General features: G+C 41.4%; 3 protein-coding genes and 1 pseudogene across 7 annotated transcripts; 3 read left to right on the top strand and 1 right to left on the bottom strand.

Annotated features, from left to right (window-relative positions):
* Positions 1-13,877: 13,877 nt before the first annotated feature.
* Positions 13,878-28,818, bottom strand: LOC148876970 (UPF0496 protein At4g34320-like). 2 transcript variants are annotated; one of them, XM_088948356.1, is made up of 2 exons: positions 27,136-28,818; positions 13,878-14,339 (listed from the first exon to the last, which is right to left on the bottom strand). In XM_088948356.1, the coding sequence occupies exon 1, from the start codon at positions 28,273-28,275 to the stop codon at positions 27,148-27,150; it is 1,128 nt and encodes a 375-aa protein (XP_088804482.1). In that variant the 5' UTR covers positions 28,276-28,818; the 3' UTR covers positions 13,878-14,339; positions 27,136-27,147. The 2 variants fall into 2 exon arrangements, with proteins under 2 accessions (XP_088804482.1, XP_088804492.1); XM_088948366.1 differs by lacking the exon at positions 13,878-14,339 and adding an exon at positions 26,686-26,836.
* Positions 28,819-62,836: 34,018 nt separating this feature from the next.
* On the top strand, positions 62,837-88,481 carry LOC148876969 (NAC domain-containing protein JA2L-like; annotated as a pseudogene). The gene is made up of 7 exons (XR_016106882.1): positions 62,837-63,008; positions 64,168-64,379; positions 76,946-77,169; positions 77,280-77,462; positions 77,729-77,794; positions 87,302-87,473; positions 88,192-88,481. The product of XR_016106882.1 is annotated as an NAC domain-containing protein JA2L-like (transcript).
* Positions 88,482-89,947: 1,466 nt separating this feature from the next.
* On the top strand, positions 89,948-94,286 carry LOC148876968 (Methyltransferase MT-A70 family protein). Of its 3 annotated transcripts, none has more exons than XM_088979365.1 (11): positions 89,948-90,550; positions 90,627-90,837; positions 91,125-91,264; positions 91,544-91,577; positions 91,888-91,963; positions 92,336-92,513; positions 92,598-92,687; positions 92,796-92,895; positions 93,064-93,295; positions 93,657-93,803; positions 93,906-94,286. In XM_088979365.1, the coding sequence occupies exons 1-9, from the start codon at positions 90,269-90,271 to the stop codon at positions 93,213-93,215; spliced, it is 1,263 nt and encodes a 420-aa protein (XP_088835491.1). In that variant the 5' UTR covers positions 89,948-90,268; the 3' UTR covers positions 93,216-93,295; positions 93,657-93,803; positions 93,906-94,286. The 3 variants fall into 3 exon arrangements, with proteins under 3 accessions (XP_088835491.1, XP_088835508.1, XP_088835499.1); XM_088979382.1 differs by having other exon boundaries at positions 89,958-90,550; positions 93,877-94,286; XM_088979373.1 differs by having other exon boundaries at positions 89,958-90,550; positions 93,657-94,286.
* An 18,773-nt stretch (positions 94,287-113,059) lies between these two features.
* On the top strand, positions 113,060-120,646 carry EMB3111 (Tetratricopeptide repeat (TPR)-like superfamily protein). The gene is made up of 3 exons (XM_088947859.1): positions 113,060-113,773; positions 114,275-115,183; positions 118,975-120,646. The coding sequence occupies exons 2-3, from the start codon at positions 114,424-114,426 to the stop codon at positions 119,973-119,975; spliced, it is 1,761 nt and encodes a 586-aa protein (XP_088803985.1). The 5' UTR covers positions 113,060-113,773; positions 114,275-114,423; the 3' UTR covers positions 119,976-120,646.
* Positions 120,647-144,179: the final 23,533 nt, after the last annotated feature.

Genomic DNA, 144,179 nt, shown 5'->3' with positions numbered 1-144,179 from the left:
GGCCTTAGAAGCCCTATCACCCAGACGTTCCGGGGCAGGATTTTTCACCACCTTATCTAACTTTTCAGAAGTTAGGACTAGCATAAGATTTTTGTACCAGTCGGTATAGTTTGGGCCCTTAAGCTTGTTATCGTCTAGAAGCTTTGCAAATTGGCCGTTTGCCATTTTTTGATAAAACAACAAAGACGTTAGTCCACAACCTTAGTTTGATTCATGTTACCTACATAGATATGGCTTTTAATCTATGTTCCATTCCCATTTATTCAGCTCTAAGATTTTCCCTCCTTTCTCAGTGACGGAGACGACGGAATGTCTCTGGAAATGTGGGAAATCACATAGGGTGCGTGAAGCCAACTGTTTCAGCTGCATAACCCCACCACCTTTCTGTGACGGATCATATCCACTCATCAGATGAGTTTCCCTTTGGCCTCTGTCAAACAAGGTTCAGAGCCGTTTTTAGGTAAACCTTTCTGTCCAGTGAGTGCACGCCCATCATATTAAAGTTATGCCAAGGTACCGTGAGAGAGTTCCCATTTTCTGGTGAAGCCCCTCCCACATCGGTCTATGACGCCCCTATAATCTAATGAAACACTCTAACATATCCAACAGCAAATGGATAGCCCAATTTTATGGTGCGTTTCCTCATTACTGATGGACCCATCATTGTGCTAATGACGGAAGGCCTTTAGAGAGTTCATCATATGGATCTCCCTATCACACACACTCATATTTGCTGGAGGGAACAAAAATTATGCCCTAATTCTAATTTAGGTCAAACCAAAGTGGCTCCCACTGACTTTCATAAAGTCAGATTTCTGGTGGGCCTCAATCGGCTAGGGGTTCCATATGCATCCCTTTTTAGGGTTGTAGGGCCCACCAAGTAGAGAGGGGGTCATCCAATGACCTTAAGGGACACCATGACAATGATGTGCGCAAGAGCCACTAATGAGTCAACATGAGCCAAGTACTTATGGCCCATGGTCGCAGCACATCAAACATCCAAACATCACTTGTAAAGGAGGAATTGATCCAATCAATTAACTGTTGTAAAGCCCATCGAATAGCCCATTTAAAACCCAAAGCATTAACAATTAATGTCCATTAGGTGTATGGGCTGAATTGTAGTTAGCAGTTCGGCCCATACAACTTTTCTCACAATAATGGGCTTTTGCAGTTTTAACCCTTTAAAACTGGGCTTTACAGGTGGGCTGAATTAATCCTTATAATTGAACATCAGATTTGGAATAACAAGTGTGAGAAAAATGGACTGAAAAACAGTCCCTTTCGAATCTTAGATTCGGTCCAAACAGTTTTGGTCCAATCTAGTCCGAAATGGTCCAAAACTGATTTTCAATTCAAGAATTAATTCATGAAAGATCTGAAATTAATAACTTTGATTTTAGACAATCACAAATCAAATATGGACTGTTCGTACCACCTGCAAAATAGAGATTAATCACAAAAGTTACAGTTTCATAAACTGTAAATCGCAGGAGGCGATTTCTCCATCTGCAAATCTCCAACACTGCCATCTTCTCCCTTCTTCTTTAATCAAGAAAAAAAATAAAAAACAGAAATCCTATTTCTATTAATTAATTACATTCTTGATCAAATCCTATACATTCAGTCTAGAAAAATAAAAAAAAATTATTTATAGACTGAATTGAATAAAAAAAAAGGAAAAAGGTTGCGCAGACCATCTGCGCCAAATCTACACTGCAATCTCTAGGTTCGAACAGTCCATTAAATAAAAAATAAATAAAGAACAATTCTAAATAAATTTTGAATTTAACAAAATTAATTTCAGATCAATCGCCTTTAACAAGAAACCATTTCTTGAGAAAAAAAAGAAAGCAATCTGCGCAAATCTTGGCAGAACATCTTTAGTCCATCTGCGCAGGGTCAGATCTGATTTTCTTTTGGTTCAAGATTTGAACCTGTGGCTTTGATACCACTGGAAGAATGGTAGGATCCATCTAATGGATGCCATGAAGGGTGCGGAATGGGTGGGCGAATTTCAAAAAACAAAATTTCCTACCTTCTTCCAACTAGGAATCATATTCCCTAAATTTAGAATACATTATTCAAGGATTCTACTTGAACCATAATCAAACCAGATCTGAACCAAAAGGAAGCAGGAAAGATTATACCTGATCCGGAGAAACAATATCTCTCAAAGTTGGTGTTCATGCCCAAAGAAGAAACCAAGATCCGCTCCTGCTGAAGATGACACAGCTGTGGATGCAACGGAACCAGCAGGGTGCGTCCTACACACTGGATTCTTCGTAAGAATCCTCTGGAAACCTTGAACACCGAATCTTTTTGGTCTTTCTTCCAAGACTGTTGTCAAGAACTGATTTCTTGACTTCCTATTGCTGCAAAGATCCAATCTTGCAACAAGAAACGACGGCTGCTGGAGGAGGAGAAATCCAGGGACGAAGAGGGCAGAACTATGTCTTCTCTCTGGAGTCTCTGAGAGATCAAATCTCAATTCGCAGGAGGTGTCTCTTGCTTACCAAAACCCTAGTTCGAAATCTGATATTTTTTTGTTAGGGTTTTCTCCTCTTTCTTCTTAATTAAGAAACCTCCCAATATTTTGGGAGTTATCCCAATCCAAATCAGTATTTGGATAGGGGATAATCTTAATCCTATCTGCAGATTAAGTTAGTTAACTCCTGATCTTATCAGGAGGTTATTAGATTCAAATCTAATTTGAATTTGGTCTCTTAGAGTGGATAAAGTTAAAGACCCAATCCTTTTACTAACATTAATCTCAGATTCGCCCCATGAACAAGTGATCATATCAGCCTAGTTCGAAATGGGCTTTTGGCCCATTAAGTGTTCAGTGTTTAATCAGTTTCCAATCTGCTGCCCAGTTGGGCTTCTTTGTATGGCATGGGACCCAAGCATTGATCTACACACCAGCCACATGGGTTCGGCTCAGCCTTTATTACAAGGCCCAGCCGAATTCTCTAAAAGACTCAGTGACCCCTTGAGCCCATCACATGGACCTTATGGGCCCAACACTTACGTTAAGTGGTCCCTAGGCCAAGCCATATTATAAAAACCCAGGGACTGTGGGCAGGTGCAAGATTAGCCCATTAGGTATTATCCTAAATGGTCTTACACTTAACCTCTCAGCCCTTAATGATCAAGCACTGCCCAACAAGAGAAGACCTCTCTCTCGGCTGCAAGGAACAGTGCCACATTCTCTACTCACATGGATCCCGGGAATTAAAACATTTTTGCAAATTTTTTGAAACCGTACATATACATATATATATATATATATATATTAATTTTGCAAAACAAAATTCCAACGATTGAAATCAACTGCCGGCAGTTTGGTTTCCATCAGAGAGAGTGCATTCCCGATCATTACCATTGTCCGACAAAGGGGCTGATCCTGTCACTATGACCACTCACTCAGATGAATTCTCAGATTGCCCCAACATGTCCAGGTTTTGACCCCCACTAAGGATCTCATTGATTGACACATCAAAGATAGCCCGATCCGACACCTAGTGATGTGTCATAATCGAGTCTAGGGGTCAGGTGTAACTTTCCAGTTTTTCCCATTTGTCTCCAAGGTCTAGGGCAATACTGGAAATCTGGTCCGGTTCAAGGGTTCAAGCAATCCCATACTACATGTGCCTTGGGTCTTACCTTGATGACTGAAATAAGCCATCCCAACACTTGGTGGCACATCAGTATTAGCCTTAGTAGGATAAATCTCCCCAGACTTATCCAATGGCTGTGAACATTTAAAACTAACACAAATTTCTATAAGTGTCCAGTTTTACGGTCTTACACAGAATTATACCAAACAACATGAATCAAACATGCACTTTAATTAATTTCCACTAAATAACAAAAGTACATCAAATCTGATTGAAGCTAAGGGCATGCAAGACTGTCTAACAATAGCAACTTAGCCATACTTAGGCCATATAAACAACAATTTTCAACAAATTCCAATCACACAACATACTCATCCGATTTAGAGCAATACTTCCAAAACATCACATCCGTCTTCAGGCAAATAACCACAATTATTCAATTAATCATATATTCCCTTGATAAAAGGACGAAATGCAAGCCAAAAATAAAGGTTAGTGCTATAATTATGTGGTTTCATTCAAATAAAAGGGTCAAGGCACAAGGGGCTAACTAGGTGATAACATAACAAGGTGGGTATTTTGCGAAAGTTAAAAGGGGTTAAACGTAGGTGCCTTTATCACTTAAATGCATAGAATTCAAAATGTGGTCTTGACATGCATAACAAAGCAAGTTCCAGAATGAGCCATGTGCGATTTTCACTCAACAAAGAAACAAAGATTTAGCACAAGGAATGAATTGCTCATTAAAGGCTCAAAACCTCACTTTATAGTAGGCTTGTGTCAAATCTTGCACATTTATCATCCAGATTAACTATTAAAGAAATGGGCAATCACCCTAGCCTCAAATAACTATTAATATCAATCATCTTTAATGTTTTCCCAACTCAATACCATAACGCATATGGGCAATCATTTTTTTTTTCTTGAAAAATTTTCCCTTTTTCACATAACACAATTCTTAACACAATCCTAAACCTAACACAAAACCACGATAAAAGTTCACATGACTTAATAACCAAAATAACCAAAATAACATTCAACATAGCAACTAAAACTAACAACTAATCCCTCCCCCACACCTAAATCATACATTGACCCCAATGTATGACAACACAAAACAAAAAAAAAAAACAGAACAGAATGGACCAACACGAGAACACACAAGAACAAACAAGTAACACGAAAATAGAAGGGGAGGAAAAAGGACTTCCCTGAATAGACTCAAGGGGGGATATGTAAGACCAACATGCGCAAAGAGAGCTTGAAAGGCCTTCTTAACGTCAGCTAAGTCTTTGGCCATACTGTTCATACTCTCCTCGATGGTGTCCAACCTACGATCCCTTTGGTGGAGATGCTCACGGAGGGAAAGGGGAGTCAGGGGGAAAGTGCTCATCCGAGGAAGAGGAATCTGAAGGGGAATCTGAACCTGTACTTGGAGAAGATGGGTTAGCAGAGGAAGAAGCACCAGTGTACCGACGCAAATCACATGGCCAAATACGACAAGGCTCTAAAAATTTAAATATGCCCTTCTCACGAAACAGGACACCCGTACGGGCCAAACAATCCAATTCCAAGGGACTCATCTCGCAAGCAGTATGCAATGCATGACTATCCAATTTGAGAACCTTTAAATTAACTGCTAAGTGAGTGATAAGAAAGCCAAGAGTCAAAGGTTTGTTTTTATGCAAAACCCATTGAAATTGTGTTGCTAGCCAACAACCAAAATTAACTTTGACCCCACGAAGCATACACCAAAGAAAATAAAGCTCCTGTTGTGTACAAATACCAGAACTATCCTTCTGCCTGAAAAATTATAAGCAAAAAAAAGCAAAGTAGTGCTTATGTTATAACATGGGCACGTCATAACTGAAGAGCAATTCTGATGTTCTCTTTACTTAGCCTGCAAGATGGCAACGAAAAAAACTCAAATTTATTAAGAAAAATAAGGAAAACAAACTCGAAAAAAATTCAAAAACTTAATAAAAATTGGGTTGCCTCCCAATAAGCGCAATTGTTTAACGTCGTTATGCTCAACAACTTCTTTGCTTCCTTAATTTGATGAATAATGAGGAAGATCCAACGAAACGTCTACCAAGGAAGAGACATTTGCATCCTCATGGAACAACTTTAATCTATGCCCATTCACTTTGAAAACCTTATTTGTATCAAGACTTTTGATCTCCACTGCACTATAAGGAAACACATTAGTAACAACAATTGGACCCATCCACCTAGAATGCAATTTACCTGACATGAGTTTGAGTCAAGAATTATATAATAACACCTTTTGACCAACCATAAATTGTTTCCTTAAAAGCAAATTATCATGAAACAACTTGGTCTTCTCCTTGTAAATTCTCAAATTCTCATAGGCTTCTAACTGCAACTCCTCCAGTTCTTGCAATTGAAGCATTTTTGCCTTGCTAGCTTCTTTCATGTCCATATTGCAGCGTTTGATTGTCCAATACGCCTTATGCTCGATTTCAACTAGTAAATGACAAGATTTGCCAAAAACTAACCTATAAGGAGACATCCCTATTGGTGTTTTGTGTGGTTCGGTATGCCCAAAGTGCGTCATCTAGACATAGGCTCCAATCCTTTCTACTTGGATTCACTGTTTTCTCTAAAATGGACTTGACATCTCGATTGGAAACCCCAACTTGTCCATTTGTTTGGGGGTGATAGGCAGTGGCGACTCGGTGATGCACCCCATACTTTTTCAGCAAGGCTTCAACGGCTCTATTGCAGAAGTGGGTTCCTTGATCACTTAATGGCTTGAGGAATACCAAACCTACTAAAAATGTTAGATTTGATAAAACCTACAACACATTTAGAATCATCAGTTTTGGTGGCTTTTGCTTCCACCCATTTTGAGAGTTTAGGACATCTCATTTCTACGAGACAATGCACTTCTTCGTTGGCATTTTTCACAATTTTTACAGAACAAGTATGCATCTTTAAATAAAGTTTCCCAATACAACCCACTATCTAAGACCTTCTTAACAGTTCTTTTTGGCCCAAAATGGCCACCACAAGCATAATTATGACAAAAAATCAAAATAGACTTATGTTCACTTTCAGGGACACATCTCCTAATTACTTGATCAGAGCAAAATTTCCACAAATAAGGCTTGTCCCAAACATAATATTTTGCCTCATTCCTAATTTTATCCTTCATCGACTTGCTAAGATAACCAGGCAAAATACTAGTAACCAAGTAATTCATAATATCAGCATACCAAGGGACCATACCTTTTATTTGGAACAGTTGCTCATCAGGAAAAAAATCAGAGATAGGTAAAGAGTCTTCATCTTTTACCAACCTACTTAGATGGTTTGCCACCAAATTTTCAGCTCCCTTTCGATCATTGATCTCTAAATCGAACTCTTGGAGCAAAAGTATCCACCTTGTCAGCCTCGGCTTTGACTCCTTTTTCGCCAATAAGTAATTCAAAGCTGCATGATCAGAAAACACAATTACTTTAGAGCCAAGAAAATATGAGCAAAACTTATCTAAAACAAAAACAATTGCTAATAGCTCCTTTTTGGTGGTTGTGTAGTTGCACTGTGCAGCATTCAACGTCCTTGAAGCATAGTAAATGACATGACTCTTCCCATTAAACCGCTGACCTAGAACAACTCCTACAGCATAATTGCTTGCATCACACATGATTTCAAAGGGCAAGTTCTAGTCAAGTGGTTGAATAATGGGTGCAATTGTCAAAAAATTCTTGACCTTATCAAATGCTTCATTGCATTCATCCCCAAAGTCAAAAGGCACATCTTTTTGAAGCAATTTGGACAATGGTAGGGCAATTTTTGAAAAGTCCTTGATAAATCTACGATAAAAACCTGCATGTCTAAGAAAAGCACGCACTTTCTTAACATTTGTAGGGTAAGGTAAGCTCACAATCAAATCGACCTTTGCCTTATTGACCTCTATTCCTCTAGCAGAATAACATGTCCCAACACAATGCCTTCTTTCACCATAAAGTGACATTTTTCATAATTCAAAACTAAATTAGTTTCAACACACCTATCCAAAATCTTACTCAATTATCTAAACAATCATCAAATGAATCACCAGAGACAGTAAAGTCATCCATGAACACTTCAATGCACTTTCAATAAAGTCAGAAAATATACTTAACAAGCACCTTTGAAAAGTACCTGGAGCATTGCACAAACCAAAAGGCATCCGTCTATAAGCGAAAGTGCCAAACGGGCAAGTAAAAGTCATCTTCTCTTGGTCCTCTTGAGCAACCACTAATTGATAGTAACCTGAAAAACCATCAAGAAAACAAAAGAATGCCTTACGTGTTAGACAGTTTTGTATGCCCTTAGCTCCAATCAATTTTGATGTACTTTTGACATTTAGTGTAAATGAATAAAGTACATGTTTGCTTCATGTTGTGTGGTATGTTTTTGTGTAAGACCTTTAAACTTGACACTTAATGAGACTTGTGTTAGTTTAGAATGTTCACAACCATTGGATAAGTTTGGGGAGATTTATCCTGCCAAGGCTGACACTGGTGTGCTACCAAATGTTGGGGTGGCCTCTCTCAGCTGCCAAGGTGAGACCCAAGGCACATGCAGTGTAGGATTACATGAATCTTTGAACCGGACCAGACTTCTAGTATTGCCCTGGACCTTGGAGATTGATGGAAAAAACTGGAAAGTTACACATGACCCCTAGACTCGATTATGATACTGCACTAGGTGTCGGATTGGGTCATCTTTGATATGCCAATCAGTGAGATCCTTAGCGGAGGTCAAAACATGGGTATGTTGGTACAGTCTGAGAATTCATCTGAGTGGGTGATCATAGTGACAGGATCAGCCCCTTTGTCGGGCAAAGGTAATGATCGGGGATGCACTCTCTCTGATGGAAACCAAACTGCCAGCAATTGATTTCAATCGTTGGAATTTTGTTTTGCAAAATTTATATATAAGATATATAGATATGTATGGTTTCAAAATGTTAGCAAATGGTTTTAAATCCTAGGATCCATGTGAGCAAATAGTGCAAAACTGTTCCTTGCAGCCGAGGGAGAGGTCCTCTCTTGTCGGGCAGTGTTTGATCATTATGGGCTGAGAGGTTAAGTGTAAGACCATTTAGGGTTACACTTGATGGGTTAATCTTGCATCTGCCCACAGTCCTTGGGTTTTTATAAGATGGCTTGGCCCAGGGACCACTTAGTGTAAGTGTTGGGCCCATACAGTCCATGTGATGGGCTCAAGGGGTTCACTGGGCTTTCCAGTGAATTCGGCTATGCCTTGTAACAAAGGACAGGCTGAACCCATGTGGCTGATGTGTAGATCAATGCTTGGGTCCCACGCCATACAAAGAGGCCCAACTGGGCAGTAGTTTGGAAGCATGTTGAGCACTTAATACATATTGGGCCTAAAGCCCATTTTGAACTGGCTGATTTAATTACCCATTTAAAGGGGCGTATCTGAGATTGCAAGCCAAAGGATTGGGTCTTGACCCTATCCACTCTTGGAGACCAAATTCAAATAAAGATTTGAATCTGGTAACCTCCTGATAAGATCAGGAGTGGGTTGATCTTATCTGCAGATAGGATTAAGATAATTCCCTATCAAAATACAGATTTGGATTGTGATAACTTCTAATGGGATTAGGAGGTTTCTTAATCACTAAGAAAGAGGAGAAACCCTAATCTTGAATTATAGAAATTCGAACCAAGGGTTTAGCAAAAAATCCTCCTGCAATTTGAGATAGGATCTCAGAAACCCTAGAGAGAAGAAAAGAAAATACGCCAACTTCATCTCTAGAGTTCTCCTCTATCCGCCACCGCCATTCACTGTCTGGTTCGATCTCTCTGAGAGGGAAAGATCAAGAAGGTGTTCTTGATATCAGTCTTTGATGAAAGGCTGATTATGTACGGTGCTCTTCGCTTCCATCAAATTCTTGTGAAGAATTTGGTTCGTAGGACGAACACTGCTGGTTCTGCTCCAGTATCACTGCACCATCTTCAGTGGGAGCAAACCTTGGGAGTATTCTTTGGGCGTGAACACCGACGTTGGGAGATACTGACTCTCCATATTAGGTATAACCCTTCCCTTTCTTTTTGGTTCAGATCTGGTTCGGTTTTGGTTCGATTAGATCATTGAATATTGTATTCTAAAATCAGGGAACATGATCCCCAGTTGGAAGGGAGGAGAGAAATTTTTGAAATTTTCCCACCCTATTCCACTGCATTCTTGGTGTCCATACAATGGATCTCTCCCTCCTTTCATTACCAGCTAACCTTTATAACATTTGATCTATGAAGGGTAAGGGGAAATGATCTTTTCTAGTGGCTAAATTAAGTTTTCGAAAATCAATCACCATACGCCACCCACTTTGTAACCTCATCGGGACCAGTTCATTATTTTGATTTCTTACCACAGTGATCCCAATTTTCTTGGGTATAGCATTTATTGGACTTACCCATTTACTATCCGAGATAGGATAGATTATCCCTTCATCTAACAACTTAAGGATTTCTTTGATTACCACTTCCTTCATTGTCGGGTTGAGCTTCCTTTGCGATTCTCTGATTGGCTTGGCACCATCTTCCAAAAGAATTTTGTGCATGCAAATTGATAGACTAACTCCATTTATATCAGCCAAAGTCCAACCAATTGCTACTTCCTGCTCCTTCAAAACCTTGATGAGCCATGCCTTTTGATCATCAGTCAACCCTTTTGCAATGATCACTAGCAATGTTTCTTCATCACCCAAATAGGCATATTTAAGGTGATCTGGCAAGGTCTTCAACTCTAAATTAGGAGCCTGCAAAATATAAGGTAACAATTTCTTATGAGAAAATGATGATGGAATATTACAATTTGTTAACCTTGACTCCAATATTGGCTCCAAAGCTTCATAGGATGAATCTAATTCTTCCTTCATATCCAATTGTGCACTCAATTCGAGCTCCTCATTCATATATTCTTCTTCAAAAATTTCCTACACAATTGAATCAACAATGTCAATTGAACAAATTGAATGACATTCATTGGGGTACTTCATTGCTTAAAAAATGTTAAATTTAACAATCTCGCCGTCAAACTCGACGGAGAGAGTACCCTCATCCACATCTATTTTGGTTTTAGCCATTTTCATAAATGGCCTGCCTAATAGAAGTGGAGATGAATTTGTGATAGTGTCTTCCTCCATCTTCAAGATGTAAAAATCAGCTAGAAATATTAGGTCATTAACCTGCACCAAAATGTCTTCAACAATCCCCTCAGGGTAAGCGTTAGAATGGTCAGCTAATTGAATGACTACCCTAGTCTCCTTCAATGGACCCAAATTCAAAGCACAATAGATTGAGTATGGCATGACGTTGATAGATGCGCCTAAATCTAGCATGACACGCTCAATTCTTTTCTTGCCAATCACGCTAGGTAAAGTAAACATACCTGGATTAGCACGCTTTTCTGGCAAGGTTCTCTTGATGATAGCTGACACATTCTCCCCAACCCTTACCTTCTCATCACCTCTTAGCTTCCTTTTGTTAGTGCACAACTCCTTCAAAAATTTTGCGTATTTCGGGATTTTCTTGATGGCATCTAACAAAGGAATATTTATCTCCACCTTCCTAAAGGTCTCCAAAACTTCTTGCTCATACTCTTCTTTCTTAGATTTTTCCAACCTACTAGGAAAAGGTGGCACAATGGCATCAGAAATCTTAGTAAAGGGGAATCAGGTTTTACCTTATTAGAACTCTCAAGTGGATCTTGTTCTTCCTCTTCTTTCTGCTCTTCATCCACTTTCTTTGGTAAAGTAGGCTGTGACTGCAATTCCTTCCCACTTCTTAGCACCATTGCACTAGCACTCTCCTTGGGATTGACCACAGTTTGTGATGGTTTTTCCAGAGTTTTGCGCCTCCAACTTGCTAATAGAAGTAGCAAGTTAACTGATTTGGTTCCCTAAGTTCTGGATGCTAGCCCTTGTTTCCTGTTGGAATTGTTGAGTGTTAGTTGCTAGAGCCTTAACTATCTCATCTAAAGACATACCTGAACTTGAGGGTTGATTTTGGGCTTGGGTAAGTGTTGGAATTGGAGGTTGTCTGTTGAAAGCTTGAGGCTGGAATCTCTATGGCCCTCCTTGATTTCCATAGCTTAGATTGGGATGATTTCTCCACCAGGATTGTAATAGTTAGAATAGGGATCATATTTGTGTTGAGGTTGGCTAGGAAATCCTCCTATGACATTGACTTGTTGCATTGAATCATCTTGCAATGATGGTGACATGCCCGTAGGATGCCCAGGAATTGAGCATATGCCACAAACCTTAGTCGTTTTTAATTGCCCTGCAGCCAATTGACGAACCAAAGAAGTTAGATCAGAAATTTGACTTTCCAGATTAGAATGGCTTACCTCATTAACATGTCTGATAGCCCCCCCTGTTCTTGCTTCAAATTGTTGAGAGTTCTCAGCATGTTGGAAATCAATTGCTAAGCCGCCTCAGGTGTTTTGTTGACTAAGGCTCCTCCACTAGCTACATCTACCATACTCCTATCCATAGGTTGGAGTCCTTCATAGAAGTATTGGATTAAGAGTTGCTCAGGCATTTGGTGGTGTGGACAACTAGCACATTGAACCTTTCCCAATACTCATATAGTGTCTCACCACTAGACTACCTTACCCCACAAATCCCTTTTCTAATATTTGAAGCTCGTGATGCAAGGAAATACTTATCTAAAAACACCCTATTCATCTCATCCCATGTACGTATTGAACTAGGAGGAAGAATATATAACCAATCATTTGCCTTATCTCATAAAGTAAAAGGAAAAACTATCAGTTTTACCTGTTCCTCAGTCATACCCTGTGGTTTCATGCTTGAACAGACAACATGGAACTCTTTAAGATGCTTGTGAGGGTCCTTGCTTGGAAAACCATGAAAAACAGGAAGCAATTGGATTAAACATGATTTAAGTTCAAAAGCTACCTCAAGAGTGGGATATACTATGCACAAAGGTTCTTGATTCATGATTGGTGCAACTAACTCCCTCAGTGTTCTTTCTCTATCAGCCATCTTTTCTTCTTCTTCAAAAATAGATCTATTACAATTGGTCAAGTCAATATCGAAATTCACCCTTGGAGGTGAACGACCCTTCCTTTGCTTAGCCTCTCTTCTCAAACGACGAGTTGTCTTCTCAATTTCCATAATATATTCTAGTTCACCTTTTTGAGAAGAACGAGTCATAAAACAAAAGAGGTTAGCACAAACGGAAGGCATGAAGCTAAGAAATTAAAATAGCTCCCCGGCAGCGGTGCCAAAATTCTGACAGGTTGTCGAAGCCCTCAAATTTAATTCTAGTCCCACCCTACGAATAAAATTGTAGTAACAGTGGTACCAGGTCGAATCCCACAAGGAGCTAGTAATTAATTTCTCAGCCAAATGCACAATTTAAAGAGTGGGAATTTCAAATAATTAAAACTCTAAATTAAAATAACAATTAACACAAAATAGCAAATAACAATTAACAAGGAAAATTTCAGTCTTACTAAACTCTAATCCAAGGGTTCAATTTGAGTCAATTGGTCACCGATCATAGGCTAAAAATAGCAATCTTGCAATTCAAGCATTTAACTTTTAGATTTATTGGGATAGCCATAATAAACCTAATACCTTCCTAATTTAGTTGACCAAATCCAACGTTCAATCAACACTTATCATTAACCGACTGGGCATGATAGTGTTCCATATCAATTAATGATAGCAATAAATTCTATGAAAATAGTTAAACCAAAATAAAAATAATTGAGATAGCTGCAATTATTAAATTTTGTTCCGTTGATTCCCTTTAGGTTAAAACATGCCAACACATTGGTCAAAGGCTGTTACAAACAATTGACCCACAAAGATATTGACCTAATTGCTACTTGTACAACTATTTGTGACAACTACAGATCACCAAATCATGGATAATCATAGAAAGATCAATATTAATTAATTTGTCAGATTAATCAACATCAACTTCCATAAAAAAATATGCACAAGAATAAACGAATACTTGAATTAAAAGCAAGAATTGAAATTAAGCACATAACCTCACGGTGACACAATTGAACCAAAAATTCCCCTTGAATCAGAAGAGAGAAGCTCAGCCACTCATGGTTGTCATCTTCGTCACTAAATTTTCTTTAGGAAAATAAAGGGGAACAAAGAGAAAATAAAGAAAAAGATGAAATTGTATTGAAAAGAGAGAGAGAAGTAGTTGGACGGCTGTGCATATGAAACGAACGTATATCTTCTCCAGCAAAAGAGAGCTATTCCTACTTATAAGGAGAAGTTTCCTAAATTTTAGGAGCTTCCCTAAAAAAATAATCTCCAAAGTTGAGTCATAAAACAAATAAAACACTTCTAAAAGAGTTGCCCACAAGATTAAGACACTTAATAGTTATTTCCTAATCCAAAAAGATAATAAAAGATTCATAAATCATCAACATCTCATTTCTTCTCTAGCAAGAATTCAGACTTGTAGCTTCCTTATGACGTGCCCGCGTTGTAATCGATGTGCGATTCTGATCAGCAGGCGACTTCAGCACACTTCAGCCATTACAATGCGCCCATGTTGTAATTATTGTGAGACTCTTTTCAATAACTACGCAGTCCTTTTTGTCCTTCATTCTTTCCATCATATTAAACTCCAAATTATGCTTCAAATCCTCCCTTTTTAGCTCCAATTTGATTCAAGCCTTCAAATAAACAACATTAACACAATTATCATCAAAACTACCTCAGATTACACAATTATTAACCAAAAACCCAAGGAAAACAAGAAAAATCACATGCAATTTGTCAATTTATCAATCCCCGATCATTACCTTTATCCGACAATGGGGCTGATTCTGTCACTATGATCACCCACTCAGATGAATTCTCAGACTGTCCCAGCATACCCAGGTTTTGACCCCTCTAAGGATCTCACTGATTGGCGCATCAAAGACAACACAATCTGACACCTAGTGTAGTATCATAATCGAGTCTAGGGGTCAGGTGTAACATTCCAGTTTTGCCCACTTATCACCAAGGTCCAGGGTAACACTAGAATTATGGTCTGGTTCAAGGTTTCAAGTTAAACCTACACTACATGTACCTTGGGTCTCACCTTAGCGGCTGAGACAGGCCATCCCAACCAACTTGGCGGCACATCAGTGTCAGCCTTATCAAAATAGATCTCCCTAGATCGACCCACTGGTTGTGAACATTCTAAACTAACACGAGTCTCATTATGTGCCCAGTTTAAGGGTATTACACAGAAACACACCTCAATAACATGAATCAAATATGTACATTATTCATTTACAATAAATGTCATAATGTACATCAATCTGATTGGAGCTAAGGGCATACACTATCTAACAACTTCAGCCCCTCCATGGTGTTCGTAAGAGCCACTGTCGTATCAGCATGGGCCAAGTACTTATGGCCCATGTACGTAGCACATCACACATCCATACATCACATGTAGGGATAAAATTGATCCAATCAATTAATATCTATAAATCCCATTAATAAAGCCCATTTTAATTCATAATATTATCAGTTAACATTATCTAGGTATATGGGTCGAATAGGGTTAGTAGTTTGGTCCATATAGCTTTCCTGCAATTAGTGGGCTTTAGCAGTTTTAACTCTTTAAAGTTGGGCCTTACAGGTATGGGCCGAATTAAATCTCATAATTAAATATCAAGCTCTTGACCCAAAAGTGGGAAATTAGGGCTGACAATCAGCCTCCATCAAACCACAGATTCGGTCCAACTAGTTTGGACCAATTTGGTTCAAATCGGTCTAGGGTTTGATTTTTAATTAATATCTATGAAGCCCATTAATAAAGCCCATTTTAATTCATAATATTATCTAGGTATATGGGCCGAATAGGGTTAGCAGTTCGGCCCATATAGCTTTCCTTAAATTAGTGGGCTTTAGCAGTTTCAACTCCTTAAAATTGGGCCTTACAAGTATGGGCCGAATTAAATCTCATAATTAAATATCAAGCTCTTGACCCCAAAGTGGGAAATTAGGGCTGACAATCAGCCTCCATCGAACCGCAGATTTGGTCCAACCAGTTTGGATCAATTTGGTTCGAATGGGTCTAGGGTTTGATTTTTAATTAATATCTGTAAAGCCCATTAATAAAGCCCATTTTAATTCATAATATTATCAGTTAATATTATCTAGGTATATGGGTTGAATAGGGTTAGCAGTTCGGTCCATATAGCTTTCCTGCAATTAGTGGGCTTTAGCAGTTTTAACTCTTTAAAACTGGGCCTTACAGGTATGGGCCGAATTAAATCTCATAATTAAATATCAAGCTCTTGACCCAAAAGTGGGAAATTAGGGCTGACAATCAGCCTCCATCGAACCACAGATTCGGTACAACCAGTTTGGACCAATCTGGTTCGAATGGGTTTAGGATTTGATTTTTAATTAAAAATTTAATTCAAGAAATTATATGAAATTAAAATTACTGATCAAAGAACAATCAAGAATCAGACTAGGGGTTGTTCGCACAAATCTAACCTGCAAAACAAATGTCAAAACACAGTTTGCAGTTTCACAAATTGCAAATCGCAGGTAGCGATTTTAATATCTGCAAAATCTCCTTCTGCGCCGCCATCTTCGATAAAGAAAATAAAATAAATAGAAAACCTAATTTCTATTAAAATTAGATATGATTGAATCCTTTACATTCAGTCTAGAAAAAAAAATATTTACAGACCAGAATGAATAGTTACTACAGAATCACAGATTTCTTGCGCCAATCAAGATTTCGATCTCCAATTGCACGAACAGCCCATAAATCAAGAAAATAATAAAGAACAATTCTAAATATAATCCAAAATTATAAAGATTAATTTCAGATCATTTGCCCTTTAATTGGGAATCGATTTCCCAGAAAAACACTAATATGTGCAAATCGGGTAGAACGCCTTCTGCCCATTTGTGCATGTTGAGATCTGATTTAATTTGGTTCAAGATTTGAACATGTCTCTGATACCACTGAAGGGATGAGAAATCCATCATATGGATGGCCGAACCGTGTAGGAAGGTAGGACAAATTTTCAAAAATCTCTCTCTCCCATGTGGGAATCACATTCCCTGTTTTAGAAAAATATTTTTCAAGGATCAATCTTGAACCAAGAACCGAATCATATCTGAACAAAATTAGTAGGAAAGGGATATACCTGATATGAAGATGCAGTAACTCCCAACGAAGGTGTTCACGCCCAAAGAAAAACTCCAAAGACTGCTCCCACTGAAGATGACACATCGAATGATGGAGCAGAATCAATAGGGTCCGTCCAACGAACCGAATTCCTCAGCAAGAATTCGATGGAGGTAGTGAGCACGACTTCTGATTAGCCTTTCTCCAAAGACTTATATCAAGACTCTTCTTGATCGCTCCTACAATGGAAGAGATCGGACTGGCTAGAGCGACAACTAGAGGAGAACACAGGGAGAAGATGGTGCAGTCACACTGTTGTTGTCTTCTCTCTAAGTGATCTGAGATCTGATCTCTGGATGTTGGGATGGACTGAATGGTTCACCCCCTCCTCCTTTTATAGCCTTAAAGAGAGCTCCTAATCTCATTAGGAGTTTCCTAATCCAAATCTGTATTTGGATAAGGAGTTAAGAGATAAGGATAAGTCCTTATCTTATCTGCAGATTAGATCAGCTCTCTCCTAATCTTATTAGGAGGTTTTCATATTCAAATCCTTATTTGAATCTAGACTCTCTGAGTGGATAGGGATAAGACCCTATCCTATCTGCTGATTTGATCCCAGATCTGCCCCCTTATTAAACTAATCAAATTAGGCCAGTTCGAAATGGGCTTTAAGCCCAATAAGTCTAAGTGCTCAAAATGCTTCCAAACTGCTGCCTAGTTGGGCTTCTTTGTATGGCATGGAACCCAAACATTGATCTACACATTAGCCACATGGGTTCAGCCCAGCCTCTGTTACAAGGCCTGATCGAATTCACTGAAAAGACAATGAAGCCCATCACATGGGCCTTGGGCCAAGCCACCTTATAAAAACCAAGGGAATGTGGGTAGATGCAAGATTAGCCCATCAGGTATAACCCTCAATGGCCTTACACTTAACATCTCAGCCCATAATGATCAAACACTGCCCGACAAGAGAGGACCTCTCCCTCGGTTGCAAGGAATAGTGTTGCACTCTCTACTCACATGGATCCCGGGAATTAAAACATTTTGCAAACGTTTAGAAACCATAATATATATATGTATATCTTTATATAAATATATTTTGTAAAACAAATTTCAATGGTTGAAATCAAATGCTGGTAGTTTTGGTTTTCATCAGGGAGAGTGCATCCCCGATCATTACCTTTGTTCGACAAAGGGGCTGATACTGTCACTATGATCACCCACTCAAATGAATTCTCAGACTGTCCCAATATACCCAGGTTTTGACCCCCTCTAAGGATCTCACTGATTGGCACATCAAAGGCAGCCCAATCTGACACCTAGTGTAGTATCATAATCGAGTCTAGGGGTCAAGTGTAACATTCCAGTTTTGCCCACTTATCACCAAGGTCTACGGCAACACTGGAATTCTGGTCCGGTTCAAGGTTTCAAGTTAAACCTACACTGCATGTACCTCAGGTCTAACCCTGACGGATGAGATAGACCACCCCAACCAACTTGGTGGCACATCAGTGTCAGCCTTATCAGGATAGATCTCCCTAGATCGACCCACTGGCTATGAACATTCTAAACTAACATGAGTCTCATTATGTGTCTAGTTTAAGGGTTTTACATAGAAACACACCTCAATAACATGAATCAAATATGTACTTTATTCATTTACAATAAATGTCATAATGTACATCAATCTGATTGGAGCTAAGGGCATACACTATCTAACAACTTCAGCCCCACCGAAGCCAACACTTAGAAGATTGGGAGATAGGCAAGCCCCAGCTCAGCCTTGGCCCTACTCTACATCGACAGGTCATCTTTCTATCTACTTAAGGGAAGAGAGCTAGGCGAGGCTCATTCCCCGCTTCGGCCTCTCCCCATCACAGGCCTCTTCGGCCTTGCCTAAGTGAATGCTTAAAAGGGTGTTAGGACAGGCAAGCCCTGACTCAGCCTTGGAGGCTTTGCCTCGGCCACCCCTTCGCTATCATCTTGACGTGCAAAGTAGAACAAACTGAAGGGAACTACACTTGTCTTACACCGCGATTTCCCTTTTGGAGGGGCAAAGACCCTTCGACAACAAAGCAAAAGCACAAGTACACAACAGGCACTCCATAAGTAAAAAGTTGCCTACTGATATTCATTCATTACAAAAATTTTGGCATTACAAAAAATTATCTTACGGCCCCTCAGAACAAATACAAATACAAAAAAAAAAAAATAGAAAGAATCCCGACTTAAGCCTCACCACCAGCTGGAGGAGGAAGTTAGAGTCGGCAGCCTATTTAGGAGTATCAGGAATCACCTTCAGAGATTCAACATCGAAGTCTGGAAGCACTACTAGGAGTGCCTTCTCGGTGTCCTTGATCCCGTCCAAATAAGCCCCGGAAGCGACATCAGCCAGCTCGTTAGCTCGCTTCTCTACTTCTTGGACTCTCTTCTCAACACTAGATGCCCTCTGCTCGGCCACGACAACCCTATTAGCTACCTCCTCGGCCCTTCGCTTTGCCTTGGCCGCCTACCTGTTTGCCTAAGAGATGCCCTCCTTGGCTTGATGGAGACACCGCTAGGCCTTGGAAATGAGACTTTTAACTCGAGCCCTCTCAATCTTCTCCTTGGCAAAGAGGTCATGTGTCTTCTTCAGGTTCTCCTCGGCCTCCTTGCGGAACTTTTATTCGTCCATGACGAACCGTTGCATCTCGTGGCACTTCTCCATGACGTTGGTGGCAGTTTGCTAAAGCTTGTCCTTCTCAACCTCCAGCTTGTCCATATTGACCAGGGTCAACTTCAGCCAACCCCGTAGACCAACAAAATGAAGGCAAACCTGCAACAAGAAAACAGTCAGACCTGCAACCGATCCCGTAGTCCCGTCCGTAAACTAGGGTCAGCTTCCTCACTCATAAGCAAGGGGAAACTTTTCTCTACAGGCAAGCTGGCTTCTCCCCACCCCGACCTGAAGGACCAGCCCTAGGGACAAGACAAAAAAGAAATATTTACTCTTCCAGTTGTTCACGGAAGAGGGGTTATCTACGGGCTTGGACTTGTAGGGTTGGAACTAGAAGACACTAGCTTTAGAAGAGTGCTTCCTCATCATGAAGATCGCTCGAAAGAGCTTCAGCGTCAGCTCCACCCCTTGGAGCCGAGCCGCCACCAGCATCGCCACAAAGGTTCCTATTGCACTGGGCGCCAGTTGGCTAAGGATAATCCCATACACCCTTAGTAGGTCAGAGATCAATAGATGAAGGGGGAACCGAAGACCGAATTGGAGGAAGTGCTAATAAACGCAGATCTCCCCCTCCTTGGGAGTCCATGGCCAATCATCTAACTCAGGCACCCTCACCCCATAGAATGAGGGGATAAAGTACTGCCTCGTCAGGGCCTTGACCTGATCTTAATCCAAAGAACCTCTGAACTCTGGACAAGAAGGGTCAGTCTCGACCACCACACTGGCAGCACTCTCAACCCTCCTCTCAGGGACGAGGTCTGGGTCCCACTCCCCCTCGGCTTGGGGGAACCCCTTGACCTCCCTCAGTGTCACAGATGCGACGCTCTCGTAGGAAGGGTCATTGCCTCAATGGATGCATTCGGCTCCCCCGGGGGCTACCCTATCTCAGAGCACCTCCACATCATGCCGAAGGGGCATGAAGAGAGAAGGACTTGGGGGTGAAAGAGAAGAAGGGGTTCAAGCAGAGCTCCCCTCCAATACATTTGGAAGTTCATAGAACTTAGGTCCAAAATCTGAGAAAGATATTGTTGGAAATTACCTAGAAAGGGAATGGAAGGAAAAGGAATGAAGGTGGAGTGTCGAGAACTAGAGAATTTGGGAGTTGAATTCACTCGAAGACAAAAACACTTGGAGGCAAAATGACAAGAATTCTGCTGTTGAAGCCACCACCTCCACGACCCAATCATGGCGCACCGCGTGACGCTCACCCTCGGAAGATGAAATGATGTGCTGGAAAAGGCTCAGACTATCCCAAATCCAACGGATGAGAAACACCTTTGCACCTGCGATCTAGCCGCGCCACACTCCTGAGCGCTCACCCCTGGAAGATGAAATGAAGCTCAAGACAGGCCAGCGAGTCCACCCAAAGCAGCTCGCCAGTCTGAGTGACCTGTTCTAGCGGATGTGCACATCGGTTCGACTGGAAAGCCATTTCGCACATGGACCCTCGGGCCCACTTTGGGCCCCTTCGGCTTCATAGGCCCTTGACCTAAGGAACCCTCGGCTTCATAGGTCCTCGGCCTCCCCTGGCCTTTGGCCCAAACAGGTATGCCTAAACATCTGTGCTGAGCGCGCCTTCCAAATCACCCAACCAAAGCAGTAGTGTCATAGATCACTCGTAGCCTTGGCCCGACTCATGAATACGAACTAGGCAGAGACGCAAAAGAGGATGCCATTGCAAGGCACACCTCAGCTGCCAGGCCCACTGGAGCTCACCATTACTACTCTCATTGACTGAAGCCGAATTCTTCTCCTCGGCCTCGGGAGTGGGGGCAAGTGATGTGGGGTGACCCAACCTAGCCCATTCGAGACTGGGAGGCCCAACCCATGAGCGCTAGAATAGGGAATTAGATCTACTACAGCAGGGGTTACCCTGCCCCATCATACGGAGCCAACCACGATGCGCTCACATGACCCTGCTAAACCTGCTGCATGCCGCCGTATGACTCCTATCTTAGGCATTCATCTCCACCTATCTCCAGGCAGCTTGAGTATAAATAGGGGTACCCCCCTCTAGGTAAAGGGGTTACAAACTCAAGACCCACAACTTTGTCATAATTGCTATTGCAATAACTGCTATATGTAGAACAAATATGAATTAAGTGATGCCAAAAAACCAAGGGATATTGATATCATTTGGTTTTCAATAATGATGCCGCTGGTTTCAACTATGATTGCTACTTTAGTGCTTTGTTGGTATATTCAACAGATAATCTCCCAATGATCGTCACATGTCATGATCTATCATCAATGTGGTGGTTTTATCATTCAACCCAGCATAGTGGTCCATTTATCATTTTTTAGTGGGATATTGTGCTAGTTGTTCGTTAGTAATTATATTATAGAATGATGTCTCCATTCATGACTTAGTTCCTAAGAAAGATAAGACAAACTAAAAGTTGAGGGGAAGTTCTTAAAGTAGATGAACCTTAAGTTCTCAATTGTTAGAGATGTCCAGGACTACCGGAGATGATTACCATCAACCAAAAAGATCAAAAATGCTGATAAGCATATATTTGTACATATTTTCATACCTCTAACTTGATGATTTTGGGTAATAATGTTTTTGGAATTAGCACGGTATTGCACTAATTATGATGAAATTGTCTTGCAAGATGATTTAGAGCTTAAATGTGCAATTTTAAGGAGTTCGATTTAATTGATCAAGATAATCATAGAGGAAGGACCATGCAGCAATGATGCTCCATGATATAGCCATGAAGGAAAGAATCCATTGAAATCGGATTTGATATGTATGCACAAAAATCGGGAAATTTCCTATTTTGATATATTTCCCATATTTTGGGCATAACTTTCTGTCTACAACTCAGATTGAGGTGATTCAAATGATTAATTAAATCTAAGAGATAGGGCTACAATTCTTATATTCATCACTCGCCTAATTCCTCTGCCAATCAAGTGTAATTCGAGCTACAAGTTTTGGGTCTGGTAGTTGGCAGTGCAAAAGAGATAGGAATTCAACTGAGATAAAGACTAAGAGTCCTAATTTATGTTGAATTAGGAGTCTACATTGAGAACCAATTGAGGGGAGAAGAGAAGAGGAAGCAATTTCAGCATGCCAGAGAATGAGAGGAAGAATCCAAATTCAAGAGGGAGAAAGGCTTAGTTGTTGCACTTGTCTTCTACCTTCAAAGGCTAAAGTTTTCTTCTTATTCTATTCATTCATTTATGTGTTCTTGTTGTGTTTCCCCTTTCATTTTCTTGAATATGTTGAATTTAATGATGTCTAGCTAAATTCTCTTAGCTAGGGTTTAGATGATCGGTTCTAAGAAATGGAGGTCGAACAGGGTAGGGCGTCAAGAGCATGAAGAGAAAGACCTGAAGGCAGAAATAGTCAAACTGAGTTGTCTTCTGTGTTGTATGTCTTTTTCAGGTCCGACCTGCTCTCTATTTATAGCCTTAAAGAGATAACCTCCTAATCTGATTAGGAGTCTCCTGATCCAAATCTATTTGGATCAGGACTCTTTAAGTGATAAGGATAATCCCTTATCTTATTTGCAGATCAAGATCAGCTTTTCCTAATCAAATTAGGAGTTCACTGATCCAAATCTCTATTTGGATTTGGACTCTTCAAGTGGATAAGATTTATCCTCTTATCCTTATCTGCTGATCCAAACCCAAATTCACCCCTTTTTAATTAATCCAATTAACCCAGTTCGAAATGGGCTTTAGGCCCATTAAGCTTTTAGGCTCACTTCCTTTTAATGTTGGCTAGCTTAGCTTTCTTTGTATGGCATGAGACTCTATCATTGATCTACACATCAACCACATGGGTTCAGCCTAGCCTCTATTACAAGGCCTGGCCGAATTCACTACTAAATACAGTGAACCCCTGAGTCCATCACTATGGGTTCTTAATGGGCCCAACATTTACACTAAATTGTCATTGGGTCCAGCCATCTTATGAAGGTCCAAGGACTATGGGCAGATGCAAGATTAGCCCATTAGGTATAACCCTCAATGGTCTTGAAGGGATAGGAAATCCATCATATGGACGCCTAAGATTGCGGAATAAAGGGGGCGAATTTCAAAAATTTTTTCTTTCCCTTCAACTGGGAATCGAATTCCCTATTTAGAAAATCTTATTTTCAAGGATCATTCTTGAACCATAAACTGAACCAGATCTGAACCAAAAGGAGGAGAGAGAGATAATACCTGATACAGGGAAATAATATCTCTCAATGGAGGTGTTCACGCCCAAGGTAGATACCAAAATCTGCTCCCACTGAAGATGGCGCAGTGCAACGTGGAGCAGAATCAACAGTGTCCTTCCTAAGAATCTGATTCTTCCCAAGAATCACCTGGACAGCTTGTTAGTACAACTCCTACCAATCTTTTCTCCAAAAGATTGGAATCAAGATCCAATCATGATTTCTCCCAAGGAATGGAGATCGAACTGCTATAGGCGGCGGCTGCAAGAAGGAGGCAGCTAAAGAGAATTTGCAGGGTGCAGAATTCTCTCTTCTGTGATCTCAGCTCTAAGGACAAGACTTGAGTCTGTTGAATGTGGTGTCTAAAGGCTGCCGCCCCCTCTTCCTTTTATAGACTTAAAGGGATCAGCTCCTAATCCCATTAGGAGTTGCTAACCCAAATCATATCTGGATTAGAAGTCCCTTTAAGATAAGGGATAATCATTATCTTATCTTCAGATTAGATCAGCCAGTTCCTAATATAATTAGAAAGTTTCCAAATCTAAATCTCATTTAGATCTTGGACTCTCTGAGTGGATAGGGTGTGGGCCCAATCCTATCAGCTGGTCTTATCTTAGAATTCGCCCCTTAAAGACTAATCAAATTAGCCCAGTTCGAAATGGGCTTAAGGCCCATTTAGGGTTATGTATTCATTAAGCCTTCCAAACTGCTGCCCAGTTGGGCTTCCTTGTATGGCGTGGGACCCAAACATTGATCTACGCATCAGCCACATGGGTTCAGCCCAGCCTTTGTTACAAGGCCTGGCCGAATACAGTGTTATGGACAGTGCACCCCCTGAAACCCATCAAATGGGCTCTATGGACCCAACACTTACCCTAAGTGGTCCCTGGGCCAAGCCACCTTGTAACACCCAAGGACTGTGGGCAGATGCAAGATTATCCCATCAGGTATTATCCTCAATTGCCTTACACTTAATCTCTCAGTTCATAATGATCATACACTGCCCGACAAGAGAGGACCTCTCCCTCGGCTGCAAGGAACAGTGTTGCACTCTCTCAAGTATGGATCCCGGGAATTAAAACCTTTTGCAAATCATTTTGAAACAATAATTTATATACTTTTATATCTCATATAAAATATATTTTACAAAACAAATTTCAACGATTGAAATCGGCTGTCGGCTGTCGGCAGTCTTGGTTTCCATTAGTGAGAGTGCATCCCCGATCATTACCTTTGTCCGACAAAGGGGCTGATTTTGTCACTATGATCACCCACTCAGATGAATTCTCAGATTGTCCCAACATACCCAGGTTTTGACCCCCGCTAAGGATTTCACTGATTGGTACATCAAAGACAGCCAAATCCGACACCTAGTGCAGTATCATAATCGAGTCTAGGGGTTGGGTGTAACTTTCCAGTTTTGCCCATCAATCTCCAAGGTCCAGGGAAATACTGGAAATCTGGTCCAGTTCAAAGATTCAATTAATCCCACACTGTGTGTGCCTAGGATCTCACCCTGGTAGCTGAGACAAGCCACCCCAACCGACTTGGTGGCACCACAGTGTTAGCCTTGTCAGGATAGGTCTCCCCAGACCGACCCACTAGCTGTGAACATTCTAAACTAACACGAGTCTCATTAAGTGTCCAGTTTAAGGGTATTACACAGAAACATACCAAGGGAACATGAATCAAATATGCACTTTTATTCATTTACAATAAACTCATAAAGTACATCATTTTGATTGAAGCTAAGGGCATACAAAACTGTCTAACAGGTCTTACACTTAACCTCTTAGCCCTTAATGATTAAATACTACCTGACAAGATATGACCTCTCCCTCGGCTGCAAGGTACAATGCTGCACTCTCTACTCACATAGATCCCTGGAATTAAAATCTTTTGCAAACAATTTGTGAAACCATAATATATAAGTATATCTCTATATAAATATATTTTGCAAAACCAAATTTCAAACACATTTGAAATCCACTACCAGCAGTTTAGGTTTCCACCAAAGAGAGTGCATTTCCCTAACAATTCACTTTGTCTGACAAAGGGGCTGATCCTGTCACTATGGTCACCCACTTAGGTGAATTCTCGGGCTGTCCCAACATACCCAGGTTTTGACCCCCTTTAAGGATCTCACTAATTGGCACATCAAAGACAACACAATTCGAGACCTAATGCAGTATCATAATCGAGTTTAGGGGTTAGGTATAACATTCCAATTTTTCCCATCTATCTCCAAGATCCAGGGCAATACTAGAATTTGGTCTAGTTCAGGGTTTCAAGAAAACTCACACTGCATGTGCCTCAGGCCTCACCCTGGTAGCTGAGACAAGCCACCCCAACCAACTTGGTGGCACATCAGTGTCAGTCTTGGTAGGATAAATCTCCCCAAATCTATCTAACGGCTATGAAGATTCTAAACTAACACTAGTCTCATATGTGTCCAATTTAAGGGTATTACACAGAAACACACCACAATAACATGAGTCAAATATGTATTTTATTCATTTACAATAAATGTCATAATATACATCATGCTGATTGGAGCTAAGGGCATACACTATCTAACAAAACATACTACAAATGATCCTATAATACAATCAATACAACCTTGTCTTTAAAGCTCTTTTTCTCATTAAAATTCACTTGGAGATAAGTAGAAGCAATAGCTGCTGAAACCATTTGAATGACTATCTTGTCTTGTTATTACTATAACTGTTTTGTCATTATCATCACTACTTTTCTTTTATTATCTACTAATTTTCCTAATTCCATGATAATGGAAGAAGAACAAGCATTAAGGCATGACACTTCCATAATTAAATTGCCCATACTGTTTCTCCTTGCTATTTTTCATCAAACTTAAGAGTTCAGCTATGTAGAATAGATGCCTAGGCAGTTGTATCTTGTATGATAGTATGAGTCCTACTTAATGGATTTAGTGCATTTCATAATCTTTTTGTTGTCATACAAATCATAGAGAATTACTACTTAAGAAATTGGGTTGGATGCTTTCTCCCAATAAGTTTCTCCAACTTCAAAGATATGTTGATAAACAGAAGGAATAACATATTCTAGGGATTTAATCATGTATTGATCTATAGCCAGGTACCTCGCTTACATCTGCATGGCAGTCAAATAAATTCTTTAGGCTTGAATCAAACCAAAAACAGTAATAAACATGGTTGTAAAAGAATGTACCACTCACCATCCACAAGTTTGTGAATCAAAGAACAATATTAATGTTAAAACAATAAATACATTTACACATGAAGAGATGAAAGTTGGAAACCATCCAAGTTTAGATCTGAAAGTTAACTTTTTTTTTTTTCCTATTATTCTTCATAAGGTAAGGTATTCAATTCAATAGATCCAAGATCCAGAACTTAACATGTATTTAGCTTGAAATCAATAGAGCATACCAAAAATCTGCATCAGTTGCTGGAATTCTTAATAATCCTCTGCAGGACTACTGTTCTTGCCCTTCTTATATCCCTGCTGCACTTGTCAGCATGCTCACCCAGATCCTCAATGCTCTTGACAAAAATCCCCAATTTCTTCTTGATCTCCTCTATTCCGAACTTCACAGCATCCTCTTCTCGAAGGGCAAAATCAGCATTTTGCATTAGAGCGTCCATCTCTATTTCCAGACGGTCAACAAGAACCCGAATGCTATCTAAGTCCTTGATAGCAATATAAGTGCCTGCCTGCATTGAGTTAATAACCTCTTTCTGCCCTTTCAATGCATTCTCGTAATCCCTCCAAAGTGAATCAAACCATTTACCCATCGATCCCAAAGGAATTGAAGTTGCAGCTGCCAGGGCAGCTGCAACAGGGGGTGCCGCCATGGCAGCAGCCACCACCGAGCAGATGAGAACAGCAGCAAAAGCCGCAGCAAAGATTATGCTTGAGACCTTTCTCCACGCCTTGACGGATTTCAACTTCTTATCGAGCTTCCTCTTCCGCAATAACAACTTTTCCAACATCAAAACCTGCTGCTTATAAACTGATTGGAAGACCTGGAAGAACTCCTCCGTGAATGGGTCCTCAGCGGCCTTGAAATTCTTTAATTCCTCCAATGTCCTCGAATGCTTCTTCTTCCCGTCTGCCCCATCTTCATCTTCAAACTGTTGAAGAGCAACATGAAGGATCAATTGGCTATCCCGGGCCCTCTTCAGGCATTTCTCGAGAGCAGTACAAAAATCTAAGGTTTGCAAACTGTTCTCGAAGTATTCTTCTACGAGTTCGAAGAGTTCTTGGTTCTTCCAAATATCTGTCTTACATTCCAAGATGATCTTGACAACTTCCTGGTTCATATCAAGCAGGCACCCGGTGACTTCTTTCAATGAGTGGAAGGATAGCGCTCGAACCTCGACGCCATGGGCCAGGGTGTTGATGACATGGTTCGTACGGGCTTGGAGGGTGCTGTCGAAGGTTTGCAACTCTGGGTCGAGCCTGCATGCTGCCTCATAGGAGCTCAGCTCAGCTGTGTACTGAAAGTTGGTATTGAGTTGAAGGATGGGCGGATTTTCGACAACCTTCTTGCTGAATTGGCCCCCCATTGATGCAGGCTCAAATCGAAGATTCAACTTTAGTTGAAGCGACGAATCTCGAGATAGTTTCTCACTTCGATTAAAGCCTTTCTAATAGAAAAGGAACTCGATTTCCAGCAAGAAAAAAGAAAGATCTATATAGGAGAAGAACCTGATACTGCTGAAACCACTTCTCTAACCTTTCTAATATGAACCACTATGAAAATAAATAAGAAAGGAACAATACAATTCATCATCCTCTAGCCAGAAATCCCCGACTTATTTGCTATGAAACTCGTTTAAGATTCATTTGTTTCATCAGACGTCGAGGCGTTTATTTATTTTTTAAGAAAAGAAAACGCAAGCAAATCAACAACAGAGAACTCAAATTCTTCAAAGCTAATCAGAAAGCACCAAAGGATGGAGCTTCTAGAACAGATAAGCGAAACGTGAGTGGAATGAGAGCAAATGTTCGAAATTTGGGAAGTAGAGGAAGTGATCAAGTTATACAAGTATATCAATGCATTGCGGCGAAAGCATAGTGAGAAAATAAGAACGAAGAAACTTGGAGAGAATTAAAACCGTTAGGAAGAAGACTTAAATAAGGTGGGTATGTTTGAGAATGGCTTGCACGCATGAGAAACAGAGAGACGGGAAACGGCAACCAGGATAGGAAATGAAGGAAGCAATGTCTTCTCTCTCTTCATTTCTTTCACATTTTCAACGCCAAATAGAAAAAAAGAAAAAGAAAAACAGTGTGCATAAAAACGTGGCCTTAATATACGGGGTTGAGTATTAGAGCGGGAAAACAAAGAAGTCCAATAGATAGAGTGAGGAGGAAGAAAGCAGAGGAAACGAGGTTTTATTAGTGGTGGAAAACAAAGAGAATAGGATGATGGAGAAGAATATGGGCAAATTTCTTAAACTATCATTTTGGTTTAGCAAATGGATTAATTCATTCTTATTGTTTATATATTGTGTTAAAGTATTCTTATTATTTTTGACAATTATCTAAAACTTTTTTTAATTTAACTGATAATTTTTTAGATTTTCTAAAATACCCTTCCCGTGAACTGTTCATCATCCTCAACCTTGAAATCCAAGGATCTCCTTCTATTCTTCTCTGTCCTCTGTTTTTAGGCTGAATAAATTCATTGAGGAGAACTCAAAGTGTTCCCGTAATACTATCATCGTTGACTGAATCCCGTAATACCCAAACAGAAAAAGCACCTTCAATTTTGGAATCATTGCAGATCACACCGCTGCTCTGCTCATGCAGGACTATTGTTTGGCTCCAGTGATAAAAAATCTCCTCGGTCCACCATGGAGTCTATTCCTAGCCAGTCTCCTCCACACTCAAATAGAAGCACATATAATTCCAGCCATTCTACGGACATCCTTCACAGTGCAGACCAGAGTGCCCATGACAGCTTAACTAACAAGCATTGGACGAGGTCTACTGTCTGAAGCCTCTCTACAGGGGAATGTTAAACCAGTGCAGCAGATGCATATGAAGCCATCGGCAAACATCTGTTTTTTCGGTTAAGGTATGTCCAGCCACATTTTCATTCAGTGGGGATTCTCGACGACGATGTCCACATAATCAGAACGAGAGAGAGAGAGAGAGAAGGGAAGTAGAAATTCTACCGTGTGACATGGTGGCTTGGGAAACCGGTGGTTTTGTTTCGTTTGACAAAGGGTGCAAGGGAATAAATGGCGGGAAGGAACGAGAAAAGGAATCCGGATTTCCTGCACTTGTTTGTTGTGTGCCGTGGTGTCACGGGGGTAGTTCTACAGCGGAATAACCCGTGCGGCATCCTGGCCAAGGCAGGCCAGAACAAGCCTTTATAACGCATAGAGGCTAGGAGTTATCCGATGGGATGGCTCCACCAAAGTTAGTAGCACTGGATCATGACCTCAAGTCCAATGGCCGGGGCACTCTCCTGGCTCAGACCGGTCCATGGGAGGTGCCGCTTACATGCTAAAGGGGAACAACCATAATGCAAGGCGATCATGCGCCAATGAGGTGACTTGGCACCGATGTGATGGGTCTCCTGAATGCCGATGATGACAGGCACCTGTGTGCCATGACGATAGGCAACCGCTTGGGCCGGAACACACCCGTGTGCCAAGGGCAACGGGGTAGCTCACTCAGCTTGGGCAAGGGGCTGGCGTGGTGAAGGGACATGCTTGAGCAAAGCCCGCATGCCAAGCCTCCCTTGAGTATCGGCAGCGCAGTGCCGGTCCAACACTGTCCCCATGAGCAAGTGTGCGCCCATGAGGAACCCTGGTAGCCATGCTAGCCGTTAACCAGGGCCGCCCCGCAAGGGGATGAAGGTCTAAGAGTGCCAAGGTTAGGCACCCAAGGAGGTCGACCACCCCTCCTCAAAGAGTACGTTAAGCTTTTGGTGGTCTGCCTGAAGATGACATCAGTTCTCCCAAATATCTTACAGGTGAAAATGACGGGCATGTCCCTAATGTAAGCCTGCCAAGCGTAGGCAAGGCTAAGCCTGTGTCAGACCGTCACAATGGTGCACTCGCAATTAGATTGTAATTGTAACACGTCACGTTTTAAATTGATGGTTTGCTTCTTTAAAAATAAAAAACAGAAAAAGAAATCTTTTCTTTTTTATGCCCTCTCCCTCTCCCTTTCTTTCTTTCTTTCTTTCTTTCTTGTTCTTCTTAAGGGTGTTCTATAATTGTAGTGTGGATGAGAAATTGGTGTAAATTGGTCCATATCATACCTTGTAGCAGAGACCAATCCATATAACACCACAGTCCACAGCTATTTTAAACTGTGGATAGATTGTGTGGACTATACTAATCTACACCCATGATAGCGTTCTATAGGTATGGTGTGTAGGCCTGTAAACAGATCAAATTCGAATCGAATCAGGCTAGATTTGAATTCAAAACCGATTATAGATACTGATATTCTAATTCCATTCGATATCCGACGAATATCAAATACATCAATTCGAATTTGATTTCAATTATTAAATCGAATATTCGATTCAATTCGAATTCAACTGATTGGCTTTTCGAATATATTTGAATCTGATTAGATTAATTATTTTGCAATAGACAAATTTTGCAAATTTGGGATTAGATTAATTCAAATTTGATTAGATTAATTCCAATTTTACAATCAATACCCCACTTACACCCGGTATTGTTTCCTCTACCGGGCCTGATGCACTACATTTGTAGCCTTCAAGTTGATAAGCCTACAGAGTCTCCGGTGTCAAATGGTGTTTTTGATTTCAATAATAAACAATTTCCATTTTCACAGCAAGAAGAGCATTTTTCATCAACAACAACCAAAAGCTACAAAGACCTCTCTGTACACGCCCATCAATGGTTTGGGTTCTTCATCATTAACACTTTTCACACACAAAACAATCTCCTCTCCAGCCTCTACAAGTAAGACACAATATAAAAAAACCAAAAAAAAAAAGAAAAAAAAAGAGAGTAAAGAGCCCCCTACCCTCATGGGCCTCATCCCACCCACCCCCTTCCCCAGAATGTGGTCGCAACTTGCCACTCTCGTGGTCTGGTGTTGAGCAGGAAGACTTTTTAATGATAAATGTGGTTGAAAGAATGTAAAAATTACTTTATATTTCTTGGATTCTTTTGAATTGCCCTCAAGTTAAAATTAAGTCCTCTGTTTTCTTCTGCTATCTGCTCTCGATTCTAGATTTTCACTCGTCTGTGTCCGATTTCTCCCTCTGGCTTTCCATCTCTATACTCCCTGCTTGACTCCTTCGGTGTCTTCGGTCCTGAGAAATTATAATGCAAAGTTCAATCCATCAATCAGATAAGAGAGAGAGATTCATCAAATTGACTACGTTATCAGAAATATATATGGACATGGAAAGAACCACCACCAACACTGCTTGAAGTTTTCTTTTTGAGCTCCCGGACGCCTTTGAGCAAGCAACTGCTTTGTTCTCTCAAGAACACCAAGGAAAATCGAACCACCAATTCCTATCCAAAGTACCCTTGGCTCAAAACTCTGTGAGAAGCAGAAAAATACAAAGCAAGAATAAATATTACTTCAAGGTGTATTTAACTTTAAATTTTCCCAGGCACAACATGACAAATGTACCAACAAGTTCTCCAAGATTTCTCATAAATTGTTGGAGCAATGGAGCAATGAAGTTTAATAATAAAGGCCCAAAATATGTCTACAGTCTACTTTATGATTATATCTATTACCTATTATAAAGGCCCACTTAAATTCATGGACATCATCTTTTATATCCTTATAATGTCCTCACTCTCTCTCTCTCTCTCTCTCCGTTGTATTCATTACTATGCTGTTTAGAACTAAGGCTACATGGACAAAATAGATTTCAGATCTTCCATGCATAACAAAACAAGAATACTAGAGCCTGGATAAGGTTGCCACTCAAAGAGAAATTACTTTTTCTCTAAGATTATTTGTCATATTAAATGAGATAGTTAGGAAGCCTTTCCAACTTCATAAAGGCAATATCTTAATGGGGGCATTTTTCTCCTTCTTCACTGATCATAACTAAGGGGTTCTCAAAAATAAGGGATGTTTTTCTCTCAGCTTCTACATGCTTGAAGCTCTCCTGTGCTTCACATGCTCCTGCATTTCAAACAAGTTAGAAGAATACATGGTAAAACGTAAGATGGCAATACCTTCAGAAAAGCCTGAGATGCTTCTTCTCTAACAATGGTTTGAATACAATCAATAATTCCTTTGTACTGGTTTGAAGATCCCTACATACAACAAAAGGAAAAGTTCATCGACTAAACAACATCCAAATGGATAACAAGATCTGATGTAAAACAGTTGAAATACACGTGGGAAACTCGGAAAAAAAAAATCTTTAACCTAATATGCAGATTAATGTGTATGTGTAGTTCGCCAAACTTGAACAGATTAGAGTGTACCTGGACCATCAATCTTGTCTTAATGAGAATGTTTCATACATATGTAAATGCAGGAGTGCACCTATGAAGCAAAAATGTTCAATTAATGGAATGTTTCATACATATGTAAATATGCATGAGAAATGAACTTTTCTACAGCATCAATTCCTAACTCTTCATTTCGACCTTACAGTTAAGTATTATGTTAAGAGATCTGGTAGCAGAAAAAAATTTTCATAAGCATTGAGTGGAAAAGTGATACTGTAACAAATAGGTAGGGCACCATGGAACTGAAGTGTATGTCCCTTCAAAAAACATGGAAAACCAAAGTATATAGCTCTTCTACAGAAAAAGGGGGGAACACAAACCAAAAGCATATTTGGAGCTTTAAGTTACCAGCAAAAGCACCAATGATAGCATTTTCTGGATCATTTAAATCTCTCCTTGCCTGCATGAGCAAATAAAGAAAAAAAATCAGTTATTTTGCATATATTTATGCACCCTCTGGATCAAGAAACAGAACTGCTTGAGCCGAGATACAGAACCTTAAATGACAACTCTACAAAATAAGATTGAAAGCTTGTAATGTTAAGTGGGACATTGGTGAACCCTATCAATAAGCAAAACAAGTCAAGCTGTCCAACAAATCTAGGTAAATATCTAAGAATAACAAAAGTAAGCTTACCGCTAGCTTATAACCAATCCGAAGCTGCTCATAGATACAGAATTGGATGGCATCAAATGGAAAATCTCGCAATAAAATAGACCATATACCTACTATTTCAATTTTAAGAGGTCAATCTCAATAAATATTCACTACATCATTTAAGAATTAGGAGAAAAAAATTTGCAACATAATCACTATCTACATGAATAAACCAGTTCCTAAATCTGTAATTTATTCTATCTCATTTAAGCTAAAAAATCTAGCTCATAAGTCATAAGCAGAAATCAATAAACCAATAAACCAATAAATCATTATCTAAAAGACAAAAACATTTTCAGAATTCAAAAATCTGTAATATATTCTATCTCATTAGAATAACAAAATGAATAAACCCTAAATCTGTAATCTATTCTCTCATTTAATCTGAAAAATGTAGCTCATAACCAAAAACCAAAAATCAAAAAACCAATAAATCATTATCTAAATAACTATAAAAAATGTGTGATCTGAAAACTTTAGCATAGGAAGAGAGCTGAAAAATCTAAATTACTATCTCATTAGAAAAAGAGCTGAAGATCTGAAAAATTTACATAGGAACCAATCTGTAACTGTAAGACTGTAATCACCTTGAGAAAAGAGGCAGGGGACGATGGCAAGCATGGGTTCCCGGTGGTGCAAATGTGATGGGTTCCCACCTGCAGTCGTGGGTTGCAGCACAAAGCCGATGATGCTGGATGGTTGAGGCTTGAGGTTTGCTTCTTGCTTGAGCTTGAGCAGTGACAAACGGGCGATTGGGTGAGACACAAGATGAGCGACAATGTCGTCGTGGGTTTCAGTACAAACCCATCTGTAATTGACGATGCCGTCGGTGATGATGGATTGGTGGTTGCTTGGGCAGCGAGTCAAAAACTGAGAGAAGAGATAGAGGTAAGAACCTAATGTAGCGCAATCCGGTCACTCCTAGCTGGCACTCGTGTGGCTCCTAAAAGACACTTGAGATGGGGAAGAATAAGAAGAATCTCTTGGGGGTCTACCCGGTGGGGACACTCTGATGCTTAAGTCAGTACTTGGTAGAAGCAAGGAAAAGGCGAAAGGCTAAGAGTGCAGATAGCGCGTTACCACTATATTCAAGAGATTAGAAGTTCAAGAAGTTTCTCTTCTGCCCTGAGGGATTTTATAGGGACACTCACACTAGGTCGGGCATAACCGCCACTGGGCTCCTTCCATAGTCGTTACCTGCCAGGGCTGCACATGTGGCCGTTGTGGCCTACGCCTCGCCCAAGTGAGTGACACTTTTCCAAAGTGGCAGGCATTACTTTACCTACTGAGAGACGTGGATGCAGACTATCGAAAGGGCTGGGACTGCACCATCAGGAGAGGATATGGTGCAGTCTGATCAGTACGGTCTGTCAGTTGGAAGCTTCCTAAAGAGCATTAGTGCGGCTCGTTCGCGAGCTATTTTACGGCGAGCTTGGAGCACTCCAGGATTACCCTTAGTAGTAGAATTGGTCCTCGGAATGACTTGTCTGCTAGGGAACTCGGGCGAGATAATAACTTTAGCTCGTGAGCTATAGTTGCCTCAGAGTTATCTCTTCAAAGATAGCACGGGGAGCCCGGAGTTCGCATCGCAGCAGACTCCTCCCCTCGTGAGCTGTAACGTAGCGGACTGCTTCGTGGGCCCGTCACTTGGTCGCACCAGGCTTCAACATTGGGTTGTTGCTCATGCCAAGTCAGCGTCTATGTGTCACCGTTTCATAGGTTGGGTTAAATCATCCTTCATCAATTGCCCCCCACTCCTCGAGCTAAGAGTACTGCCTTAGCACGGGGAGTTTATGAAGCGTGACGGACTAATTTGACCGAAATTCAAACTTGATTGACTATCCTCCTTAAATGCATTTGCGGGAATCAAGAGATTTTCTGACCTTCTTGACTTTTCAGATTCCAAAAACGTGCTGAGGTGGCTTTTAACTCCGAACGTCGTGCGGCTGCGACTACCTTAATTATGGAAGACGTGCTGCCAATCACCTTTGGTTTTCAGAAGGTGTGCGGTCAGGGCGCCTATGGGCCGTTGGATTTGCTTTGATATGGGCTGTCAATTTGAAAGGGTGGAGACTATAAATAGGGGGCCCCCTCGGGCCTCAGTTTTTCCCATGCCATCTTGCTGTCTTTGGATTCTGAGGTCGCGCACTTCACCTAGTCTACCCGAATTCCTCAGTTTGCTTCATTTTGTCTCCTCTGGTAAGTCCCAAGCGCTGTTAGCCATCTAGGTACCCATGCCACACCTATCACCAGGGGCGATAGCCAAGATGATGATTCTCCCTCGAGCTCAGGGGGAGCTTGGGAGGGAGCCTGATACATTTGGCCCTTCCTTGATGATAGTGGAGAGACTCAGGTCTCTGAGACGCTACTTTTGCCTCCCTGGGGACCTGGTTTACAGCCTCCCTACTGGCAACTTCCCTTGGGAGCATGGTCCCAATGACATAGTAATCTTTCAGGAGCAACTCGAGGCTAGCTTGCATCTCCCTCTACACCCCTTGATAGTGGAGGTGTTAAATCACTTTAACGTCACCATTGACCAGCTTCATCCCAACGCCATTCGAAACATGGTTGGGACTATATCCCTGTGTTATGAGTACTGCCTTCCTTTGGACCTCGATATTTTTGCCTCTATACTTTGTATAAAGAACGCTGCTCCTGAGGTTCCTCCGGAGAGGCGCTTTTATTACCTCTCTCCCCGTCGCGGCTATAAGCTCCTATACGAGCTACCAAATAAGATTACCGCCTGGAAGCGGGATTACTTTGTGGTCCATAACCTCGAGGGGTGGTCCCTCCCAACTGCTTGGAGGGGTGCCATCCAGGACCCCGGGGCCGAGCTTGACCCTGAAATTCAGAAAACGATGCTGTCCTAGGCATCGATAGGCTTCCTTTGCTCGGACTACTTGGCCGAGGAGAAGCTCGCGTAGGTAGGCTTGAGCCCGGGTAGGTTTCCTTTTTAGGTCCCGTAGTGCCTTGTAACAATATTGTGTACACGTGTATTTTGTTTCTTGCTGGACAAATATCTTGTGGTTTTTTGGCAGCCATCATGTCTAGTGCCGATTCGCGCCGCCTTCTCTTAAGCAGCCAGAGGTGCCATGCAAAGAGGATGTGCCCCGACCAGACCCCCCTTCAGAAAGTATGAAGTTCAGGTCTGCCGAGCCGATTTACCCTCTCCTCCGCCCGAGACTCCGACACCCCCACCTGAAGGGACTAGTGGGATTAACCTCGGGGGGGACGAGCTCCCTCAGCCAGGGGAGGCTCCCTGTAATCCCCTCCAGCCACGTCCTTACCCTCGGTTCCCAGTGGGGAAATGGGAAGGGGTAAATGATTATCTTGTGGCTCGCCGGAGGAGCCAGAAGGCGATTACTAATGATGAGGTCAAGCGAAGGAAGAGGATGGCTCTTCAGGTAGTAGGTGTGGGACTTGGAGTCCACTCTTCTAAATCAGACTCGAAACTTTGATCAGATGGTGGAGGCTGAGCGAGAGAAAGTGGTCTGGGATTTTAAAGACTCCCAGGAATTCCACAACCTCTAGGCGGAGTATGGTTCGGGTTCGTACTGCTCTGGGTTTAAGCTTTGCCGGTGGCTGGTTCGGAAGAAGTTCTCTGGACTCAACCTCGACAGCATTACTATGAAGGGTCTCTCTCCTGTGACGGTGGACCAAGCGAAGGAAGAGGAGTCTGACTCCCAAGAGGATGAGGAGGCAGATCCTTGAGGCGGTGTTTCTTTGGACTTCTGGTGGCTTCCGGGTGTCGTAAACCCGGTCTTTCACAAGTCTTTGTTGGGCAGTTGTGCCCCGTGATAGTCAGACTTTCCTAAGCCATTTAGCTCGGTTATTGTGCTGTTATTTTTATTCTTCTTCTTTTTTTTTCAAGTGATAATGAAAGTTCTTTCCTTCTTCTTCCAAGTATGATGGGCTCTTTGTATCTTTGCTAAGGTGATCTCGATACCTAAGCTATTAGAGCTATTTACCCAAAGTAAGGCATCTCCATGGTGCACGACAAGTCGATTGCCATGTGTACCCAAACTATTTGTCCGTCGGTTATTCTTTACTTCGATCGTTGTACTAGGACAAGCTACGTTTGGTGGGGTTTAAGCCCGAGCTGCTTACACTCCTCACCTTGACAAGCTATCATGAAGATGACTGGGTCTGACTGCGTCGAGATCGTGTTAGCTCGGCATTCTTTGCCCTTAGGCTCTGGGGGTGACTTATAGTCTACTTTTGAGGTTTGCCTGTGCCTCAAAGGCGACCAGGTCTTATTGCGCCGAGATCGTGTTAGCTCGGCATTTTTTCCCTTAGGCTTTGGGAGTGGCTCGTGGCCTACTCGGTTGTTACAGATAGTATTGTCTTAAGTTGACAATATTCTATGCCCGAGGTACTTGTTTCCCTCCAAGGGTCTCGAGCTCGTACGTTCCTTCCCCGAGCACTCGCTTCACTCAGTAGGGACCTTCCCAGTTGGACCCGAGCTTGCCAGCGTCGGGCTCAGGTACCATAACTTTACGAAGGACCAGGTTGCCAATGTAGAGGTTCCGCCTCTTGACCCTGGCGTTATAGTACCGAGTTAGTCTCTGCTGGTAGGCTGCGGTCCTGATGTACGCGAGGTCCCTTACTTCGTCAAGTAGATCGAGGTTGGTACGTTGCTCACCTTCGTTCGTTTGATCACTGTATGCTTCTAGCCGCAACATAGGTACTTTGATCTCTACAGGGATTACTGCTTCGGTGCTGTAGGTGAGATTGAAGGGTGTTTCTCCCGTGGTGGTCTTCTCCGTGGTCCGGTATGCCCATAGAACACTGGGTAGTTCATCTGTCCACAATCCTTTAGCTCGGTCCAACCATGCCTTTAATCCACAGAGGATGACTCTATTCGTGACTTCTGCCTGACCGTTTGCTTGAGGGTGTGCGACTGAAGTAAAGTTTTGTCGGATTCCCATGTCTTGACACCAGTCTTGAAATTTGATGTCTTCGAATTGTTTGCCGTTATCGGAAATCAACACCCGAGGTAGTCTGAAGCGGCACACGATGTTTTTCCAAAAGAAGTTTTGAACATTTCAGGCTGTGATCGTTACGAGGGGTTCAGCTTCTACCCACTTGGTGAAGTAGTCCACTACTACTACTAAAAACTTTCTCCCACCCGTTGCTAGCGGGAATGGCCCAAGTAAATTGATGCCCCACTTTGCAAAGGGCCACGGGCTAGTGAGATACTTGAGGTTGGCAACGGGTTGGTGGTGAATATTGACATGTCTCTAGCATTTGTCACATTTTCTAACGAGCTCAATAGCATCTGCCTTCATTGTTGGCCAATAATACCCCTATCAAAGTGCTTTCTGGGCAAGGGCCCTGCCCCCCCAACTGCTCGCCGCACAACCCCTCATGAGTGTCGCGGAGTACGGGCTTGGCTTCGGTAGGCTGCAAGCAACGCAGATAGGGGAGCGTGTAGGATCTCCTGTATAGTTGTTCGTCTATCATGACGTATTTGGTTGCCTGGTGCTGCACCCTTCTGACTTCATTGCGATCTGCAGGGAAGGTCCCGTGTAGCAGGAAGCTTGCGAGTGGGTCAATCTAGCTTGGCTCTGCTTGAATGATGGGAGTGACCTCCTCTACCCCCCTGAGAATGCTAGGCTGGGGCAAGTCCTCTATGTACACGGTTCTCATGGTGATGTTGTTGGTGCTGGCTAGTCTGGATAGGGCATCGGCCTCAACATTCTCTGACCTTGGGATTTGCCTGATGAAGTGTGACTGGAAATTGAGTAGGGCCTCTCTGACTTGGTTCAAGTAGGCAATCATGGTTGGTTTGCGAGCTTCGTACTCGCCAATGACCTGGTTGACCATGAGCTGGGAGTCACTGCAGATAATGATGTGTTTGGCTTTTACTTCTCTGGCTAGAGCTAGTCCAGCTATCAACGCCTCATACTCCGCTTCATTGTTAGATGCCGTGAACTCGAAGCATAGCGCGTACTCCAGTTTCGTGCCACTTGGGCTGTGCAGGACTATTCCAGCTCCGCTGCCCTGTTGGTTCGAGGAGTCATCTATGTGAAGGATCCAGGGCTCCTTATCCCAGCTCACGCTTGGCCGAACTAGGAGAGATGCCACACTAGCTGCTACATCACGGGGCTCAGAATCGACCGGCCTAGGAGCTTCGGGCTCACCAGAGCTGGGGGCCTCGTGCTCAACCGGCCTGGGGACTTCGAAGCTGAATGTGCACTCAGCAATGAAATATGCTAAGGCTTGTGCTTTAATGGCAGTTCGTGGCTTGTACTGGAGGTCATACTCGCTGATCTCAATGGCCCACTTCGTCAACCGACCGGAGACCTCGGGCTTAAGTAAGACTTGCCTCAGAGGTTTGTCAGTGAGGACGATAACAGTGTGAGCCTGGAAGTATGGGCGGACTTCCGAGCTGCAATTACCAGTGCGTATGCTAGCTTTTCTATCTCCGGGTATCTCGTCTCTTCCCCCTGCAATACTTTACTAACATAATAGATGGGTCGTTGAACCCGACTTCGTCGCTTGCTGAGAGGTATAGTTCTAAAATATCACCCTCTTCGGGCCGGATCAAGATCGGCACACTAGCGAGGTATTTCTTGAGCTTGTCAAATGTGAGCTAACAGTCTTGGGTCCATTCGAACTCTTTGCTCTTGATTGCCTTGAAGAATGGAAGACAGTGGTCTGCCGATTTGGAATGAAGCGACTTAGGGCAGCTATGCGGCCATTCAACCTTTGAACCTCTTTCAACTTTCGAGGTGGTCTCATATCTAAGATGGCCTTAACTTTATCCGGGTTGGCCTTAATGCCGCGCCGGTTGACGATGTATCCTAGGAACTTGCCCGAGGTCACACCGAATACACACTTATTTGGGTTCAATCTCATATTAAACTTATGCAAGATTTCAATAACTGAATGCAAATCTTGTATTAATTCATGTGAGAATTGAGTTTTGACCATGTCGTCTACATAACATTCTACTTTTCTGCCAATTAATGGTGCAAACAACTTATTTACAAGCCTCTGGAAGGTCGCCCCTGCGTTTTTCAACCCAAAGGGCATAACCTTGTAACAGTATAGACCGAACTCCGTGATGAAGGCAATCTTTTCTTCGTCCGCTGGGTCCATCTTGATTTGGTTATAGCCCGAATAGGCGTCCAAGAAACTTAGCAACTCATGCCCAGAGGTCACATCCACCAAGCGGTCAATTTTGGGGAGCGGGAAGCAGTCTTTTGGGCAAGCCCAGTTCAGGTCGGTGTAGTCGACACACATGTCCCCTTGGCTAGAAGGCTCTCCTTCCCTCTTCCTCTTTTCTGGTGCACTCTCGCCCTTGTGGTTGATCTCCTCTTCGGTGGCTATGAACTTGTCTGTGAGCTTAAGAAATTCAGTTATGGTCGCTGGTTGGTTGACGACCATGTGTCATTTGAACTCCTTGTGCAAAATGCCTTTCTTAGCTACTACAAGGCGCACGGCGGGGTTTAGGCGCGGTATCTGCATGCAAGCATCGTTGAACCACTTAGCGTAGCCCCAGATGGATTCTCCTTCTCTCTGCACTATGTTGAGGAGGCTCTCTTCAGTCCGCGGGCACCGCTTACTGGTAACAAAGTGGGATGTGAAAGCCTGCACGAACTGCGTCCAACTTCTTATTGATCCGAGCGTCAGGTTCTGGTACCATGTGTGGGCTACTCCCCTGGAGGTGGTGGAGAAGGCCACGCACATGCACGACTCACTTGCTCTTGCTAGGTGCATCTGCAACTGGAAGGCATCTATGTGATCATTTGGGTCGAATGACCCATCATACTTATCAAGAGGAGGGAGCTTGAAATCTTTAGGCATTGGGACTGCGAGTAGCTTGGGAGATAGGGGGATTGAGCTGAAAGAATGGGCGCTTTGACCTCGCTCGAGCTTACCTCTTCTTTGCCTCCGAGCTCGGGTAGGTCACGGGTAGCAGACCGGCGAGCTCGGCGGTGGCGTCTCTTCTTTCTGGCGGGCTCAACATTCATGCTGCTCACTTCTGTACTGTCAGGAATGGTGTGTGCAGGAAATAGCTCGGGCCGCTGGTGATGACTTCGAACAGAGGGCTCTTGTTTGGAACCTGCGGCCAGGATTTCGAATCGGTTTTCCAGGAATGGAGTACCGAGACTTGAGGGTTGAGGTGACGTGGGCCTACTGAGCTGAGGTCCTCCCGACCTGATTGCCCGTGGCGAGGTCGGGGCGGCTGGTCTTTCTTGTTTGCCATGGGTGGAGGCCTGGCTCCTTGGAGGGTTCTGGGGGGCCTCTCCTTGGCGAGACGGGTGCTCCTCCTATTGGCGAGACCTAGCTTGCTACGAGATCGGGTGCCGAGGGGGAAGTTGTGATTGCTGAAGCTGAGGTTGAGGTAACTGGGGAAACTGTTGCTGATGCTGGTACTAGGAGACCTGGTGCAACACATGTTGTTGATAGAGCTGAAGTTGTTGGAACTGTTGCATTTGGGCCTGCATGGCCAGCATGCACTGCGTCAAGTTCTCTAGTTGGTTCGTGCTGGCCGCTGGGGGCACGATCGAAGGTTCGGTGAACACTGCTCTGACTGTAGCAGGGAGTGGTGCGACGACGGGTGCCATTGCAAGAGGCACATTCAAGCTGGGAATTCCGTCCACCAAGAGGGGGACGGTAAACTGTCCAATGCAGACAGTAGGAAGTTGGGGTTGTTCCCTGGAGTTATCCATTTCCGTGCTTCATCTGATGTTGCTGGAGGAAGCCATGAGTGTTGGGTTTCTGGGGAGTAAAGAGACGTGAAAGTTTGGAGAAAGGCTTTTTGAAGCATTTCCCACAAACGGCGCCAAATGATGTAGCGCAATCCGATCACTCCTAGTTGGCACTCGTGTGGCTCCTGAAAGACACTTGAGATGGGGAAGAATAAGAAGAATCCCTTGGGGGTCTGCCCGGCGGGGACACTCCAATGCTTAAGTCAGTACTCGGTAGAAGCAAGGAAAAGGCGAAAGGCTAAGAGTGCAGATAGCGCGTTACCACTATATTCAAGAGATCAGAAGTTCAAGAAGTTTCTCTTCTGACCTGAGGGCTTTTATAGGGACACTCACACTAGGTCGGGCATAACCGCCACTGGGCTCCTACCACAATCGTTACCTGACAGGGCTGCGCAGGTGGCTGTTGTGGCATACGCCTCGCTCGAGTGAGTGACACGTTTCCAAAGTGGCAGGCACGCCTTTACCTGCTGAGAGACTTGGACGCAGACTATCAAAAGGACTGGGACTGCACCATCAGTAGATGATATGGCGCAGTCTGACTGGTATGGTCTGTCAGTTGGAAGCTTCCTGAAGAGCGTTAGTATGGCTCGTTCGCGAGCTATTTTACGGCGAGCTTGGAGCACTTCAGGATTACCCTTAGTGGAATTGGTCCTTTGAATGACTTGTCTGCTAGGGAACTCGGGCGAGCTAATAACTTTAGCTCGTGAGCTACAGTTGCCTCGGAGTTATCTCTTCAAAGATAACACGGGGAGTCCGGAGTTCGCGTCGCAGCGGACTCCTCCCCTCGTGAGCTGTAACGTAGCAGACTACTTCGTGGGCCTGTCACTTGGTCACACCGGGCTTCAACACTGGGTTGTCGCTCATGCCAAGTCAGCGCCTATGTGTCACCGTTTCATAGGTTGGGTCAAATCATCCTTCATCAGAGCCTAAGAGGAAAGACGAGACACGAGATGAGCGACGATGGTGTTCAAACTTCGACGAAAGGCTGGTGCCTAGTGGTTGGTCGAACGATGAGGGGGTGACTGGTGATGGACCGATGGGTTTTCTAGGGTTTTAACTTTGAAAAATAAAATGAATGAAAGAGTTCGAACAATCAAACTAATGTTATTTTTCATTTTCTTTTTTTTAACTTTTATATTATATTATAATATAATGCAGGTAGGTAGGAATGACCAGATCACGCTCCATCAAAGTTATTTAATAACAAAAGTTCTCTTCTTCTGCATATATACGGACAAGATAATATGTATCAGTATTTATGTCTTCAAAAGAATTATGAATCTCTTGCCTATGGCTAGAAAATTTGATTTTGTAAAATATCTTCGCATAACGAAATTAGTATAAAATTTTCATTCATATATATTAACTAGCTTGCATTCCTTTATAACAAATCTGCATACCAACTCCAGAGCATATTACCGATGTAAATTTATACATATGTTGCATTCATCCGAGATATTTCCCAATGCACAGTTGCAATGTGCTGTGAGTTGATGCCGTGAGTACCAATTAACAAATCTGGATTCTGTTAATGTGGAATTGTGGCGGTTGTTTTGCGTTGAGACGAGAGAAATAAAGTCATGAACAAATCCTCCCATTAAATCAAATGATGTGACGCTACATATCACAAATCAAAGACACCTCAGTGTCATGTCATAAACACTCCAGAAATTCTGAATTGCACTGCAAATTTACAATAATTCAAAATTTCAAACATTTTCCCCTAAATATCAATATATGCCTGCGTATTGACATTAATTTTGAGCTGATATCTATTCCAACTATACAGCTAAGACTTTTGAGAGTGAACTGAATAGTAAAAACTCCAAAAATGAAAGTAAATTTAATATTTTTCACAACAAATTTACCAATCACTCACTTTTTTTTTTTTGTGAAAAAGGAATAGGGTTCTTGTATTGAATTTCAGTGTATCTTGCTTTTAAGGAAAAAGAAAACCAAGCCTAGAAAAAAAGAGTAAAATAATGCGGAAGAAAAAGGTTTTGAAATAAAAGCCTACAAATGTGGTTTGAATAAGTGATAGAGTATATGATCATGGGCCCATACATGGGCCATGCACAACCCTGGTTTACGTGGGCTCTAGCAACAGACCCACTCCCATGATAACCTTCGAGAGACCTAATCCTATGGACTCTAAAGATAACTCTCCCACCTAGACTTTATCTAGGATAACTCCCTCATCTAGGATAACTCTCTTCCGGACTCTATCTTCCTGACTTTGTGTAATGTAAAACTCTATTCATCTTTATCTCTTGTAAATCGAGAGGAGGTGCTGCGAAATAGAGAAAACAGTAGCTATTCAACATACATTTGATATTGTGGCTGAATCTAAGAAAATCACCACCACATTGGTATCATATAGGTATTTTGACTGTACCTAAACAAAAGCTTATTTGATCGGGTCTATCCAAATAAAATCAATTATCTTTTTTCACCTTGAAAGAGACTTTCGACAAAAACAACTTTTATAAAACGTATTGCTCCTAAGATGTGTTTTCACTTCTGATGCACTCATGTAAAGCTGACCAAATGTTGCATCAAGAAACGACCACACAATCAAACACCCCTTAAATGTAAAACATGACTAGCCAGCTTATGTTATGTTATCTTTGTCAGTTGTTAATCACAAGAACAATTCAAACCAACATGTTTTAAAATACTATGCATTCTAAATTTCTAATCATCTATACCTGAAGTTTAAAATACTTACAATTGAAGCTGACGTTTAAAAGTCACTACCAAACTTTATTTAATGCAAAATAAATAAATAATAACTTCCTGCAAATTTTTATTCTTAGGCTGCTATTGGGTCTATACTTGCGTAGATAGAAATATGCAAGGTTCAAAGTATCGGAAGCATCAAGTGTATCGGAAAGATAATTTTAAGAGATGTATCGAAATATGTCTTGCATATGCATGCATATCCGAGAAAAACTAAAATACGTATAGATACGCTTGGAAACACTATAAACACTTTAATGAATCAAAAAATACATCAATAACATTAAATATAAGACCTCAATGAGGTGTATATACATTAAATTAATATAATTTCATGGTTTTATGAAGAAATATATAGTAGTTAATTATAATTTCATTAAAATTCTTATGCTTAAATATAATTTATAAATTATAATTCTTAAGTTTTAATATTTTATGGTATGGGAAAAACCCAACTCTCCTATCCAACCATAAAACATGCATTGGCACATCTTCTAAATGAAAATATAATCAATAATTATTTATTTCCAAAAATTATAAAAATTAAATTAGCATTATATAATGTATTCAAAAAACAGTTATTAAAGAAGAAACTTCAATTGCTTTGTAGATATGATAGATCATCTATAGAATTATAATGTATTCAATCATTGTGATCAAATGATAAAATATAATTATTTATTTAATTTTTAATTCTAAAACTATAAAAATAAAAAAAAAATATATTAAATAAGAAATTTCAATTGGTCTATGGATATGATAGATCATCCATAGAATTATAATATATTTAATTATTGTGATCAAATGATAAAATATAATTAATTATTATTTATTTTTTAAATAAAAAAATATAAAAAATCAAAAAAATACTAAAGAAGAAATTTCAATTGCTTTATGGATATGATAGATAAATCCATAGATCTAAAACATATTTAGTTTTTATAGGTAGAGAAAAATTATATTTTCAATTTTTATTAATTTATATTTTCCCTAAATATCTTCATGAAATTTCCATAAATTTATTAATAACACAAAAAAAATTGTGATTTTGAAAAATTTCAACATTCAAGAAAAAAAAAAAAAGAAATCACAAGCTATTATAAAAATTTGAAAAAACTTACTTATTTTTGCCATATTTTTTCAAAATTTGAATTAAAAAAAAATAACGATCCACACTTGTTTCTTGCAAATCTAGCACTCTAGGAATGTGGTTTGGAGTTTTAGAGTCATTTAGGGGGTGAAAGAAGGCTTATTTCAGGGAAAAGAAGCTTGCTTTTCCCCTTTTTTTTTTCAGTTTTTGGCCATATCTTTTTCGTTGATATGCCCCAATACACCCCCAATACGCTCGATACAATCCAATATGCATGAGAAAAAGATGAGACGTCTGATTTCCATGCGTATCCCGTATCTATTTTTCAAAGATACGATACAATACGCCTCGTATCAGGCACATCGTATCGAAATTTTAAACATTTGATATATGTATATATATTAAGAAAAAAAAAGAAAAATTATAAACCTTTTCCATTAGGTTATGTTTGGTTTGAAGGAAAAGGTAGGGAAAGGATGGGAAACGTATCAAAACCTATACAAGGTTTGTAAAGGTTTCCTTGCCTTTCTTTTCCTTTCCCTACTTTTTCCTTCAAACCAAATATAGCCTTAAATTAAATCACGTGCTGATGAACACGTCAAGAATTGTATTGGGATGCTTATTATTATCCATTGTTAGGAATCATTTTTTTTAATATCAAAAGATGAGCTACACAAACCTGGGGGTAGCTCTTCCCCTTACATCCGCATCACAAATGAAAAGAAAATCACTAAACCTAAATTCTCCATTACACTCCCCGCCATTAAGATCTTTACGAGCTAACCAGTCAGTCGCTTGATTTGCTTCCCTATACGCATGCTTGAATTTAATGTTTAAGTTGAAGAAGTCCACTAGGTTCCAACATTCTTTGATGATGCTTTCCAATCTCCATAGAGGCGTAAGTCTACCATTGACGCAGCCAATTACTAACTTAGAGTCACCTTCTATGACAATTTTCTGATCCCTATAGTTAGTAGCCATATTAATGGCTTTCCCAAGCTGCCCAAGCTTCTACGAGATTGATAGTCGATATTCCAATTCCAATAGCTTTAGACTCCAGGACTTTGCCTTGATGGTTCCTAGCTATACAACCAATTGCACATTTAACACAATTTGAGCAAGAGGCATCAAAGGTAATCTTGATGCAGTTGTGTTTGAGCCTGAACCACTCAACATGGGTTAACATTTTTCTATTATTGTTAATCATACAAGAGGATACCTCTTTAATCTTTTTCCTATAGGCAAAGACACTATTAGTTGCTGAACTGAAAGATTTATTATTTTGCCTTTTGTTAATAAATAATTAATAATAAATTTTTTAAAGGTATAGTGATCTATCCACTTCAGTTTCAAGAGCCCACAACATGTGCACACTGTATCTCTCATGAAATAATACACATAAGTATGGAGATATTCCCAATGCAAGACTGTAAAGACTGTTCGATTGGACTTCACACTACTGATCGAAGCTGAACTCATTTTTATCATGTAAAAATTACTTATTTGAGAGAACAGTTGGTCAAGATTAATTTTGTCATTAAAAATAAAAAATGGCACATATGGATCACTTCTTTTGTGGTCATTGACATTGGCTTGACAGAAGGAAAGTACATAATTATAAATTGTAAGTGTCTAACAGAGGGGTGGCTTCCAGAGGTATCAAAATGTCAAGGTGAGTTTAGGGAAGTGTTAGAGAAGTGAAAGGAGTTTCAGATAACTACCCATATAATAATTCGTCAGGCTCGATTTGAAAATAGTAGATACAAACTTGTATGGTATTTCTAAATTAACCTTGTATTTGAAATGACATATTTGATCACCAATCCCTTTACAAGCTACAACATCTCTAGAAGTTTGCTATCGTAGTTGTTATGTATTTTCATCTCTTGACTCTTTACGTGAATATTTAATTATTCTCTTCCTTTCTTTTGACATTGAGATTTCATCTACATGGATATTTATAAGGTACCTGATAACCTAACATAGAATTAGACCCTATTCCTACAGAATTTTAAATTTATGAACCCTATTGGACCTGAATATGTTTGGGTTCAATTTTGGGAGACCTATACCCTATTTATCTGACTTATCATGTCAGGAATCTGGTTAGCTAGGCAAGTATCCATTGCCATATTAATCTGTAAAGAGGGAAAAAGTGCTTTTCCGAAAGTCAGAAATGTTCCGTCTGCTATTATCTGAAAGCTTTGGTTGCATTTGGAAGTGATGTAGAAAGTCATGTCGTCATCCATCGATGTAAAAATTCAGGCTGATTTGGTTTTATTGGCTTTTGCATAGAGTGTAAATCAAGATGGATGTAAAATTCTATTTCTGATTCAGGTTTATCGATGCTTGGATGAAGTGGAGTTTTACATCATAGATCAATATAAAATCTTATTTAAAGTAAAATTTTACTTCAATTATCAATATAAATACTAATAGATATAAAATGTCACGCTTTTGAAACTCAATGGTCAAAACCTTTTTATGATTCATCGATGAAGTTTTATATCGATAAGGTTTTACACCACCTCCAAACGCAGTTTCAAAGAACATAGAGCAATTTGCTTCAGGGTTTGGACAATAATTCCAATGTTAACATCTCAAACACTTAAAATAAGTTTTTTGATTACTGCCCAGTAAACTAAAAAAAAAAAAAAAAATCCTTTTCTATTCTTGTGTGAACACAAGAAGAACAAGATATTAGTCAAAGAAGTTGACACGGTCACATCCCCTCAAAATTGTTTACTAATGCAAATATCCGGCCGCTTGTTATGCTTGCCTCACAATATTTTTCTTTCAGCGATCTTTCCCTCAAGCATGTGGGTTAAAATAGTGAAAATGACCTATTCATATTTGGACAACCAACTGTGAAAATGACAGTTGGGAGAAGAAAAAAAAAAAGATGAAGATCAGTAATAAATTTTGGCTTTTCGTCAAGATCAATCTTCTCATTGTTTCATTTTATTATAGCTAAAACGAAGGAAACGTTTGTGAATAGACGGATAGAAGAAATTTGGTGATGAGTAAATACATAAAAAAGCACACATAGCATCATACATGATGTAAGGTATATTTTTTTACCAAACCTGTAGGGGTGTCATTCGAAAATCTGATTTTAAATTTGAGATTTGATGTAATCAAATTAAATTTGGATAATTTAAATATTTAATCGGTCAAATTCGAATATCCTATTCATACCAAGTAGTTAATCGAATTTGAATTCAGATATGACCTTATTCGATTCAATACATATCCGAATTCAATCGATTATTTAATTTTTATATATAACATATACAATTTTTAAATGTTTTTATATAATTTATATAAATAAAATATTTATTTTATATATTTATCAATTATCTAAAATAATTAATTAGTCAAATTCGAATTGAATCGAATATTCTAATATTTAAAATATATAAATATATTCCAATCCATTTAATTAATGGCAACAATTCATATATTCTACCACTGAAAACTCTTTAACACATCACATTTATAGATTCTATTTATTGATTCATTTATGGATTTATCATCTTGACAAACTAGGGGTGATCATTTCCACCCCGGCCGGTTCACAATTCTGGCCCAGTTTGGCCCGCAATTTACTCCCGACCTGGCCATGAATCACCCCTATGACAAATTAAGTTATTGGCTTGATTTTATAATCACCTGGGAGTTGGGATGGGCAGACAAGACCATTTTTAGGCACATAACAAGCAAATAAATTATGGATGTATATGTAACGTTAACTCTTCTAATGTTTGGATGATACAAGGGCAGAGGATCAAGGGACCGTTTGATAACTGCTGAATTTGCTGAATTTGAATGACTTATTACTTTGTGTTTAAGTTGACAAAATAATTAAATAATAAAACTTTCAATCACATAATGATTACCCAATTTCAGTTTTAGTAATTAAGAAGCACACAACTTCCTTATAAGCTTATTCACTAAAATGACAATGCAATAAGTCTAGTTCAGCATTTTAAGGGTCACAAAAAATAGTGCAGAAAACTAATTAGCTTAAGGTAGGAATGGTAATAGAGTGGGTTTCCAGCAGGGATCATATTCCCATCTCCAACACCGATTCTGAAATTAATCCCAGTTCCTGCCCTTGATCCCTATCGGGATAAAAGTTGTCCTCTATCCCCGATCATTGACGAGGATGGGTTCTTCGTGGGGACCCGAATCTCCGAAATTTTTTTAAGTAACAGTATTTTTTGAAAAATAAATTAACGTAAAATAAATAAAAATTTTAAATATAAATATATATTTTAAATATGTTTTGATATATAAGTAATATCATATATATAATAATATATATTTAATATATATAATTGGTCCATCCCCGACCCTGACCAATCCCCATCCCCATCCCCACCGTAGCTCCAGGTGTCACATCCCTACAAGTACCAATAGAAAGATGTTGTTTGGATACTGTTGATACTCGGGTTGGTCGAGGACAACAAGGTAATTTCGCCCCTGAGCTTTGAAGGTGGACTGAGGGCTTCGAAGAATTCGGGGACGAGGTGTTGGGGCCGAAGGCTGGAGGCCGCGGCTGATGGTGTACCGAGTTCCGTAGAAGCCGAGGGCTAATAGCGAAGGTACTGCAAGGCAGAGGATGTTAGAGGCCCCGGGTGAGAACCTAAGGCGGAGAAGAGGGGAATTGAGTACAGACGAGGGCTCCAAGGGGGTTACTCGTGGATACTGAATTCCCAAAGTGAGGACGCTTAAGTTTTGTAGTAGGGTCAGATTTCAAGATCATGATCCCTCACCTGGAAGGGGGGTACCCCCTATTTATACTTGAGCCACCTAGAGGTTGGTGGAGATGAATGCCTAAGATGGGAGCCGTATGAAGGCAGTCAACGACATCTGCGGGGACACGTGGGTGCTCCATGATTGGCTCCGTATGAGGAGTGCAGGGTAGCCCCTGTTGTGGTTAGTCGTGTCCCTGGTTCTGGCGTTCGTGGGCTGGGCCACCCTACATCACTTGCCCCCCACTCCCGAGGCCGAGGTGAAGAATTTGGCTTCGACTAATGGGAGTAGTAATGGTGAGCACCAGCGGGTCCGGCAGTTGAGGTGTACCCTATAGTGGCGTTCTCTTTCACATCTATGTCTGGTTCATCTTCATAAGTTGGGCCAAAGCTGCGAGCAATCTATGGCACTGCTGCTTTGGACAGGCGATCAGGGGTCGTATTCTACACGGGTTTATGCATTGGGAGAACACCTTGTGCGTGGAACAGCTTTCCGATCAAACCGGTGTGTGAGTTCACGCGACTGGGTCACATAAACCAGTGGGTTGTAGTGGGCGGACGCGCTGGTTTGCCTCGAGCATCATTTCGCCTTCTGAGGACGAGCGCTCAGGGGTGTGACACAGCTGGATCCCAAGTGCAGAGGTGTTTTGCATTCGTTAGATCTGAGATGATCCAAGTCGTCGCTAGCACGTCGTTTCGCCTTCCGCGGCTGAGTGCTATGTGACGCTCTACAATTGGGTTGTGGAGGTGGTGGCTTCTCAACCGTTGGATCTCGAGATATCTGGGTCATTTGTTCTCCTTTAAATAGGGGCCTTGACAACAACATTCTTGTCATTTGCCTCTAAGTGCCTTAGCTTTCAAGTGAACTCAGCTTCCAGATTCTCCAACCTTCAACACTTCACTCTCACTTCTTCTTCCTCCATATCCTTTAGGTAATCTCAAATGATGTCTTTCTCAGATTCTGGACCTAAGTGCTATGATCTTCCGAATGAGTCAGAGGGGAGTCCCACCCGAACTCCTTCTCCCCTTTCTCCTTTGAGTCCTTCTGCCCTTGTCCCCTTTCGGCAAGAGGTTGAGGTGCTTCGGGAGAGGGTAGCCTCCAAGGGTTCTGAAGGCAACCGTCGAGGCAATGACCCTCCTTGCGATAGTGCCGCCTCCATGACGCTGAGGGAGGCCAAGGGGTCCTCCCAAGTCGAGGGGGAGGAGGCCCCAGATGCTATTCCCGGGATGAGGGCTGCCCAAGTAGTAGCCGAGACCGATATCCTTCGCCTAGGGTTTAAGAATTCTCTGGTGAGGTAGTACATTATCCCCTCATCCTACAGTATGAGGGTACCCGAGGTGGGCGAACGACTGTGGACTCCTAAGGAGGGGGAGATCTGTGTTTACCAACATTTTGTTCAGTTCGGTCTTCGGTTCCTCCTTCATCCGCTGATTTCTGAACTGTTGAGGGTGTATGGGATCACCCTTAGCCAGCTGGTGCCCAATGTCATTAGGACCATAGTGGAAATGCTGGTGGTGGCTCAGTTCTATGGGTGGAACTGACGCTGAAGTTCTTTCGAGCACTGTTTATGCCGAGGAAGCACTCTTCCGAAGATGGCATGTACTACCTTCAACCCCATAGGACCAAGCCAGTAGACAACCCATCTTTCGTGCATAATTGGAAGGGAAAATTTTTCTTTTTGTCCTGTCTCGAGGGCTGGTCCTTCAGGTCGGGGTGGGGAGATGTTAGCCAGGCTACAGAGAAGAGTGTCCCCCCGCTTATGAGTGAGGAGAACGATGATCTCGCACGGTTGCTCGACCAGGGGAGAGTTCGAGCCCAGCCTTTGGTGGAGGAGGAGGTCCCACTAGTTTTTGCGGGGCTCAGCCCTGCTCCCCTTGGTAGGAGAGGCCCTGTAGTCCCTTAACATGCTCCCTCATCCTCTTCTTTTTTCCTTGTGCTGCATTACTAACGGCTTTGTTTTGTTTGCAGAGGTGTTGATGGATGCCCAGAAGGCTGTTCTAGAATGTGCTCACGCAATGTAGAAGGAGTGGGCAAAGACACCTCAGAGACCTTCCAATGGGGCATTGATGCAGAAGGAGGTCCCTGCTCCTGCGAAGAGAGGGTCCTTCACCAGGTCCCTGCTAAGGGGACCGTTCCACAGGTCCCTGCCAAAGGGACCACTCCAACAACTCTCATGAAGGGAGCAACTTCACATGTCCCCACTAAGGGGAAAAAGCCCGTCGAGGAGGTCCAACCGAGGTGGGAGAAGTAAGTGCCTCCGAAGCCGACCAATGGGTCGAAGAAGCCCCCAGGAGAGCAAGGCGGGGCAGAAGAGGCCGGCTGTGAGGGAACAGTTGCCGCAGAAGGTGGCCTACGCCGAGAACTCAACGGGGGATGCCCCAAGGGGGTCCCATAAAGAACGGATGGGGTCGTTTTCTTCCCCCACACCCCTAGAGGAGCTTGCCGAGTGGTCCAACCAGATCTTCCATCCTCAGTGGAACGTCCGCAAGGGAACTCCATCTGTGAGGAGGGGGTTGGTTAGGCCTTGGTGAGCAGGGCCCTTCTCTCGAGGGATCGCTTTCAAATGCTGGGGAGCGCTCCCGAGAAGGTCTACACCTAGAGTTTGGGAAGCCTGGTCGAGGTAACACTTGTCTCTTTTCCTTCATAGTTGCTTGTTTTTCGGTGGAATATTAATTGTTCCTTTGCTGCATGTTTGCCTTCACTTTGTTGGCCTTGGGGACTGGTTGAAGCTGGCCTTGGCGCAAATGGACAAGCTAGAGGAGGAGAAGGGGAAGCTCTAGCAAGTTGTTGCCGCTACTGAAGAGAAGTACCACAAGTTTTGGTAGAGCCTCATTGACGAGCAGAAATTCTGGATGGAGGCTCAAGCGCAGCTGAAGGAGGTGCATGAGAACCTCTCCAAGGAGCAGATGGAGAGGGCCCACATTGGAAGCCTTCTCTCCGAAGCTGAATGACACCTCAACCAGGCCGAGGGTGATGCTGCTGAGGCAAAGAAACGGGTTGCCGAGGTGGAGAAAAGGTCGAGGAGGCAGCTAAGCGTACTGTAGAGGTCGAGTAAAAAGTTGTCGATGCTGAGAAGAGGGCCAAGGAAGCCGAGAAGTAGGCCAATCTCACCTCTAGGGCTTTCTTGGACAGGATTGAGGATACTAATGAAGAAATGAGAGATCCATCATATGGATGGCCGAACCCTGCAGGAAGGTTGGGCGAATTTTCCAAATTTTCTCTCTCTCCATGTGGAAATCACATTCCCTATTTTAGAAAACTACATTTTCAAGGATCAATCGTGAACCCAAACCAGACCAGATCTGAAACCAAAAGGGAGTGGAGGGTTATACCTGATACAAAGTAGTAATAACCTCCAATGAAGGTGTTTACGCCCAAGGAAAGATCCAAAGACTGCTTCTACCGAAAATGACACGGTGCAGGATGAAGCAGAATTAGCAGGATGGTTCTTCAACAAGAACCGAATTCTTCAGCAAGAATCTGATGGAAGGCTAGTGAACACAACTTCAGATTACCTTTTCTGCCAAAAGGTAATATCAAGAACTCTTCTTGATCTCTCCCACATGTGGAGATCGAACTGGTATGGCGGCAAGAGCAGGAGAGAGGGAGACAGTGCAATCAAATTGTGTTGTCTCTCTTTGGAATTCAACAGTTAGTCAGATGATTTCTGATGTGTACTGAGGGTTTGCCTTACTCTCCTATTTATAGCCTTAAAGAGAGGTTCTTCTAATCCTATTAGGAGTTTCCTAATCCAAATCTTGTATTTGGACGTAAACTCTCTTTAAGAGATAAGGATAATCTCTTATCTTATCTACAGATAAAGATCAGCCCTCCTAATCTAATTAGGAGTTTCCTGATCCAAAACTTTATTTGGATCTAGACTCTCTGAGTGGATAGGGATAATCCCTTATCCTATCTGCTTATCTAAATCCCATAACCGCCCTCCTTTAATTAATCTTATTAAGCCAGTTCGAAGTGGGCTTTAGGCCCATTAAGCCTATCTGCTCACTTACCCTCCAAACTGCTGCCTAGTTGGATATCCTTGTATGGCATGGGACCCAAACATTGATCTACACATCAGCCACATGGGTTCAGCCCAGCCTCTGTTACAAGGCCTAGCCAAATTCACTGTAGGAGACAGTGAACCCCTAAGTCCATCACCATGGGCTCTTAATGGGCCCAACATTTACGCTAAATGGTTCCTGGGTCAAGACACCTTATAAAAGCCCAAGGGCTATGGGCAGATGCAAAATTAGCCCATTAGGTATTACCCTCAATGGTCTTACACTTAACCTCTCAGCCCATAATGATCAAACACTACCCGACAAGAGGGGACCTCTCCCTCGGCTGCAAGGTACAGTGCTGCACTCTCTACTCACATGGATCCCGAGAATTAAAACCTTTTACAAACATTTTGAAACCATAATATATATATATATATATATATATATATATATATATATATATATATATATATATATATATATATATCTATGTAAATATATTTTGCAAAACAAATTTCAATGGTTGAAATCAACTACCGGCAGTTTAGGTTTCCATCAGAGAGAGTGCATCCCCAACCATTCACTTTGTCCGACAAAGGGGCTGATCCTGTCACTATGATCACCCACTCAGATGAATTCTTGGATTGTCCCAACATACCCAGGTTTTGACCCCCTCTAAGGATCTCACTGATTGGCATATCAAAGACAGCCTAATCCAACACCTAGTGCCGTATCATAATCGAGTCTAGGGGTCATGTGTAACATTTCAATTTTTCCCATCTATCCCCAAGGTCCAGGGCAATACTTAAATTCTGGTCCAGTTCAAGTTTTCAAGATAACCCACATGCATATGCCTCAGGTCTCACCCTGACAGCTGAGACAAGCCATCCCAACCAACTTGGCGGCGCATCAGTGTCAGCCTTGATAGGATAAATCTCCCCAATTCTATCCAACGGCTATGGAAATTCTAAACTAACACGAGTCTCATATGTGTCCAGTTTAAGGGTATTACACAAAAACACACCATAATAACATGAATCAAATATGTACTTTATTCATTTAGATTAAATGTCATAATGTACATCATTTTGATTGGAGCTAAGGGCTCACCTGGCTCCCATTTCCCCAAGTGTTGGCTTTGGCAAGGCTAAGGTGGCTTGCCACATGGAGGTTTGGCCGAGGCAAAGTTGAGGGTCGCCTAGCTCTCGTCTCCCCATGTGTTCCTTTCAACAAGTTCTCATTTATCATCGGAGGGCGCGATCATCCTTTGCTAATGTTACTAAGTGAAAAAGTCTAAGAGGCCAGCCGCCACCGAAGTGGGGCGCTGAGGGACGTAAGGCCTCGGCCATCTTGGTATATTCTAACGCATCGCTCGGCTAGGGTATTCGCTACTTAGTTGTTTAAATCTTAGTGTCGGTCCGGCGAGAGGGCACGGTCCTCTAGGGAGGCCATGCGCCCCTGCTAGTCGCGAAGCCAAAGAAGTATAAGAACTTAGTAGGTATACGCACTGAGCATTGAGCCAAAGGGAAACTTTGCTTCATTCATTCAATCATTCCAAAAAGATAATACAACTACTTGTAGTACATCCAGAGATTCTCTGAGTTCCATGTCCGACGAATGGGTCTTCCATCTAGATCATCCAAGTGAAAGGTGTCAGGGCCGATGACTTGCTTATTCTTGTAGGGGCCTTCCCAGTTGGGACCCACCTTTCCCAATCCAGGTTCCGGGACCATAACCTTCCTAAGGACGAGGTCTCCTTTTTGATAGTGTCTTTCCTTTACCTTGGAGTTGTTGTAGCGGGGCACTCACTACTGGTAGGTGGCCACTCTTATTTGTGCTTGCTCTCGGACTTCTTCCAACAGATCCAAATTTGCTCTGAGGGCTTCGCTATTTTCAGCTTTACAGTACGCCTCAGCTTTTCAGGGCGTCGGCTGGCCGATCTCTGCTGGGATCACTTCTTCCATGCCGTAGGTTAAGCCGAAGGGTGTTTCCTCGATGTCTATATGAGGTGTGGTTTGGTAAGCCAGAGTACAGTATTTAGTTCACCAGCCCATAGACTTTTTGCCCAGTCTAATCTAGTCTTTAGCCCGTCTAGTATCATCCTGTTGGTGACCTCGGCTAGGCCGTTGGTTTGGGGGTAGCCTACCGAGGTGTACTGCTACCTGATGCCGAGGGAGGTGCACCACTCTCAGAACTTGGCATTATCAAATTGCTTCTCGTTGTTAGTGACCAGCATGTGGGCTAGGCCGAAGTGATAGATAATGTTTTTCCAAAAGAAGTTTTTTATTGCTCAGGTTGTGATGGTGCCCAAGGGCTCGGCTTCAACCCACTTAGTGAAGTAATCTACAGCGATGACGAGGTATTTTCTACCCCCGGTGGCCTACGGGAAAGGGCCAAGGAGATCCATCCCCTATTTGGCGATGGGCCAGGGGTTGCTGAGGGCCGAGAGAGTAGTAGCTAGTTGGTGGCATAAGTTGGCATGCCTCTGGCATGGATTGTACTTTCGCACAAGCTTGGCGGCGTCCTTGTGGAGGGTCCGCCAGAAGTATCCGTGCCTTAGAGTTTTCTGGGCTAAGGCCCTTCAGCCGAGGTGATTGCCGCAGATGCCTTCGTGAATTTCCCGCAGTACATACTCACCATCCTCTGGACGAAGACATTGGAGGTAGGGCAAGGTGAAGGATTTTTGGTACAGTTTTCCCTCTAACAAGGCATAGTGGGTTGCTTGACGTCTAAGTCACTTTGCCACATTCTTGTCTTCGGGCAGCTATCTTGTTGATAGAAAATTGATGATGGGATCCATCCATGATGGTTCAACCTCTATTGGGAGCACTTGGACTTCTTCAATGGAGGGCCAAAGTAGCTTTTCTACGAGCATGGTACAACCGAGGACTCCACTTAAAGTGCTTGCCAGTTTGGAGAGGGTGTCAGCTCTTGCGTTCTCGGGTCACGGAACTTGCTGCAAGGAGAAGTGCTGGAAGTGGCGGGCTAAACCTTAGACTTTGGCGAGGTACTTGGACATGCTTTGTTTTTTAGCCTTGTACTTGCCATTTACTTGATTCACCACCAACTGAGAGTCACTGAAGGCTTCAATGTGTGAGGAGCCAAGGTCCCTAACAAGCTATAGGCTAGCGAGGAGGGCCTTGTACTCGACTTTGTTGTTTGATGCTGGGAAGTTAAATCTTAGCACATATTCTATAGCAACATCATCGGGGGTGAGAAGGATGAGGGCCGCTCTGCTTCCTTTAGCATTTGAGGAGCCATTGACAAAGAGTTTTCATCGGGGGTGAGCCTCATCGTCCACATGACCCCTTTCATCATTTTCTGGGGTCTGGTGGAGGGCTCGGCTAAAAGTGCATTCTACTATGAGGTCTGCCAGAGCTTATGCCTTGATTACGGACCTTGGTTGGTACCGAACATCAAACCCAAAAAGCTTGATGGCCCACTTTGTTAGGCATCCCGAGGTCTCGGGCTTGGCGAGAACAGCTTTGAGGGCTGATTCGTTAGGACCACTATTGAGTGAGCTTGGAAGTATGGTCTGAACTTTCTAGCCGAAACCACGAGGGTGAAAGCCAATTTCTCTATCTTGGGATACCTAGTTTCAATGTCACAGAGTACCTTGCTGGTATAATAGACTAGCTTCTGCATGTCATTTTCTTTAATCAATACTGATCTGACTGCTTCGTCCCTAGTAGAGAGGTATAGGTACAAGGTTTCTCCCTCAACTGACCAGGCAAGGTGGGGAGGTGAGGTAAGGTACGCCTTGAGCTCATTGAAGGCATGCTGGCACTCCTCCATCCATTGGAAATCTTTCAGCTTCTTGATGGCACAAAAGAAGGGTAGGCAGCGGTCGACTGACTTCAACATGAAGCGACTAAGGGCTGCTATTTGGCCGGTGAGTCTCTGGGTTTCCTTCACCGTCCGAGGAGGTGCCATATCCAGTATGGCTTGTATCTTCTAAGGGTTAGCCTCAGTGCCTCTCTGAGTGATGACGAAGCCCAAAAATTTTCCTGATTTGATGCCGAAGGCGTACTTACTGGGATTGAGCTTCATGTTGCACTTCCGCAAAGTGTCGAAAGTCTCGGCTAGGTCCGAGATATGGGCCTTGGCTTTCAGGCTTTTTACTACCATGTCATCCACATAGGTGGCCCCAACATTTGAACACCTTGTTAACAAGGCGTTAGTAGGTGGCCCCAACATTTTTGAGGCTGAAGGGCTTCATTTGGTAGCAATATGTGTTGTGCTTAGTGATGAACGGAGTCTTCTCTTCATCACCCGGGTGCATCGTTATTTGGTTATATCCGGAGAAGGCATCCATGAAGCTGAGTAGTTTGTACCCTACAGTGGCATCAACGAGGTGGTCTATTCTTGGCTGCCCGGAGCGCATGAAAGGTTGTCCTTCCCATGATTGCATTGTACAGTAAGTCAATCCTTATGACTAGGAACTCTGTCATCCTTGTCATCTACAGGGGCTCTGTCCCTACTGTGACCGGTAGGGTGATCTTGCCCTCTGGTTTTACAACATTGCTGAAGAAGCCAACTAGTGGGACATCTGCTGGCTGAAGGCGCTCCTGCGCTATCTTCATCTTCTCAAATGCTTCATAGAAGAGGATGTCAATTGTGGCGATTGAGCACTTGAGGGCCAAGCTAGGGAGGAGTCCGCTGATGGCGGCGTGCATGGAGACCATGGGGTCAAGGTCGCAGACCTCGAACTCTTCCTTCTTGAAGTGGTCAATGTATGACCATAAACTTTCTCCTCGCTTCTGCATAACTGTCATTAGCGAGACAACACTCTTCTGGAGTCATCGACTACTGATGAAGCAAGTGAGGAACAAGCTGGAGAACTGCTCCCACGAGTTAATGGACCGAGGTGGGTGGCTTGAGAACCACCATCAAGCGGCTCCCTTGAGGGTTGCCTGGAAAGTGCGGCATGTCAAGGCGTCAGAGTATCCATATAGGATCATGAGTGCCTTGAAGCTCTATAGGTGATCGTCTGGGTCTATGTTCTTGTCGTACATCTCCAAGGTGGGAGCTTTGAAATTTGGGGGTAATGGCTTGGTGATGATGTCGGGGTAGAAGGCATCCATTCTCCCCATAGAGTTACTCTGTCCGGTCGAGGTGTCAGTTTGGCGTTCCTTAACTTGTCGGAGCTCAGCTTTAATTGCACTGAGCTCTACTCGCAGTTCAGCGAACTGAGGGTCGAGCATGGCCTGTGTGCCAACTCGGTCTTTGCGGACGCGGTGGGGGTCGGTGCAGAATCCAAAGTGTTATGAGGCAAGACTGCGTGCCTCACGCTTGGCATGGCGGTCATTCAGGACGTCACGAAGATCTGAGATGTGAGGGAAGAGGCTCAGCGTCGGCCCTCGGCCCTAGAATGGGCACTGGGGCGACCACGACGCCCACCTTTATCCCTCGAGTTTGCCCTTCGGCACTAGTGATGTTGTTCGAAGGGTTGGCGGCTATCCTCAGATTGTGCTGGTTCCTCCTCCCTTCAGCTTGAAGGTCGGGAGTCCCTAGGCAAGCTGGTTGGGCGGCTGTTGCTAGACTCGTAGGGTTGACCTGCAACACGTGGCTGGGGCCGAGGGCTGGCTGGCTGGTGGACCCATGCGATCCTGGTTATGCTGACTCCCTGACAAGGCAGTCCCCCTAGGGAGGACCTCCTGCTTGGGGGTAGCTCTGCTCGACTCGTTGGGTTAAATACTCTAGGCGGTCGAGCACAACCTGGAATTGTGCACTAGTGACAAGGTTCTGGGTGTTCCTAGCTCTTCGCACCATGGTGATTGGAGCTTAGGGAATTCTTAGTTTATTACAGTGTTTTAGGGGATCATCTGGGTGTTCCTGGCTCTTCGCACCATGGGAATTGTTCACTAGTGATAAGGTTCTGGGTGTTCCGAAGGCTGGAGGCCGAGGCTGATGGCGTACCGAGTTCCATAGAAGCCAAGGGCTAATAGCGAAGGTGCTGCAAGGAAGAGGATGTTAGAGGCCTCGGGTGAGAACCCAAGGTGGAGGCTCTAACGGTCAAGTCAGTAGGAGGGTATGAAGAGGGGAATTGAGTACAGACGAGGGCTCCAAGGGGGCTACTCATGGATACTGAAATCCCAAAGTGAGGACGCTTAAATTCTGTAGTAGGGTCAGATTTTAAGATCAGGACCCCTCACCTGGAGGGGGTACACCTATTTATACTTGAGTCGCCTAGAGGTTGGTGGAGATGAATGCTTGAGATGGGAGCCATACGAGGGTAGTCAGTGAGCTCTACGGGGACACGTGGGTGCTCCACGATTGGCTCCGTATGAGGGGTGCAGGGTAGCCTCTATTGTGGTTAGTCGCGTCCCTGGTTCTGGCGTTCGTGAGTTGGGCCACCCTACATCAAATACAAATTTACATTAGGCAATCCATATGTGGCATATGTTCCATAACACGTGCACAAAGATGAATAAATGTAACAATATTAGGCTACGTTTGGATTCAGTGTAAAAGTACACTGATGAAGTTTTACATTGAACTGTTATAAGTGACCATTGTATTTTTGAAAACATGATGCAATCGGTGTAATGTTTTACATTGATTTTGTCGATGTAGTGTTTACATTGATAATCGATGTAAAACTTTACATATGATGAGGTTTTATATTGATTCACGACGTAAAATTCAATTCCATCCAAATGTGTGCAAAACTGAACTGGAGTGGAGTTTTACGTCGATCTTTACACACTCTTTCCAAATGCAGGCAAAACCAAACCTATGTAAATGTTTACATTATTCTTGATTTACATCGATTCCAAACACAACCTTAGTGTTACAAGAGCATTTTCTCTTCCTTTCCCTAATTTTTCCTCCAAACCAAACACAATATTAGAGTAACAAGAATAGGAAGAAAATCAGAAAAGCATAGCAAATTTTGGTTCCACTTAAAGTAAAATAACCAACCATAGAAAGAGTATTTTCTACGAGGTAAATAAGTATTTTTTCGATGAAATACACTGCACTCCACCGCAGAAATTTGAAATTACAGCTTTCCATACTTTACTAGAAGCCCATATAAACCGCATCCTGTCTATAGATTTGGCATCGATCCACGGTTGAGATTCATCCCACCTATACGGGTAGGCTGAAGAGTCATTCTTTCTTTTTTTTCAACACAAGTTGGTCTCTTTGAACATGTTGCAACACTCAGTGTATCTTTACTTAATAATTTATTTTTCAATTTAAATAACACATAAAAAATTAGTATACTCTTACATCCAATAATATCTTTCAAGGTTACCAAAAAACAAAAAAGGAATATTATTTCTCAAGAAAATCATTCTTTTATGTAGAATGCAATTTAGGCTCAGTTTAGAAGGAATACAAATGGAAATATGTAGAGTGCAAACTGAGCCTAAAGAACCGTAGCCAAACGCATTTAAAATTACAAATAAAAAAAAATGTCAAGAGGACACATGGACATGGTCAACTTCCGTTCCGTCTCCGACTAAATGGGCCACCGAAGGTTCGAAGATTACTCAAGAATGGGCCCGTACTTGTGGGTTCAAAAAAGAAGTTACCGTAATTAAGCCCATAACAATATAACTGCGTGCGCGGGTTAATGTTAACTCACTACGGTACACAAACAGAAGAGTGGAGCGAAGCAGGAGCTTGGGCCTATAAAAGCCAGCAGGACCCTGTCCCAATTCCCGAACTATCTCGTTGGGCGGTTTGATCAGAGCCTCGTTTCATTTCAGTAGCCACTAGCCACTAGCCACTAGCCAGACAGCCAGTCTTGAATTGGACTGAAACCGAAACACAAATCTTTGAATCAGAGACACAGCAAATTCAAGTATCCTCACATTCTCTAGTTCAGTTCAGAGGTTTGGACTCCTCTCTCTTCTGTTCTTCTTATTGATTCATCTTGTTCTTTGTCTCTCTCTTTTTTCGAATTTTCTGTAGTTCTCGCCGTTCCTTTCCAACATCCGATTGAACTCTTTATTGGATTTACATAGGATTTGAATTATGAGTTCCCAAGTATTATGTTGTTACTGAGAACTTGACGTTTCAACTGGTGAAGTGATTCCTTTTCGAATCATATCCGAGAAGTATGGGTCTGTGGAGTAATTTTGATCTATCTGTAACTTCCACATCTTAGCGTTTCAACAATTTTGTTACAATTCAAAGTTCGTTGGCTCTGAAATTTGAAGTGGGGGTAGCTTGTGTTTCTGCCTAGAAATCCCGATTGATTGTAGGGTCTTGTTTGTGTTTATACAAAATCTTTCTCCATGCTGAACAAATCCGTACATCTCAGGACAACAGGTGCCTGTAAACTTTTCCTTGTTTCCGATTTCGAGATCCCTGTTTTGAGATTCTCCATTCAGTATATACGTAACCAGTTATTTTTCTTTCGAGTAATTCTCCAGGATTTGATTTCTGTGATTGCTGTGATACTTCTATCTTTATGGCTTCTAATAATGGTAAATTGAGTTATATTCTTATCTTGGTGAAAATATTTGATACAAAATCTGAATTGATCTGTATTCTATTCATCTTCATTTATGGAGCAACAAGAACTAATTCATATGTTCAGAATTCCCACCAAAAGAACGGCCAATTTAACAATGTGGATAATGTCGAAATTGAGTCTACTTGTTTACACTGTCTCCAATTTAATCTTTGTTGCCTATTGATCTCTTAAATCAAATCACCCTGCACTTTATCAGTAAAAGAAACAAGAGTCCTGGTTTTTTTGTTTTTTGGAGAAAAGATAACGTGTATTAAGAACGAAATAGGCAAGAGTGCTGGTGTTAACTTTTTTTGACTGCTACATGAATCTGTTGTTCTCTTCTTTAGGGCATTAACAGGTGCCCGTTCTCATTTTAAGTCTCTCTCTTCCTTGGTGTGTTTATTTCACGTTTTTTTCAGGTTATTCCCACTTTAATTTCTTGACTAATTTGTTGTAAAACTTCAATACGATGCTTGAGTACTTTAGTTTCTTATATGTACTTCTGGTATTGATGCACTCCTGCTTTCAACCAGCCTAATACAGGTTCTAGGGCCTAAGTTGTTCTTCTAGACTTGCTTCACAATGTGTCCTTCGGCGCCTGTCCCTCAGCATGCTGAGATCGGCTTTCACTGGACTGATGAGGAACTTCTGGTATTCTTGGAACGAATGGTTAATGGGGCTCCTCTCGCAGCCAACGTGATTACGGAAGTCAACCCTTACAATATTTTACCCTGGAACTTACATGGTAAGTATAAGTTTGTTTCCTTAGCAGGACTTCAGAGTATCCATTTGAACTTTTGGGTGGTCCTGGTTTAGATTTGTTGGCATTATTTGTCCCCTACAGTATTCATTGTTATTAGCATTTCGTTCTTTAATTTATACTTACTTTTTGCATGATTTAATTTTCACTTTGAATTCCTCTTTTGTTGGTTGGAAAAGCATATAATCCATGGATAGTAAGAAGCATTAGAAGCATGCTTTTGTTGACAGTTGGTGTTTCAGCATCCCCTTCTCCACATATCTACTCACTTTCCAGTGATTATGGGTGCCTGGGTTGCTAGTGAGATTTGAATTCAGGAGTATAGTATAGAAACTTGATATGCTTCTTTTGTTGAGATTCTGTAATATTTTTTCTATTTTGCAGTGACTAAGGACCATAATCCTTTTTCTCTGCTATCATCCTTTTCAATATTTTGGATCTTTCCTTGAGAAATCAGTAAACCCTGTAACTAGAGCATAAAGCCAATTGGTTGTTCTAATCAATCAGTCCATCATTATTTACATTATTCACTTCAATATTTTTTAAGTTGATTTTATTTGTTTATTTTTTTGATATCTTTTAAAAGGTTACACAACGGGGGGTAGTCCTGAAGGGATAGGATATCCATCACATGGACGCCCAAAGATTGTGGAATATGGGGGCAAATTTGAAAATTTTTTCTCTCATTTCAACTAGGAATCGAATTCCCTATTTAGAAAATCATATTTTTAAGGATCATTCTTGAACCATAAACTGAACCAAATCTAAACCAAAAGGAGTAGGAGAGATTATACCTGATACGGATAATTGGTATCTCCCAATGGAGGTGTTCACGCCTAAGGAATGATCCAAAATCTGCTCCCACTTAAAATGGCGCAGTGCAGGGTGGAGCAGAATCAGCAGTGTTCTTCCAAAAGAACTTCACCCTTCGCAAAAATCAACTGGATGGCTTGTGAATACAACTCCAACCAATCTTTTCTCCAAAAGATTGGTATCAAAATCAAATCTTGATTTCTCTCAAGAACTGGAGATCGAACTGTTGAAAGCGGCGGCTGCAGGAAGGAGGCGGCAAGAGAGTATTTGCAGGGTGCAAAATTCTCTCTTCTTGTGATTTCAGCTCTGAAGACAGGAGTGTGTAGTTTGCATGTCTAAAGGCTGCCACCCCCTCCTCCTTTTATAATCTCAAAGGGATCAGCTCCTAATCCCATTAGGAGTTGCTAACCCAAATCATATCTGGATTAAAAGTCCCTTTAAGTGATAAGGGATAACCCTTATCTTATCTGCAGATTAGATCAGCCATCTCCTAATCTAATTAGTAGGCTTCTAGAGACTCTCAAAGTGGATAGGGTCTGGGCCCAATCCTATCAGCTGATCCATCTTAAAATTCGCCCCTTTAAGTGACTAATCACTTAAACATTGATCTACACATTTAAGGTTATGTATTCACTTAATCTTCCAAACTACTACCCAGTTGGGCTTCCATGTATGGTGTGGGACCCAAACATTGATCTACACATCCGCTACATGAGTTCGGCCCAACCTTTGTTACAAGGCCTAGCCGAATACACTGTTATGGACAGTGCACCCCCTGAAAACCATCTCATGGTCTCTATGGACCCAACACTTACCCTAAGTGGTCCCTGGGCCAAGCCACCTTGTAACACCCAGGGACTGTGGGCAAATGCAAGATTATCCCATCAGGTATTATCCTCAATGGTTTTACACTTAACCTCTCAGCCCATAATGATCATACACTGCCCGACAAGGGAGGACCTCTCCCTCGGCTGCAAAGAACAGTGTTGCACTCTCTCTTCTATGGATCCCAGGAATTAAAACCTTCTTGCAAACATTTTAGAAACCATAATATATATATATATATATACTTTTATATCTCATATAAAATATATTTTGCAAAACAAATCTCAACGATTGAAATCGGCTGCTGGCAGCCTTGGTTTCCATCAGTGAGAGTGCATCCCTGATCATTACCTTTGTCCGACAAAGGGGCTGATCCTGTCACTATGATCACCTACTCAGATGAATTCTCAGACTGTCTCAACATACCCAGGTTTTGACCCCCACTAAGGATCTCACTGATTGGTATATCAAAGACAACCCAATCCAACACCTAGTGCAGTATCATAATCGAGTCTAGGGGTCGGGTGTAACTTTCCAGTTTTTCCCATCAATCTCCAAGGTCCAGGGCAATACTAGAAATCTGGTCCAGTTCAAAAATTCAATTAATCCTACACTGTATGTGCCTAGGGTCTCACCCTGGCAGCTGAGACAGGCCACCCCAACTGACTTGGTGGCACCACAATGTCAGCCTTGTCAGGATAGGTCTCCCCAGACCGACCCACTGGCTGTGAACATTCTAAACTAATATGAGTCTCATTAAGTGTCTAGTTTAAGGATATTATACAGAAACATACCAAGGGAACATTAATCAAATATGCACTTTTATTCATTTACAATAAACTCAAAAAGTACATCATCTTGATTGAAGCTAAGGGCATACAAAACTGTCTAACAGCTCTCACTTGCACTTAGGTCCAATCAGGTACTAGCCGGAGTCCCATGCTTTCCACGTGTTTCTCAAACACTTTCTATGGCAGTGGCTTTATCAATGGGTCTGCTACATTTTTCGCTGACGCTACCTTCTGAATCAGGGCGTCCTCTACCAACAATCTCCCTTACTACATGGTACTTCCTCTCAATGTGCTTCGACTTCGAGTGGGCTCGTGGCTCCTTAGCCTGAGCAATAGCTCCATTGTTGTCACACAACAATGGGATGGGTGATGTGTTGGACAGAACTACTCCCAACTCATGAACGAACTTCTTCATCCGCACAGCTTCTTTGGTAGCCTCACTTGTGGCAATGTACTCGGCCTCGATCGTGGAGTCTGCAGTGGACCCCTGTTTGCTGCTTTTCCAGCAAACAGCACACGATCCTATCGTGAAAACATATCCAGATGTAGACTTTCTATCATCTGGATCCGACTGGAAATCGGCATCTGTATACCCTTTGATTTGTAGTGAGTTGCCATCGAATACGAGAAAACTCTTTTGTCCTTCGAAGGTACTTAAGTATGTTTTTCACAGCAATCCAGTGCTCCTGCCCTGGGTTGGCCTGAAATCTGCTTACTACACTCACTGCCTGAGCAATGTTAGGACGAGTGCACAGCATGACATACATGATGCTCCCTACGGCAGAGGCATAGGGAACGTCTTTCATGCCATCAATCTCCTCAGAAGTCTTGGGAGACATCTTCTTGGAGAGAGTGACTCCATGCCTGAAAGGAACATTTCTTTTCTTGGAGTTTTCCATGCTATATCTTTTGACTATTTTGTCAATGTAGGCAGATTGGGATAATCCTATTATCCGCTTCGATCTATCTCTATAAAGTCGAAGACCAAGTATATAGGAGGCTTCTCCAAGATCTTTCATGGAAAATTGCTGTAAAAGCCATACTTTCACCATAGTCAACATTCCTACATCATTCCCAATGAGCAGAATGTCATCTACATACAGAACCAAGAAGGTAACCTTATCTCCACTGTACTTCCTGTAGACATAGGGTTCATCCGAATTCTGCTCGAAGTCAAACGATTTGACAATAGAGTCAAAACGGATGTTCCTACTTCTAGAAGCTTGCTTAAGTCCATAAATGGATCTATTAAGTTTACATACCATGTTTTCCTGACCTGTAGCAATGAAGCTTTGCGACTACTGCATATAGATATCTTCAGTAAGATCTCCATTCAGGAATGCAGTTTTGACATCCATCTGCCAAATCTCATAATCATGGTATGTTGCTACAGCTAGCAAGATCATAATGGATTTAAGCATGGCCACAGGTGAAAAGGTTTCCTCAAAATCGATGCCCTCTTTCTGAGTGTACCCTTTCGCCACCAGACGAGCTTTGAAGGTCTCAACCCTACCATTGGGGCCCTTCTTCCTCTTGTAAATCCATTTGCAATCGATTGCTTTTACCCCGGAGGGTGGATCTACTAGAGTCCAGACTCTATTGGTCTCCATTGAGTCCATCTCTGCTCTCATGGCCTCCACCCACTTCTGAGAATCTATGTCCAACATAGGTTTCGCGTAAGTCACAGGATCCTCCTCATTAGTCAAGGTTTCCACCAGGTAACTATCCTGGTCATAACCATAACGGACTGGTGGCTTGGATACACGAGTGGATCTTCTAGGTTGGTTACTACGTGGAACTTGTGGGACATCTCCCACTACTCCTGAGCTCTCCTCATCAAGAACAACTTCCTGACGATGAGTGTCCAGGATGAAATCGGTTTCTTAGAATTGTGCATTTCGACTACAGAACACTTTCTGCTCACTTGGGTCATAGAATAGGTAACCTACAGAGCCTTTTGGGTAGCCTACAAATAGGCAACGACTGGTCTTGGATTCCAACTTGTCCGCACTCGTTCTTTTAACGTGTGCTGGACAATCCCAAATCTTCAAGTGTTTGAAACTTGGTTTCTTTTCAGTCCAAAGTTCATATAGAGTGTTCGGAACCGATTTAGTTGGAACCCGATTCAACACGTAAATTGCAGTCTCTAATGCGTAACCCCAAAAGGATGTGTGTAACTCTGAGTGTATGAGAAATGACCGGACCATATCCAATAAGGTCCTATTCCTCCTCTCTGAAATACCGTTAAGTTGTGGTGTAGTAGGAGGAGCTAATTGTGATACTATCCCATTGTCCTTTAAGTAGTCCTTGAATTCGTCAGAGAAATACTCGCCACCTCGATCTGATCGAAGGGCTTTAATTTCTCTCCCTAACTATTTCTCGACCTCTTGTCTAAACTCTTTGAACTTTTCAAAGGATTCAGACTTGTGTCTCATTAGGTACATGTAACCATATCGTGACAAATCATCTGTGAAGGTGATGAAATACACGTGTTGGTTTCGGTTATGTTAGTTTCTAGAGAAGGATGTAGAACATAGAGACTGTTCTCTAGTTCCCCGTATGCGATGAATCTGTTATTTCTTTTAATAGTAATCGTATTACTAAAGAAGACAGAATAACTATCTGCACACAGTTTTGAGACAGAAATCAAATTTCTCCTTAAATTTTGTATATAAAGACAATCTTTCAGTACAATTATTCCTTCTCTAAAAATTAACTCCATGGTTCCTATGGCCGCGGCTGCAACAATTGCAGTAGTCCCCAAGTAGAGTGTGACTTCTCCTTCACTCAGCCTTTTGCTTACTTTGAACCCCTGCAGTGAGTTACACGCATGAGTTGTAGCCCCGTAGTCAATACACGAGGATGTAGAAGCTACCAATAAATTGGTTTCTATAACACAAGTTTCGAAATTACCTTGCTTGGATTCCAGGTAGGCAAGACAGTTCCTTTTCTAGTGGCCGGTCTTCTTGCAGAAGTGACAGGCATCCGATGCTTTGTCTTTTCTTCTGTTTCTTAGGTTTGGTATCCTTCTTATGGGGCTTTCTCTTTGCCTTTATTTTCTTGCCCAATTTGCTAAGTTCAACAAGCATGGCAATGGGCTCATCCTTTTTAATCAATTATTCGGCCCTCTGCAAGTTGACGTTCAGCTTGTTCATGTTGTAGTTCATGATGAATGGATTAAAGGATGGAGGTAGAGAGTTGAGAATAGCATTGATCTGTGTTACCAGATCTAGCCCGGATCCAAGAGCCTCCAGTTCGTTGATATAACCCATCATCCGGAGACAATGGTCATGAACTTGTTGGCTCTTGGACATCTTCGTGGTCATGAACTGATTCAAGACCTTCTGTCGAGTAGAACAATTATGCTCTTCGTACATTGTCTTGAGACTATCCAATACGTCCTTGGCAATTTCGATCTGATCGAACTACCTCTAAATTGGATTATCCAAGGAGGCAATGATATAGCAGCGGGCAAGGGAGTTTTTCTCCTCCCATTCTTGGTATTATCTTCTACGGGCCTCAGAAACCCTATCTCCCGGACTATCCAGGGCAGGATTCTTGGCTACCTTATCCAACTTTTCAGAGGTTAAGACCAACATAAGGTTCCTGTACCAGTCGGCATAGTTTGGGCCCTTAAGCTTGTTGTCGTCAAGAAGCTTTGCAAATGATCCGTTTGCCATTTTCTGATAAAAGAGCAAACATCAGTCCACAACCTAATTTGATTCATGTTCATTTCATAGATATGGATTTTAATCTACGATTCATTTCCATTTATTCATCTCTGAGATTTCCCTCCTTTCTCAGTGACGGAGACTATGGGTTGTCTCTGGAAATGTGGGAAATCACATAGGGTGCATGGAGCCAACTGTTTCAGCTGCATAACCCCACCACCTTTCTGTGAAAGATCACATCCACTCATCATATGAGTTTTCCCTTTGGCCTCTGTCAGACAAGGTTCATAGCCATTTTCAGGTAAACCTTTCTGTCCAGTGAGTGCTTACCCATCATATTCGTGAACGCCAAGGTACCGTGAGAGAGTTCCCATTTTCTGGTGAAGCCCCTCCCACATCGGTCTATGATGCCCCTATCATCTTATGAAACACTTAGACAAGCCCAACAGCAAATGGATAGCCCATTTTCTGGTGTGTTTCCCCATTACTGAAGGACTCATCCTCATGCTAATGATGGAAGGCCTTTAGAGAGTTCATCATATGAAACTCCCTATCACATGCACTCATATTAGCTAGAGGGAACAGTTAATTACGCCCTAGTTTGATTTAGATCAAACCAAAGTGGCTCCCACTGACTTTCATAATGTCAGATTTCGGTGGGCCTTAAATCGGCTAGGGTTTCGCACGTAACCTCTCAATGAGGCGTGGGGCCCACCATAGAGGGAGGTCATCCAATGACCAAAAGGGGCACCATGGCAATGATGTGCATTCAGCCATGGTGTGCGCAAGAGCCACGTTCGAATGAGCATGGGCCAAGCACTTATGGCCCATGTACGTAGCACATCACACATCCATACATCTCATGCAAGGACAAATTGATCCAATCAATTAATTATCTGTAAGACCCATTAGAAGCCCGTTTTAAATCCATAATATTAACCATTAATATTATCTAGGTATATGGGCTGAATTAGGGTTACCCAGTTCGGCCCATATAGCTTTATCCTTTGAGGTGGGCTTTTGGCAGTTTTAACTATTTAAAACTGGGCCTTTACAGGTTGGGCCGAATTAACCATTTAATTAAATATCAATCCTCAGGCCCATTAGTGGGAAAATTAGGGCTGACTTTCAGCCTTGATTAAACCCTAGATTTGGTCCAAACAGTTTGAACCAATCTTGGTTCGAATGGGTCTAGGGTTTGATCTTTAATTAAATCTTTAGTTCAAGAAAATAATATGAAATTAAATAACTAATAAAAGAAAATCAAGAATCAGTTAAACAGGGTTGTTCGCACAATCCATCCTGCAAAACAGAGGTTAGATCATAGATTTGCAGTTTCATAAACTGCAAACCGTAGATAGCGAATGTCCTATCTGCGAAATCTCCTTCTCTGCGAAATCTCCCTTTCTGCCCCGCCATCTTCAACCCAAGAATAAAATAAATAGAAATCCTATTTCTATTATTAATTACATCAGATCGAATGCCTATACATTGAGTCTAAAAAATTAAAAAAAAAATTATTTACAGACCAAAAGTAATAAATCAAGAAACTACAAATCTTGCAGTTCTCCCTGCGCAAACCAAGAATTCGATCTCCTCTTGTATGAACAGCCCATAAATCAAGAAAATCATAAAGAACTATTCTAAACAATAATCAGATTTATATAAAATTAATTTCAGATTATTTGCCCATCAATTTTGGGAACAAATTTCCCAAAACCCATATCTGCGCAAATTGGGTAGAACGCCTTCTGGCCATTTGCGCAGGTTCAGATCTGAAACAGAATGGTTCAAGATTTGAACCATGGCTTTGATACCACTGAAGGGATAGGATATCCATCACATGGATGCCCAAAGATTGCGGAATAAGGGGGCAAATTTCAAAAAATTTTCTCTCCCTTCAACTGGGAATCGAATTCCTTATTTAGAAAATCATATTTTCAATTATCATTCTTGAACCATAAACTGAACCAGATCTGAATCAAAAGGAGTAGGGAGGGATTATACCTGATACGGAGAAATAGTATCTCCCAATGGAGGTGTTCACGCCCAAGGAAGAATCCAAAATCTGCTCCCACTGAAGATGGTGCAGTGTAGGGTGGAGCAGAATCAGCAGTGTTCTTCCAAAATAACTTGACCATTCGCAAGAACCAACTAGATGGCTTGTGAATACAACTCCAACCAATCTTTTCTCCAAAAGATTGGTATCAAGATCAAATCTTGATTTCTCCCAAGAATTGGAGATCGACCTGCTGGAGGCGGCAGTTGTAGGAAGGAGGCGGCAAGAGAGTATTTGCAGGTTGCAGAATTCTCTCTTCTTGTGATTTCAACTCTGAAGACAGGAGTGTGTAGTTTGCATGCCTAAAGGCTGCTGCCCCCTCCTCCTTTTATAATCTCAAAGGGATCAGCTCCTAATCCCATTAGGAGTTGCTAACCCAAATCATATCTAGATTAGAAGTCCCTTTAAGTGATAAGGGATAACCCTTATCTTATCTGCAGATTAGATCAGCCATCTCCTAATCTAATTAGGAGGCTTCCAGATCTAAATCTTATTTAGATCTTGGACTCTCTAAGTGGATAGGGTCTGGGCCCAATCCTATCAGTTGATCCATCTCAGAATTTGCCCCTTTAAGTGACTAATCAAATTAGCCCAGTTTGAAATGGGCTTAAGGCTCATTTAAGGTTATGTATTCACTTAGCCTTCCAAACTACTGCCCAGTTGGGCTTCCTTGTATGGCATGGGACCCAATCATTGATCTACACATCAGCCACACGGGTTCGGCCCAGACTTTGTTACAAGGCCTGGACAAATACACTGTTATGGATAGTGCACCCCCTGAAAACCATCTCATGGTCTCTATGGGCCCAACACTTACCCTAAGTGGTCTCTTGGCCAAACCACCTTGTAACACCCAGGGACTATGGGCAGATGCAAGATTAGCCCATCAGGTATTATCCTCAATGGTCTTACACTTAACCTCTCAGCCCATAATGATCATACACTGCCCGACAAGGGAGGACCTCTCCCTCGGTTGCAAGGAACAGTGTTGCACCATCCCCCAACCCAGGTGCAGGTGGGATTCAATCCCAAGTCTCTGTTATGACCAGCAGGAGACCTTACCAACCAGCTGGTTGGCACCTTGCGTTTTTAAGTTGATTTTATCATTCTTCATTGTGTATTATCTATAATTATCTTCATTCTTATGTTACTTTGAAATTGAATCAAATACATGCATTTGCTACTTATAATTTTTTTTTCAAAGAGTCATATACTTATATATGGCATGCACAGAAAAATGTCAGATGAATCCTATTTCATTATTTTATCAATTGAAAAAAGATTACAATCAACTGCTCCTACCATAGTTGTTCTTCAGAAACCCAACTTACGTGTGCATTAGTTAAATATAAAAAAAAATTGTTTATAATTATTTATCCACATCTTTTATCCTACTTATCAAAAGAAGAAAAAAAAAAGACTATTACAAGAACTCTTATGAAGAAAAAGGCAAATTGTAAGTTCTACTTGTAAGCTTTTTTTTTTTAATTTAGATATAACCTTAAATTGATTTGAATGGGCAAGAAGGATTCCTAATGCCAAACCCACTTAGATAGGGATGAGGTGGTTGAGTTGAGGTGAGTTATACCTGTTACTTTTTATACTGAAATGAGGGGCGTGTCACCAACTATTTTAGTTTTTATTGCACATTGATTTATTTTTAGTTCCTAGCAAGAGGCAGTGTTGCATGTACACACAATTGGGCCCAGTGGGTGTCCAGGAACCCAACCAGGCAAGACCAAAAAAAAAGACTTATGGACATGTCTATAGCAAAGTATTTTTCTACTAAATCAATCTATATTTTGAATTTTAACATTGTATCCCTAGTAAAAAGGTCTAAAAGTTTATCTTTAACTAATTCAATATGAAAATCTTGTATTCATAATGTACAATAGCTGTTCATACAGAAAATGTTGCATGTAAATGTTGTTATGGGCCCGCGCGTAGGATCTTATCATGGGTCGGTCCACGGGGAGAACCTCTTGCTTCCCCTTGTGCCTTCCCTTGCGTGCAAACCCTATTGTGGAAAACCAAATGGGTGATTTGTCCAAGAGACCACCCGAACTCTCCTCACTCTTCTCTTGACCGGAAACTGAATACTTTATTCCCAAATCACAGCTCCTTAAATAGGAGATTACAAGAGGAGACTCCTTACTCCATTCAACTAAGCTAGGACAATCCAACTTTAAAAATAACTCCTACTTCTAATATACTTCTAATAGAACTCAGTTCTTATCTCTAATAGATAAGTAAGAACAGAACTCCTACTTCTAACAGACTTCTAATAGAACTCAGTTCCTATCTCTAATAGATAAGTAAGAACAGAACTAGATAAGTAAGAACAAAACTGGAATAAGTAATGGCGAGCTGGCAAGAAGAGCTAACGTGGCAAGATAAGTTGATGTGTGGGCTCCCCTCACTGCTGCTACCGGCGGCAGTAATTCTTTCCACGAATGCATCCACAACATTACTCCCCTCTTGGACTACGAGCTTGTCCTCAAGCTCGAATTCAGGATGGGTGTCAGGAAACACCGTCAAAGGAATCCCAGATAGGTGGAATGACTTTGCCCTCCTGGATCGGGTTCCAATGAAGGGGGTTCATCCTCATCTTCCTCTTGTTTCACCAGGAGGCAGAAAAGTCTCTTGCACTTGTGCCCTGCTGAGTAGAGTTCATCACAATTAAAACATTGCCCCCTCGCCCTGCATTCTACCATTTCAGCCCTGGACAAGTCCTTAATAGGGGGTGTAACGACATTGCTCCACACACTGGATGCTAATCTGGAATTGGTGCTCGTCTGTGGCTTCCGTTCTTGGCTGGCTGTTGGATATGGAGCCATTCCGAGTGGTTCCGAGGATGCCCATGCTGATGGAGGCTGCCCCATACTGAAGGTTTCGTGGCTGAGTTGTAGTTTGCGTTCGAAGGCGCATTCTAGTTTCATGGCTGTGACCAGGTTGGGAGGGTGTTGCATCTCCACGTCCACTCTTAGGGGTTCTGCTAGCCCCACGGTGAACATATCGACTTGCTGATCTGCGTGAACCGAGGTTGCTCTGGCGAGAAGGGTTTGGAACTGGCGTTTGTATTCTGCCATGGTTCCAATTTGCTTGAGGTTGATTAACTCGCCTGGCAGGTTGCTTGTCAACGGTGGTCCGAACCTGAGTCGACAATATGATTTAAATTGTCCCCAACTAAGCCTGGGATCTTCTTGCTCCAGTCGGTAGAACCAGAGCTGCGCCTCTTCTGATAGGTGGAAGGCAGCCAGACTGACCTTATCTTTGTCATCAGTGCGCTGATTACGGAAGAACTGTTCGCAGTGATACAACCATCCTAATGGGTCTCCGGTGCCATTGTAAGATGGGAATTCCAGCCGGCTATACTTGGGAATAACTGTGGTTGTCGGGGCAGCGATCTACTGTTCACAGGACATCTCTGCCTAGTCTGGACGGTGACTGTTTGTGGTGGTGGTTCCCTCAGAACTTCTGTCCTTGTTGGAGAGGAATGCTTCCAGCAGGCGTCGCAGCTCCCGGACATCATCCTTGATTTCACGAACCTCCATGCTGGTTTTTGTGAGCCTATGTTCCAGTTCGTGGACCCTGGAAGATAGCGGCTCCTATTCCCCCATGATGGCTGATACCAGGATGTTATGGGCCCGCATGTAGGATCTCGTCACGGGTCGGTCCACGAGGAGAACCTCTTGCTTCCCCTTGTGCCTTCCCTTGTGTGCAGACCCTATTGTGGAAAACCGAATGGGTGATTTGTCCAAGAGACCACCCAAACTCTCCTCACTCTTCTCTTGACTGGAAACTAAATACTTTATTCCCAAATCACAGCTCCTTAAATAGGAGATTACAAGAGGAGACTCCTTACTCCATTCGACTAAGCTAGGACAATCCAACTTTAAATCAAACTCCTACTTCTAACAGACTTCTAACAGAACTCAGTTCTTATCTCTAATAGATAAGAACAGAACTAGATAAGTAAGAACAAAACTCCTACTTCTAACAGACTTCTAACAGAACTCAGTTCCTATCTCTAATAGATAAGTAAGAACAAGACTAGATTAGTAAGAACAAAACTGGAATAAGTAAACTATTGGCGAGCTGGCAAGAAGAGCTAACGTGGCAAGATAAGCTGTTGTGTGGGCTCCCCTCACTGCTGCTGCCGGTGGCAGTAAATCTTCCCACGAATGCATCCACAACAAATGTCCTTAAAGAATATGCAATGCTAGAATCCTATGTGTGTGTGACACAGACACTATATCCATCTAGGAGAGTCCACATAACACTGACAACTGAGGGCAGTTAGTTATACTTATTATTCTCTCTTGATTGCTACAATAACATGGCAGAGCCTCCTTGGCCATATTTGAAGACATCTTATGAGATATATGTTAGGTGCAGAACATGTTTGGTATTTCTTCAGTTCGGAGGACCCTGCAGCTACAGGAATTGGATATTGGAAGGCTACATGAGTGGATCATAGGATACTTAGTAATTCTCATACCACTGCTTGTAAAACTATTCTGGAATTCTACACAGGCCAAGCTCCTAATGGAAATAAAACCAATTGGATGATGCATCAATACAAGATAAATCAGAAAGGAAACAACAACGCACAGGTATTTCTTGGAAATAGAAAATATATAAGCTTCTCAACTGACATTTTACTTTATTTAAAATCTCAGCCCAATCTCCCAGTCAATTGTCCATTTGGCTGTACAATTTTCAGGATTTCACTTCATTATGTAGAGTCTTCCTCAATAGCGGTCACAATCCAAAACATGAAGTTCAGCAGAGCCAAGCTAGTTTAAATGATTCCAGTGGAGACAATACTTATTCAATGCTGTCATCCATGCTAAACATGGAGCAAAACAATTATGATGGGCAAAATCCTGCAATTGTAGACAATTCTTAGGTAGGTGAGTTCTACAATTTGGACTACATAAATCTGTTTTCAGTATGTTGTCTTAACAAATCACACATTTTGGTGATTGAGGTTTATATATATATATATATATATATATTATTTAGTTTTGCTTTTACTTTTTGCTGCAATTTTCCTCATGGTTTCCTTCAGCATGTGTACTGCTTACAACATATGTATGGTTTAAAACAAATGGTTACTTTATTTATGTCTTCTCTCTATTTATATAGTTCATTCTGTTGATGCATGTGCAGGTGACAAGCAGGGTTGATGAGAATGGGCTATTGGCAATATCTGAGAGACATTTTCCAGAACACAGGCCCAACTGTTAGACAATTTTGTATGCCCTTAGCTTCAATCAGAATGATGTACTTTATGAGTTTATTATAAATGAATAAAAGTGCATATTTGATTCATGTTCCCTTTGTATGTTTCTGTGTAATGCCCTTAAATTGGACACTTAATGAGACTTGTGTTAGTTTAGAATGTTCACAGCCAGTGGGTCGGTCTGGGAAGACCTATCCTGACAAGGCTGACACTTTGGTGCCACCAAGTCGGTTGGGGTGGCCTGTCTTAGCTGCCAGGGTGAGACCCTAGGCACATACAGTGTAGGATTAATTGAATCTTTGAACTGGACCAGATTTCCAGTATTGCCCTGGACCTTGGAGATTGATGGGCAAAACTGGAAAGTTACACCCGACCCCTAGACTCGATTATGATACTGCACTAGGTGTCGGATCGGGTTGTCTTTGATGTACCATTCAGTGAGATCCTTAGCGGGGGTCAAAACCTGGGTATGTTGGGACAATCCGAGAATTCATCTGAGTGGGTGATCATAGTGACAGGATCAGCCCCTTTGTCGGACAAAGGTAATGATCGGGGATGCACTCTCACTGTTGGAAACCAAGACTGCCAGCAGCCAACTTCAACCGTTGAGATTTGCTTTGCAAAGTATACTTTATATGAGATATAAAAGTATATATTATGATTTCTAAAATGTTTGCAAAAGGTTTTAATTCCCGGGATCCATATAAGTGGAGAGTGCAACACTGTTCCTTGCAGCCGAGGGAGAGGTCCTCTCTTGTCGGGCAGTGTATGATCATTAAGGGCTGAGAGGTTAAGTGTAAGACCATTGAGGATAATACCTGATGGGCTAATCTTGCATCTGCCCACAGTCCCTAGTGTTACAAGGTGGCTTGGCCCAGGGACCACTTAGGGTAAGTGTTGGGCCCATAGAGCCCATTCGATGGGTTTCAGGGGGTGCACTGTCTTTAACAATGTATTCGACCAGGCCTTGTAAGAAAGGCTGGGCCGAACCCATGTGGCTGATGTGTAGATCAATGCTTGGGTCCCACGCCATACAAGGAAGCCCAACTGGGCAGCAGTTAGGAAGGTTAAGTGAGCACATAAGCTTAATGGGCCTAAAGCCCATTTCAAACTGGGCTATTTATTTAGTTAATTAAAGGGGCGAATTCTGAGATGGATTAACAGATAGATAGGGTCTTAATCCTATCCACTCAAAGAGTCCAGATCCGAATGTGATTCAGATCTAGAAACCTCCTAATGGGATTAGGAGAAAGCTAATCTAATCTGTAGATAAGATAAGGGTTTATCCTTATCACTAGAAGAGAAGGCTGATCCAAATATGATTTGGATAAGCAGCTCCTAATCCCATTAGGAGCTTATCTTTTAAGTTAACAAAAGGAGGGGGCGGCAGCCTAGGAGATATACATCAGATCCTCTTTAATGCTAAAATCAAGAAGAGAGAACTCTGCACCCTGCGAATACTCTCTTGCCGCCTCCCTGTTCTTGCCGCCCTGTTTGCCAGTTCGATCTCCAGTTGTGGGAGAAGTCAAGATTGGATCTTGACATCAGTTCTTTGAGAAAGGATTGAAAGGAAGCTGTGCTCACGTACCACTCTACTGATACTTGAGAAGGACAGAGTTCTTGGGGAAGAACACTGTTGATTCTGCTCCATCCTGCACTGCGCCATCTTTAGTGGGAGCAGTCTTTTGATCCTTCCTTGGGCGTGAACACCTTCGTTGGGAAATATTACTTCTCCGTATCAGGTATAATTCTCTCCTATTCCTTTTGGTTCAGATCTGGTTCAGTTTAAGGTTCAAGAATGATCTTTGAAAATATGATTTTCTAAATAGGGAATGTGATTCCCAGTTGAAGGGAGAGAAATTTTTTTTGAAATTCGCCCCTTATTCCGTAATCTTTGGGCATCCATGGGATGGATCTCTCATCCCTTCAGTGGTATCAGAGCCATGGTTCAAATCTTGAACCATTCTGTTTCAGATCTGAACCTGCGCAATTAGGGAGAAAGCGTTCTACCCAATTTGCGCAGATATGGGTTTTGGGAAATTTGTTCCCAAAACAGATGGGCAAATAATCTAAAATTAATTTTAAATAAATCTAATTATTATTTAGAATTGTTCTTTATAATTTTCTTGATTTATGGGCTATTCGTACAAGAGGAGATCGAATTCTTGGTTTGCGTAGGGAACCTGCGATTTTGCAGTTCTTGAATTATTTTTTGGGTCTCTAAATATTTTTTTTATTTTCTTGACTCAATGTATAGGTATTCAATCTGATGTAATTATTAATAGAAATAGGATTTCTATTTATTTTTATTTTGGATCGAAGATGGCGGCGCAGAAAAGGAGATTTCACAGAGAAGGAGATTTTGCAGATGGGAGAAACGCTATCTGCGATTTGCAGTTTGTGAAACTGCATTCTGTGATCTAACCTCTGTTTTGCAGGATGGATTGTGCGAACAGCCCTGATTGACTGATTCTTGTTTTTATTTTATCAGTATTTAATTTCAGATTATTTTCTTGAATTAAGGATTTAATTAAAAATCAAACCCTAGACCCATTCGAACCGAGATTGGTTCAAACTGTTTGGACCAATTCTAGGGTTTAATCAAGGCTGAAGTCAGCCCTAATTTCCCACTAATGGGCCTAAGGATTGATATTTAATTAAATGGTTAATTCAGCCCAGCCTGTAAAGGCACAGTTTTAAATAGTTAAAACTGTAAAAGCCCATTTTAAAGGATAAAGCTATATGGGCCGAACTGGGTAACCCTAATTCAGCCCATATACCTAGATAATAATAATGGTTAATATTATGGAATTTTAACAAGCTTCCAACGGGCCTTACAGATAATTAATTGATTGGATCAATTTATCCCTGCATGTGATGTATGGATGTGTGATGTGCTACGTACATGGGCCATAAGCACTTGGCCCATGCTCATTCGACAGTGGCTCTTGCGCACACCATGGCTGAATGCACATCATTGCCATGGTGTCCCTTTTGGTCATTGGATGACCTCCCTCTATGGTGGGCCCCACGCCTCGTTGAGAGGTTACGTGCGGAACCCTAGCCGATTTAAGGCCCACCAAAATCAGACTTTATGAAAGTCAGTGGGAGCCACTTTGGTTTGACCTAAATCAAACTAGGGCGTAATTTTGTTCCCTCCAGCTAATATGAGTGCATGTGATAGGGAGATTCATATGATGAACTCTCTAAAGGCCTTCCATCATTAGCATGAGGATAGGTCTTTCAGTAATGAGGAAACGCACTAGAAAATGGGCTATCCATTTGCTGTTGGGCTTGTCTGAGTGTTTCATAAGATGATAGGGGCGTCATAGACCGATGTGGGAGGGGCTTCACCAGAAAATGGGAACTCTCTCACGGTACCTTGGCGTTCACGAATATGATGGATAAGCACTCACTGGACAGAAAGGTTTACCTGAAAATGGCTATGAACCTTGTCTGACAGAGGCCAAAAGAAAAACTCATATGATGAGTGGATATGATCCTTCACAGAAAGGTGGTGGGGTTATGCAGCTGAAATAGTTGGCTCCATGCACCCTATGTGATTTCCCACATTTCCAGAGACAACCCGTAGTCTCCGTCACTGACAAAGGAGGGAAATCTCAGAGACGAACAAATGGAAATGGATCGTAGATTAAAATCCATATCTATGAAATGAACATGAATCAAATTAGGTTGTGGACTGATGTTTGCTCTTTTATCAGAAAATGTCAAACGGATCTTTTGCAAAACTACTTGATGACAACAAGTTGAAGGGCCCAAATTATGCTGACTGGTACAGGAACCTTATGCTGGTCCTAGCTTCTGAAAAGCTGGACAAAGTGGCAAAGAATCCTGCCCCAGAGCGTCCGAGTGATAGGGCTTCTGAGGCCCGAATGAGAGACTATCAAGAATGGGAGGAGAAAAACTCCCTTGCCCGATGTTACATCATTGCCTCCTTAGACAACCCGATACAGAGGCAGTTCAATCAGATCGAACTTGCCAAAGACATATTGGACAGTCTTAGGGCAATGTATGAAGAGCAAAATTGTTCTACTCGACAAAAGGTCTTGAAACAGTTCATGACCACTCAAACGTCCAAGGGCCAAGAAGTTCACGACCATTGTCTTCGAATGATGGGATACATCAACGAACTGGAGGCTCTTGGATCCGGGCTGGACCTTGCAACCCAGATAGAAGCTATCCTTAGCTCTTTGCCTCCTTCCTTTAATCCGTTCATCATGAACTACAACATGAACAAGCTGAATGTCAGCTTGCAAGAGCTCAGTAATATGTTGTAAAGAGCTGAAGAACCGATTAGAAAGGATGAGCCTGTAGCCATGTTTGTTGAATCTGGCAAGACAGGCAAGAGAAAGAGGAAGGCAAAGAAGCCTAAGAAGAAAGCCACTAAGAGCAAGAAGCAGAAGAAAGACAAAGCATCGGATGCCTGCCTCTTCTGCAAGAAGACCGGCCACTGGAAAAGGAATTGTCCTGCCTACCTGGAATCCAAGAAAGGTAACTTTGAAACTTGTGTTATAGAAACCAATTTGTTGGTAGCTTCTGCGTCCTGGTGTATTGACTCCGGGGCTTCAACTCATGCGTGTAACTCACTGCAGCAGTTCAAGGTAAGCAGAAGGCTGAGTGAAGGAGAAGTCACACTCTACTTGGGGACTACTGCAACTGTTGCAACCGCGGCCATAGGAACCGTGGAGTTAATTTTTAGAGAATGAACAATTGTACTGAAAGACTGTCTTTATGTGCAAAATTTAAGGAGAAATTTGATTTCTGTCTCAAAACTGTGTGCAGATGGTTATTTTGTCTTCTTTAGTAATACAATTACTATTAAAAGAAACAACAGATTCATCGCATACGGGGAACTGGAGAATGGTCTCTATGTTCTACATCCTTCTCTAGAAACTAACATAACCGAAACTACGTCGGCTGAAATCCCCAAGAAGAGAGCCCGTGATACAGTTAATCCCACGTGTCTGTGGCATTACCGACTTGGCCACATCGGTGTTGACCGAATCACAATGTTGGTAAAGGATGGTCCTTTGGATTTTCTAACTGTAGAAAATCTTCCCACTTGTGAGCCTTGCCTACAAGGCAAGATGACGAAACGGCCATTTAACGGTAAATGTGAAAGATGTACAACCACACTTGACCTAATACATACTGATGTATGTGGTCCCCTGAGTGTTAGGACATGAAATCAACACGTGTATTTCATCACCTTCACAGATGATTTTTCACGATACGGTTACGTGTACCTATTGAGACACAAGTCTGAATCCTTTGAAAAGTTCAAAGAGTTTAGACAAGAGGTCGAGAAATAGTTAGGGAGAGAAATTAAAGCCCTTCGATCAGATCGAGGTGGTGAGTATCTCACTGACGAATTCAGGGACTACTTAAAGGACAATGGGATAGTATCACAATTAGCTCCTCCTGCTACACCACAACTTAACGATGTTTCGGAGAGGAGGAATAGGACCTTATTGGATATGGTCCGTTCGCTTCTCATACACTCAGAGTTACCCACATCCTTCTGGGGTTACGCATTAGAGACTGCGATTTATGTGCTGAATCGGGTTCCAACCAAATCGGTTCTGAATACTCCATATGAACTTTGGACCGGAAAGAAACCAAGTGGCAGACACTTGAAGATTTGGGGTTGTCCAACACACGTTAAAAGAATGAGTGCAGACAAGTTGGAATCCAAGACCAGTCGTTGCCTATTTGTAGGCTACCCAAAAGGCTCTGTAGGTTACCTATTCTATGACCCAAGTGAGTAGAAAGTGTTCTGCAGTCGTAATGCGCAATTCTTGGAGACCGACTATATCCTGAACACCCATCGTCAGGAAGTTGTTCTTGATGAGGAGAGCTCAGGAGCAGTGGGAGATGTCCCACAAGTTCCAGGTAGTGACCAACCTAGAAGATCCACTCGGGTATCTAGGCCACCAGTCCGTTATGGTTATGACCGGGATAGTTACCTGATGGAAACCTTGACTAGTGAGGAGGATCCCGTGACTTACACGGAAGCTATGTTGGACATAGATTCCCAAAAGTGGGTGGAGGCCATGAGAGCAGAGATGGACTCAATGGAGACCAATGGAGTCTAGACTCTAGTAGATCTGCCCTCCGAGGTAAAAGCAATCGGTTGAAAATGGATTTACAAGAGGAAGAAGGGCCCTGATGGTAAGGTTGAGACCTTCAAGGCTCGTTTGGTGGCGAAAGGGTACACTCAGAAAGAGGGCATCGATTATGAGGAAACCTTTTCGCCTGAGGCCATGCTTAAATCCATTAGGATCCTGCTAGCTGTAGCAGCATACCATGATTATGAGATTTGGCAAATGGATGTCAAAACAGCATTCCTGAATGGAGATCTTACTAAAGATATCTATATGTAGCAGCCGCAGGCTTCATTGCAGCAGGTCAGGAAAACATGGTATGTAAACTTAACAGATCCATATATGGACTTAAGCAAGCTTCTAGAAGTTGGAACATCCGTTTTGACTCTGCTGTCAAATCGTTTGACTTCGAGCAGAATCCGGATGAACCCTATGTCTACAGGAAGTACAGTGGAGATAAGGTTACCTTCTTGGTTCTGTATGTAGATGACATTCTGCTCATTGGGAATGATGTAGGTATGTTAACTATGGTGAAAGTATGGCTATCACAGCAATTCTCCATGAAAGATCTTGGAGAAGCCTCCTATATACTGGGTCTTCGATTCTATAGAGATAGATCGAAGCGAATAATAGGATTATCTCAATCTGCTTATATTGACAAAATAGTCAAGAAATACAGCATGGAAAACTCCAAGAAAGGAAATGTTCCTTTTAGGCACGGAGTCACTCTCTCCAAGAAGATGTCTCCCAAGACTTCTGAGGAGATTGATGGCATGAAAGATGTTCCTTATGCCTCAGCCGTAGGGAGCATCATTTATGCCATGCTGTGCACTCGTCCTGACATAGCTCAGGCAGTGAGTGTAGTAAGCAGATTTCAGGCCAACCTAGGGCAGGAGCATTGGACTACTGTGAAAAACATACTTAAGTACCTTCGAAGGACAAAAGAGTTTTGTCTACTATTCGACGATAGCTCACTACAGATCCAAGGTTATACAGATGCCGATTTCCAATCAGACCCAGATGATAGAAAGTCTACATCTGGATATGTTTTCACGATAGGATCGTGTGCTGTTTGTTGAAAAGCAGCAAACAGGGGTCCACTACAGACTCCACGACTGAGGCCGAGTACATTGCCGCAAGTGAGGCTGCCAAAGAAGCCGTGTGGATGAAGAAGTTCATTCATGAGTTGGGAGTAGTTCCGTCCAACACATCACCCATCCCATTGTTGTGTGACAACAATGGAGCCATTGCTCAGGCTAAGGAGCCACAAGCCCACTCGAAGTTGAAGCACATCGAGAGGAAGTACCACGTACTGCGGGAGATTGTTGGTAGAGGGGACGTCCTGATTCAGAAGGTAGCGTCAGCGGAAAATGTAGCAGAACCATTGACAAAGCCACTATCACAGAAAGTGTTTGAGAAACACGTGGAAAGCATGGGACTCCGGCTAGTACCTGATTGGACCTAAGTGCAAGTGGGAGCTGTTAGACAGTTTTGTATGCCCTTAGCTTCAATCAGAATGATGTACTTTATGAGTTTATTATAAATGAATAAAAGTGCATATTTGATTCATGTTCCGTTGGTATGTTTCTGTGTAATGCCCTTAAACTAGACACTTAATGAGACTTGTGTTAGTTTAGAATGTTCATAGCCAGTGGGTCGGTCTGGGGAGACCTATCTTGACAAGGCTGACACTGTGGTGCCACCAAGTCGGTTGGGGTGGCCTGTCTTAGCTGCCAGGGTGAGACCCTAGGCACATACAGTGTAGGATTAATTGAATCTTTGAACTGGACCAAATTTCCAATATTGCCCTGGACCTTGGAGATTGATGGGCAAAACTGGAAAGTTACACCCGACCCCTAGACTCGATTATGATACTGCACTAGGTGTCGGATCGGTTTGTCTTTGATGTACCATTCAGTGAGATCCTTAGTGGGGGTCAAAACCTGGGTATGTTGGGACAATCCAAGAATTCATCTGAGTGGGTGATCATAGTGACAGGATCAGCCCCTTTGTCGGACAAAGGTAATGATCGGGGATGCACTCTCACTGTTGGAAACCAAGACTGCCGGTAGCCGACTTCAACCGTTGAGATTTTCTTTGCAAAGTATATTTTATATGAGATATAAAAGTATATATTATGGTTTCTAAAATGTTTGTAAAATGTTTTAATTCCCGGGATCCATATAAGTGGAGAGTGCAACACTGTTCTTTGGGCTAAGAGGTTAAGTGTATGATCATTAAGGGCTGAGAGGTTAAGTGTAAGACCATTGAGGATAATACCTGATGGGCTAATCTTGCATCTGCCCACAGTCCCTGGGTGTTACAAAGTGGCTTGGCCCAGGGACCACTTACGGTAAGTGTTGGGCCCATAGAGCCCATTCGATGGGTTTCAGGGGGTGCACTGTCTTTAACAGTGTATTCGACTAGGCCTTGTAAGAAAGGCTGGGCCGAACCCATGTGGCTGATGTGTAGATCAATGCTTGGGTCCCGCGCCATACAAGGAAGCCCAACTGGGCAGCAGTTAGGAAGGTTAAGTGAGCACATAAGCTTAATGGGCCTAAAGCCCATTTCGAACTGGGCTATTTATTTAGTTAATTAAAGGGGTGAATTCTGAGATGGATTAACAGATAGGATAGGGTCTTAATCCTATCCACTCAAAGAGTCCAGATCTAAATGTGATTCAGATCTAGAAACCTCCTAATGGGATTAGAGAAAGCTAATCTAATCTGCAGATAAGATCAGGGTTCATCCTTATCACTAGAAGAGAAGGCTGATCCAAATATGATTTGGATAAGCAGCTCCTAATCCCATTAGGAGCTGATCTTTTAAGTTAACAAAAGGAGGGGGCAGCAGCATAGGAGATATACATCAGATCCTCTTTAGTGCTGAAATCAAGAAGAGAGAATTCTGCACCCTGCGAATACTCTCTTGCCGCCCTGTTTGCCAGTTCGATCTCCAGTTGTGGGAGAAGTCAAGATTGGATCTTGACATCAGTTCTTTGAGAAAGGATTGAAAGGAAGCTGTGCTCACGTACCATTCTACTGATTCTTGCGAAGGACAGAGTTTTTTGGGAAGAACACTGCTGATTCTGCTCCATCCTGCACTGCGCCATTTTCAGTGGGAGCAGTCTTTGGATCCTTCCTTGGGCGTGAACACCTTCGTTGGGAAATATTACTTCTCCGTATCAGGTATAATTCTCTCCTATTCCTTTTGGTTCATATCTGGTTCAGTTTAAGGTTCAATAATGATCTTTGAAAATATGATTTTCTAAATAGGGAATGTGATTCCCAGTTGAAGGGAGAGAAAAAATTTTTTGAAATTCGCCCCTTATTCCGCAATCTTTGGGCATCCATGGGGTGGATCTCTCATCCCTTCACCAACAACCCCATTCAAGAGCCGCATGAGATATATGATTTCTCTAGAGGGGACTTCTTGGAATTGCAAGATCTTGTTGATCCTGAATCTCCTTCTTCCAGTTCAGAAAATTCAAGTTTCTTAACAATGTCATCAGATCAGTACTTCGATTCATTGGCTTTATTACAGGGAGGCTGGATATAACCAAGGCATGCAGCAGAACAATCCTAATTTCAAGCCTAATGTCTTCCCATCTCTTAGATCTGATCAGATGGTTCTCAGGCCAACCTCTTCAGGTATATCCTATGTATTTTTAGGTGGTGGCTGAAGTATTCCATACTCGTGCTATTTCTGATACCAATTCAACTTAACAAGGTCTTATCCCGACCATATAGGATCAGCTGATGTTTTTTCTGATATTTTGTATAAACACATATTTGTTTGAACTGTTGAAGATTTCAATAGAGATGTTAATTTCTTATTCTGGAAGCTGTAGTTTTGGTCTATTAACAAAAGAGATGGACCAGTTGCAGGGGGAGTGGTCCACAATTTGATGGGTCATTCCAAGAACTCTTTTGGTCTTTGTTTTCTCCTTTTCTTTGTTTCTTTGGATAAGAAAGATGATTCATTGAAAAGATCACAAGGGATAAAGGACCTTCACATAAACATTCAATAGCCATCCAGGAGGCTGCAGACTAAGCAGTCCTCTTCCTAGTTGAACTGATTCTGAATGCCCCGTGAGAGAGTCCCTCTCCCCCTCTCATCTTTCTTCATGCATATTGGGTGATTGAGCTCATAAGCTAATGAGTAATGATTAATTAATTATTTTTTTCTTTTTTTAGTTAAATATCATAGACACCAGAGATTTTAAGTCTTCAGATGCAGATATAATCCATAGCCTTTGTCAACAGGTTCTCTTCTTGGGTGCAACAGAAGTAATCTGCCAAGAGGATCAATTCTTATCTCAGACCCTTCAGTTCCAGGTTCAGCCGTTGTCCAGCAACTTTCCAATAGTGAGTCATCAAACCATGAGCTTCATCTGCCCATTGTACAGGATACAGTCCAAGGCCTTTCAACAAGCTCAAAAAATAGGGCATCATCATCCAGTGGCCTACCAGCAGCATCTAGTGGCAAAGGAAAGACTGTAGTCAGTAGGATGTCAAAGCTCAGAAAGAAATACTGGTGCTTTATGCCATTTTAGCTTCTCCATTTCTTATATGGAGACAAGGAGTTCTGTTAAGACATTGAGTGGTGATCAGATGAGAAATTTTCAATCCTACCATGTTCATCATTCATTAGCTCAAAAATATAGAAAGTTTTTTGAGGCGATGATGATAAGGATGTGGTAGGACCGAAGGACCGTGCAATGGGAGTTTTCCCATCAAACTTCACCTTTATACTGGTTCCTTTTTGCCACATTGAAAGCTGACATGGCTAATCAAAGCCATTGATAAGTTGTATATATCATACTAGGTTGTTCATTTTCATTAAGTTATATCTTGTACAAGGGAAAAAAACAAAAATGTGCAAGAATAGAAAACGACATGCATATTTTCTCAAGTACATCGTGGAAGTTTAGAGCATCTATGTTCAAGATTCAAATCGTGTGGTGGGTGTACTTGTTTCACGCTGGGCAGGCACCAGGCAGCGTGTAACAGTTACATCTCCAAGAACTACTGCGCTGAGGCAGTTCCAGTTATATTCTCCAGAATGGTAAAGATGAATGAAGAAAAAAAAAATGTAAAAATGGCATTTTCTCTCCTTGAATCTCAGCTCCCTATGTCTGAAATGATTCTGTGTTTGGATTGTGGGAGCAGAATTTGGACCTGGATTCTGTTATTGCCTCAATTCTGCACAAAATGAAATGCGTGGTATCAAAAAGTCAACCAAAGAGCGAAGTTTTGGAGTTTGGCTTCAGTTAGGGCAAAGCTGGTTCAAGCACCCTTTACTGCCTTGCATTGAGAATATCTCCATGCTTGTATTCTTTATTTTATTTGGAGATATTTCCAATGCAATGGTGAAAATGGCTGTTAGAACAGTGTGGGCACAACTTTGCCTTGATAGAAGCCGATCTCGAAGTTTTGAGACTCGTGGTCATGGAATTAACATTCCCAATTCCAACGTGAAATTTAAGTTCATCCTAACCGAAGAAACAGGATTCAGTCAGAGCAAAGTCCATTCAAACAGCCATCATAACCTTGCATTGGGAATATCTACCCGTGAAATAAAGCATAGAAGTAGGGAGACATTCCCGATGCAAGGCTATAAAGGCTGTTCAAACAGTGTTCGAATAGACTTTGCTGAAGCCGATCTCCTAACCGAATCCCACCTAAAATTGTTAAAAAGGGCAATACGGAACATGAAGAATTTTTGGGAGTCTACAAACTACGATACAGATGAGTCCGAATCAGGTCCCAAAAAATGTCCCAACAAGACTAGGATCTGCTATCCATTGAGACCGGATCTGCTCCTCACACCTGGCGCTTCACAGGTGCTTCACACGCACATCCAATCATGCATTGGGAACATCTCCCATACTTGTTAGTTTGCACGGTAGATGTGGCCCATTTGTGAGGAACAGATCCCATCACGCTATCCATTAATTGTTCCGGCCCACCTGAGATGACAGCTGCGCATTAGAAATATCTCCCTCTTCATTGATAGAGAGATGTTTCCAATACACAGCTTACAGGTGCATGGTCATTTCGTCAGAGAAACCCGCTTGTCAAAAGGTATGGCGCGTGGGAACAGGATCTGCTCCTTATACTTAGCGCCTCACATGCACATCCACCGTGCATTAAGAACATCTCCGCGAAAAATAATACGGGAGATGTTCCGCATGCACGACAGTATGAGCGTGTGAGGCGCCCTATGTGAGGAGCAGATCCGGTCTCTGGCGCGAGGAATACTCAATCTCAGAACTCCCCTCCGTCTTCCAAGTACTTCGGTAGCACAGCAGTAGAGTGGAGTAGGGTATTGGAAATCATAATGGTGGAACCGGAGAAGAATGAGGAACTTTTTCTGTTCTTGGATTCCGGAATTTATCGATTCAGAAGCTCTAATGCCATCTTCATCGACCCCGTTCGCATCCTCAACTCTTCTTACACCCGTTTCAGGGTTTCTCCTGCCGCGTACTACTCGCGTTCTTTTGAGCATATTAAACGTGAAGAAACACCTCTGGCTTCTCCAAGTTCACGGAAACGAAAACGAAAACAGTCCAAGTCTCTCCCTCGCAACGAAACAGAAGAGTCTGCCCATCAACGTCATCTGGTACTTATCTCTGCTACTTTCCATCCCAATTTAGGGTTCTCCCTGCTTTCATCCGTTGTTGATTATTTTGTGACAGGCAGCAAGGCCTCCGCTGTTAAGAGCACATGAAGCTCTTTTAGGAGCTAAGGATCTTCTATCATGCCTATGCGACATAAAGAATGACGGCAGATCTTCGATAGAAACTAAAGAACTGCTGCCTTTCGTTGAACTGGGAAAGGTGTGGCAAGCCCCTCTCTACGAAATGTCTCTGTATTTTCGTCCACACGATAAGCAAACTGAAGACGGAGGTCAGTCTCTCGACTTAGGAAATTAAGCATTTCTTTAGCCGTTACTGTATGTTATTCGGTTCTCTTTTCTAACAATATCCTCTTAGCATTCGTGCACTTTCCAAGTATTTGCATAGATAGAGTTTTTTTTTTTTGGTAATAAAAACTTAAAGAATTCTTCAAGCATATGCTTCGTTTTTACTGTAAATAGTTGACTGAAGTGCTCTGAAAGTTCTAATTTTGTCTACTTTTTAACATCCTGAACTTCAGCTTCATGATGAGCTCTTCTCGTCTTTGTGGCTACACAGGTATGCCGCTCATCCAGTGTGGTGAAAGGGAAGTGGTTCCCATATTTAACAATTTAGTTGTTAACAAGACAAGTGATGACTTGGAGGCTGAATTCCATACCAGATGGTATATAATACCCAGAGAGAGCTGCTTCTACATGGTATGTAATTGACTTTTAAGTGAATTTTGTCATAGAACAGGAAGACAAGGTTATTACTTTTAAGTGAATTTTGTCATAGAACAGATTTCCTATTCCCAAAATGTTGTCAATCTTGATTCTGTCTTCCTCTTCATCTTTGCATCTGTTCACTTAAGTTGACAAGACAACATTGTCTTTCATATTTTCTTTCTTTAATGTATTGCTTTCTTTTTCTTAATCAACAATGAAGAGTGTCTTACATCCCTATTCAATTTATTTTGTCCTCATCTCACAATTTAGTCCGACTTGGGGCAGATTCACAACCTGATTCCCGGTAAGTTGAAATTTTGAACTCTATTCTTTTCCTCTACCCAACTGCGCCTAAGTGTAACCTGCCTCTGCTTATGATTAGAGATCAAGGTAGTAATCAGGTACACTATTAAAAATACAGCAAAAGCATATTTATGAACATGCTCTTGCTCATCTGTTAATAGGGTTTACCTGATGGCTTCTTTGACTTGCTTTTCGGTGATACTGGAAACCAGAATTTTCCTAATTGTTCTTGCAGATATTGCAAAAGAGGGCAAAATTGTTAATTAAAATATCCAGCCTTCTGATTTTAATGCCCAATAGTTGTTTTGCAGATCAATCTGATCATGGCTTCAATCTCATTGTCATTGATCCACCATGGGAAAACAAAAGTGCATATCAGAAATCAGTGTATGTATCTGGCTATGTGAATACTTACTAGCTTCAGGAAACTTGTGAGGATTTATTAAAGAACTTTTTGTGGTTTGTCCAGTGCTTCAATACTGAGAAATGAGTAATGTTGTATCTTGCATGCATCATAACTAACACTCTTTGGCAAGCAAAGTTGGTCAGTGCCCATATATTAGATAGGGTTGGTGTTCCAAACAGTGAGATCCTGCTGGGAAATATTTGACAGGATCATCTTTAGGTTTCATATTTAATTATCCAGATATTGTTGGACTAGCTCAAGAGTTTCTTTTTGAAATTAGATATATCCTTGAATAAGTCTGCAAGTTCTTTGTGAAAGTCTGGTCAACTTTTTTGCTTGTTGCATTTCTGCAGGTACTCAGTGTTGCCTAACAGATACTTTTTGTCCCTTCCTATCAAGCAACTCAGTCATACAGAAGGAGCACTTGTGGCCTTGTGGATTACCAATAGAGAGAAATTGCAAGTTTTCGTTGAAAAAGAATTGTTCCCTATATGGGGTGTCAGATATGTGGCTCGGCTTTATTGGTTGAAGGTGATTTTTCTTTTCTTTTTTTCTTCAAGGAACCAATCGTAAATTGTTATTTGAACATCTCTGGATTTCCTTTGTAATTAATAGGTGAAATTGGATGGTTCCTTGATTGGTGACTTGGACCTCTTTCATCATAGACCATATGAGTGCCTTCTTCTGGGCTACAGTAATGTACAGGTAAGTTTGTGAACTGGTGGGTCACTGAGTTTTGATAGAAGGCAATTACTTTCAGATTAAAGTCTTCTTCTTTTTTTTTTTCATATTCTATGCTGTTGTTTTTTGCAGGAAGTCGCTTCTGACCATCATTCAGCATTTAAACGTCTGCAAGATAACCAAGTTATCATTAGTGTCCCCGGTGATTATTCAAGGAAGCCACCTATTGGAAGTATCCATTCCTTAATTATTTTGAAATCCAATTTTGGATATTCAAACTTCCACAACTAATTGTATATTTTTTATTTTACTTGTTGTAGTTTATATTTGCACTTGCAAGTGGCGCATAAATTCATTATTCAACCTTGATGTCACAGAACTTGTTCCTTGACTTTTTTAGAGCTGCTACTGGATTATGCACCAGGGCCCAAGCCTGCTCGATGTATTGAACTATTTGCTAGAGAATTATTTGCTGGATGGACATCTTGGGGGAATGAGACCCTTCATTTTCAGGACTCAAGATACTTCCTAAATGTGAGTGCTGAAGAATAGTTTGTCATGATGAAAGGCATCGGTTGTTTTCATCTCTTGAGAGCTGAAGCTACCCAAATTTATCCAGTGACTTATTCCCTGTAAGTTTCATTTTCATCTATTTCTGCTAAAACTTTATTGTAATGAAAAAGAGGGATATAATGGAGGTAATGGATGATACAAGACTTTTAATAGTAATTATAAAGAAATTCTTGGAAGGGCCATTTGGCACAATCATGCAGTTAGCAAGGACAAGTGCTAAAAATCACATTACACGGTTAGCAGTGTCAACCCATGCAGGAATTACCTGGATCCCCACTAGTGTCTTAAGAACTATCATCAAAATCAACCTTGATTAAAAATAGGAAGCAATATCAAAGAGGGACCACCCAGATCATCAGCATTATGTGTATTGCATACTCTTATCCAACATTTCTGAGATACATATTTTGGTTTATACAGTTGCAAGCGTTGGGTTTCAGCAGCTGTGCATGTGCTCAAAGATACAAGAATTCTAGATGCCCTCAAGTGCATGACTTGTCAATCAATAAAAAATGCATGATTTTGTGCTTGCTTTTTAAGTTTACTAAAAGAAGGAAGACGATCTAGGTATGCTCTTTCCCCTAAATTCTGGAGGGTTCCTCATTCTGTTATACATTTGCAGATTCTTTTGCGATTTCAGGTTTCACCATGCAAATCTTAATTTTGAAGGAAAATATTCACCGGCAAGGGACTTGTCTAGTGTCCCTCAGTGTGTTAGCAGCACAAGTACGAAGGACCAGGCTCAGGAGCACCAAATCTAGAGGGCCTACATGCTTGTTTGTGGCAAATCTGCAATCAGTCAGCATCTCATCAGAGTACATTATTGCTTTAATTGTTCCATGTATCAAAATTGATGGTGTTATTTGAGTTATCATTTATTGCATTGAATAACAAACAGAGAGAATATGGTGAGACATCTAAATTGGGATCCTTTTCTTATTATTAGATCTTGAGGATTAAAGTTAGTTGTACGATCCTCATGTGAAATATGTAATTGGCTATATTTCTCTAAGTCTTGCAGAGCGGTTTAATGTTCTCTGTTACTTCCAATATTAACCTTTTCGGCTTGGGTTTGCATCTCCGATTTTGAATTGGAACATCTCTTGTTCTTGGCTCTGAGAATGTCAGTTCCTTGTTGCATAACCTAGCCAGCTCTAAGAGAGGTTAGGAAGGCAGCATCATGATTCATCATAGACCAATCTTAAAAGGGGTAGGGTCAAATCTCTCAATGTAGGATGACAAGAAAGGCATTGTGGTTTCCAAGGTCCTCTTTAGAGCCCTGAAACCGAGACAAAATTAAATCCTTTTGCCATCACAGTTCATTCTGGTATCATATAGAATGAACAATGCACAACAAACATGATTTTAAAAACTGAACCGACAATGCAACTGCTTTGACCACCGGTTCTTGGGTCAAACAGTTCAAACCCTGGTCAAATGGTCTTTGGGTCCAAAACCAGACCTGAAGCCATTACCGGTTCTTGGGTTAAAATGGTTTGACCGTTTGATTCGGTTTGATTTTTAAAATTATGATGCACAAATACCCTTCACCGTAAAGTTAGATGAGAAAATACGTTAAATTATCAAAATACTCTTTTTTTTTTCTTTTGGACAAATTTCTTAAACTAATTCTATTGTTTAGTTAGTTAACTAACTATACCCTTACCATTTAATTATTTTCTTCCACTACTCCTATGAAATATTAATTTTACCCCTTCATTAAATTCCATCCATCTTTCCTCAAATATCGCAATTTACACTTGCCGAATCAGAGACCCAGAGATCCACTTGATCCTTGCGACAGGTAGAGGAACGCAACTTGCTAAGCGGCGACGATTGGTGATTTCTCGCCAAATCCCCTGTAGAGTTCAGCGACACAAGGGAATCGTCTTCACGCAAGGTGGACTCCGAAGATTTAGTGAACGGAAAGCAGGGTGGACTCGGTGACTCCGTCTTCACGCAGGGTGAACGTAGCTTGCCTTTTATGGATTCCCAGCTCAGAAAGGCAGATGACAACCGAATGGACGACAAAGCAGAACGTCTTCACCGTAACCCTGTCTTTGCATAGACGAAGGTGGTGGTGGTCATGAGTCGTGACAGTGGTTCCGGCCGAGGCTCCCTCCATTCACAGAGAGAGCCCTCTCTTTCCTCGAGCCCTGTCTTCGTCAGAGAGCAAGACGAGCTAAAGCAGATTCATTATCGGAGAGCATGACGAGGTGGTGAAGCAAGACAGAACTTCTTGGCCGTCTAGCAATACATCTCCTTCGAGGTCTTTCCACCTGTACTATTTTCTCGACGTCCAACTCGTCCCACCCGCCTTCTCTCAAAACCGATCCGGTCTACTCCAAGTACCCTTCTAACCATCTTGGCAATTTTGTTCGTAATATTGGTCAAGAGATCTCGATATACCTCTCACTCCATAGTTCCACCCATTTGGGTGTCCTCCCCCCGCTGCCACCGGAATATAACTCGTTGAGAAATTAGAAGACGATTGAGCAACCACAGGTCCATTTCCGGCCTCCTCTTGTCTTTTCATCAAACCAACCTCCCAGATTAGACCGGATTTGGTCCAGTCCGGTCCAGTTGGTCCATTTACAAATGAACTGGACCAAATCCGGTCTAAACCTCATACAAACCGGATCCAGTCCAGTCCAATTGAAATGCAAATGGACTGGATTGGACCTAATCTGGTCCAAATTAAATGTTTTCCTTAGAAAATATTTTCCTTATTCACATTCCGTAAGAGTCCACAGTGGTGAAATAACAACAATCAACATACAGCAACCTCTCAACACGTATGCGTCGTTTTTTCATTGGTAGAGTTTTGGTAAAGCATCATTCCTTCCAAGCCGCATACTAGAGGTGTAAGGTGGGTTGTGTAGGGCCGGCACGGCATGGACCGCAGGCAGCCTACGCAAAGTGCGAGCCGAGATGTGTTGGCTCGCAGGCTGTCACGAGCCATGCCACCCTCTCAGATGAAAATTTTGGAGGTCGTCCTGGCACATCCTGTGGACTTTGAACCCCAGGCCCAGCACAATACGGACCATCGTGTTGAGCCCGGCACGACCCATGGGCTGTCGGGCCATGTCGGGCCGCGAGCGGCACGACCTGATTTACACCTCTATCGTGTATGAATCCTAGAAGGCTAGAAACTTCGCCCCTCACCCGATAATATGCCTCCGCCCGTCCCTACAAATTTGGAGAAATCTCAGCCGTAGCCGGTGGCATCACTTGTCACTTGCCAGTTGCCACGTAGCATGCTAAGAGACGATGTACTTAATTAATTGTATGACATGTCGTCTTGTCATAGTCTGACACAGGCTTAGCCTTGCCTACGCTTGACAGGCTTACGTTAAGGGACATCACCATCATTTTCACTTATAAGATTTTTGGGAAAAGTGATTTATTTTTAGGTAGACCACCAAAAGCTTAACGCACTCTTTGAGGAGGGGTGGTCGACCTCCTTGGGTGCCTAACCTTGGCACTCCTAGACCTTCATCCCTTGCGGGGCGGCCCTAGTTAATGGCTAGCATGGCTATCAGGGTTTCTCATGGGCGCACACATGCTCATGGAGACAGTGCATGGACCGGCACTGCGCTACCAACACTTAAGGGAGGTTTGGCATGCGGGCCTGGCTCAAGTATGACCCTTCATCACTCCAGCCCCTTGCCCAAGCTGAATGAGCTATCCCATTGCCCATAGCGCACGGGTGTGTTTCGGCCCAGCGGTTGCCTATCAACGTGGCACACAGGTGCCCATCATCATTGGCATACAGGAGTCCCTTCTTATCAGCGCCTAGTCGCCTCTCATCATGGTCGTCCCCTTTTAGCACATAAGAGCGCCTCCCATGGACCGGCCAGAGCCAACCAAGTGCCCCGGCCATGCGACTTGAGGTCATGATCCAGTGCTACTGATCTTGGTGGAGCCATCTCATCAGGCAACTCCTAGCCCTAAACTTATAAAAGGCTTGTCCTGGCCTGCCTTGGCCTAGACGCCACATGGGTTTCTTTTGCTACAGAACTATCCCCGTGACAGTTGGTATCAGAGCGAGCTAGTCAACTGCTGTCGCGGTTGGTATCACAATAGATTAGCACAAAGCCAGTTGAAGCGGTCATCTCAACAAGTAGCACATTGTGGGGTGTGGTCCCTAAGCACTTCCACCTGGGTTCAAGCAAGAAAATCACATCAGGCCTGGCAAGAGGCCATTCTTCATGTCCCCATTCCAATGACCCCAAAACAGCGCCCTTGCGAGGGCGGACACATTGGTTGTTGTGCTCATGCGAGGACAGATGCGTGAGCCTTTTCATGGAAGGCATATTGTGGTGGTTTGAGTGGGGAGTGCCATGCTTCCTCACGGACATCAGTTGTTGTTCATTTTAGTGAGTTGTGGGCGGTACGCCTACATCTTGGTTTCATGACGGATGGGTCATTGTTCCGTAGCTTTGTCTGAGGCACTACTAAGGCGAGGACAAGAGTCCGAAATTGGTTGGTGTCGACGGTTGGTCTATGAATATCACTGAAGTGACAATTTTGCATCAAATGGGTCATCGGTTTAAGCCACAATATTGGAATGATAGGAATGTGGGTACACTAGCCGTTGGAGTATGGCGGCCCTACCAGCAAAGCATCAGAGGGCATGCTCAGTTCAACAAATAGGCGGAGCATTTGCAGCAGCAACAACACATCACAAGGCGAGTGCATGTTCGGCAACATCATGGGTAAAAGTTGCCACTACTTGCACACAAAGCGGTCAGATCTCCTTGAGACAGCAGCAACACGTTGGGGGCCCCTCGGAGTGAAGATGTAGCACAAACTAGCGAGGTGCAGTGTAGTTTCGAGGGCCAATAGAGCATAAGCCATGACTAGGTTTGAGTAACCCGCACACAGCGAGGTGAAGTCCATAGGCCAGCATGGTGAAAGGGTACACCTAGGACACACTGCCAACAGTAGGAGTAGATCTATCACAACGTGTTTGGTAGCACCACCGAAAAGCTACCAAGAAGACGGTCGAGCCTTGAGGTAAAGATGATACATGGAGCGGACCTCCATGAAGCATCACACACAATTTCTTTGAGGGCCCTTCTCACACATTTCAATGGCATAGCCATTATGCGGTTTGAGTAACCTCATCACAGGGGGTGAAGTCCAAGTAGGCCGGCATGGTGAAATGGTTCTGTCCTCATAAATGGACACCAATATAGGCAAAACCCGGGTTGGCCAGGCGAGTCCAGGAACTAGCAGACAAGTGGATGGTGCGGGACACAGACGCTCATTCACAGAAGGACCACTGTCGATGATGACAATGGATTGAGTGGGGGAGCCTGTCACGGTCTGACATAGGCTTAGCTTTGCCTATGCTTGGCAGGCTTACGTTAAGGGACATCACCGTCATTTTCGCTTGTAAAATTTTTGGGAAAAGTGATGTTATCTTCGAGCAGACCCCCAAAAGCTTAACGTACTCTGAGGATGGGTGGTCGACCTCCTTGGGTGCTTAACCTTGGCACTCCTAGACCTTCATCCCTTGCGGGGCAGCCCTAGTTAATGGCTAGCATAGCTACCAGGGTTCCTCATGGGCACACACATGCTCATGGGGACAGTGCATGGACCGGCACTGCGTTATCAACACTCAAGGGAGGCTTGGCATACGGGCCTGACTCAAGTATGACCCTTCACCACGCTAGCCCCTTGTCCAAGCTAAATGAGCTATCTCGTTGCCCATAGCGCATGAGTGTGTTTCGGCCCAACGGTTGCCTATCAACGTGGCACATAGGTGCCCATCATCATCAGCATACAGGAATCCTTCTCATCAGCGCCTAGTCGCCTCTCATCATGATCATCCCCCTTTAGCACGTAAAAGGCGCCTCCCATGGACTGGCTAGAGCCAACCGAATGCCTCGGCCATGCGACTTGAGGTCATGATCCACTGCTACTGATCTTGGTGGAGCCATATCATCGAGCAACTCCTAGAACTAAGCTTACAAAAGGCTTGTCCTAGCCTGCCTTGGCCTGGACGCCACACGGGTTTCTTCTGCCGTAGAAGTATCCCCGTGACAGTCCGTCCCTACAAAGCAACCACTTTCTTTTCTCTCTCTCTCTGGTCTCTCGACATCAAATCGGTGCCTTGTTTGTGATGCTCGTAGCTTCATCAAAAACCAGGAAAGAGTGAAAGAGTCAAGTTAGTGAGCACTTTCTCTTCTCTTCTCTTCTCTCTCTCTCTCTCTCTCTCTCTCTCTCTCTCTCTCTCTCTCTCTCTCTCTCTCTCCCTCCTCTCTCTGGTTTCTCGACATCAAATCAGTGCCCCGTTTGTGGCGCCCGTAGCTTCATCAAAAACCAGGAAAGAGTGAAAGAGTCAAGTGATCAACCTACTGCGATAATGAGTTTATCAACGCTTGTGGTTGGAAGAGAGATGTAGGCTAGATTTCAAAAACAAGGGCCGGTGGTCAGAAGAGAGATGGAGGCCAGCCTGTTGGTGGCGTGTTAGTTACTTGTGGCAGAGACGACGATGGTGGAGTGCAAAGATGGAGAGGTGGGAGGTGCACAGGTTAAGGGCGAGAGGAAGATAGCCGGAGAGGGGGAAATACCGTCAGAGTTCGTTCAAAGCTTCAAACGAAATACCGCCAACGAGACTTTGAGATGGAACGACAAAGGTGCCGAACTAGCCTTCGACAGTTTATGCGCTTCAAACCTTCAACATTCAAACTTCAAATGAAAATAAACAGGCCAGCGGGCTCGTCTAAAACTTTTGGCCTTGTTCAATGGATGAGTCATGTTCAGACCGGTTTGAGTTCATATCAATTTTAGGACCGTCCAAATCCATACATAACACTTCCGATCGGACGGAGTCCCGCCTCAAAACCGGTCCAAAATGCGAACTTTTAGCAACGGCTTTGCATAACTGTTGCTAAAAGTGAGGTTTTGATGACGTTACCAATTAATGTCACAAATACAAGACTTCAGGTGACGTTTTTTGTAAACGTCACAAGTAGTGCAATGGTAAATCTGTTGTGGCATGAGTGATTCGATTGGGACAAGAAGTTTCTGCACGCTGCTATCATGAAGGGGAATTTATATATGGCCGATCGAGCTGTAAGATTGCCTTTGATCTCCGCTGAGGGTGCTGAAGCTTTGGGTCTACCTCTTGTTAAGCTATTGTTGGCGAATTCTTCACCGCCCTGCTGTATCGCCTAAATTGTTGATGAGTACAGAAGCTTAGGTCCCGTTTGGCATCCGCCATCCGGTGATTATTTGGGTTCTTAGGATGAGAAATATGTTTGGGCGCAACTAGCTATCAAGTGTTTCTCATTCCAAATGGGATAAGAAATGGGCTCCGGAAGCAAGGCTGTGGGAAGTGAAAAAAAGACACTTCATAGAATAGTGATTCTAGCAAGAGTCGATTCTCGCCATGTTAAGTTTAAAATAACGAACATGTGTGGTGAAACTCACACAAGAAAATATAGGCAAAAATGTAAATTCATTGATTATCATAAAACCCGGAATACGTAAAAACACCTACCCATGAAATTTCACCCTAGATTTCCTCATTTGTCATTCCATCAAACCAAGATTTCATTCCGTAACATCCTATTGACCCAAATTTTTATGATCTTGGCCCCCCTGAATTGACAAGACAGCATCATCAAATCCCATACACCTTCAAATACCCACCTGTAAAATTTCAGCTCAAAATACCCTCATTTGCCCTTTCATCACACAATGATTCCGTTTCAAGGCTCTGGATTGACCAAATTCCAAATCCAGCCGATCCGGGCCTAAGTGGCCCAATCTAACCTGCCAATCACTTCAAAATCCTCAGAAGCTGCACCCTGCAAATCTTCACCAAAAATACCCTCGTTTGTCCTTCCTTTACACAAAGATTCTGTTTCAAGGCTCTAGGTTGACTGGATTCCAAATTCATCCGATCCAAGCCCATTTGGCTTAATCTACCTCAGACTACCCCAAAACCCTACATTGTGAATTTTCATCCAAAACAAACCTTGTTTGCCCTTTGATCACATAAAGATTTCATTTTCATGCTCCAAATTAATCAAATCAAACCCTTTCTAAATATACCCAATCTGGGTCCATTCCACCCAATCCAACCCCACCGATCAACTCAAAATGTCCAAAACCCCCACCTTGTGAAATTTCAGCCAAAAATACCCTCATTCATCCATCCATCTAAATAGATTCCATTTCAGTCAATCTCGTAGGTCCACACACACAAACCCACTCTTTGTGGTTAGACCCATCTCAGCCCTCCACATTTTTCCCATAATTACTAAAATGCCTATGTACTTCCCTAAAATTACAAAATTGCCCTCTAACAACCTATAAACTACACATAAACTCTCAGTTGAGACAAATGGACTCTTCATCGTCTCCCCCTCTCCAAACCCAAAAGTATAGTAGCGGCGCTAGATTTGACCCACCTTCGGCCTCTCTCTCTCTCTCTCTCTCTCTCTCTCTCTCTTTCTTATAGTTTACTTCTTCTTCTTCTTCTTCTCCTGAAAGAAGGGTTAGGATCCATCATATGGATGGCCAAACCATGCTAGATGGGTAGCTGAAATTTCAAAAATTTCATAATCCTTTCGGGAAATTGAGTTCCCTATGTTTCGAAAAACTACATTTTTTAGGATCAGTCTTACACAAAACCGGACTAGATTTGAAATCAACCAAATAGGGAGATGTATACTTGATATGGATACCATAAATGCAGATCCCAAGATGGAAGTTCATGCCCAAATCAGTCCTAAAACCAGCCTCTACTGAAGATGGTGCACCATATTCTTGAAGTCGGTTCAACAACGCAATTTTTAGCAAAACTGCAATCCAATTGATTGGATTGAATTGGGGATGTGAGCACGAAATTCCTCTGATTTTTTCTTGCAAAAATTAGAAGAAAACTTATCTATATCAGTCCCAAAATAGTTGTTGTCGAACTAGGGTTTCTTGGGAGACAAAAGAAGAAGATAGAGCAGAATAGAGAGAGTTCTTGATCAATTCACCCCCTTCTTCCTTTATCTCTTTATGGAGCACTTCTCCTAATCAAATTGGGAAATTATCCAAATCTAATTTGGATCTGAACTTTATTAAGAGATAAGTCTTATCCTCTTAAAAGGATGGATGCTCCTGTTAGACAGTTTTGTATGCCCTTAGCTTCAATCAAGATGATGTAATTTATGAGTTTATTGTAAATGAATAGAAGTGCATATTTGATTCATGTTCCCTTGGTATGTTTCTATGTAATACTTTTAAACTGGACACTTAATGAGACTCGTGTTAGTTTAGAATGTTTACAGCCAGTGAGTCGATCTGGGGAAACCAATCCTGACAAGGCTGACACCGTGGTGCCACCAAGTCAGTTGGGGTGGCCTGTCTCAACTGCCAGGGTGAGATTCTAGGCACATACAGTGTAGGATTAATTGAACCTATGAACTGAACCAAATTTTTAGTATTGCCCTGGACCTTGGAAATTGATGGGCAAAACTGGAAATTTACACCCGACCCCTAGACTCGATTATGATACTGCACTAGGTGTCGGATTGGGCTATCTTTGATATACCAATCAGTGAGATTCTTAGCGGGGGTCAAAACTTGGATATGTTGGGACAGTCTGAGAATTCATCTGAGTGGGTGATCATAGTGACAAAATTAGCCCCTTTGTCGGATAAAAGTAATGATCGGGGATGCACTCTCACTGATGGAAACCAAGACTGCGGCATCCGATTTTAATCGTTGAGATTTGTTTTGCAAAATATATAAAAGTATATATATTATGGTTTCGAAAAGGTTTGCAAAAGGTTTTTAATTCCCGGGATCCATATAAGCAGAGAGTGCAACACTGTTCCTTGCAGTCGAGGGAGAGGTCATCTCTTGTCGGGCAGTGTATGATCATTATGGGCTGAGAGGTTAAGTGTAAGACCATTGAGGATAATACCTGATGGGCTAATCTTGCATTTGCCCACAGTCCTTAGGTGTTACAAGGTGGCTTGGCCCAGGGACCACTTAGCGTAAATGTTGGGCCCATAGAGACCATGAGATGGTTTTCAGGGGGTGCACTATCCATAACAGTGTATTCGGCCAGGCCTTGTAACAAAGGCTGGGCTGAACCCATGTGGCTGATGTGTAGATCAATGTTTGGGTCCCACGCCATACAAGGAAGCCCAACTGGTAGCAGTTTGGAAGACTAAGTGAATACATAACCTTAAATGAGCCTTAAGCCCATTCAAACTGGGCTAATTTGATTAGTCATTTAAAGGGGCAAATTCTGAGATGAATCAGCTGATAGGATTGGGCCCATACCCTATCCACTTAGAGAGTCCAAGATCTAAATAAGATTTAGATCTGGAGCCTCCTGATTAGATTAGGAGATGGTTGATCTGATCTGCAGATAAGGTAATGGTTATTCCTTATCACTTAAAGAGACTTCTTATACAAATATGATTTGGATTAACAACTCCTAATGGGATTAGGAGCTGATCCTTTAAGATTATAAAAGGATGAGGGGGCGGCAGCCTTTAGACATGCAACCAACACACTCTTGTCTTCAGAGCTGAGATCACAAGAAGAGAGAATTCTGCACCCTACGAATTCGTTCGATATCCAGTTCAGAGTTGGAATTGTATTCACAAGCCATCCAGTTGATTCTTGCGAATGGTCAAGTTCTTTTGGAAGAACACTGTTGATTCTGCTCCACCCTACACTGCGTCATCTTCAGTGGGAGCAGATTTTGGATCTTTCCTTGGGCGTGAACGCCTCCATTGGGAGATACTGTTTCTCCGTCTCAGGTATTATCCCTCCCTACTTCTTTTGGTTCAGATCTGATTCAGTTTATGGTTCAAGAATGATCATTGAAAATATGATTTTCTAAATAGGGAATTGGATTCCCAATTGAAGGGAGAGAAAAATTTTAGAAATTTGCCCCCTTATTCTGCAATCTTTGGGTGTCCATGTGATGGATATCCTATCCCTTCAATGGTATCAGAGCCATGGTTCAAATCTTGAACCATTTTGTTTCAGATCTGAACCTGCGCAAATGGGCAGAAGGCATTCTACCCAATTTGCACAGATATGGGTTTTGGGAAATTTGTTCCCAAAATTAATGGGCAAATAATCTGAAATTAATTTTATATAAATCTGATTATTTTTTAGAATAGTTCTCTATGATTTTCTTGATTTATGGGTTGTTCGTACAAGAGGAGATCGAATTCTTGGTTTGCGTAGGGAAAACTGCAAGATTTACAGTTTCTTGATTTATTTATTACATTTGGTCTATAAATAATTTTTTTTTTTTTAGACTCAATGTATAGGTATTCGATCTGATGTAATCATTAATAGAAATAAGATTTCTATTTATTTTTATTTTGGATCGAAGATGGCAGCACAAAAAGGGAGATTTCGCAGAGAAGGAGATTTCACAGATGGAACTTTCGTTATCTGCGATTTGCAGTTTATGAAACTACAAATTGTGATCTAACCTTTATTTTGCAAGATGGATTGTGCGAACAGCCCTGTTTAACTGATTCTTGATTTTCTTTTAACAGTTCTTGAATTTCATATTATTTTCTTGAATTAAAGATCAAACGAATTCGAACCAAGATTGGTTCAAACTGTTTGGACCAAATCTAGGGTTTAATCAAGTCTGAAAGTTAGCCCTAATTTTCCCACCAATGGGCCTGAGGATTGATATTTAATTAAATGGTTAATTCGGCCCAACCTGTAAAGGCCCGGTTTTAAATAGTTAAAACTGCCAAAAGCCCACTTCAAAGGATAAAGCTATATGGGCCGAACTGGGTAACCCTAATTTAGCCCATATACCTAAATAATATTAATGGTTAACATTATGGATTTAAAATGGGCTTCCAATGGGCCTTACAGATGATTAATTGATTGGATCAATTTATCCCTACATGAGATGTTTGGATGTGTGATGTGCTGCGTACATGGGCCATAAGTGCTTGGCCCATGCTCATTCGACAGTGGCTCTTGCGCACACCATGGCTGAATGCACATCATTGCCATGGTGTCCCTTTTGGTCATTGGATGACCTCCCTCGGTGGTGGGCCACACCTCATCAAGAGGTTACGTGCAGAACCCTAGCCGATTAAGGCCCACCGAAATCTGACTTTATGAAAGTTAGTGGGAGCCACTTTGGTTTGACCTAAATCAAACTACGGCGTAATAACTGTTCCCTCCAACTAATATAAGTGCATGTGATAGAGAGATTCATATGATGAACTCTCTAAAGGCTTTCCATCATTATCATGAGGATGGGTCCTTCAATAATGAGGAAACGCACCAGAAAATGGGCTATCCATTTGCTGTTGGGCTTGTCTAAGTGTTTCATAAGATGATAGGGGCATCATAGACCGATGTGGGAGGGGCTTCACCAGAAAATGGGAACTCTCTCACGGTACCTTGGCGTTCATGAATATGATGGGTAAGCACTCACTGGACAGAAAGGTTTACCTAAAAATGGCTCTGAACCTTGTCTGACAGAGGCCAAAGGGAAAACTCATATGATGAGTGGATGTGATCTTTCACAGAAAGGTGGTGGGGTTATGTGAAGAGATGAGAGATCCATCCCATGGATGCCCAAAGATTGCGGAATAAGGGGCGAATTTCAAAAATTTTTCTCTCCCTTCAACTGGGAATCACATTCCCTATTTAGAAAATCATATTTTCAAAGATCATTCTTTAACCTTAAACTGAACTAGATCTGAAACCAAAAGGAATAGGAGAGAATTATACCTGATATGGAGAAGTAACATCTCCCAACGAAGGTGTTCATGCCCAAGGAAGGATCCAAAAACTGCTCCCACTAAAGATGGCGCAGTGCAGGATGGAGCAGAATCAGTAGTGTTCTTCCCCAAGAACTCTGTCCTTCGTAAGAATCAGTAGAATGGTACGTGAGCACAGCTTCTTTCTCAATCCTTTCTCAAAGAACTGATGTCAAGATCCAATCTTGACTTCTCCCACAACTGGAGATCGAACTGGCAAACAGGGCGACAAGAACAGGGAGGCGGCAAGAGAGTATTCACAGGCTGCAGAATTCTCTCTTCTTGATTTCAGCACTAAAGAGGATCTGATGTATCTCTCCCAAAGGCTGTCGCCCCCTCCTTCTTTTTTGTTAACTTAAAAGATCAGCTCCTAATCCCATTAGGAGCTGATTATCCAAATCATATTTGGATCAGCCTTCTCTTTAGTGATAAGTATAAACCCTTATCTTATCTGCATATTAGATTAGCTTTCTCCTAATCCCATTAGGAGGTTTCTAGATCTGAATCACATTCAGATCTAAACTCTCTGAGTGGATAGGATTAAAACCCTATCCTATCTACTAATCCATCTCAGAATTCGCCCCTTTAATTAACTAAATAAATAGCCCAGTTCGAAATGGGCTTTAGGCCCATTAAACTTATGTGCTCACTCAACCTTCCTAACTGCTGCCCAGTTGGACTACTTTGTATGGCGTGGGATCCAAGCATTGATCTACACATCAGCCACATGGGTTCGGCCCAGCCTTTGTTACAAGGCCTTGTCGAATACACTGTTAAAGACAGTGCACCCCCTGAAATCCATTGAATGGGCTCTATGGGCCCAACACTTACTCTAAGTGGTCCCTGGGCCAAGCCACCTTGTAACACCCAGGGACTGTGGACAGATGCAAGATTAGCCCATCAGGTATTATCCTCAATGGTCTTACACTTAACATCTTAGCCCTTAATGATCATACACTGCCGAACAAGAGAGGACCTCTCCCTCGGCTGCAAGGAACAGTGTTGCACTCTCCACTTATATGAATCCCGGGAATTAAAACCTTTTGCAAACATTTTAGAAACCACAATATATATACTTTTATCTTTGCAAAACAAATCTCAACGGTTGAAATCGGCTGCCGGCAGTCTTGGTTTCCAACAGTGAGAGCGCATCCCCGATCATTACCTTTGTCCGACAAAGGGGCTGATCCTGTCACTATGATCACCCACTCAGATGAATTCTCGGATTGTCCCAACATACCCAGGTTTTGACCCCCGCTAAGGATCTCACTGATTGGTACATCAAAGACACCCCGATCCGACACCTAGTGCAGTATCATAATCGAGTCTAGGGGTCGGGTGTAACTTTCCAGTTTTGCCCATCAATCTCCAAAGTCCAGGGCAATACTAGAAATCTGGTCCAGTTCAAAGATTCAATTAATCCCACACTGTATGTGTCTGGGGTCTCACCCCGGTAGCTGAGACAAGCCACCTCAACCGACTTGATGGCACCACAGTGTCAGCCTTGTTAGGATAGGTCTCCCCAGACTGACCCACTGGCTGTGAACTTTGTAACTAACACGAGTCTCAATAAGTGTCTAGTTTAAGGGTATTAAACAGAAACATACCAAGGGAACATGAATCAAATATGCACTTTTATTCATTTACAATAAACTCATAAAGTACATCAATTTTGATTGAAGCTAAGGGCATACAAAACTGTCTAACACGTTCTTATAACCAAATCAGACCAAATCTGAAACCAAAATTAGGGAGGGATATACCTGATACAGAATCCACACAAGAATGCTCCTCCCAATGTAGATGATCACACCCAAAGAGTATACTAAATCCTCCCTCCATTGAAGATGACACAACTAAGGATGAGGCATGATCAACAGGTAGTTCTTCACCAAGAACCTTTGATTCTTTAGCAAGAATTGAATGAGAAGTGAGCACAACTTCAGAATTGTTTCTTCTAGCAAGAAACAATATCAAGATCAAATCTTGATTAGATCCAAGAATTGAAAATCAAATAGGGTAGGGCGGCAAGAATAGGATGAAAAAGAACTGAAGGTAGAAACAGTCAAACTGAGTTGTCTTCCTGATCCAAATCTTTATTTGGATATGGACTCTTTAAGTGATAAGGATAATTGTTTATCTTATCTACAGATAAAGATCAGCTTATTCCTAATCAAATTAGGAGTTCCCTTATCCAAATATTTATTTGATCTGGACTCTTTAAATGGATAAGAGTTATTCTCTTATCCTTATCTACTGATCCAAACCCAGATCTGCCCCTATTTAATTAATCTAATTAACCCAATACGAAATGGGCTTTTAGGCCCATTAAGCTTTCAGGCTCACTTCTTTTTATTGTTGGCTAAATCGACTCTCTTTAAATGGCATGGGACCCTAACATTGATCTACACATAAGCCACATGGGTTCAACCTAGCCTCTATTACAAGGCCTGGCTGAATTCATTGTTGAATACAATGAACCCTTGAGTCCATCACTATGGGCTCTTAATGGGCCCAACATTTACATTAAATGGTCCTTGGGTCCAGCCATCTTATGAAGGCCCAAGGATTGTGGGCAGATGTAAGATTAGCCCATTAGGTATAGCCCTCAATGGTCTTACACTTAACCTCTCAGCCCTTAATGATCAAACACTGCTCGACAAGAGAGGACCTCTCCCTCGACTACAAGGTACAATGCTGCACTCTCTACTCACATGGATCCCAGGAATTAAAACATTTTGCAAACAATTTGTGAAACCACAATATATAAGTATATCTATATATAAATATATTTTGCAAAACTAAATTTCAAATACATTTGAAATCCAATGCCGATAGTTTAGGTTTCCATCAGAGATAATGCATTTTCCCGATCATTCACTTTGTCCAACAAAGGGGCTGATCATATTACTATGATCACCCACTAAGATGAATTCTCGGACTGTCCCAACATACGTAGGTTTTGACCCCCTCTAAGGATCTCACTATTTGGCATATCAAAGATAGCCCAATCTGACACCTAGTGCAGTACCATAATCGAGTCTAGGGGTTAGGTGTAACATTCTAGTTTTGCCCATCTATCTCCAAGGTTCAGGACAATACTGGAATTTGGTTCAGTTCAGGGTTTTAAGAAAACCCACACTACATGTGCCTCGGGTCTCACCCTGGTAGCTGAGACAAACCACCCCAACCAACTTGGTAGCACATCGGTATCAACCTTGGTAGGATAAATCTCCCCATATCTATCCAACGGCTGTGAAGTTTCTAAACTAACACGAGTCTCATATGTCTCCAGTTTAAGGGTATTACACAGAAAAACACCACAATAACATGAATCAAATATGTACTTTATTCATTTACAATAAATGTCATAATGTAAATCATGCCGATTGGAGCTATGGGCATACACTGTCTAACAGATACCACTAAAGGAAGGGTTAGGATCCATCATATGGCTGGCCAAAATTTAAAAAAAATTCTAATCATTCGGGAATCGAATTCCCTATGTTTCGAAAAACTACATTTTTCAAGACCGGTCTTGCACTGAACCAAACTATATTTGAATCCAACTAAATAGGGAGATGCAAACCTGATACGGTTACCACAAACATAGATCCCAAGGTGAAAAGTTCATGCCCAAATCAGTCATAAAACCAACCTCCACTAAAGATGGCGCAGCATATTCTTGAAGTCGGTTCAACAACGTAGTTTTCAGCAAAACTGCAATCCAACTGCTTGGATCGAATTAGGGAGGTGAGAATGAAATTTGTTTGAATTTTTCTTGCAAAAATCAGAAGAAAACTGATCTATATCAGTCCCAAAATAGTTGTGGTCGAATTATGGTTTCTTGGAAGACAAAAGAAGAAGATATAGTAGAATAGAGAGAGAGTTCTTAATCGGTTTGACCTCTTCTTTTATTTCTTTATGAAGTACTTCTCCTCTTAAGAGGATGGATGCTCCATACCCATTTCCAAACCCAGAAATCACCCAAAGTTGTCATGTGACATCTTAATTAATTATATTAATTATGGGCCTTAGGCCCATCATCTATAAGGCTTATGACCCAAGAGTGTTGCATAGCCAACTTATGCCTCATTTGTATGGTGTGGGACCCCACAATGACCTCACATAAATCCACATGGGTCCAGCCCAACCTTTGCGAAAACGCCTGGCCAAATTCACTGCTAAACATAGTGAACCCCTGAGCACATCGCTATAGGCTCAAAACGGGCCAAACATTTTACACTAAAATGATAATTGAATTTAGCCATCTTATGAAGACTCAAGGATAATAGATTTAAGTAAGATAAAGCCCATCAGGTAATCAACCCTGTAATGGTCTCTTACACTTAACCTCTCGTCCTATAATGATTAAACACTACCCGATAAGGAATGACCTCTCCCCTGGCTGCAAGGTGTAGTGTCACACTCTCTGCTCAGATGGATCCCGAGAATGAAAACCTTTTGTAAACATTTTTCATAAAACATAATTTATATTTATCATATAAATATATTTTGCAAAACCAAATCTCAAACACAGTTGAAATCCACAGTCGACAGTTTAGTTTTCCACTAGAGAGAGTGTAAAGCCTATCATTCACTTTGTCCGACAAAGGGGCCGATCCTATCACTATGATCACCCACTTAAGTGAATTCTCAAACTACCCCAACATACCCATGTTTTGACCTTCAATGGATCTCATTTATTGGCACATCAAAGACAACCCAATCCAACACCTAATGCAGTACCATAATCAAGTTTAGGGGTTATATAACTTTCCAGTTTTACCCATCAATCTCCAAGGTCTAGGGAATAACTGTAAAATGGTTCGGATTCAGTGTTTGAACCAAACACACACTGCATGTGATTTGATTGTAACCTTAGCAATTGAGACAAGCTACCCCAACTTCTTTGATAGCACATCAATGTTAGCCTTGGTAGGATAAACTCCCCAAGTCGTCTATTCAACAGTTGAGAACATTTTAAACTAACACGAGTCTCATAAGTATCCAGTTTAAGGGGTAATTTTATAGAAACATACCAATATCAACATGAGACAATAATGTACTTTTATTTATTTACAATAAATGTATTTATACATCAATCTGATTGGAGCTAAGGGCATACACTATTTAACATCTTCTTCTTCTTCTTCTTCTTTTTCTCAGATCCATTGGAATACACTGTTTGACACTGTGCACTCACCCCTTCCTCTCGATAGCGGCGACGAACCAATAGTAGGTCTTCGTCTGTTCTCTCTCTCTTCCCCTCTATTTCTTCTTCTTCTTCTTCTTCCTCCTCCTCCTCCTCCTCCCCGGCATTTCCCTCATCTTCTCTTGTTTTCATCACCGTCGCTGCAAGTGTTGCAGCAGCAGATTCGAACTCAACAGTGGCACCCCCTTCATTCTCCCTCACATTTTTTCTTCGGCATTTCCGCATCCTCTCCTCCCATTTCTCTTTCCCAAAATCTATTGTGTTTACACTGTTCACTTAGTCTTCCTTGCGACTGAATTGAACCAACAGTGGGGTAACTCTTTCTTTCCTCTGGCCTCTCTCACTTTCTCCCTCTCATTTCTTTCTCTCTCACTCTCTCCCTTGTTTCATCATAAGTCTACTATTCATCACCCTCTCAGTTGGGAGTTGCAATGGTAGAACTCCCCTGTTCACGTTCGATCCATCATATTTCTTGATAAAACCATTGATCCCAACCTCACTAATCCTCTTTGTTTCCTTGTTATCATCATCTCCTGGCTCCTTCTCCATTCCAGATTTCCCGTTTGGACAGGAACTAGACGTAGCATCAGCAGTAATCTCGTTAGACAAGCCAACAGACCCTCCATTACTGGTTGTTCCCAATAACATAGATTGCTCAGATACCGGAGCCGTGTTTGCTGAAAGACGAAGTATCTGAGATCGAAGCAAGTTGGACCCCTTCCGTTTTTTGCATTGATAGCTAGTGGTGTTAACCGAACCACAGTCACCTGAGATCCTGCCCTCGATTACTAGGTGAAGTCCATTCTCCTACTCCTCTCTGCATTCATCAACATTTTGGGTCAGGCCTAGTGAAGCTCAAAGCTAAGTGACTTACAACAGCAGCAGTAGAAGTTCTTTCTCAATTCTGTTAGTCGACTTTGGGTTTAGACACAACAGGTATTTCCCCTCCTCTCCTATAATTAGTTTTCTTTTTTGTTTAGTTGGTTTCTAGTCTATTTCTCTTGCATTGGTCCTGGTAGAGGAAAGGGAAGAAGGCCGATGGAGGTGGTGAAACCAACTTCTATAGTGTTTCTTTCCCTTCTGACTCTGCCACTATTTTCTTTTTTTTTTTTCTTCTTTTTCCTCTTCTTTTCCTCTGATATTAATCTTCTCTCCGGTATTGATTGGTCTATGTGATTGTTGGATGCTCATTGCTCAGATTAATTCTTCTTATGGTGTTAAATTTCTTTGTTATAGTCAGGGGTTGATTTGCATAAGTCAATTTCTTATTTCTGTTTTTATGAAAATCCTTAGTTTGTTTAAGTTTTATGTATCATAACATTTAGTTCCATTCGGTCTGATAATATATGCTTAGAGTAATAGATCTGTTAAATCTGGTTTTGTTTATCTTTCACTCTAATTCACATATTGAGAAGATAGTTTCTTTCCACACACCGTAGTAGTTACCATGTTTTTGTTGGATTAAATATTCACTTTGTATTTGTGCTCGTTTGGATTTTCATGTGGGCTCCACTTATTGAATTCGGGAGAGGGATTGGTCAGTGGGTGCCCTGAGCTTTTAAGTCACTAAGAAATAAAAAACATTTTCCGATATAAATCCCAGAGGTCTTATAACCTCCTTTTCATTTATTTGATGGATAGCGACTCCAATTCCAACCCAAGTAAACCATTTTTTTGACCCTCACATATGGTATGAAAAGAGTTTTGATCAATCAAAACTCACCCATAAATTTTGATAAATAATATTCCCACTTTTATTAATTATGATTTATCCTTCAATTATTTTTCCCATGTGTTGGGCCCAACTCATGTGTTGGGCCAGACTGACACATGAGCCATAGGCAACACGGCCGTGCCGCCGATGGACCTGAAACCCCATGCCGACCTATTTACACAATTACACCACTACCACAAACCCACAAACCATCGGATTGCATGCAAACCACAATAATAAACAGAGGAAGTGAAACAGTCACGTTCCCATTTGATGGTCGGGTCTGAACTTCTGATTAGCCACGACATCCATCCACGTGGTTATTATTAGGAACTGAAAAGATCGACTTCGGTCAGGGCAAATCCGTACTCACACCGTCCCAACACCTCTCGCAACCTAATATCTCCCCTGAAATAAAAGTACATGAATGTAGAGATATTCTCAAATAAAGATTCTCTATTCGAGAAATTAGGAAACCCGCGCAGCGAACTGCCAACCCAATCTGGAAAACTCTTTTCCATTTCTCTGATTCACTTGCAAGCGTTGAATTGAAGCCACAAACAAATAATAATTAAAAGACCAGGGTGACGCAGCAATCCTTCTCCTTGGCCTTGGGTGGAGTGGCGGAGGACTGCCTATTCATGCTTTCCTAAATCCTAATTATAAGACAAAAACCAGGGTTTGAGCTGTGCCACATCGCCAAGGTTATACAAGAATTCATTGCCGGAACAAATTTCAATTACTTCACACGGAAATATTACTTTCGGCCGTCTCCTCCACAACCTCAGCTTGCGTAGTAAACTAACTCCTCTCGACCTCCCACAGCTGGGTAAATAAGCTGCTGACTCATATGTGTACATACTGTTCGCTGAAATGCCTTGCTGGATTCCTTTTTCTTCATCATCATCCTCTTCTTCTTCTTATTGTAATTGTACAGTATGCACCTTTATAACTGCCATGTCAAAAACAGCTGTCACCTTTAAGTTTTCTGACGTGCTAAAACAAAAACATGCATATTGGGGAACACCCCCTTGAAGCTGTTGGGATAACCAGATATTCTAATTCCAACAGTTGGAAGGGTGCATTCAGGACAATAATTGAGAACCTCTTGCCACTCTTTCTCCCTTGGCAATGCAAAATTGAATAACTCTGAATTCACTTATTTGTTAGTTTTTTCAAAGGAAAAATTCTAAATTTTGTTTCTTTTCTTTTCTATAAAATTTTGGTTTATTTTTTTTTGAATATTCCAAATTCTTTTCTATATGCGATTATTGTTCGTTTCTATACTGCCGTTTGATCTGATTTAGTCTGATGCGGTGTTATCTTCTAGTTTTCCAATTTTGGCTGGTTGAATCCTAGCTGCACTCAAGCAAGGGCTTCAAGATTCCAGATTGCATGTGAATTCCTTCAAGGATAACAAGAAGGCCATAGCTTTTAACTGATTTCCAGACAAGAAAGCCGGCATTCTGATAATCATTTATGTTAAGTACTTATGGCATCAATGGATTTATCAGAAACTATATGCAACTTTGCCAAATTTGTGTTTATGGTCGCTTCAACTTTGGTAAGGGTGTACATTTTCTTCATCAGTTCAAACATAGGAAATGTGTTAGAACGATCAAGAAAAAGATCAGGAAATCTATCAAACCTTGTGCCAAGTTGGTAGAAAGTGTCTCCAAAGTATACATGAGGGATACTATTGGAAGCATATCGAATATATTGAGGTATTCAACATGGGATTCTGCTCAAGAACAGTTGGGAAAACTTCCGGTGAAATGGGATTCTTACACAATCAACCAGGTTCTAAAGACTCATCCACCAATGGAGAAAGCTTGGCTATTTTTCAATTGGACTTCCCATTTAAAAGGGTTTAAGCATGACCAGTTCACTTACACCACAATGCTGGATATCTTTGGAGAAGCTGGGAGAATTACATCAATGATGTATGTATTTCAGAAGATGCAGGAGAAGGGTATAAAGATTGACACAGTGACATATACGTCACTATTGCATTGGCTTTCTAAAAGTGGGGATATTGAGGGGTCACTGAAGATGTGGGAAGAAATGAAATTTAAGGGTTGCCATCCAACAGTTGTTTCTTATACTGCATTTATGAAGATTCTTTTTGATAGTAATAGACCTAAGGAGGCTACTGAGGTTTACAAGGAAATGCTTGAATCAGGATGCTCTCCGAATTGTTACACATATACAGTCTTAATGGAGTATCTTGCTGGAATTGGTCAGTCTACACATATACTCTTTTTTAATTGTATCCTGTTTTTGGTTTCTCTGGTTGTTTTGTTGCATATGTCTATATTTTTGGTAAATAGTAAAATTCTTTTTCCTTTAATATTGTTCCATTATCCATACAATCAACTGAATTGTTTTTTGATGCTTCAAAATCCATGTTTACCATATAATTTCTGTTCAGAAATTATACATCTTTTTAGACATTGCCTCTTATTTTCTTTGAGATCATTTTTTCTAGGTTCCTTTTCCTGACATGAAGCTAGAATGTAAATGTAAATTTACCATGAATAGGCCCATTGCATTGTATAGTGAAGATTGTGTTCTGAATATCTATACTACTTGTAAAAGTGTGAATGGGTCTTATTTTCTGGAATTTTCATTGGACAAGATTTGCCCCTTGATCTTTAGGTATCATGAGGTAAGTTTGTATTTAATAAAAAAAGCTTTAATTGAGACAATAAACCAAATGAACAACATTTATGAATAGAAAATTTAAGACCCCATCTATATCTATACTACTATTAAAAGTGTGAATGAGAGTGAAAAACTTTTGTTTGACTAAAATACCTCAATTTTTTAATTTGGTCCCTCTCTAATTGTAAGGACAGAAATGTAATTTGAATAACCACTTTTCTCCTCATTCAAATCCCTCTCATTAAGTCTTACATTTAAGGTATTAACTCCTATTTACATTCACTAATCTTATTGTTGACTAGAATACCCCTATTTTTGAATTTTATACTCTAATTGTGAGGGAACAAAATGTAATTTGAACTACTACATTTCTCCTCATTCAATTCCTTCTCATTAAGTCTTATAATTAGGGTATTAACTCTCATTATTTCATTGAATCCTATATTATTTAACCATATTAAAGAAAAATAAGTATGACAAAGAATAATTGTTTTATTGGTGATAGAAATAAAACACAAATTTAAAACTAACCCAAAAGTGGAGTTGTTTACTTATTTGGCGGAGAGTCAACAATTCAACCTTTTGGGTCAAAATGTGTCAACTTTTGATGTCATAGTTAAATAATAATAAAAATAAAAAAAAAAGATGAAAACACACAGAAGTATAAAAAATACAAAAAAGATTGTAGAAAACATTTGGGCACATCTCTAATATCGTATATTCATCAGTGTGAAAAATAAGAATACTTTTTATAGATATAGAATATAAAAAAGTTTGGAAGCATATTATTTACTAACATCACCATCATCATCATCATCATCATCATCATCATCATCATCATCATCACAAAAGTTGCCACGTGCAAAGCACATGCATACTTACTAGTGTTACATGGTAAAGCGAAGTTGAATAACAAAACCCTACCCAAATCTAAATAGGTTTTTTATTTCATTAATCTAATCCTTGCATAGTGGTGGTACGGTTCTTTTGAAGATTGTTAGAGATGGTTTGTGTTGGGATCCTATCTAGAAAAGGTCTCTATTTCTATTTCCACAGTGGTAATCTAATGTAATAGTTTGATGAAATTTAAAGACTTTTAACCGGTCAACTTTGTTACTATTTTTTTTTAAGTTTATTGTGCTCGACATTTAGATTTTAGATTATGGATCTGTTTGTTCTCAATCTCTCCTTTTCGTGAACCTTTCTCAAGGCAAGCCATATATTGTTTGGAGCTCCTGCTACTGATGAATGCATAAATTCTAGCAATTGGATTGTAGGTTGAAGTTTTATTTTCAAAATCAATAACATGAAGATTTATAACCATTGATGGAAAGGCTGACAATAAATGGCGGTCTCTTCAAACTATATTTCTTACTATGGTGTTCTTTCATCTTTACAGTCCTACTTGTCAATATTAACAATTGTTCCAATCCTATGAGGGATGGAGCATATTAAAACATTTAAAAAGAGCATCTAGAACTTACAAATTAAACAACTATGAATTAATGAACATGCCTTCTCCAGAAGAGAAGTCTGATGTTTGGCTTGTATTTCATCATTGAGCTGGAACTTGGGCAGCATCCTACTAGGAAAACTTGCCATTAACTTACCATATTGTTCTCTTTTGTTTTGTTAAACACAAATCAGTGCCAAATCTTGGCATTGTGTATTGAACCTTTTATTCCTTGTAAGTGGAAAAATATTAGCCATCAACATCAAACAGTTGCTTAAACCTGGTAGGGCCTAATTAGATATGTTGGCCAAATTGTACACTAATGTAATTCGGATAGTGGATAAGTTTATACAAAGAAGGCCTAACCATTCACCATTAATTTAACCTAATGTTCTTGATGTTGGGATAAGGCTTGGATGATGATATTTTTTCTCAGTATTTCCTACCAAATAAAAGTTGTGGAAGTTCTGGTTCTTTTTTAAATAAAGGTGGTTAAAAGTGCAACTCTTGTTCTCTTGTAACATGCTTAGCTATGAGCCTATGACACCTTAAATGGAACATGAACACTTCTAAAATTTTAATACCATCCCTTCCTCCAATTGCACTCCCAAATACGACTGCCTCTATCCATAGAAAGGAGAGTTACACCTCTTTACCTAGTGCAGTGCATGAGCTACCAAAAAATCCTAGGTTTTTGTAGAGATCTATTGCTCTTCTTGCTATGCTTTTCTGATTAGCTTTCTTTTCTTCTGCTACTGGTTTCAATATGCTAGTGCATAGCATCCCGGATGGAGGTGGTTTTCTCTAGGGATGGATGCTTGTGCAACCCAATTGCATCTCAGTCCAAAAGAAACATCTGGTTCCCCATGCCACTGGGGGGGGGGAGGTTGTAGTTGGGGGTTTTATCTCATGGCTACGAGTACCTAAACCTAGCCAGTATGACAAATTCAAATTGGTAAAGCCAATTTTAATTCAGAGGACAGAAGGGTGCGGTCAGAAGATTGAAAGGGTTCATAGTAAAATCTTTTTATAATAAATTGACCCAAGAGGATGTGCAGGATTTCCCTTGGCATGTAATCTGGAGTAAGTTTATCCCTTCAAAGGTGGCTTTCTTTGTTTGGTCTGCCTATCTGAACAAGATACTTGCAAAAGACAACCTGATCAGGAGGAGAATGGTGATTGACTCACCTGTTTGTGTGTTATGTAATGGAGTAGAAGAGTCAGATGACCACCTGTTGCTACATTTTAGTTTTACATACAACATATGGGTGAAAATCTTTAGAATTTTCGCATTCATAAAACACAAAAAATCTTTAGAATTTTCAGCATTAAAAGTTACTGCCCTGCATCAGTGGAAGCTTTTGTAAAAGGCAGGTAGACACATGGTCTGAGTAAGAGAGGGAAAACTCTATGGAAAATGGTCCCAGGAGCAGTTTTCTGGTCGATTTGGCAGGAAAGAAACTCAAGGCTCTTTCGAAGTAAAGGCTGTCAAGAAGAGGAAGTGTGGCAAAAAAAAAGTTGGGAAGCTGCTGTCTCGGTCATCTGCACATCTATCAAGAAATAATGTTCCCCTTAGTTCTCTCTTTCATTTTGAAAACCTTTTTGTAATGACAAATGGATAGTGGTCTAATGTTTGTTTGTATTCCCATAGCCTCTAGTTGTACATGGGTCTTTTTCTCTTTTTCTTAATGAATCAATACTTACCTCTTCTCAGAAAAAAAAAAAAATCAAATTGGTAAAGCCTTGTCTTCAAATTGAATTGTTGATCATGATTTATTCCTAGGTTCTCAATGTGTGTCAATCCTCATTTTTGAGGGTTTTCTTGTTGCCCTTCTTGCAGTTATCCTTTATTGACTTGGAAGAGTAGTCTTAGTATTTTCTACATTCTAACTTTTTTTTTTCATTTGTTTTAGGTAAATTCAAAGCCGTTCTAGAAATTTTGAGCAAAATGCAAGAAACTGGAGTGCAACCTGATAAAGCTACTTGTAACATTTTAATACATAAATGTTGTATTGCAGGGGAGACATCAGTAATGAAAGAAATCCTTCTTTACATGAGAGAGAATTCACTTGTTCTTCGTCACCCAGTCTATATGGAAGCACTTAAGACCTTGAAGAACATTGGTGAGACTGCTGATCTCCTCAAGGAAGTCAATCCCCACGTCTCCTTTGAAGACATCAACAAGGAGAAACCCAAGTCCAAAGCAGCCATATCTGATGTACATTCCATCATTGACAGAGGCATCATATTAAATCTTCTAGAAAGACGGAATTTTGTTGCTATTGAATACTTGATTAATGAGATGATCAATAAGAATATTCCATTGGATTCAGAGCTTGCTTCTACTATCATTCAAGTAAACTGTGAAAACCACAGACTAAGTGGTGCTTTGCTAGCCTTCAAATACAGTGTAAAAATGAGTGTGCACATTGATAGAGTTTCTTACCTCTCTCTCATAGGTTTATTCATCAGAGTTGGTTCATTTCCTGTTGTCATGGAGGTTATTGAACAAATGATAAAGGCAGGAGTTCCTTTTGGAACATATATGGTTTCACTTTTGATTTACAGGTTTGGGTCTGCCCAAATGGCCGACTCTGCTGCAAAGATATTCTATTCTTTGCCTGATGATCAAAACTTGACCACTTATACTGCCTTAATGGGTGCCTACTTCAGTTCAGGGAATGTTGATAAAGGACTTGAAATCTACAGGATCATGAAAAGGAGAGGAATCCATGCATCATCAGGCACATATGAAGTATTATTAGTTGGTCTTAAGGAAGCTGGTAGGGTTTATGATGCAGAAACTTGCAAGAAAGAAATGAAGAGCCTACAACTTGGTCAACAGTTTCGGGGAGTTGTTTCTTTAGAAGAAACACTTTGTGACCTTATCTTTGCTGGAACTGTGGTCCCATGACTAGCAGTCATAGGACCTTGAGCACCCTTCCCGTTATTGACTTCGTGTACTAATCATAGATCCTGCTAGAAAAGAGGACAATGGTGCTTTCAGCAAAGAAATGAATTCCCTACAACATGGTGGCCAGTCATGAAGGATTGGTTCCTTAGAAGAAAGTCTTATTGACCTAATTTGGCAGTTCCAGGACCATAAAGAACCACCTCAATGTTCAATTAATTCACCTTATTCCATCTAAACTGCCAGAAAATGGCAGAGTGGAATTCACAGATGTGGGCAGGTGGAAATTTTGTGATTTCTCCCCGTCAGGTATCTACATGATGAACATGGAGTGAGATGATAAGGTTTTTCTCTCTAGTTTGTAGGCCAAAATTGTGGGTTGGCGTTCAAGTTGGATGCACATGCATACCCGCATATGTATTTGGATATTACATAGCTGAGCGCCTCCTTTTCTAGCTGAGACATGGATTATACCAGATTTGCAGTATTGAATATGCAAATAATGAATTGTAAGTCTGTTTCCCCCTTCTCAGGCAAAAATTTCTTGCGATATCTGCATGTGTTGGTCCACCAAAAGGACTTGTATACATGGTTCTAGTGTGTCATATAGCTTGTTATTGATAAAAGAAATGCTAAATTGCTTTGAAAATTATCAGTTATGTGCTTGATGCCAATACATGTTGTCATTGTAGAATAAGCCATTAGAAATTAGAATCACATGACCGCACTAGGTGCAATACTGCAATGGCAAAATCTGATCATCACAGCACATTTGTATGGAGTTGACAAATATGAATCTGACCTAATTGTGAACAGTCAATGTTCTCTCCTTATGAATGATTCTTGTTTATTGTTCTGTTCCTTTTGTTTCCTGAGTGACTATAAATTGTACTGACCTTGAAAGCTCATTAGTAAAGTAACTGATGCCACAGTGTGGGATTCTATTAATAGAACTAAAAAAGCTGCTATAAGCTGCATTCTACGTGTTTCCAGTGGATCCTCTGACTCAGTTTGGAAGGAGTACAAATACAAATATGTAAAGTCCAAAACCTTGCATATTGTATTATTTTGTACATATTTGTATTTGTACTCTTTCTAAACTGTAATTATTCATGGAGAGAGAGGCGAGAGAGAGAGAAGAGAAGAGAGAAGAGGAAGATACAATTGAGAGTCTCAAAACTATATCTGGCGGCAGCCAGTTTGTTTATTTACATTAACTTAATATAAAGGAATGAGAAATTACAAGTATGCCCCTGGTGGCACTCCCTAGTAACAAGCTAATAAGAAAAAAAGAAACTAATTGGCTGACAACATCTTAAGCTGACAGCACACTAACAACAACTGTAAAATAACAATTAAATAATCCTCACAACACTCCCCCTCAAGTTGGGTTGAATATGTCTATCATGCTCAACTTGTCACATAACTCATTGTGCCGCGAGTATGGAAGTCCTTTTGTGAGGACATCAGAAAGTTGTTCCTTGGAGTTGACATAAGGGATGCAAATTTCCCTTTTTTCCAATTTTTCCCTTATGAAGTGTTTGTCCACTTCAATGTGCTTGGTCCTCTCATGTAGGACAGGGTTGCTGGCAATGTTTATGGCTGCCTTGTTGTCACAGTAAAGAGACAGAGGATTATGATCAACAACTCCAAGCTCCCCTAGAAGGTTTTTTAGCCAAAGGACTTCAGCCACCCCATGTGCCATAGCTCTATATTCAGCTTCAACACTTGACCTTGTTACCACACTTTGTTTCTTGCTTTTCCAGGTCACTAGCTTTCCTCCCACAAATGTGCAATACCCACTTGTGGACTTTCTATCATCCACAACACTTGCCCAATCAGCATCTATAAAGACTTCCACCTTTAGGTGATTATTTTTACTGAATAGTAGACCTGTTCCTATATACTTTTTTAAGTATCTAAGAACTCTCTTTGTTGCCTCCATGTGTGGTTTCTTAGGAAAGTGCATGAATTGGCTCAAAACCCCAATTGAATAGGCAATGTTTGGACGGGTCATGGACAAATAAATCAACTTTCCCACTAACCTTTGGAACTGGTTCACATCTTTTAGAGGTTCACCATCATAGTCACCCAATTTGTGATCAACATCCATGGGAGTATTTGCTAGCTTTGCACCTAACTTGCCCGTGTCTTATAACAGATCAAGGGTGTACTTCCTTTGAGAAATGAAGATACCCTTTTTGAGCGGGCGACTTAAATTCCAAGAAAATACTTCAGGGGACCTAAATCTTTCACTTCAAATTTAGATGCAAGGAATTGTTTCAATTTTAGTATTTCTGAACTCCAATTTCTTGTAATGATGATATCATCCACATACACTATCAATATAACAACATGTTCCTAACATCTCTTCACAAATAGTGTGTGATCATACCGACATTGCATGAACCCTACCTGCTGAAGTTCCATGTAAAACTTATTGAACCAAGCCCTGGGAGATTGTTTTAAACCATAGACTTTCTCAGCTTGCATACCTTATTTTCACTTCCCTTCGCACAAAATCCAGGGGGTTGAACCATGTACACCTCCTCTTCTAGGTCACCATTTAAAAAAGCATTCTTTATGTCCAGTTGATGCAATTCCTAGTCAAGGTTAGCAGCTAATGATAGGAGGACCCTAATTGAGTTCATCTTAGCTACTGGAGCAAAAGTCTCATCATAGTCAACCCCGTACACTTGAGTGTACCCCTTGGCTACTAATCTTGCTTTGTACTTTTCAACTGTCCCGTCCGCCTTGTGTTTAACTGTAAACACCCACTTACAGCCCACTGGGTTTTTCCCCCTTAGAAGATCCACCAATTCCCAAGTTTGATTTTTATGGAGGGCATTAATCTCCTCCTTCATAGCATCTGTCCATTCAAGGCATTTTAAGGCTTCTGCAATATTTCTTGGTCCTGGGAGTCTAACGGTATCGGTTGCTCAATGTTTGGCTGCTCCACATCTCTATCACATTGCTGATCTCTACGGCGTGTACGTTGGAAGACACAAAAGGGAGCAAGGTCCGAAATAGAAGGAAGAGAGACTTGGCGAACCTGAACCTGCTTTTCCTCTTCCACACTAGTCTCCCCTTGAGAAGCAGGGAAGAACGGTTCAGACTCCAAGAAGGATACATCCATAGACACAAAAAACCTATGACTAACGGGATCAAAACACCGATACCCTTTTGGAGAGGAGGGATACCCCATAAAGATACAAGGAATGTATCGAGGGTCTAACTTACCCCGAGACGGAGACAGATCATGGACAAAGGCACGATAATCAAAAACTCTCATGGGAATGGAAAATAAAGGGGACTGAGGGAGCAACAACTGATGAGGGGCCATGTAGTTCAGCACTCTGGAGGGCATGCGATTGATGACATAAGCAGCTACAAGTATAGCATCCATCCAAAACCTTTTTGGAACATTCATGTGTAATATCATCCCTTGAGTTACCTCAAGGAGGTGTCTATTTTTTCTTTTTGCAACACCATTTTGTTGTGGTGTTCTTGCGCATGAGCTCCTATGAATAGATCCATGGGAGGCAAAGAACTCATTGAGCTCACCATGGAAATATTCCTTTGCATTGTATGATTGAAAGATTTGTATTTCAACATGGAATTGCGTAAACACCATCCTCTGGAAGACTTTCACAATCTTTGGAACTTCGTCTCTACTACTTATAGGGAATACCCATGTATATAGCGAGAGAAATCATCGATCAATGTGATAATGTACTTATAATCGCCCTCAGAGATTATAGTAGTAGGCCCCCATACATCAGAATACACAACATGAAAAAGAAAACTTGATCTTTTATTATTTGAGTGAAAAGTTGTTCTACATTATTTGCTCAACTGACATGTTTGACACTGGAACTCTAACACTGAACATGACTTAAATAAAACTGGCAACAAAGACTTTACTATTTCAAAAGAAACATGACCTAACCGACTATGCCACAAAAATTTTTGACTCTTATTTGATTGACTATGACTCTAAGGACGACACTGAGAGACCAACTTTGTTGTCAAGAATGTAGAGACTATCCACTAGGCTCCCTCTACCAATCGTCATCCCAGAAGTTAGATCCTGAAAAACACATGAACTAGGAAAAAATGTTACACTACAGTTTAAAGAGTTTGTGATATTACTGATTGAAAGCAAATTTATAGGAAGTTGAGGGACACGTAATACACAATTCAGGTTTAGGCCATGGGGAAGAGATATTGATCCTTGACCTGCAATGGAGGGGAATGATCCATCTGCAAGCCTCACTTTATCCTTTCCTGACAAAAGGCTATAAGTCTGAAACAAGTTTGGCTTACCGGTCATGTGGTTAGAGGCCCCTGAGTCAATGATCCAAGGGGAGTCAGTGGTAGTGTTGACATGGAATGCAAAAGCCGTATTACCTAATGTAGATGCAAATGAAGGAGTACCAGTAACTGAACTATCCATCTGTCGCAAAGCCCTACCGTATGACTCCAAGTGATCTCTAAAGGAATTCATGATATCTTCCTTGGGGTCAAAATCGGTAAAGTGGTCCTGAGTAATACCAACAGACTGAGTATCTTGGGTTGCCACATGTGTTGCATTATGTATTGTATTCGGCTTCTTCTGACCTTGTACTCTACCATGTTCTTGGCTCTTCACTGCTCACTTGGGCTTCCCGTGAATCTCCCAACATGTTTCACGTGTATGTCTCGAGCACCGATAGTGGGTACAAAACTTGTCTTTATCATCAGCCTTCTTGGAGTCACTTTTCTTTCCCATATTGTTATTACCTATTGCAACTAATGCTACCTATTGCTCCCCCTTAGTTGTAACCATCTATTGACAAGATATGATTTGCTGCAAATTTAGAAAGATTTGATTTGATTGATTACAAATTTGAATAAATTTAGGAAATATTTGAATAAAATTAGGAAAGTCATTTCCTAGGATTAAGGGAAAGATTTAATCAATCCCTAATTGAGAGATATTATAGGAGTAATTGAGAGAGATCCTAGGAGTTTGTCTCCCCTATCTTTTCTTATTTAAGTTGTATGCTCAACATGTTTTATCAACACACTATCAATACAAAAGTATTTCTTTTTCTCTCCCTTTCTTCTTCTCTTCCTCTTTATTTTTCCACATGGTATCAGAGCTTTAGGGTCCGATCATGAATTTTAAGGCCGCCATGGTTGGCTCTGGTTCAGCCTCTTCGAATGCTACCGGTGGTGTGACATCTTTGGAGGGAGGTATTCAGTTAGCGGCCATCTCTCTCTGAGAATTCTCTTCAGATTACCATTCACAAATTGAATGGAAAGAATTATCTTGAGTGGTCTCAGTCTGTGCGGTTGGTGATAGATGACAAAGGGAAACTCGACTATTTGAATGGCGAAGTAAAACCGCCAACCACTGATGATCCAAAGTACAGGCAGTGGCGTTCTGGAAATTCTATGGTTACCGCCTGACTGATCAACTCTATGGATCCTGTGGTTGGAAAACCATTCATGTTCCTGCCGACTACTCGTGATGTGTGGGAAGTTGTCAGGGAAACCTATTTAGATCTGGACAATCATTCACAACTGTTCGAACTAAATACCCGAATGTGGAAGATGCAGTAAGGTAAGCGTGACGTAACTGCTTATTATAATGAGATGATGGCTATTTGGCAGGAGCTAGATTTATTTGAAGAAGAAGAATGGGTTCAGGGACGTATCTTAGGGCGAAAGCCCTTGCCTACTATAAGAGAAGTTTTTTCAGAAGTACGTGAAGAAGAAGCACGGCGGCAAGTGATGTTGAAGAATGTTAATGAAACAAACTGAGAATGAAGGGTCCGCTCTTGTGGCCCGAGGTGCAGATGTAGACGGAGATAAACAAGGAGGAAAGCAAAGACCTTGGTGTGATCACTGTAAAAATCCATGGCATACTCGGGAAACTTGCTGGAAGCTGCACGGGAAACCAGCAAGTTGTAAGAAAAAAATCAGACAGTGACAACAAATCAAGGGGAAATGTCCGCGCGCTTCAAGTAAGCAATTCGGATCCAGGGCAGCAATCATCCTCGGAGTCTCCTTTCACAAAAGAACAAATAGAGCACTTGTATAAAATGTTTCAATCTCAATTGTTAAGAAACTCTAACCCATCCTGCTCTCTAGCCCAGTCAGGTAATTTTTTCACTATAGCCATTGCTTGTACCAAATCTAATGGCTCCTGGATATTAGATTCAGGTGCCACTGATCATATGACCGACACTTCACAATTCATCTCTTCATATACACCCTGTGCAGGGAATCAAAAGGTTAAAATTGCAGATGGTTCCTTTGCTATTGTTGTTGGGAAAGGAACTGTGTCTTTCTCCTTCTCTAAATCTTAAAGATGTTCTACATGTTCCTAATCTATCATACAATCTCTTATCTGTCAACAAACTAACCCTTGATCATAATTATCGGATTAATTTTTGGTCTTCTTGTTGTGAATTTCAAGATTTAACCTCGGGGAAGATGATTGGGGGTGCTAAACTGGATGGTGGCCTCTACCTCTTTAATAAAGGATCAACCTTTGGAAGGAAAGACCGACAGACTTGTTTTAGCTCTATCTCGGTTTGTAGTGATAGTGAAGTTTTGTTATGGCATTATCGGTTAGGACATCCTAGCTTTCAATATTTACGCATCTATTTCCCAAGTTATTCATGAATAAAAATCATTTGTGTTTTAAGTGTGAATGTTGTGAATTAGCAAAGCATCATCGTGCTGTTTTTCCGTCCCAACCATATAAAAAATCAAAACCATTTACCATGATTCACAGTGATGTTTGGAGTCCTTGTAGAGTAACAACTCTTTCTGGAAAGCGTTGGTTCATTACTTTTGTTGATGATCATACTAGGGTCACTTGACTTTTCCTTTTAAAAGAGAAATCAGATGTTGAAACTGTGTTTAAAACTTTCTATAACATGGTTCAAACACAATTTCAGACTCAGATTAAAATTTTTCGAAGTGATAATGGAAAGGAATTTTTTAACAATGTGTTGGGGAATTTTTTTGCTGAGAAAGGAATTGTACACCAAAGTTCGTGCAATAATACACCTTAACAAAATGAGGTGGCTGAAAGGAAAAATAAACATCTCCTTGAAGTTGTTAGAGCCCTAAGTTTTCAAACTAAGGTTCCTAAGTATCTTTGGGGAGAATCCGTTTTAACAGCCACTTATTTGATTAACAGACTGCCTACACGAATTTTGGATTTTAAAACACCCATACAGGTTTTCATTGACTGTTTTCCAAACTCTCGACTAGTGACAAACATTCCCTTAAAAATCTTTGGAAGTGTGGCCTTTGTTCATAACCATGATCCTAAACGTTCAAAACTTGATCCAAAAGAACATAAATATATTTTTGTAGGCTATCCCACTAATCAGAGAGGTTACAAATGCTTTGATCCAGTTTTGAAAATGATGTTTGTGACTATGGATGTCACATTCTTTGAAGGAACCTCCTACTATAGACACTCCCATCTTCAGGGGGAGAGCAACACTAGTGAAGATGGTCTTTTAGTTGATTCTGATTTAATGTTTGAATTTGTCCATAATGATGTTCCTCACAACTAGTCACCGAAAGAAAGTAAGGCAGAAAATACAAAAGCAGTGGAAACAAATGAATTAAATATTGAAAATGAACAACCTTCGATGATGCCATCTCAAAATAAAAAAGCTGAAACAACAGAGATGTGTGCAAAACAGTATAAAGGCCTTGTATATTCAAGGGAACATCTAGCACTAAAAAGGAGAGACACTATTCTGCAGCATCAATAAGTATTTGATCTGAGGGTGGATCATGAAATTCATGATAATTCTCCAAAAAGACTTGAAAATATTCCTCCAAGTAATTCTAATTCTTCTAGTCAGCTTGATATTCCCATTGCTCTTAGGAAAGGTGTTAGGTCTTGTACAAAACATCCTCTGTCAAATTTTCTATCTTACAAAAATATTTCACCTTCATATTGTGTCTTTATTTCACAAGTGTCTAGTGTTTCCATTCCTAACAGTATCTAGGAGGCTCTAAATGTTCCTGAGTGGAAAGAAACTGTTTTTGAGGAGATGAGAACTTTGGAAAAGAATGCTACTTGGGAGAAAGTGGATCTGCCAGATGGAAAGACAGTTGTTGGTTGTAAATGGGTGTTCACTCTAAAGTACAACTTAGATGGATCATTGGAGAGTTATAAGGCTCGCCTAGTAGCTAAAGGCTTTACTCAGACGTATGGAGTGGACTACTCTGAGACCTTTTCTCCAGTGGCGAAACTAAATACAGTTCGAGTACTCTTATCTGTTGCAGCTAACCTTGACTGGCCACTGAATCAGCTGGATGTGAAGAATGCCTTTTTGAATGGAGATTTGGAAGAAGAAGTATATATGGAGCCTCCACCTGGTTTCACTGAGAAGTTTAGAACTAAGGTATGCAAGCTAAAGAAGCCTCTATATGGACTTAAACAATCTCCTAGAGCCTGGTTTGAAAGATTCACAAGGTTCGTTAAAAGTCAATGATATAGTCAAGGACAATCTGATCATACTCTTTTCACAAAAAGATCCACCGAAGACAAGGTATCGGTTCTGATTGTCTATGTTGATGACATAATCTTGACTGGAGATGATATTGAAGAGATGAGCAGACTAAAGTAGAGCTTAGCCAAGGAATTCGAGATTAAAGACTTAGGCCAACTAAGGTACTTTCTTGGAATGGAAGTGGCTAGATCAAAGAAGGGCATTGTGGTTTCGCAACGAAAATATATTCTAGACCTCTTGAAAGAAACTGGAATGAGTGGATGCAAACCTTCAGACACTCCGATAGAAGTTAAGGCTAAACTGGGAGAAGTTAAAGATGGGGTTCCAGTAGATGCAGGTAAATACCAAAGGCTAGTAGGAAGATTGATTTACTTGTCACATACACGTCCTGACATTGCCTTCGCTGTGAGCATGGTGAGTCAATTTATGCACTCCTTGTACGAAGAACATCTTGAAGCTATCTATCGAATTCTTAAGTATCTAAAAGGCACACCAGGAAAATGACTCTTCTTCAAGAAAAATGAGAAGAGAGGGGTTGAAGTGTATACAGATGCGGATTGGGCAGGCTCAATCACTGATAAAAGGTCAACTTTGGGGTACTGCACATTTCTTTGGGGCAATTTAGTTACTTGGAGAAGCAAGAAGCAAAGTGTAGTTGCTAGAAGCAGTGCTGAGGCTGAATTCAGATCAATGGCTCAAGGAGTGTGTGAGATTCTTTGGCTAAAGAGGGTGCTAGCAGATCTTAAAAGACCAGTGAGTTTTCCTATGAAACTGTATTGTGATAACAAGGTAGCTATCAGCATTGCTCATAATCCGGTTCTACATGACAGGACTAAACATGTTGAGATTGACAAACACTTTATAAATGAGAAACTTGAAGAAGGAATAATTTGCACTCCGTTTGTACCAACCACTCAGCAAGTTGCAGATGTTTTGACTAAGGGCTTGTTGAGACAGCCATTTGAACTTCAAGTTAGCAAGTTGGGCATGATAGATATCTTTGCACCAACTTGAGGGGGACTGTCGACAAGATATGATTTGCGGCAAATTAAGAAAGATATGATTTGCTGCAAATTTAGAAAGATTTGATTTGATTGATTATAGATTTGAATAAATTTAGGAAAAATTAGATTTGAATAAAATTAGGAAAGTCATATCCTAGGATTAAGGGAAATATTTAATCAATCCCTAATTGAGAGAGATTATAGGAGTAATTGAGAGAGATCCTAGGAGTTTGTTTCTCCTATCTTTTCTTATTTAAGTTGTATGCTCAACATGTTTTATCAACACACTATCAATACAAAAGTATTTCTTTTTCTCTCCCTTTCTTCTTCTCTTCCTCTTTATTTTTCCACACCATCACACTCCGCCTACTTTCCTCAAATCGAACGAGGGCGTACACCTCTTGAACCCAAGGCAACTCTTTACTTCCTAAGATCTGAACTCTCAAGGGTTCATAAGCAGGGTTTAGACCCAACAAGAATGCAAAAACCCACTGTTGAGAAACCAGCTTCTTATAGGCCTTAGCATCATCATCGTGTTTCCAATCTATAGCTTGATAGTGATTCAATTCTTTCCACACTGAATTAAGGGCTGAATAATAGGCAGACAAACTACGATTCCCCTGTTTACAGGTTGAAGATTCAGCTTGCAACTAGTAAATCTTGGCATAATGCCTTTGCTCAGAATATGTGGTTTTGGCCTATTCCCAAATCTCACTAGTGGTGTCTGCCCACATAAAGTTCTTCTTCACATCAGGTTCCATGGCTGCAAGGAGCCAAGACATCACCATACTGTTTTCTTGGTCCCACCTATCATGTTCAGCTGCCTCTCTTGGGTTCTTTCACTCTTCCATTTATGTAACCAGCTTTTCCCCTTGTTGTTACATAAAGTTTTACACTTTTTGCCCACTCCAGGTAGTTTAGACCATTTAAAGGGGTAATGAGCATGGGAAACATCATGTTTTCACCTCCCATACCAGTTGTGCTACGGGTTGGTGTAATCCCCGATGAAGCTGAATCATAGTTTGCCATTAAGGGAGAGAGTCTACACTACAATAACCAGAATTACAAGTGTACCATACCAAATCCCACACAACTACACAACAGCCACAATCAAAATACTAAACCCCCAAGAAATTTACTTCTGGAATGAGAGAAAAGAAAAAGCTGCTGAAATCAACCCAGTAATGGTTCAGCCATTAAAACAGCCCAATAATCAGTCCAGCAACCGGCCGTTAGAATAGTATACTAGCAGTTCGACTACAGCACATGCTTACTAACAGTTCAACATCTAAATGGTGTAAAACCAAAAAATAAGGCCTTCACACCATTGGCCATAGAAAAAACACAAGAACACACCCTGTCCAGCACCTGTACGAAGGTGCAAACCCAGAAATTAATTTTTGCAGCATCGAACAAAGAGAAGGGAGTCTTTACTGCATCGCCCTTCTTCTGCTAGGGTTTCCTTGGTGTTATGACCAAGGAAGAACCCAAAGGAAGTAGCCGCAAGTGGCCTGACCAGTCCGGTTAGGTACGTCCAAGAAATCAAAGTAATAAAAGGAACTGAGAATAGCCCAGAATGATGCTAGGTTCAGATGAGAGAAACAGTTTTTTTTTTTTTTTATAGCCCAGAATGATGCTCTAATACCATGTAATCATTCATGCAGAGAGAGAGATGAGAGAGAGAAGAGAGGAGAAAAGGAAGATACGATTGAAAGTCTTAAAACTATATCTGGTGGCAGCCAGTTTATTTATTTACATTAACTTAATATAAAGGAATGAGAAATTACAAGTATGCCCCTGGTGGCACTCCTTAGTAACAAGCAAATAAGAAAGAAAGAAACTAACTGGCTGACAGCATCTTAAGCTGACAGTACACTAACAGCAACTGTAAAATAACAATTAAATAATCCTCACAACACAAACTAAGCCTTAATTGCAATTGAGGGACTAATTGAAAATGCCTCAACCAGTGGGTAGCCGATTCATGGGACAAAAGTAAATGGTTGAAGATCTAGCAATGAAGATTAAACTAGGTAATGGTAGGGGTGTCAATGGACCGGTTTCGGGTTGGACCCCTTCCAATCCGAAGGTGTTACGGATGGACCAGACGGTCTAAGTAATTGTATGGACTCGGACCAGTCCAAATTTAAGTGGTCCATATATAATGCGGACCGAATTTGGACAAAGCCACTGAATCAAAAGGTCCGTTCCACCACTCCCTCCGGCGATTGAACGGAGAACTAAAGAATGCTTTTCTCTGGTGGTATTCCATGAACTCTGACTGTACTTCCAGTGACATTCTCCTCTCTCCTGTGGTTATCTATCTTGTCTCTCTCTCTATACAGCGGTATGCAGTAGACTCCTCGCTCATTCAGGTATTTCCTCTCTCCTCTGTCATTCCGAACAGTTTAGTTTTTGTATTGTTTTTGGTTTTGGTTTCAGCTTTTGTTCCTAAACTGGGGAAAACTTGAACAGGTTTCAATGGAACCAAATCTAGTTCTTGATGCTCTGTTTTCTATATTGTAGAGTTGCTATGTTCATATAATTTCCAATGCCAACATCAGAATAGGATATTTTCATCAGGATAAGATATTCCAAACACATTTATTTCTCTGTTCTTTAATTATAGAATAAGACACTAAATTGGACATTTTCTTAGAATTTGTAACTAATAATAGGAATCCGGTTACTGATCTTATGCTTGATTACATTTAGTATTAGTCTCTCAGATGATAAAAAAATGTTCAGTTGATCTGGTTACTAATCTCATTCCTGTTGACAAAACAGAATTAGCTCTAGTTTAGTAGGCTTAAGTGCTTAACTGCAGCTCTAGTTTTATGACAATAAAGAGATGTTGGACAGTCCAATAAGATAATGTTGAATTGGTCCAGTCCAGACTTAATGGATTTGGTCCATCTGTAATGGACTCATATTGGAATTGGACCAGATCAGATTGGACCAATATCCAATCCATTGACATCCCTATTTGTAAACAATCTTAATGTCTTATGGAATCACTATTTCACAATTACTGTATTTGTTTGTTTTGTTTAATCTCTTTCAAACTCATTGGGAACAACTGAGCTTATTTACTATTTATTAAGGGTGTCAATGGACCGGTTTTGGATTGGACCCCGTCCAGTCCAAAATCAATTTGGATGGATTGGATGGACCAACAAGACATTGGATTGGACCAATCCGGTCCAAAATATTTATTAGATTGGATTGGACCTGGTCCGTCCATAACAATTTATATTGGATTGGGTTGGATTAAGCCAATATCTGGTCCATTGGTATGAATTAAGAATATGTGTCAATGGACCGGGTTTGTATTGAAACCAATCTAAATCAAAATGAATTTGAACAGATTGGACGGTCCAGACATTGAATTGGACCGGTCCAAATTGGTCCAAAACATTCATTGGATTGTACTGGACCTGGTCCATTTATAATGGACTCACATTGGACTTGGACCAAATCTAGTCCCATTGACACCCCTACTATTTATTACTTATTAGTGATAAAGTCATAAGTGTTATCATATGAATCTCATTTGACTTTCTTGTTGTTCATGTTAGTGTGAAAATTAATTAATTTATTTTTTTAATGCATTAAGGATGGATGAACCAAGTGCTGAAAATGCAAATGTGCTTGAAAACCCAAGTGAATTATCTATGGCATCTAGCTCTACTGGAAAGAGGGTTATGTCCAAAGCATGGGAGCATTTTAAGAAAATAAAATTGGATTCTGGGGAGCATAGAGTTATTTGTAAACATTGCAGAAAATAGTATATAGGTGGAAGTTCTAAAGGAATGAGCCACCTTTTAGGGCACGTACCAAAATGTCCTAAATTAAAACAAAAGGGCACGAGTGAACAAGAAGTTGTAGAAAACTTCAAATTTGACCAAGATAGGAGCCAAATGGACTTAGCAAGGATGATAATAAAGCATGGGCATCTTTTTAGTATAGTTGAAGAAGAGTTTTTTTTTTTCAGATATTTGACAATAATCTTCAATCATCATTTAGGCTTGTTTCTCAATACAATAAACAATGATGTTATGAAGATTTACTCGAATGACAAGGAGAAGTTGTACAAATACTTTGATGGTTTGGATTGTAGGATTAGCTTAACTACTAATATGTGGACTTCGGAACAAAATTAGGAGTATTGTTGTTTAACAACACACTTTATAGATGATGGGTGGGAGCTGAAAATGAAAATTATTGCATTTGTGGCAGTTGAATGTCCCCGTGATGGAAACACTTTGTATGAAGTCGTTATGGAGAGATTGTTAACTTGGAACATTGATAAAAAAATGTTTTATAACAGTTGACTGTAGAGAACATTGATGTGGGCCCCACAGCTGTGGTACCACTCTGTCCGTAGGGTAGAATGTATCTAGTCACAGCTGTGGTTATTTTGTTGTTCTTTCAGTTTTATATTGGTTGTTATTTGTTAGCAGTTATGATGTAAACACCAAGGGCAGATATGTCCTTTCATGTAACTAGCATAACCTATATATATTAACTTAAAGTGGCGGCGGTAGAATAATTGACATTCTGTTCTCCTCAAAATCTGTGTTCTATTGCTCTTCCATCACTCTTTCTTCTACATCTTCTTCACTTTCTCTTCTCATCGAACCTAAAATCTCTTAGTGATCAAGACTGAATAGCAGTCTTGAAAACCTACATGGTATCAGAGCCAAGTTAGGGTTTTTCATGTGAGTCTAATACCATCCGACCACATGAGAATCTCCTAGGACTGAAAGCTGAAAAGGAGGAGTTCACAGACTGATTCTTGGAGATCGCCAGAGGTACTAGCAGCTGTTGGAAACTTGCTAGGGTTGCAGAGTGTTGGTGGTCAGGAAGGATCAGAGAAGACTAGGGTTCAGGTAACCCTAGAAGGTAGCGAACTATTTTTTTCCTTGTAAGTTGTTACTTTTTAATAGAAGTTCTTTCAGAGAAGATAGGTTGGACCTATCTGGAGGGGAAGGCCGAACCATTCTAGCTCTTTCTCTCTTCGATTTCCTAGGGTTTTACATCAAACCCTGGACCGAACTGTGTTCCTCTCTACTCTAGGGTTTGAAAGTGATCTGCGGCAAGCCCTAGTGGTTGACTGAACTCTGTGATCTACCTAGAGCTACTCTTAAGTTGATTGGTAGATCCGATCAGATTCTAGGGTTTCTTATTAACCCTACTGCAAGCTCATCTATACAGTTTGGACTGTGTGACTGAATTGCTTCCTCTTAGGAATGATTAAAACCCTACTGAAAGATCATCTATATAGTTTGGATTGTGCGACTGATTTGCTTCCTTTCAAGACTGATTAAAACCCTAACTTTCAAACCACTAGATTATGTGCTATATTAATGGCGGCTTGATTATCACAGTACAGCATCAGGGGTTTCTCATACTCAATACCCAACTCCTCAAGTAGAGATCTTAGCCATAGGATTTCAGCCACTCCATTGGCCATGGACTTGTATTCTGCTTCAGCACTTGACCGGGAGACCACACTTTGTTTCTTCTCCAAGAGACAAGGTTTCCTCCCACAAGGGCACAATATCCCGAGGTAGACCTTCTGTCATCAACACTCCCAGCCCAATCTGCATCAGTATAAACCTCCACCTTCATGTGATTGTTGTTCTTGAAAAGTATACCCCTACCTGGGCATCTCTTCAAGTAGGCTAAGATTCTTTCTGCCGCAAGAAGATGTGTGGCTCTAGGAGAATGCATGTACTGGCTGACAACACTAACAACATAAGTAATATCTGGCCGAGTGAGGCAGAGATATAGGAGCTTTCCTACCAGTTGCTGGAACATAACTTTGTCTTCAAGAAGCTCCCCACTCTCGGCACTAATCCTGTGATTCTGTTCAATTGGTGTATCTGCAGGCTTGACACCTAACTTTCCAGTTTCTACCAACAGGTCTAGGACATATTTCCTCTGAGATATAAAGATCCCCTGTTTGGATCTAGCAACCTCAATACCCAAAAAATACCGGAGTACACCAAGGTCCTTCACCTCAAATTCTTGGTGAAGAAGCTGTTTAAGAGACTCAATCTCATGGCTATCATTCCCTGTGACCATAATATCATCAACATATACTGCCAACAGTGTCAAAGAGGACTCCACCCTCTTGATGAATAGGGTATGATCTGACTGGGCCTGTACATATCCAAACTTCACAAGTGCTAGTCTGAATCTATCGAACCAAGCCCTAGGTGATTGTTTCAAACCATACAAAGCCTTGTTGAGCCGGCAGACCTTCTTACCTACTTCTGCATCATAGAAGCCAGGAGGCAAACACATGTAAACTTCTTCCAGTAGATCTCCATTCAGAAAGGCATTTTTCACGTCCATTTGGTATAAAGGCCAAGTGTGACTTGTTGCAAGGGACAAGAGAACTCGAATAGTAGTCATCTTGGCTACCGGTGCAAATGTCTCCAAGTAATCTATGCCATAAGTCTGTGTAAACCCTCTTGCAACTAACCGAACTTTATACCTCTCAATAGATCCATCTGCATTATGCTTCACCATAAATACCCATCTGCACCCAACTGGTTTCTTTCCTTTTGGCAAATCAACTACCTTCCAGGTGTTGTTCTTCAACAGAGCATCCATCTCAACTTGCATTGCATCTTTCCATTCAGGGACGGATAGGGCTTCTTGCACTGTTCTTGGAATAGGGACATTGGAAATGGAGCTAAGGTAGGACCTGTAGGTAGGAGATAGGCGATCATAGGATAAAAAATGGGAAATACAGTGGGTTGTGGATGTGGTACAATGTCGTTTCCCTTTACGGACTACAATTGGAAGGTCAAGATCATCTGTAGGGGAAGTCTCTGTGGGCTCTGGGACTGAAGTATCTGGACCTGGAGCTGCAGATGAGATTGGAGCTGGTCTGGACTGCTGATGATCAGGATCAACCTGCCTACACCGCCTGTGATAAACCCTCAACTCCTGATCCCTCTGACCACCCTCACCATTGCAGCTTTCCCTCAACTCCTGATCCCTCTGACCACCCTCACCATTGCAGCTCTCATCACCCAATGGAATAGGTAAAGGAACTGCCCCACTCTCACTGCTCTCCCCCTAAAGACAATATCTCAAACCCCCACTCTCACTACTCTCCCCCTGAGGGGCAACCCGAGGATAATAGGGTGTCCCCTCAAAGAAAGTGACATCCATGGAGACAAACTTCCTCCCGGAGACAGGATCATAACAGCAATAACCCTTTTGAGTTTGTGCATAACCAAGGAAGATGCATTTGGAGGCCTTGGGTTCAAACTTGGAGTGATGGGGTCCGAGAAGATGAACAAAGCAGGTACAACCGAATGTTTTAAGGGGAATAGAAAACAAGTCCTCACGTGGGTGTAGAAGCGAAAAAGGAGATCGCATATCAAGGACCCTGGAAGGGACCCGATTAATAAGGTATACCGCCGTGAGGATAGCGTCCCCCCAAAAGCGAATAGGGACATTAGAAGTAAACATGAGGCTTCTAGCCACTTCCAAAATGTGCCTATTCTTCCTCTCGGCAACTCCATTCTGCTGAGGTGTATGAGGGCAAGAGCTCTGGTGGATAACCCCATGATGAAGAAGATAAGATGTCAATGATTTAGCAAAGTATTCCTTTGCGTTATCAGATCGGAGAACTTTGATCTTGGCATCAAACTGGGTTAGGATCATTTGGTGAAAATTTTGGGTCAGGGAAGGTACCTCATCTCGTGAACGCATGAGATAAACCCAAGAAAAGCGGGTATGGTCATCAACAAATAACAAAAAATATCTGTACCCACCCATGGAAGGGATATGATAAGGCCCCCAAACGTTAGTATGCACAATATCAAAAGAATTATCATTCCTTTTATTACTCAATAAATAAGGCCTTCTACAATGCTTAGCAAACTCACAACTTTCACACTGTAGCTGAGACAACTCAATAGACTCAAATAAAGTAGGAAACAGATTCTGTAAAGATCGAAAAGACAAATGACCTAATCGGTTATGCCAAAGCATAACCGGACTCACACTCTTAGAAACAAAAGACAACTTCTCTACTGACTCTCCCTGACGAAACCGCTCCCCGAGCAGATAGATCCCATTCGTCTCACGGCCAGTCCCAATCACCTTCTGCGTCTCCAAGTCCTGAAAAACACATCGGTCAGGGAAGAAGGTTACTGAGCAGTTCATATGCTTGGTAATACTACTGACTGAAAGAAGGTTAGTATCAAGCTTAGGAACATGCAAAACAGATGATAGGGAGATAGTATCTGAAAGCTTGATGTCACCCTTCCCAAAAATAGGAACCAGGGAGCCATCAGCAATAGATACCTTATCCCTACCAGAAGACAAATGGTAAGTAGTAAACAGTGAAGGCAAGCTAGTCATGTGATCAGATGCACCTGAGTCTATTACCCAACAAGGTTCAGTAGTACCTGGAGCTGAGGCATGATAGGCTGAAGCTCGAGTACCTGAATGGGCGAAGGCAGATGTGACAGGGGCTGATGGAGGCTACGGTGGCTGAGCTGAATTTCCAACCTCCTTTTCTAGCTGTATTAGGGCAGCCTGAACTGCAGCTAAGGTCTCCAAAGATGTTCCTTTTGTGCCAGATGAGGATGCTGAATCAGTGTTCATGGCTACATGAGTAGTGCCCTTCTTGTTTCTTAACTTCGCAGGAACCAAGTGGGGATGTAGTTTCCAACATGTCTCTTTTGTATGTTTGGGTTTCTTACAATGTTCACATACTACATCCTTCTTGTCTTCCTTCCTCTTGTCCTTCTCTGAATCACCCCCTGATTTGGGTATAGCCGCTACAAAGGCTGATATGGGTTGCATCATAACCTTCCTTCTGGTTTCTTCACTATGTACAAATGAGTAAGCCTGAGAGAGAGTCACATTGTCTCTAGTCAAAATCTGCTGCCTCACAATATCATATTCTGAGTTCAGTCCCGCCAGGAACTCAAACACTCTGTTTGTCTCGATGTGCTTTCTATGGGTCTGAGCATCTTTGGGACTCTTCCACTCAAGAGTCTCTAAGTGATCAATCTCATGCCACAGGGACTTCAAGGTAGAGAAGTAGACCGATACCGGTTTCTCTCCTTGTTTAAGGGTGTTCACTTCACATTTCATTTCATATGCTCTGGCAACATTAAGGGGTTGGGAGTGTTGATGACAGAAGGTCTACCTCGGGATATTGTGCCCTTGTGGGAGGAAACCTTGTCTCCTGGAGAAGTAAGAAACAATGTGTGGTCTCCCGCTCAAGTGCTGAAGCAGAATACAGGTCCATGGCCAATGGGTGGCTGAAATCCTATGGCTAAGATCTCTACTTGAGGAGTTGGGTATTGAGTATGAGAAACTCCTGATGCTGTACTGTGATAATCAAGCCGCCATTAATATAGCACATAATCCAGTACAACATGATAAAACCAAACACATTGAAGTTGACCACTATTTTGTGCAAGAGAGGGTCTCATCTCAAGAAGTATGCCTCCCTTACATCACATCCAGTATGCAACTAGCCGACATTCTTACTAAAGTCGTATCAAGAAAGAAGCTAGAGGCGGATCTATCCAAGTTGGGAATGATGAACATATACTCCCAACTTGAGGGGGAGTGTAGAGAACATTGATGTGGGCCCCACAACTGTGGTACCACTCTGTCCGTAGGGTAGAATGTATCTAGTCACAGCTGTGGTTATTTTGTTGTTCTGTTATTTCTAGTTTCAGTTTTATATTGGCTGTTATTTGTTAGCAGTTATGATGTAAACACCAAGGGCAGATATGTCCTTTCATGTAACTAGCATAACCTATATATATTAACATAAAGTGGCGGCGGCAGAATAATTGACATTCTGTTCTTCTCAAAATCTGTGTTCTATTGCTCTTCCATCACTCTTTCTTCTACATCTTCTTCACTTTCTCTTCTCATCGTACCTAAAATCTCTTAGTGATCAAGATTGAATAGCAGTCTTGAAAACCTACATTGACAATGCCTTTAACAATGATGTTATGGTTAGGGAGCTCAGGAATTGACTTTGTGTTAAGGGTTTGCTCCCATTGCATGGTGACCTATTTCATGTGAGATGTACTGCTCACATCTTAAACCTTAGTGTGCAAGATGGGTTGAGAGAAGTATCACCATTGTTACATGAGATTTGAGAAAGTGCTAAATATGTAAGGCTGACACCCTATAAAAAGCAAAAAATTGATAATGCAAGTAGCCAAGCAAAAGTACAACATAAGAGAGGGGTGAATGTTGATTGTCCAACGCGATGGAACTCGACATATGACATGTTGGACACAATTTTAGAGTTGAAGGAAGCATTTTGTCGATTAGTTGAGCTTTGACCATGACTATAAGAATCTTCCATCTGATGAGGAATGGGAGATGGGGGCAATGGTACGGAATTGTTTGCAAATTTTTTACATTTGCACAAAAAGTTTCTTAAGTACTACTTTTCCAACCTCAAATGTATTTTTTCTCAATATTTGCACAATCAAGCTTTTGTTGCTTTAGTGGCTAGATAGCATAGTTGTCAAGGCGTCGCCTAGGCGACTAGGCGCCCTTGGCTGGGTGCCTCGCTCAAACGCCTTGACTTTTAGCAACTAGGTGCCCTTCTAGGCGACTAAGCACTCGCCTAGGTGACAAAAATGACAAGGCGGGTGCCTTTTATAATATCATTTATATTGTTGTATCTTATTAACGTATGTGTTAATACATTTTATTATATGCTATATATATCAATTATACTTTGTTTTAATGTTTACTATTGAAATTTAAAAGATCAAAGGGTTTTGAGAAGAGAAAAAGAAAGAAAGAATAGAATAATAAAGTTATTTTTTTCTATTCTCTCTCTAATTAAATAAAATAGAAACTCCATCCTTGTTTTCTTATTCTATTTTACTTTCCATCTTGAACATTTATCATATAAAGTTGATAACCATCTTTAGCTGCTAATTAATATGAATTTTCTCTATTAAATACTTATTATAGTAGTATTATTTTTGAAAATAATAAAATCAATATATGTAAAAGATTTTTATCTTTTAGATGTGATGATTTGCCACATTTTTAGAGGAAATTTAATGTTCTTAATAAAGAGAATTGCTATTTTTTCAATTAACATACATGCTGAATGGTATATAAAACTAGGAAACTAGCCAAAAGTCAGATTTTTATATTATAAAATTTTTATCACCTAGGTGATGCCTAGGCGCCCTCCTAGTGACTAGGTGCCCTAGTGTTGCCCAAAATTGGGATGAATGTTCTTTGGTGCTTGCGGTTGTCGTTGTCCTTGATCCCAGGTTTAAGATGGAGATTGTTACATATTACTACAATCTCATTTCTGGAGAGTATGCTGAGAGGCATGTTACAAGAGTTAGAGAGGCATTAAATGACCTATATTTAGAGTATGAAAGTTTTGATATAGAGAATAGGTCACTTATAGGCTTTAGTATTGCATCTTAGCCATTGAGGATTCGTGGTGCTGTAGATTTTTTGAGCGGTTTTGATCGATGGTTGACTGAAGGTGTCTGGAATGTTGTCTAGGGATTCAAAAGTCAGAGTTTGATCTTTATCTTGAAGAAAAACTATTTCCTAGAGGTGAAAAGCTTGATATTTTGAGATTCTGGCGAATTGGTGGTCCTAAGTTTCCGAAACTCTCTAGATTGGCACATTATATTTTGGCAATTCCAGCATCCACTATAGCATCTGAGGGAACATTCAGTACTGGGAGTAGAATAGTGGATCAATATCGTACTTCATTACTTCTAGAAATGGTGGAGGCTTTGGTTTGTGGGAAAGATTGGTTAGAAGCTCCAACTACAATATCGTACTTGTCTCTCCTATATGTTTTTGTTTATTTAAATGTTTTGTTTCTAATATGTGTTTTTGGTTGTGCATTATTATGTTTTAGAATTGGATCTTGAAGCCGTTGCTACCTCTCCTATATGTGTGACTTCTACAACTAACATTAATCGAACATGTAAGTTATGGCAAATGGTCTATAATTAGCTTATTTGACTTGCAAAATATTCGCATTTATCTAATTTGGCAAAGCAAATGATTTGTTTCAGGATATTGGAACATATGCCATGCATTTAGTTTGGACATTTTTGCTTCACGGGTATTTTTTTTTCTTATAATATTTTTTATAAAATATTTGCTTATAAAATTTGGATTGGACTGGACCTAGTCCATTTATAATGGTTTATATTGGATTGGGTTGGGTTGAACCAATGTCTAGTCTATTGATAGAAGATAAGATTGGGGTTGTGAGGTTGTCAATGGATCATGTTTGGGTTGGACACAATCTGAATTGAATTAAAACCAATTGGAATGAGTTGAACAGTCCAATAAGACAGTGGATTGGATTGCACCAGTCCAATCCGGTCCACAGAACCCATCTAATCTTATAGTGCTTTGTTGGGATCAAGCTTTCTTTGAAATTGTTGCATGTAAATTCTGCTTTCTGAAGCAGAATGTCCATGAATTTTAATCTATTTATCACCTTTGTAAACTTCACTATTTTTGTAGTCATCTGTGCTCCTCCCTTTTAGAGAAGATAGACTTAAGAGTAGAATAACTGAAGCCTTTTAGAGAAGCCTGCCTATAGTCATTTGATCTTGTGGGTTCCCTCAAGAGTGCTTCAATAGAAAATTATTGTTTATTGAGAATTCATGTCTACTTTACTTTGACTAACTACCATGGATTTACGTTTGCCTTAATAAGAAAGAAATTTTTTAATCCAATCCAATCCCAGAGATCCTTCTGTTACTGAAATCCTAGAGATCTGTACAGAGATTTGTTTTGAGCTCTGTTTTATTTATTTTTTTGATCAATAACAACATTTCATTAATTAATCCCAGAAATAATTACGAGGAGGAAGATAAGCTTGAGCCCTCGAGAACAGAAAAAGAAAAAGTTACTCTTGTGCCCAAAACATTGGCTCCCTCTCAACCCCTTGCGTAGCTAACCCATCAGCAAAAGAGTTAGATGGTCTTTTCACCCAGCTGATCTTGACTTCCATCTCTTGAACCAGCCACCTAAATTTCCTCCTCTCATTATTGTACATCCATAACCCGCTGTTGTCTTTATTTAGCCACCCTACCACCACCGGGTCCCCTTCAATTATGAGATTTCTTATTGACGTCGCAACTTCTATTCCTAAGAAATGCTTTAGCTTCCCCAGATCTTTCGTATTGAAGTGGTTCTGTAAGAATTTTTTCAGCCTGTCAATTCCATCGTTGTCACTTCCATTTATGACAATATCATCCACATACACGACTAGCAAGATGTTTCCATCTTCCGAGTTATAGCTAAACACGGAATGATCAACCTGACACTGTTTCATCCCAAAGGCCTTCACCACTTCACTGAACCTGTCGAACCATGCACGAGGAGATTGTTTCAGTCCATAGATTGCCTTTTTGAGCCTACACACCTTACTAGCCTCCCCCTGAGCAACAAACCCTGGTAGTTGCTCCATATACACTTCCTCAACAAGATCACCATGTAGGAAGGCATTTTTTATGCCAACCCTAGTAGTTGCTCCATATACACCTCCTCAACAAGATCACCATGTAGGAAGGCATTTTTTATGTCAAGTTGTAGGAGAGGCCAATCATACATAGTAGCCAATGAGATCAACACCCGAACTGAACCAATTTTAGCCACAGGAGAGAATGTCTCCATATAGTCCACACCATATAACTGAGAATAGCCCTTGGCCACTAACCGTGCCTTCAATCGTTCCACACTACCATCAGGAAGATGCTTCACTGTATAGACCCATTTACACCCAACAGTGTGCTTACCAGGAGGAAGGGTGGTGAGTTCCCACGTATGATTATGTTGTAGAGCAGAGAGTTCTTCTTCCATGGCTTGCTGCCACCCTGGAGAGACAAGGGCTTCCTGTACAGTCTTGGGAATGGGAACCGATGAGAGTAACGATATAAACTTGCAATGGGAAGCAGAAAGGTGAGCAGTGGAAACATAGTCTGAAATGGGATGAGAAGTACAAGTACGTTTACCTTTCCACAAAGCAATAGGGAGATGAAGATTTGAGGGAGAAGGGGCAATAGCAGGATCTGTCGACGGGTGCTGAAGTGGAGGAGGAGCCGAAGCACTTCTGCGAGTATACACTTGAGTAATTGGCGGCCTCTCTGTAGTAACCGGCATATGATGTGCATCTGCAATAGGAGTGGGAACTACGGGAAGGGGGTCCACAACTAGAACAGGAAGAGGAACCACAAAGGGAGAAGAAGAGACCTCGGCATTGGAGAAAAAGGGAACTGATTCAAAGAAGGTGACATCAGGGCACACAAACGATTTATGAAACTTAGGGTTATAACACTTGTACCCTTTCTGAGTCATTGAGTAGCCAAGAAAAATACACTTTGTAGCCCGAGCATCTAGCTTGTCTACTCCAGGCCCCAAGTGCTGAACAAAACAAACACAGCCAAAACTCTTGGGATGAAAGGAAAGGGAGACAAAGTGGGGAACAACACGGAGAAAGGGGATTGACTTCCAAGGATTGACATGGGCATCCGATTTATCAAAAAACAGGATGTAAGAATAGCATCACTCCAAAAATGCTTTGGGACATGCATATTGATCATCAAGGACCGAGCAGTTTCAAGAAGATGTCTATTTTTCCGTTCAGCTAC

Source organism: Nelumbo lutea, chromosome 1, assembly GCF_056320005.1.
Source record: "Nelumbo lutea isolate HS-2025 chromosome 1, American lotus-T2T, whole genome shotgun sequence".
Lineage (NCBI taxonomy): Eukaryota > Viridiplantae > Streptophyta > Magnoliopsida > Proteales > Nelumbonaceae > Nelumbo > Nelumbo lutea.
The sequence above is the reverse complement of the archived record's forward strand: the minus strand, read 5'-3'. Positions and strand labels throughout refer to the sequence as shown.

Excerpts from the sequence above, each read along its gene's own strand:
- LOC148876970 (XM_088948356.1), bottom strand. The coding sequence starts at position 28,275 with ATGGGGGGCCAATTCAGCAAGAAGGTTGTCGAAAATCCGCCCATCCTT.
- LOC148876968 (XM_088979365.1), top strand. The coding sequence starts at position 90,269 with ATGGTGGAACCGGAGAAGAATGAGGAACTTTTTCTGTTCTTGGATTCC. Across the intron at positions 91,964-92,335 it reads AGTGCATATCAGAAATCAGT|GTACTCAGTGTTGCCTAACA; the intron begins GTATGTATCTGG and ends GCATTTCTGCAG. Across the intron at positions 92,688-92,795 it reads TGGGCTACAGTAATGTACAG|GAAGTCGCTTCTGACCATCA; the intron begins GTAAGTTTGTGA and ends TGTTTTTTGCAG.
- EMB3111 (XM_088947859.1), top strand. The coding sequence starts at position 114,424 with ATGTTAAGTACTTATGGCATCAATGGATTTATCAGAAACTATATGCAA. Across the intron at positions 115,184-118,974 it reads GGAGTATCTTGCTGGAATTG|GTAAATTCAAAGCCGTTCTA; the intron begins GTCAGTCTACAC and ends CATTTGTTTTAG.